We start from the raw sequence: 144,179 nt of genomic DNA on the forward strand, positions 1-144,179 counted from the left end.
ACTAAAAAAGCTACAAGGAGATCTGTATGTCAACAAAGAATTAGTGCTCTGTTGTGTCATTCCCCCCCCCCTTAAAAGTTATGAACTCTTCAGTCCACAAATTCTTTGAAAAGAGGAGTAGGGGGCAATGTTTAATGACAGCACATTTGTCAATGAAGTTTCCAGAGAAGAAACATAACTCAAATAAACCCTATTCAGAACAACATTAAAAATGGCCCAATGGGAGACTCTGGCTTAGTTTGTAATAAGTTGTAATGCAGTTGCTTGATTTTAGCCAAGTGTCCAGCTATTGTAATTTGCAAATCTTAGTTCTTGGCTTGGCACAAAGTAGGAATGCAACCAATTATGGCTTATTCAAAAAACAGTGGAATCCAGGGCTTGGTGCAATGTGTGAACCAAAAGGTTTTGAATGAGAGCCAAATAGAGTCCCTCTCTAGTTTAAAATGTTTTGCTTTGTTCAGAAAACATGACCACTTGTGGCCAGTTCTTTGTTTTGGTTCGCGCTGCTTTTCCCAACAGGCTTTCTTCCAGCTGCCTTGCAACTCCAGTTGTGGGAGTTGCATTTCCAATGCATCTGAAGAACGCCAATTGAAAAGACAAGATGGAAAAGCTAGAGAGGCCTTTGAATTCAATCTCCCTTTCTGTCTGGCTTAAAATATGTTAACGATTACTAACATGTTGTAAGCACTGACCTCTTCATGGATTACTGCCTTGTCATGGCGAAGGGGCTTGTGTAGCTCAATGAAGCTATGAGTTATGCCGTGCAGAGCCACCCAAGACAGACAGGTCATAGCAGAGAGCTCTGACAAAATGTGATCCACTGGAGAAGGAAATGACAAAATATCTTTGCCATGAAAACCCCATGTACTGTACCAAAAGGCAAAAAGATATGACGCTGGAAGATGAGCCTCTCATGTTGGAAAGCGTCCAATATGCTCCTGGGGAAGAACAGAGGCCTAGTACTAATAGTGGCAGAAAGAGTGAAGTGACTGGGCCAAAGCCGAAAGGACGCTCAGCTGTGGATGTATCTGGTGGTGAAAGTCTGGTGCTGTAAAGATCTATACTTCATAGGAACCTGGAATGTAAGATCCATGAATCAAGGCAAGCTGGACATGGTCAAACAAAAGATGACAAGACTGAACGTCAACATCTTAGGAATCAGTGAACTAAAATAGACAGGAATGGGTGAATTTAATTCAGATGACCATCAGGTATACTGTTTATTGCAGGCAAGAATCCCTCAGAAGAAAAGAAGTAGCCTTCATCGTCAATAAAAGAGTAGGAAAAGCAATACTAGGATGCAATCCCCAAAACGACTGAATGATCTTAGTTCAAATCCAAGGCAAACCATTCAACATCACAGCAATCCAAGTTTATGCCCCAACCATTGGTGCTGAAGAGGATGAAATTGACTATGAAATTGGAAGAAATTGACTATGGTGCTGGAGAAGACTCCCGCAAGTCCCTTGGACTGCAAGGCAATCACTGGTCAGTCCTCAAGGAGATCAACCGACTGTTCTTTAGAAGGCCAGATCCTGAAGATGAAACTAAAATACTTTGGCCACCTAATGAGAAGGAAGGACTCACTGGAGAAGAGCCTAATGCCAGGAAAGATTGAGGCCAAGAGAAGAAGGGGATGACAGAGAATGAGGTGGCTGGATGCATTCACTGAAGCAGTCAGTGTGAGCTTAAATGGACTCCTGAGGATGGTAGAGGACAGGAAAGTCTGGAGGAATTTTGTCTATAGGGTCGCGATGGGTCGGACATGACTTCACACTGGACCTGGTTTATTTTGCAAGGGTTCCCCCCCCCACACACACACATAAATAATGTTGACTTAAATAAGGTTGTGAGCAGATCATTCATCTGGGCCATAAGGAAAGAAGTTGCAGGTTGCATGGGAACCAGTGATTTCCAAATGGACTCTAAAATTCAGGGCGTGTCTCCATTTGAACCCCAACCGTGGTGTCAATATGGCCTGGCATCATTTGTTGCGCCCTTATCATGATGCCTTCTTCTTACCTACAGCCTAGGATTGAGAAGACATTAAGTTGTTCTTAATTGTACCTGTATTAAAGCAGTATTTTCCAGCATCATATGATGCTTTGAGGATAAAAAGAAAAAGGAGAAGCTGTGTTGGGGCACCCAGAAGCCAATCTATCTTCATTCTTTAAGGTTCCCTGTTTTGTTTCCTTGGGATTTTGCTTCTCAGAAAAAGACATTGCTGCTTTAAAGAATTGTAGACAAAATGAAAATGGAACACAATCTGCCTTCCATTGTTAGTATCATTTCTGCCTATTTTGACCACAGGCTTTAGGGACAAAGGATGTAGATTATTTAAAATATGCCATAACTCTTGAAATATCACTTCTGACAAGCTGTCATTTTCAACTTGTTAAAGGTCAGCGCTCAGGAAAGAGACTTTTTGCAGCTCATCCACTTTCAGCTCAGTTTTGCTTGGTGCATTCTCCTGGGGTAGATGCCTTTCTATCAGAGGCTTCCCAATTGAGTAATTGCAAAGCTGGCGTGTCACAATTGCCAAGACAGAAAACACAAAACTGTGAGACTTTGTTGTCTGGATTGTTTTCCCATGTGCAGGAAGAAGAACATTGCTTTCACAAGCCAAGGGTTCTCTTAACAAACAACACACTCAACAAGAAAACAGAAATGCGGTTCTCTTTGTGAACCTAATTGAATGTTGAATGTTTATTTTATTTATATGCTGCCCTTTTCCCCCGAAGGGGACTCAGGGCGGCTCACAACTCAAACCAGGGAAGGGGGATACAAACAAAAATTAAAACGACACAAAACAATGCATAATTTAAAACACACAACAGTCATACCATTCGAGACGGGGGCAACAGTTCTTTAGCCCCAGGCCTGTCGGAACAGCCAGGTTTTAAGGGCTTTGCGGAATTACAGAATTACAGAATTAATTAATTGCAGAACCTACCAAAACTCTGGACCCAAGGAAGTTCATAAGGACTGATGAGTTAGGGAAGGTAACTGGATAGGGAAGCTTGGGTGGCAAGCTATTTCAAAATATTTCATATTTTGGGGAAGGGTTAGGACTGCAGTGTGTGGGACAAAGAGACCATGCCACATAATGGAAGTCAACTTTTCTTCCTTCCACTTCTGAGTTCCTTTATTTACTTTAAAGGCCTCTCTTGGGTTATACACTACTTTTTTCAGTGAGTTTTCTTTTGGAAAATTGGTTGTTTTCTCCAAGCAATTTGGATTATTGGAGGACACAGAGAGAGTAGAGGTTAAGTCAAGCTTGGCTCTTAGTAGCTACGTAGACCAGGGGTTGGCAACCTTAAACGCTCAAAGAGCCACAAAGGTCCTAATCGGAAGCCCCCCGTTCAATTCTGGAGGTGACTGGAAATCCAGTTTCTCCATCATAGTCTCCTTCTAGCATGGCATCCTTTTTCCCTCTACCTGTCCTAACCAAAAGCCCTATAAATTGTGGAGCCGATTGGCAACAGGGAGCCGAAACAGAGGAAATGGAAGAGCCACATGCAGCTCCAGAGCCATGGGTTGCTGACTCCTGACAGAGACACATGTGCCTTCATATGTCCTTTCCTCAGATCAATCACCAGTTCCTAGATGCTGTTGTAATACATTCCCGGAATTTGCCTTTCTTAAGTATGAAATCATAGTTTGTGTTTTACCACCTCCTCTTGGACTTTGACATTTCCCACCTCTGCCTTCAGACCTTGTAAGCAGACATGCCTTCATTCCCTGAATTACCATCACTGTAAGTGATTGTAGATCATCAAAGATACAGCCATTGGAAATAATAGATTACAGTGTTCTGTAGCCAGAGAAGTAGGCTGGAAAGATTGAAAAGACAACTATTCACTAAAAGGACCAGTCTTGCTTCTCTAGGATCTTCAGATTGGTATTTAGAAACCAGCAAAAAGCAGCTTTACACAGTGAAGGTGAACATGATTCCTTGTTAACACCCAAGCATTGAATTGCTCTAAAATAAACAAGTCAAAAGTTTCAATGCCATGCAACAGCAGGCAGCCTTGCTTGAGTCCCACAGGTCATGTCGTGATTTTTAGAAGTTCAGAAAGTGAACAACCCAGGGAGAAATTTGGAGGGGGGGGCAGGGAAGGGATGACAACTAAAGAACAGAACAGAACATAATCAGAGCCACTAAAACTGAAGGGTCAAGGAATACCTTGGTTCACACATTGTACTAAGGTTGATTTATTGATTTGGCTTTGCATGCTGTGAAGCCAACCTACACAGGTTGAATGCAATGGTTTTATAGCTTTATATTGTTTATGATAATTAGAAAGCAGCATTCACATCATTAGCTATAGGCCTTCAGCTAAAAAGTCACACAGCCTGCCATGAACTGACAGTGGTTATTTCCCCTTGCAGTGTGTGCAAGCAATACAGCGAGAGAACAGCTGAGCCTTCCTATTTGCAGGATAATTAAGCACACTAGGAACTGGCCAAGCCTCCGGAACAGGACATCAGTTCCCTTGACTGAAAGCCATAGACTCAGCAGAAGGGGCAAATGCTGCTACAATTGATTTGCATGCTTGCCTTTCTTCTGTTGTGGTTGTCTCATCAAAGAGCTGTGGAATCCTACTGTTTGAAGACCAGCCTTGGGGCTTCAGATCCTCTGTGGGATGATGTTTTGTACATGTTTCATGTTCCTCCGTCTGGGGCAATAGCTGAAAGAACAACTTGGGGAAATATTGCAGCAAGGACCTTGTAGGGCAACTCTAGACAAAGTAGAAGGTCTTTTGCTTCAGGTGTTTCAAAACAAAGGTTTGACCAATCGCTTCTAAGATCTCTATTAAGAGCACTGAGCTCATATCAAGATGCAGCCTCCGAACCTCTCACCTTGCTATCACTCTTTGTCCCAACTCCTGATTTCATTCCATTGCAGCAGGGAAGGAGAAACAGGTTCAAAACCCATGGCACAACACTGAATGACTGCATTTATTTTTATTTATATCCCACCTTCATTCTTTTTTATAAATAACTCAAGGTGGCAACTGTACTTACTATGTCTTCCTTCTCCTATTTGCCTCACAACCACCATCTTGTAGAATAGAAGAGAATGGAATAGAATTCTGATTGGACACAATGAAAATTTGTCTTTGGTGCATGTGCTCTCAGTGTACATAAAAGGACAAGATACTTTCAGCAAGAATCATAAGGTACAACACTTAATGATACTCATAGGTTACAAATAAGCAATCAGGAAATAATATCAATATAAATCATAAGGATTCAAGCAACAAAGTTACAGTCCTGCTGTCATAAATGGGAGGAGATGGGTGATAGGAAGGATGAGAAGATTAATAGTAATAGTAATGCAGCCTAGTGAATAGGTTGACAGTGTTGAGGTAATTATTTGTTTAGGAGAGTGATGGCATATGGGGAAAAACTGTTCTTGTGTCTAGTTGTTTTGGTGTGCAGTGCTCTATAGCATCGTTTTGAGGGTAGGAGTTGAAACAATTTATGTCCAGGATGCGAGGGATCTGTAAATATTTTCACAGCCCTCTTTTTGACTCGTGCAGTGTACAGGTCCTCAATGGAAGGCAGGTTGGCAGTAATTGTTTTTTCTGCAGTGAGGTTGCGGAGTGTCCTCACACATTCCTGCCTTCCCTGGGGGGGGGGGCGTAATTCTTCATAAAGCAGCCCACAACTTTCTTAATTCAGTTCAGGCTGCATCTTACTGGTATAGCCCCTACTCTGCATGATCTCAGGTGTCAAGATGTGGCATTACCAAGTCAGGATGGTGAAATTTCAGCCTGAAACTCAGAAGGTCCACCAGTTCATGCAACACACCAAGCTTATACAGCAGGGGTTTATTGAGCGAGCCCATAGTTCATGGCTTACCATGGAGGTGTCCAAGCTTGGCAACGATATTAATTCCCAGAATTCCTCAGGCAACATGGCTGGCTGGGGAATTCTGGGAGTTGAAGTCCACAGGTCTTAAAGTTACCAAGGTTGGCCACCCCAGCTTAATATGTTGTGCAAACTCTAGCCAACTGTATTTTATTCAATAAATCATGTACATAAGCCAAAAGGACAATCATGAGCTAGGCAGATCAGTGGTATTCTAGGCACGGCCCTATTTAAAGATCTCTTCCCCCACCAAGTGGCCTAATAGTTCATTGCACATTAGGAGTGATCATAGAAAAACATGCAAGTCCAGGCAAGATTAAAAGAAGAGAGCTGTGTGCTATATTCATGGGAAGAGAGGTTGAGACAGAGAAGCTTAAATTTCTACCATAGCCCTCAATTGAGGGAGGTGGGGTGGGGGGGAAGAGAACACAACACAGTCATAGATAGATAGATAGATAGATAGATAGATAGATAGATAGATAGATAGATAGATAGATAGATAGATAGATAGACAGACAGACAGACAGACAGACAGACAGACAGACAGACAGACAGACAGATACACACACACACACACATATCTGCTCCATCACCCAGATACATTTGCAGAGCTGCTGATGAGGTATGAGGGAAATCAATCTTTATTAAGGCCACGTCTTTGGCTGTCAGACTTCATACACATATACATAATACATGTAAGACAAAGGCAATTTCACCACCACGGAATACATTTCTTTCTCTGTTAGACAGGCATTGAACTGTGTATAAAGAATGTCAGTTTCATTTCCAACAGTTGGCAACTTTAAGGAAGTCACAATGCTTTCCCTACAAACTTCACGATTCAAGAGACATACTTCTGTATCAATGTGTGAGAAGCCTCCGTAGTGTCATCCCACACAGAACAAGCAAGCGGGACAGCCAGAGGAGGATAATTCTGAACTAAGTTTGGGTATTTGCTTTTCCTCAGCATTAGAAGCAGACAAGTCCACCCATCTACCTCATGGAATTTTATAATTATTATCCACAAGTAGGCTTTGGCACTTCCTGACTCAGCATTTTACTTCATTTTATCATTCAATGTGTAAACAATGCAAAGGAAGCAAATGCTCCATAAAGCCCCTTCAGTTGATTACTCCCCTGAACAGAGAACTTAAACCATGAGTCAAAAGATAGAAATACAAAACAAAACAACTGTGTTGGATCCAAAACTGGCAAGTCACTTAAAAGCTTAGGTAATTATGTCCCCCTAAATCACAGAAAGTATTCTTGTCAGAAAAGAACAGAGAAAATTATGTTAGACCTATATTTCTCAATTTATCATCCAATTGTGCTAAACCGAGCAGTTTCAGAATCCTTGCAGCTACCATGCCAACCCATCTGAACCACACCAGATGGATTAATAGTAGTGTAGCGTTGATTGTCATTGTACATCATGAATACAATGAAATTGGTTTTAGCCTCACTGGTGCAATCCATGACAACAAATACAAACAACATGAATAGTATAAAGAATAATCCCTATGCAAGTAATTAGGGGAAAAGAAAAAAGAAAGAAAAAGGAAAACTAGGCATACGTTTCCGTGTGTGTGTGGCGTGATTGTGATTGTGTTTAAGAGTCTGACAGTCCATGGATAGAAACTATTTTTAAACCTATTTGTTCAGCTGGCTATGCTTCAATGTCTTCTGCCCAATGGTACAAATGCAAAGAGACACTGACCAGGGTGTGAATCACCTCTATTTTCCTTACTCTGTTAAAGCAGCAAAACCTGGTGATGTCATCCAGTCGTGTTAGAGGGCAACCAATGGACTGTGACAAACAATTCAATAATTTGACCTTTGCTTAGACTGAGATGGGCAATTATGGTTCCTTTACATCCCATGGACTTCAACTCCCAGAATTCCTGAGCCAGTCATGAATCCTGGGAGTTGAAGTCCACAGGTCGTAAAGGGGCCATACTTACTCACCCCTGGCTTAGACAAGTCCATTAGCCTAAAGATCAAGATTTGGACATGCTGAACCTTTGCTCCAGGTTGCTGCTTTTATTCCTATATTTCCTCCTGTTGGAAGCCAAGGAAAACAACAGTTTCTACTTTAGGAGTGAGGTCTTAGCTCTGTATGCAGTCGGACTTAGGCCTGTCAATCCTGAATATCTCTTTCTAGGCAGCAAATCTCATTTAAATAAGAATCCAACCCTTTGTTTTCAATCAAGCTGCAAAGGCTGACAGAAAGAAGGGTGATGGCTTTGGGCATCAGCTGTGGGGCAACCTCCACAAGATCTATTGCCTGAGGAGGCAGAAGAGTGCTCCAGCTGAAAGATTCTCTGGCTTCAATTCAAAATTCATGGGTCTGGATAAGGAAATATCTACAAATAGGCTCCAAGTGGAAGGTATGCATGTATACATAAAAAAGAGAATGAAAATCAGTCAAAAGGAAACATTGCCCTTGAGAAAATATTGCTTCAAGAGTGGGAAACCTCTTTTGTCCTGGGAGCTACTCCAGACTATTTGGAGGCTAGGACAATGATGTATCCAACTGGATGGGCCTGAGTCTGGATGGGAGGCATTTTGGGAGCGTTTAGAAGTTGGAAATGGATGCATTTAACCTCTGGGGGACTGATTGGTCCATCTCTACTTTCTTTTGGCAAAACCTACCTCAAAAGAGTATCGCTGAAATCTCACCAATTTTGCCAGATACTGCAGGACAAAAGGAGGATCTTCTGAGGCTGCAACATGGAGGCCACACACAGCCTACAAAATGCCCTGATTTATTCACACCTTCCTTTTCCAGCATTTAAGGATTATACTAACCAGAAGTGGATCAAGAGATCTTCACATTTTACAAAAGAAGTCACCACAGGAGAAAGCAAATTATTTCCATCTATCCGTCTCCTTAAAATGCCTGGCATAGTATCTGAGAAAATCAAAACACAGTGGTGTCATTGTTCCTTCTTCTTTCAGGGTGCCACAAAAAGATTCCAAACAACCTGTTTTTTGTTCTGTAGAGGAGCCAAGCCAGCTGGCTCTAATTTAGTCATTGCTTTTGTTGGGTGACCATCCTAAGCATCTTCAGCGCCATGTCACCCTGGTCAGCTGGGACCTGAGAACAAAAAAGCACCAACGGTTAGCCAACTGCAGTAGATTTTGCAGAAAGAACAGGAGCAGCCATAAAAGAAAAGGGTGCAGGGACCACAAAGTAGAGAAAATTCCTCCTTAAGTTTTGTAATGTTATTCATCTACTGTTCATTGGTCAACAAGGCCAAAGAAAAATAAAATAAAATAAGGAAATAAAAGCCTTGCTCATTGTGGTAAAACTACAATATATTTTTAGATTTCATTATCTCAAATACAGATGGTTAACCATAGTCCTTTAGGACAGGAGTCCCCAACCCCCAGGCCTACTGGGCCTTGAGCCTTTTGGAACTGGGGCGCAGAAGTGATGGGCGAGTTCCCGTGAGCATCCCCACTCAAATGAGCAGTGTGTGAACGCATGCGCAGAACCATCTCTCCTCTCCTTCCCCTGCCAGTCCACAAAGCTGAAAGGGTTGGGGAACTCTGGGTGAGGGAACTTCTGGACGAGGGAATGGCAAACTAGATTGTCTCTGATGGAACAGAGACGAGAATGCGGCCAAGACCGACAAGGTGGCAGTAAGCTTAGTCAACAGAGCCTCTCCAGATAAGAAGAGGATGAGAGATTACCCACTTGTGCTCCAGACAGCCTCATGAAGAGACTGCTGGGCAGGGGTTGACTGACAGGTCAGAACCCTGGGAGATAAGGAAAGCCATCAAGTAATCAATCACAGTGGAGTCTTTAAGCACATAGGGTTCATCCAACCTCACTTACTAGACTTTTGGATTTATAGTGACTTTAAGACACTATAGTCTGGTGAACAAAACTTTGTCCCAAAGGAGAGGAAAAACTAGCTGTTGGCTCAAACAATTCAAAGAAGATGAAATAAATGTAATTGAGGAAACATATAAATGAATTAAGGGAACAGGCAAATTTGGAATATTAGGCCTTTTGCTAAGATTTTTGAAATAAATAAATAAAAACTTTTCTTTGCAGAAACATATGTTTAATCTATCAGGAACCAACCAAGATGATTGGTTGAAATTTGAAAATAAAGAATTCTGTGATTATAGAAATGGGACCCTAAAGAAGATTAATGTTCAAGGAAGGAATATTAAAACAAGGAAGCTGGAACCTATCTTCAATTCTTGAACTGAAAGAAGAGGGGTGAATTTATGATGCTTGAGAAATTTCAAATGATTTTTTTGAAGAATTGAGAGAGAAACATAAAACTAAATAATTTCTGCATCTGCAAATGCATTTTTGAAGAAGGCTCTAAGGAAGAAAGACATGGAAGAGACTAACATGAAGGAAATTATAAACTATCAGGAAGAAGAGGCAAAACAAATTCCAGATGTATAAACATTACAATGTAAAGAAATTGTTAATTATAAGACAGAAATGACAAAGTGAAAACACAAATGATAAGCCAGGAGATGAAAAGTGACCTGGAAGAATTTTGAGATTGGGAAAAAGAAAATTTAATTAGAGATTAAACCCTATGATAGCAATGATGAATTGAAGATCAAGATTGTTGGAAACAAAAGAATGGAACATTAAACTTCTTTGATTGTGGTTAAAATAAGAAATATTTCTATAAAATTCTGGAAAACCTTTATGAACTTTATGCCAAAACTTGTTAGAAATGACAATGATCTTTAGAATTAAGATAGGATTATGGGAAAACAGTTTCACTTTTTAGCATTGTTAAATTATTAATAAAAAATATTTGAAAAAAGAATCTCGATATGTTATTATGATCAAATGAAAAAGCCTCTCTCTTGGCAGCCTCTCTCCTCTTTTTTGCAATTTTTTTATTTTATTGGCAGTCTCTCACTTTCATGGCAGGGATGCAAGTATCATCATACTTGCTCTATTCTTTTGTCTTTCTACTATGCAAAGCTGTGTCTATAAAATGTTTTTCCTTCTTACAACATATAAAACAGAAGCTGTCCTGTTCTTGCTCTAAAGGCATGGAAAGGACTTACCATATGGCCAGCCTTGAGGATCCAGAAGAAGCTCAGGTTACAATAGGATTTATAAAAAGCAGCCGTCTCTGTGCATTTTGGACAGGTGTACAAAGGCTGCCACTTCAGTGCATTAAATTCTTTCAGCTTGGGCCATTTTAGCTTCCGGAGCCAAGCTTCTTGCCCTAAAAATAGAAGAGTAATCAGTAACTCTTATCATAAAAAATCCTGTAACAAACTGCTGCAGTTTGAACAGATGATCCGCCACCTAGCGTGGTGGAGAGCCATGATGGCACAGTGATTAGAAGGCAGCATCGCAGATTGACTCTGCTCATTGTCAGAAGTTCGATCCTGACCGGCTCGAGGTTGATTTAGCCTTCTGTCCTTCCGAGGTTGGCAAAAGAGGACCCAGATTTTGGAGAGCAATAATGCTGACATTGTAAACTACTCAGAGAATACTATAAAGCACTATGGGGCAGTAAATAAGTCTAAGTGCTTATTGCTATTGCTAGCCAACAAAATAAATAAAGCAACAAAAAGTCCTGGAAAGAGCAGCATGCAGATTGTTAAAACAAATAAATAAAAGAGAAAAACTCTTTCAATGTAAGATGAGTTAGAGAGTTATTAAAAATCTTGGTTGCAATTGTCCATAATGGCCCACTGTGGAATTAATAAAGTACTTAAAACATGCAGCAATCTTAGCTCTCTCTGTGTGTGTGTGTGTGTGTGTGTGTGTGTGTGTGTGTGTGTGTAACATATATAGCTAGGCACCTGCTGTCATGTTGGCTATCTCAATCATTGCCACCATTATTCAGGAACTCATCTTTGAAATCATCGTGGTTTAACTGGCTGATGCTAATTTACCACTGATTACAATTTGCTTTCCAGACCTTGAGATAGCAATCTTATCCCAATGTCTGGGAATCAATATTGTCACTGACTAGAAAAGAACAGTATAAATGTGGGAAATTGTGTGAAATCATCAGTACACAGCCTAGGATTCCTTGGGAGTAGGCAATGAATACATTTTATACATAAATAACTATGTTTATTTATATTCACTGAAGGATTTACTTTAGTCAGGAAGATTATCTAACTGTAATCTAAATATAAGCATACCATCCCTTTGCCCAGTGCTAGGAAATTGAATTACTCCATAACTTATGTTTACCTGGCATTGAAGTGAATGCCTTTGATCAAACAGACCTGAAAGCTCCAGTCATTTTTGCTCAAAAGGACCAACACAGCCATCCACCAAAAGAATTGAGACTAAACTCAGCGGAGTGGGCAGATAACACAGGCTGCATTCATACCTATTATTCAGCCTAGATTTGTTCACCTGGATTTGTTGACCATACTTCAGTGGTCTGGTTTATGTATCTCATTAAAGAAAATATCAGAACACCGCTTGCCTACATTAATGTTAATCATTTTACCTAGGTTAATAAACTGCAATTGAAAAGAAGAAGAATCTATTAGAGTTTAATCTATGCTTGCAAAGACTGATGAAATCTCAAAATGGAGCAAAGTAGAAATGGAGAGGGCTTAGGAAATAAATCCAGCATTTCAAATTCTGTTAAGGGTGATCTCATCATTAAAAGCAAAAAGCAATCCAAACAGCTACTCACGTGAAGGAATCCCATTTTAAGATGGAAGGGACAATATAAATTCTACAAACAAGCTTGTACTAGCTACTTCTTACTTATTTACAAGACAATGTCTTGATCCAATTTCCTATCAAAACATCCCTCCTATATAAAAGGTTAACGTATCTCCAATACTCTCTTCAATGTATTTCTCTCTTCAATACTCTCTTCTAACCCAGCTCACTCCTATCTACTATTTCTAGATTCTGTAGCCCCCATTTCCTTCTACAGCTATGCCATTGACCATCCTTCCACCATCCACACACTCAATTGTAACTTTTTTGCTTCTGATTTCTTCACTTCCCTATCTTGCTTGATGTTTTTGCTTTTGCATTTTTGACATTTTGCTTCCAGTTTTACTTCCAGTTTTTGACAAAAACACACCCATTGTGAACCATTGGTTTACTGAGGTGCAGATCCAATTAATGAAGGCCACAAAAATTGTAAAATCAGGTCAGTCACATAACTTTTTTAGAACTGTCACAAGTTACAATCATGATGGACAGGCTCCATGATGGTCATAAGTCAAGGAGTACCTGTATACAGTTGCACCTAACATTAATGACCTGCTTTGCTGTCTCCACCAAGCTCACTCCCATGGGAAAAACACCCTTACCTATTGTAGGAACAATGAGATCCAGCTGCCCATTGTATACAGTGACATTCACGTTGGCCTCCAGCAAGCTGTCCACAATATCAATTGCATTTTTCATAAAGTCTTCAGCCATATTCATAAATACACCTGTTGATTGCCCTGCCAAGTGATAACAAAAGAGTAAGAAGAGGTAGGTAACCTTATGCTGTCTGAAGGTCATACAGTGTTATTGATACAGAAAAGGTGTGTGTGTGTGTGTGTGTGTGTGTGTGTGTGTGTGTGTGTGTGAAGAGAGAGAGAGAGACAGACACACAGACAGGCAGATAGAGACAGAGACAAAGACAGACAGATGCACTCAAAAAAGGCACATCTGCCTCATGACCAGGGTCTGGTATTTCCATTTCTTTCTGCAGTTATTATTTTTTCTTTTCATTTTAACCTACAAAAATTAATTTTTCATGTTTTCAGTTTTTAAGTTGGAGGAAACTATGATCCACTACTGAATGTTGACGCCAGCATTAAAAAGTGAAAAACAAAGGACCTTGGGGTTTAGAACCACCTAAAAATGCTCACTAACAACTTCATAGTTGTAAATAGAATTTGAAATAGTATAGTAATTAACTTCAGCCTGATTTAGAATCGAATTGGCTTTTAATTTGGGGAATTTTTTCCCCCCATCCCTGATTGTAATTGGAAATCTAGCAAATGAGACAAGTTAACACAATTTAAATATATATATATAAGAGGAGCATGGACAGTATATCTATACATGGAATTTCTATTAATTTTCTATTAATTTTAATATAATTGCTGTAGTGTTCTCTGGCTGTCATTTGATGAAAAGATTCTTAACCTAGAAATGAAAAAGATTGTCACATGTACAGAGAACTAGAACTATCTAGACAGCCTTCCGAATTTGGCACTGACCAGATATGTAGATTTCAACTCCAAGCATTTTCAGCAATGTCATTTGGGAAATTCTGGGAATTGAATCTGGATGGGAGTGTTATAGGAGATTGGAGTAATGACTTAGACTGGAACACTATTCAAAATCGCCCCTTGGAACCGGAATCTACAAGTGTGGCAAACTTATGACTTGTGGACTTCAATTTGCTGGCTGAGGACCTGTGCCTCAGAATGTTTGGATTTTCTATACTGCATATTTGTAATAATAACTCCCTCTTTTTGAGGGGAAGTTGCATTTCCCATATTAAGAGAAAGGTGATGACTGGTATGTTAGTATTTTTAGAGAAAAGCTGATATCCTTATTTCCTAAAAACTTTGCTCCACCTTATGAAATAAATGATATTATTCAGATTTATAGCCTTGCATTGATTTCCTCCAGATGTTCAAGGCAAAATAGTTAGCAGTCCTTCCTTCAATTTTTCTCTGCAGCATTAATTCTGCAACATAAGTCCAGCTGACATAAAACCTCCTTTCAGAGCTGAGGCAGGGGTGAAATGCTACCGATTTGGACTGGTTTGCCCAAATTGGTAGTAAAGATGCCAACGGTCTGTCTGAACCGGATAGTAAAAAAAAAATGCTACCGGTTCAGACAAACTGTTTTTTTCTGACGATCAGTTGTTTCTTGCTTTCTAGTTAATCTAAATCGCATGGATTTCCCCCCTCGCTGTTCGCTTATCTTTGCAGGCTCCGCCCACCCATCCAGACATCAATTTCATGCTCTGCGCATACACAGAAGGTCCTGCACATGCACAGAGGCAGCGTGTGTGAACGAAGCAAGTGTGCGTGCATGCTCACATTGCTACCGAACCAGTAGCAAAGGCAAATGGATTTCACCCCTGGGCTGAGGCCTAACTCAAGAGATCCAGGTTCAACTTCTATTATTGCTGCTGATGTTGCTTTTGTACATATATAAGTAACTGTGCCACAGTTCTTTTTGATGTCATTTTTATGGGTGGTACAATAAATAAATATCCCCAGTTCTCCTTAAGCATATCAGTTCAGTTACTGCACATTGATAAAACACCTTTTGTCATTGAAGTTCAATCATAACTAATATAATATAAAAATATAGTTTCCTAAGAGAAGAGCTTCTTCACTGAGTTCTTAATTCTCCAGTTAATATGATATACAACAAATGATATGAGTATTATATGGTGCCAGTAGATATTAAATACCTCCCCATTTGACATGGTCTGGAATTATTTTCAGCTTCTTCCGGATGGGCCCATTCATCAGGTCACTCAGCTTGTCGTTAATTTGATTTTTCACGTGACGCTGGAACAATTTTACTGAAGAAAGAGAAAGAAGACTGCATTTGAGGTTTACCTGGAAAGGGAAACCTTGTATTTCTTTTATTTAAAAAATCTCTCTCTCTCTCTCTCTCTCTCTCACACACACACACACACACACACACACACACAAACACCCACACACCAACCAAATCATAAATATACAAAATAAAACAAAACAAACAACATCTCCTCCTGCCTCACCCGTAAAACCAAATATGGCAGATCAATGTGTAATTAAATTAAAATTAAAATACCAAATCTTTTTGTATGCATTTTGGCCCTAAATTGCAAAAGCTCATCAAACAAAAAATAAAACTGATGACAAGACTTTAATGCCATGTTCTCTAATAAGAGAATATATTTACCCTATTTTTAATGCATTAATTTTGTAATGCTCAGCTCAAGCATTTTGTGTAGTTTGGAAGTTGGCACTCGGGCCCTTGTGACCTCTAGGCTGGAATACTGCAATGTGCTCTACATGGGGCTGCCCTTGAGGAGCATCCGGCGACTTCAGCTAGTGCAGAACGCAGCCGCGCGAGTGATTGCGGGTGCGCCTCGATTCACCCGCATAACACCTATCCTCCGCGAGCTGCGCTGGCTACCTGTCGATCTCCGGATGCGCTTCAAGGTGCTATTAATCACCCATAAAGCCCTACATGGCAGTGGATCTGGATACTTGAGAGACCGCCTTCTGCCAATTACCTCCCTACGACCTATAAGATCCCATAGATTAGGCCTCCTCCGCATTCCATCGGCCAGCCAGTGTCGGCTGGCAACTACAAGGAGGAGGGCCTTCTCAGCAGTAGCCCCGACCCTTTGGAACGAGCTCCCCATGGAGATTCGTACCCTCTCCACCGTCCAAGCCTTCCGCATAGCCTTGAAGAACTGGCTCGCCCGTCAGGCCTGGGGATAAGGATCGCTACCCCGCCCGAATGATGAATGTATGTTGCTTATTATTTTATTATATGTTGTTATCTTAATGTTGTATTCCCCCTTCCCTGGTTTTCTGTGAGCCGCCCTGAGTCCCCTCAGGGAAAAGGGCGGCCTACAAATGCTAATAAACCACTAAACCACTAAACCACTGTAGTGCTTGGGACTTATAAGGAGATCCAATATAACAATAACAGAAGAATTGCTTGTTTAGATAATCAGAACCACAGTTTTTTCATGCAAGACTCCATTGCTGAGTTCCTGAAACTTTCTTTACTTCAGCAACTTAATTTAGAGCACTAAAGCAAGGAAAGGGAATTTAAAGGTTGCTACTTCCTATTTTGCTCTGATCTCCATTGCACAGTTGCAATAGGCATATCACATAAGCACCAGATCCTGAGACATCTATATCTATATCTATATCATCTATATCTATATCTATATTTATATCTATATCAAGAGGGCTAGTGGTTGGTGAGTTCAAACATTACAAACTGGAGTTCCAAAGATTTTTTGTGAAAAAAGGAACTACACACCATGGCTCTCCAAACTTGGCAACTTAAAGACTTGTAGACTTCAACTCCCAGAATTCCCCAGCCAGCATGGGAGTTGAAGTCCACAAGTCTTAAAATTGCCAAGTTTGGAGACCCTGGGCTACATTTTTGATCTTCTAAAACTACTATGTCTTGCTAAAAATAGATTTCTGGCATTGCAGAGTTCTGACTCAACTTACAAAATGGGGTGGTTTCAGTTGCAGCAGATGAAAGAGCTGTGTCCTTCGTAGAGTCAGGGGTTAGAATATTATAGAAATTCACACCATTTGTGTTCTAGACAAAAAAAGAAATGGCATTAAGAATAGATATCCTGCAACAAAGGACATGGTTTGCTCTAAGGTTTGGGGTTGAAAAGGTCTCATGAGAATACCCTAGAATAGATTGCCAAGAAAACAAACCAATGGATCATACAAGAAATCCATCCAAAGTTCTCAGTCAAGACTCTAGTAACTAGGCTTTACGTTAGTCAGGGGTTCCCAACTGGGGGTGCGAGATGATATTCCAGGGGGTGTGAAAACCTGGTTTAGAAGTTCCAATATTATAGTGTATATATGTAATTATATACTTATAATTAAGGAACACGGTGGCTCAGTGGCTAAGACGCTGAGCTTGTCGATCAGAAAAGTCAGCAGTTCGATGGTTCGAATCCCTAGTGCTGCATAACGGAGTGAGCTCCTGTTACTTGTCCCAGCTTCTGTCAACCTAGCAGTTCAAAAGCATGTAAAAAAAATGCAAGTAGAAAAATAGGAACCACCTTTGGTGGGAAGATAACAGCGTTCCATGCGCCTTCGGCATTTAGTCATGCCGGCCACATGACCACGGAGATGTCTTCAGACAGCACTGGCTCTTCAGCTTTGAAACAGAGATGAGCACCACCCCCTAGAGTCGGGAACGACTAGCACATACGTATGTGAGAGGGGAACATTTACCTTTAACTTTATGCATATAATTATTTACTTTTGTAAGGGTGCGAGAATATATCAGAAGCATTCTAGGGCTGTGGAATATAGAAAAGGTTGGGAACCCCTGCATTAAGTGAAGATCTAGCTCTCATAGAAGCCTAAAATCCTGGGGAAATGAAAAGGAAAGAAGAGGATGATGAGTTGGATGGATTCAGTTACAGAGATGATCAGTGCACCATAAGGAGACCCTGAACACCAAGTTGGAGACAAATTGTCAAGAGACAAAATCTGTCTGTCTGGTCCCTAGAAGTTGCCATCAAGTTGATGGCACACAATCAATTAAATCAATCGCTTTACCTTTTCTATGATATCCTCTGCTTTATCCCAAAGCAGTGTAGCAAGCTTAAATGCCCCTGTATTCATTGCATTCAGGATCTTCTTGGCAGCTGTAGTGACTTCCTTCAAGCCTTGATCATCTAGGAAAGACTGCAGTACAAGGAGTGGGGTGGGGACAGAGCAGAAAGGAAAGGAAAGAAATTCGAAACCAACATTGCATATAATGCCTCAAGTACTTTCAAAGGAATAAGCATTAAACCGCCCCAATGTCAATGTGTATTTTAACAAGACATTATTTGCAATGGCTTCAAAGAAAATGTAGAGGCTACCTGGAACGCTACATTATTAGTGGGCTTGTAGAATGATTTTATTAATCTGAGCAAAGTCAACAAATAGACACTATTAGAAGTCTTCAGTAAAGGGAATTGTGATGCTCTAAAGTGTCTCTATGTACCACCAAAGCTTTATATAGTTTCTTTTTAAGTGGATCTTCTCTTATGGCCTATTTGCAGGGTAGATAAATCTTGGCACACTTGAGACCCTGCTACTGAAGCCAGGTTTAATGCCAATGCCATTAGGTAGCATCTTCAGGGGTCAAAAACAGCTAAGGGCAGCTGGAACAGCTGTAGAGAAAGGGGACCACACTGAGAATATGTACTTGCAGGTATGGACACATAAGTGGATCCCAAGTATGCATTGAGAGCGGACATAGCCTTTGAGGCCGAAAAGTTTACTGTGTTTATAAGCAATCGATGTTGATCATAACATTCAATGAACCTGTTGACTTCAATCCCATCTTCAGAGATCCCCAGAAGCTGATCCAACATGGTAACTCTCATGAATAGTCAAAAAGCAGAGGAATAAAAAAAAAGGAAGGAAGCATCTAACATATGCTTCAAGCTGGCTCAATGAAATCTATTAATTCCCAGCCTTGAATTGACTCTTTATTGGCAGCAAAACAGGTTCATGTTGTATGGCCAAGGATTACATTGTGCTTTAAAAACAAAGTTGCATGATTTTTGATATAAAGGTAATTACCATACCTGCATAATAGTAAAATTTATTTACCTTATTTATTAAAGTAGATTCATTTAAGACATTTTTCTTTTTCTCTTTCTCCCCTTCTTTTATTAGTTTTATTCAGTTTTTTGTTTTGTATGAACTATATTGTAAAGTTTGGGTTTTTCTATTCTTCCTTGTAATTGTAAGAACATTAATAATCTTTTTTTAAAAAAAATAGGGAGTGTATACTTACAGTGCTATATAGGTAAGGCCCCCAAGCAAGCACGGAATCTAAAAGAAACAAAAATTAAGATTGGCTTTTAAAAAAACTAAACAGAATAGTGGGCATAAACTTTAGTATCTTTCTCACATTTCTCTATTTAAAGCAGTTCCTGAGCATTTTCGACATCAAGACAAAATAAGAACTTATATAAAAGCAATCCTTGGCAGCTTTTCAAACGGAGGAGAAGGAAAAGGAGGCAGCAGCATCAGTGCAGGGAAAGAACTCCTAGTTTTTAAAGTGGAGCCTCACAAAATCTCTAAATCCATGGAGATCTAATTTAGCAGCAAACTGTTTATTATTCCAAGGTATCAAAATCTGGTGTCTTCCAGATTGCAAGGATAGCCATGCTGGCTGGGTGCTGAAAGGCTTGTAGTCTAACTAACATATCTTGATGCTACCAGGCTGAGGAGAATGACATTAAACTATTCACATTTTAAAAAAGATTTTATTCATATTGCTATTACACATTCTGAAGAATAGCTAAGATTTTGAGGCGGGGGGTGGTGGAATAAACCCTCTGGACTATTTTCAAGTCACAAGAGAAGCCCAACCCAGATTCTGACTGACAACTGCCATTGTGTATCTAGTAACAACATTCTGTTTACAGTAATCAAGATCATGTGTTGGCTCTCCTATTCCAACATGCAATACCATTTTTCCCTTAAGATAAAAATTGCCCAGTTTAATCATACTTAAAATAACCAACCAGAAAGTCATATATAATTAAATATTTAATTCTCAGTCGCTGGTATATTAAACTTCTAATAGAAGAGAATATCTATAGCTCAGGGCTGAACTGTAGAGCTCTTGGTGTTATGTGAACTTAGTTATTTGCTTGCAGACATTTCAGTACATAACAAGGTAACATTATCAGTATTATTTAGTCATGTAATGAAACATCTGCAAACAGAGCACTAAGCTCAAAGAGAACCAAGGCCTACATATTAAACTTCCTCAGTCTCTAAAAACTGATAGACAAGCAGAACAGAATAATCTCAGTATAAGATAAAATGGGGAGGATTTTAATCCTAAAGCACCCAAAGTCAAGTTGGGATAAAACCAAGCCTCTATAATCTCACTTGAACCTGGTTGCTGGCACTGAATATCAAATTATTCTTATTCCACCCACCCACTCACCCACCCAGATTTTGCCAGAAAGAGGCAAGAAATACATTGGAAGATACACAATAGCACAATGTACTTAGCTCCACATGAATATACCTAGAGGAGAAATCCATGAATCACCAAGGGCTACTCCATGAAAATTGCACTTGATTGTTCCAGCTTGAACAGCCTTAAAAATAGAATGAAGGCTTAATTAAAACCTAATTATTCTGAGGTAAATGTATCATATATTTTCAAGCACCTTTCCTTAAGGGCAGGAAGAAGGCAAAGAGGAACTGCAGATTATTAAAGTAGGTCGATTTCTTAGCTGATGCTATAGCTAAGAAAAGTGCTTTTTTTGGGCTAAAAGCAATCAAATCTCTAGCAATATCTCACATATGCGGGCCTGCATGTGTGTCAAGATCAGGAAGGTGGTGGATGGAGTATAAGATTCACCCTTCTGAAAGCTTGTGTAATGATAAATGTGCAAAAGGGGTGGGGCTCGCCTTGGGATGGACTGCTCACCATCTTGCCAGTTTTAATACATCTCTGTGGACTCTTGATGCCCATGCACAGTTTATTTTAGCTCAGTGCTAACATCATTTACCTCCACTGTGCTAGTTATCAAGCCCATGCCAGCAATCAAGTCTGAGAGAGACATTTATCTGGCGAGCTTTGTCCTCCCAAGATCTCTTTAATCAAAAATATACTTAATATAAATTTGTACATTACATTTTCCTTCCTTCCTTCCTTTCTTCCCTCCCTCCCTCCCTCCCTCCCTCCCTCCCTCCCTCCCTCAATCTTCTTCTAAATTTTCTGATAAGTTAGAGAAAACTAAGAGTAACTGCTCAATCACTTGCTAACCTGCGGAGACCCGTGGTGGCTAGAGTGCAGTACTGCAGGCTACTTCTACTGACTGCTCACTGCCAGCAGTTTGGCAAATCGAATCTCACCAGGCTCAAGGTTGACTCAGCCTTCCATCCTTCCTGGGATGGTAAAATGAGGACCCAGATTGGGGGAAACATGTTGACTCTGTAAATTGCTTAGAGAGGGCTGTAAAGCACTATAAAGTGGTATATAAGTCTAAGTGCTAAGTGCTAAGTGCTAACGCTAACCCACAGCTCCTACTGCTGATGTGCGCTTACACAACTGGTTGTAGCAGGGATGTACGATATCTTTTGGCCTGAGGGCCACACCTGATGCTTGAATCACGTGCAAGATCCACATATCCATGTGAGGGGGTGGAAGGGGCAATGAACTGGATGGTATCATTAACATTAAAATAAACTGTTCAACAACTGTGATTACTCTCTAGATATCAGAAACAACAATAAGCTGTATCTATGGACAGTTTTGAGATGTCCCAGGAGGGGGAACAACCAAGGCTTTCTACGAGTGCCTGTGGCCAACTGGCCCACTCTAAGCAATCCTGACTGGAAATTCCAATTTTAGATGACTGGATAAAAAATGTATTGGGACATGGGAGAGAACTGGAAAAACTTGAGGGTGGATTGAAAAGAGGGATTAGCCTAGAATCTCTACATGGTTACTAGTTGACCAAGTCCAACACATCTTAATCTAAATCTAAGCAGCTGCTCTTAGTGGAGAAAATTGAAGAAATGTTATGATTTAAATCTTGAGTTATGTCTTGGTGGGCCATGACCACAAACTATATTTAAAGGGGTTCAGTGGAAAAGAAAAGGTTGAGAATCACTGGGCTATAGCAATAAATCAGTTAATTGAACCACTTGTAGACCTGATCTTTCACACCTGGCATGGGAACACACATAGATTTCACATCAGAAGTAACAGCACCTAGCCAGTTTTGACTGATCTGAAAAAAGCAAAGGCAGTCAAATTTAGTTAATGCTGGGAAGGAGAGCATCAGAAAGCCCAGGGACATAGACTAGACTGGGAGGTGAGGAATATATCCCAGAAGCAGTAGCAAAACAATTTCATCTCAATCAACACTTAATCAAGAATCAACCTTGATTTGAGGAGGATTTTATATGCCTCATTTATTAAGAGATATTCTTCCCTCGGGATCTTGCAGAAATCAAAGCTCGCTTGAGAGAATCCATTTTCTCTGACAGGAAAAGATCAACTTTACCTTATGAACTTCCAGAGCAATTGCAGCAGCCATTTTCCCCCCATAAGATTCAGAAAAGATGTAGAAGGGGATCGTCTGAAAGGAAAAATGCATTAAAAAAATTAAGAGAATGAGCAACTGAACCCTTTATACACCTTCCACAAAAATAAAATAATTACTCAATACATCAATAAACCTTCACTCTTTTCTTCCTCTTGCTTGATGCCCTTAAACACTATAAAGAAATCTTTCCTCAAAAGAGAAAGACAAAAGGGCCTCCATCTGCAGCTATAAGGTCAAGTAAAAGACATCCTCTTGGATTTACATCCTGCCCCATTCCATAAGCATGGGATTCATTACAGTGTAAAGCAGATTACGGGTAGCCGGCAACTTCTGAATGTAATTCAGCCCAGAATTACAGTTGCACAGCACCAAGCAGGTCACATGATCACACTCAATTTTATGTTATTCACTGCAATTGTTAAGCAAATGCCAGTCACTAAGCAAACCCTGGTTTCTGGCACAAAGCATTGTAAATCACATAAATACAAGCTGGTTGCCGAGCACCCAAAATGCAATTAAGTGATCATGGGAGGGGGGGGGGCAGTTGTCAGAACTTCAAATTATGGAATAGGTATAGGTACCTTTTTTTAAGGGGGTTGTTGTAATGCTAGGCGACCATCATAACTCAAGGATTAGCAAATGAAGTCATTTACACACCAACAAGGACATTTGGGATTTCATTCCAATAATTTTAAAAGATCCCTAACATTTAATTTTATTCTCCCCTGAAGTTAGAGAATCCACTCCATTTTGAAGACAGGCTAACACAATTAATTTACAAGGACCTTTCTTATCTCCCTTTGATCATAGTTAAAACCCTGCTTCCCAGGACTCACCCTACGGCCGAAGTCTTTCTGGCCAAAATTAGGCCTAGGATTATAAATCATTCCATTAAATGGCCAATTTTCAAGAGGGAGCAATCTCTACACTGCCAGGAATGAGGAACCTTTCACTACACCATCATTTGCCCCATGTTCTGAGATACTTCAAAAGGAGGAGGGGAAGGAGGCTTAAATCTAGCCTTCGGGCACGCTCAAATTGTGAATTCCTGTTATGTCAGCCCTCCCAACAGGCCTTGCCCTCTAGCAGATACTGTTCAGGATAACAGTCTGCAGGAGCCTTTGCAAGCATAACTATTAATGGACTGGCTTTGGCAATGAACAAGGATGCCAATTGTTCAAGACGCTGATTTGCAAGGAAGTCAGCACATCTGCAATTTTAAGCAAGGTTTCCTTCTGTAAACATCCATTCCCAACACCATTTGAATATATGTCAGCAGAGCTTAAGGAAAAGGCTTGTGTGATGAGTACTTCAGTTTTGCAATGCCTGAACAGGGCTAATGTGTAGCTTAGAAACTTCATACCGTGATAGTGGACAATATGGCATTCCATGGAAGAAACAGAAAGTTAACTTTAGCCACCTCATATAAGAAAACTTATACAAGATGTTCTATAGATGGCACACATCCCACCTACAAGATTAGCAAAAATTAACAAAAAAAATTCGCCAATATGTTGGAAATGTAATGCTGCACTAGGGACCTTCTACCATATGTGATGGGAGTGCACGAAAGCTAGGGCTTTTTGGCACTAGATAAGAAAGTGTTTGGAAGAGATGCTAAATCAAAACATGGAGTTGACGCCAGAATTATTTCTGCTAGGGCTCACAAAAGAAAAACAAGGCAAAGGTGTGGGGTATATTTACTGCTGCATATTTTAACAGCAGCAAGATTAGTTTTTGCACAAAAATGGAAAAATAAAGAGACTCCCTCGGAACAAGAAATAATAAAATAAGATACTGATTTGCGCAGAAATGGATAGACTGACTCTAGAGCTCAAAGAAAAGGGTGAGACAGAATATCACGAAATCTGGGACAAATGGTACCGATGGTTAGCAATGAGGGGAAAAGGCCAGGACAGAAAAACACAGACATTAAGAACTAGAAAATATGGTATTAAGAATGTATGATAGGTAGGAATTGGATATGCATCTGTATGGTTAGTAATTATATACAAGAAAGGACAAACAGACAGGTAATCTGACTGACTACACACACCTATGTAATCGATATAAAATGTAATTGTTGTAAGATCTAATCACTATATGGAAATGTTTATGCTAGAAATGTCGCACGATGTCCAATGTTTTTAATGTTTATCTAATAAAAAACTTTTAATTAAAAAAAATACAGCATTCCATGGGCTGATCCTATTGTACTTGCCTGGAATTCCACCTTTGATTTAAAGAACTCTCGGAGAACCACCATCATATCCGAAGCGACCATGCTGAGATCAGTGGCGTAGGCAAGGGAGTCATTAACGTAACTGTATCCAGTGCCAACAGGATTGTCAACAAAGAGAAGACTTGCTGCCTGCAGCTACACCACCCAAAGAAAACACTGACATCAGCAACATACACAGAGGGAGAGCATCATACTTAAAAGGGATGACAAAGGAGGAGTCTTCCAAAGATTCCCACAAAGGCAAGATGAGAGAGCGTGTTTTGCATTGAAAGGGCAGCGCACTACTTATTATTGCTATATTTTAAGCCTAGAGGCATTTATTAAATATGTCTTAGCATTAGCTATTCTCATTCATAGGCAACCTCAGCCATAGAAATCTCTTAATTTCAGTTGTTAATACTCGCAACAGAATCAAACCTTCCAGAGTTTGTGGTTCAAAACAATTTGTTGTTGTTGTTAGTTGCGAAGTCGTGTCCGACCCATCGCGACCCCATGGACAACATTCCTCCAGGTCTTCCTGTCCTCTACCATCCCCCTGAGTCCATTGAAGCTCACGCCTACTGCTTTGGTGACTCCATCCAGCCACCTCATTCTCTGTTGTCCCCTTCTTTTGCCCTCAATCTTTCCCAGCATTTCCCCAATTTTAAGTTCACTCTTTTAAGGTTTTATAAATTATCATTATTTATCTGTCTGTGCATTTACGTGAATGTTGTTGTGTACATATGCATATACATGCTTGTAATCTATATTTTTAATATACACGTTTTTGCCTGTGGAAGTTGAAGAGCAGTCTTACAAGTACTGGTAAAATTCATTTCTTTAAATATAAATCCAAAGTAAGATCTAAAGTCTTACTTGGTTTGTGTAACACAAGGACAATATAGAAAAATAGAGCAAATAAAAATCTCCTGGCATAAAGACAAGTAATCTATTAGGCCAGGGGTGTCAAACTCGCGGCCCGGATGCATCACATGCTGGACACACACACACCCGTTTTAGCGAAGTGGGGGAAAGCTGCAATATGTCACGTGACGACAATGTGTCATTGTGAGTTTGACACGTCTGTATTAGGCTGCTGGATGAGGTGTAGGAGTAAGAGCAGTTTAAATAACTGACAACTTCAGAAGCATACTGTATATGGCAGTTATGGCGAACCTTTTCGGCACCGCGTGCCCAAACTACACTGGAACACATGTGCATATGCGTGCCAGAAACCCAAAGACCAGCTTGGCTGGTGCACATGCCAGCCAGCTGGTCTTCGGATTTCCAGCACACACATGCGTGCCGGCCAGCTGGACTTCGCCCACGCCAGAGCATCGGAAACATGAAGACCAGCTGGGTGGCATGCACATGCCTGTTTTTGGCCATTTTTCGGTACATTTTGGGCGGAATTTTCCAGCGCTCGCGAAGACCAACACACTGGAAACCAGAAGAGCAGCTCATGTGCCCACAGAAAGGGCTCTGCGTGCCAGCTCTGGCACGCATGTCATAGGTTTGCCGTCAGGGGTGTATGAATTCCTACAGGAAAATGAGCAAGAAAGATCTCAAAGTCTGCATCTCAAACAAAAATCAATATATTGCAAAAAGCATTTTTTTTAACATGGCCTGTCAGAAGATGCCCAGTCTTCCCACTATAAGTTAAGACAGCTTACCCAAGTTGTCTTTCTTGCTTTTAGATCAGCATCTAAAGGGCCAATCTCTTCAAAATTTCCATATCCGCAACCTGAAGCTCCTGGGCCTCCCTATGGAAACACAGAGATGAGAAATGAAGAGAAAAACGTCAACCTTTTTTCTTGCTGTCTTATTTTCATTTATCTCCCCAAAAAAGGATGTGTCATGAACATAATGGTTTCATTCCAAGGCTGTTAATGCAAATCTACAAACAGAATCCTGTAGATCTTTTTCTTAGGAACAGCTTCCGATTGCTATGTTAGTCCACATGGGAAAGAAAATAAAGGCCTTTAAGTGATGCCTAGCAGTCAGAATTTCTGAATTTTCCCATCTAAACTCAATCCCTACTTGTTACATGTAGTCTTTGACTTATGACCACAATTAAATCCAAAATCTCTGTTGCTAAGCAAGACAGTGGTTAAATCAGTTTGGCCCCATTTTACAATCTTTCTTGCCATGGTTGTCAAATGAATGAATTACTACCGTTGTTAAGTTAGTATCACAGCTGTTAAGCGACTCTGGTTTCCCCATTGACTCTGCTTGTCAGAAGGTCCCAAAAGATGATCACATGACCCCGGGACACTGCAACTGTCATAAATACAGGCCAATTGCCAAGGGTTCAAATTTTGATCACATGAACATGGGGATGCTGCGACAGTCATAAGTGTAAAAAACAGTCATAAATCACTTTTTTCAGTGCTGTTGTAATTTCAAACAGTCACTAAATATGAATGGTTGCAAGTTGAAAGTTACCATATTTTTCGGAGTATAAGACACACCGGAGTATAAGACGCACCAAGATTTTGAAGAGGTAATTTTTTAAAAAAAGTTTTTGCACTCTGCAGGCCTCATTTTTTCTGAAAAATGTGGCATGCAGAGAGTTTGAGAGGCCTGCAAAGTGCTCCTGGGGGCTGGGGGAAACGAGCAAAAAATGGCCCATTTTTGAGTTTTTGCCCTCCCCAGCCCCCAGGAGCACTTTGCAGGCCTCCCAAACCCTCTGCACATCCATTTTTGTGAAGAAGGAGGGGTTTGGGGGGGGGGCAAAAATGCTGTACTCAATGTATAAGACACACCCAGATTTTCACCCTCTTTTTTGGGGGGGGGGGGAAACGGTGCGTCTCATACTCTGAAAAATATGGTACCTGCGTAGACATAGGAATACCACAATGAAATTCTATAGCTCATTTATGTTATGCCATCATTTAATGTTTGCCCTTACAATTTGCATTACTGTTCCCAATTCTTGACTTGCTGCTCATCCTCCATTATATTTAGCCAGTGATCACTGCTTTGAATCTTTAAAAAGCTTCCATAGTTTGAGAAAAGGGAAATATTAGTAAGGAGTGACAAGTTTCATACTCTAAGTAGCTTAACATGCTATGTATAATATGTAGGATAGAGCTCCGAAGAAGCTTAGCACAATATGGCCTCCTCATTTTTGGCTTAGTGTTCGAAGTTATCATTGTTTGCAAGTAGCCTGGCTTATTTTGTGAATTATATTTCAAAAGCAATGGCTCATAAAACACTCCAAGCAACTTAGAAATCCAAATAATTTACACTACAGCTTTCTGTGATACACCTGCTTTTTCACCTGCTTTTAATAGCTTGATTTAGAATAATTACAGGCAATAAAATATAATTAATATGCAATGAGAGCTAGTTTGGTGTAGTGATCAAGGCATTGACTAAAAACCCAGAAACTGACAATTCTAGTTCCGCTTTAGGCATGCGGCTACTTGAGTTATCTTGGGCCAGTCCCATCTTCTCAGCCCTAGGAAGCAAGGACAAACTGCTTCTGATATCTTGCCAAAAAACTGCAGGACGTTTCCAGGCAGTCACCAGGAATTAACAATGACAACCCCCCTTCCTCGCCTCCCAAATGCAATCAGTTGATGTTGTAGGATTGAATCTCCATTTAAACATTATTTTTCCCCTCTGAAGGATTTCTTTGAGGTTTTAGAAATATTTTTTTAAGTTTTTAAATTTTTTAAACAGACAAATAAAAACATAAACATATACAGCCTTCTGCCATTTCATATAGCGTGTCGTTTGGTTACAAAATTCTGTGCATCCTTTACATGGTAACCACTTATAGTTATATATCAAATCACAAATTGTTCAATAGATAAACATAAGTATCTTATTGTTCCATATCAATTTTTCAACTATAATTATTATTCCTTAATTTTAAATAGAATATTTTAATATTGAATTCATGCATACAACATCATTCCATTACATCATTCTAATCTGTTTAACAATGCTAAACCCTTATAGTATTGCATATATCATTCTATTATTCTTAAAATACAAAAAAATCTTCAATATTTTCCGTTACCATGATTTTTAATCTAACCATTAATAAAACAAATCCCAAATATTATAAAATTGTTCAACTTTTTGTTCTCTAATTCCAAATGTCAATTTACTCATTTCTGCACATTCCATTATTTTTTGGATAATTTCCTCCTGTGTTGGTATTTTCTCGTTTTTCCAATTTTTAGAAGTTTTAGAAATCTTCTATTGCAAGGTTTTATAGGTTTCAACTCAGTGGTGAAGTTCAAATTTTTTTACTACCGGTTCTGTGGGTGTGGCTTGGTGGGCATGGCAGGGGAAGGATACTGCATAATCTCCATTCCCTCCCCTTTCTAGGGGAAGGATAGTGCAAATTCTCAATTCCCAGTCCACTCTGGGGCCAGCCAGCCAGAGGTGGCATTTGCCGGTTCTCTGAACTACTCAAAATTTCCACTACCGGTTCTTCAGCATCTGTCAGAACTTGATGGATTTCACCCCTGGTTCAACTCTACTTCTGATGCTATCATCCTTCCATTACAGCTCACACCAAAGCCTTACCCCCAACTTACCTGCAGCCATAAGATAAGAGGAAGTTGTGTGAAATTCTGAGTGGGACTGTCTGCATAGTACAACCACCAGAACATGCTTGCGTTGCTTCTGACAGGAACATACCCCCATGCCTGTTTTGCTTCTTTAGGTTCCTTTATTGAAAAAGCTAAAAGGGGGGGAAAAGTAAGCAATTACCATGCTTTATAAAGCTAAGAGACAAGAGGACTTGGTATTCTCCTACCATTGCGATAATTTCAGGAGAAGAATCTCTTCCTTCTACACCAGGGTTCTCCAATCTTGGCAACATTTAAAGCTTGTGGACTTCAACTCCCAGAATTCTGGGAGTTCAAGTCCACAAGTCTTAAAGTTGCCAAGGTTGGAGATCCCTGTTCTACACTACCGCATCAAATAATTCTGCCACATTTCCATGTACAACTGTGGTTCTTTCAAAGCAGAGAGATAGTAGAGACAGCAATGCTACTTTCAGTGCCGGGAATACCCTGGGTTTTGCAGGATACTACACAAACAGGGTTAATCAGCAAGGCCCAGATTAGATTTTGAGCACCAAGTGTTCCATCAACAATGACAACAGGAGAATGAAGCAGACTGTTAAGGTAATGATGATTTAATAGCTGACTAGCTGATGTAAGGCTGTAAACTGATGAAAATGAAATGAGAATGAGTCAGCAGGATTACTGCCACTTTAAGAAGCTGTCTATATAAGGGAGGCCATCTTTCTCTCTGTATGTGCCTTTGTGTTATAGTTGAAGATTGATTGATTGCCTGGTTTTGCCTAGTACATGTATGTATATATATAAGCCTTGTAGATAAACCACTGTTTGAAAGACAAAACCTCTGTGTACTGTATTTTGCTCCTGGGTTGTCTCAAAATAGTAGTCACACTGTGCATACTCTGACACAATCTATGGATCTTTTCTGCCCAGTAAAGGCCCTGAGGTGACATCCACCTCAGAACTACGGTATGATGAATCACAGAGTATGGTCTACATTTCAAAATGTCTCATAATATGACTTAGAAGCATTAAAAAGATTTTTGTTGTCACCATCAAGGAATCTGCAGATCATCTGCCATCCGAATCCACTCTACTTTCGAGACAAGCTCTTCCCACTTCAACAGGACAAACCGTCAGTATCTGTAGATTAAACTCATTCCTTGGGCAGGGGGATGAATACAGATTGTAATCTACATTGGTATACTTATACAACAAAACAGATACTGCCACTTTGGGGACCAGACAGATAGTAACATTTTATAGGTGTGGAAAATGCCCATATATTCAAAGACAACCTGTTCAGCTTCCTTCCTACCACTCCATCTTTCTTCTGTTGCTTTTCTTGGATGTTTCTAAATGAAGCTCAGCACATGAAGCCCACGGGCATTCTTGGAAATTAAAAAACAAAACAAAACCCAGATGTGACAGTCTTCTTAACTAAAAAAACTTTTTTTTTTAAAAAAAAGAAAAGAATATAAAGCAGTTAGGAAAGTTGGACAGTGTCAATTGTCAAATCCCATGGGATGATCTGTGGGATGGGCATGTTGTGGCTTGCCAGCAGAGCTGGCAGCAGATTCAGACAGTGAAGAGATTGGGGAGGAAAACGGGCCAGTTCTGGAGTCTGGTGAAAGCATTGATGAGGACTCTGTTTTGGAGCCAGAGGGGGAGCCAGAGCCGTATGCCAGTTATCTTCTACCTTCAGAGTTAGACGTCAGTGAGGCAGATGAACAGTTGGAGCCTGTTCCCAGTGTGTGCATATGAAGAGTTGCCAGACAAAGGGAACAGCTAAAGAACAAGGGTCAACTTGGGAGTAAGGCCACAGGTAGATGATGAATGGTCCCTCCCAGAGGAAATAAAAGAGGAGCGAAAGGGGAGTGGAGTTTGCAGGAGAAAATTAGTTCCCTTAATTGGTTTGTGACTCTAAGACTCCTTGCCAAGTTCTGCAGATATAGGCCTGGCAGCTCTCCAAGCCAGATAAGGTCGGTGATGGTAAATCCTCCCTTGAAATACTTTGCTGAATGTGAATGAGCAGAATTCACAGTAAATTAATAAAAGGGCTTTTTGTCGGGACAAGGAGTTTGCTTCATGTTCTTGGGAAACCTCGGTCAGAATAGGGCACAGCAGTACCAGAAAGTAACCTAATCTTGGCACTTTTTCTTCAATCCCACAGACAACTCCCTGGAATCCAAGATCTTGCTGCAGAGAACCCACCATCTCACTCCAGAGAGTGCAATTTCTTTGAAGTTCTTCAGTAGACAGGATTCAAGACACTCCATGGTCCACAGGTTAACAAACAGGACTGTACATACAACCAAATCTAGGTAGATTGCCAAGATAGCCTCCTACACCTTTTGCTCATCTTCCATCAGGGACACATTCCTACATCATATCAGACCTACTGACCCCAATGCAACTGCTCATCTGTAGGTGTTGACCTCATGCAAAATACTGCTATCTTCTTCCCCCGCAATAGCTATTAACAGTACTTGTTTAAAGGCAGTGTCAAAATAAAATTTAGAACATATAATAGTTTAATCAATTGTAACATCTTTCTACAGTGCAATTACACTGCTGCTTGAAAGACAACTCAGTATTAAAAGCAGGGGAGACGAGAGATGTAAAATAAAATGTACTCCAATCCTACAAAGAGTTGGGTGGTTAAAAGTCAGCTATTCAGGAGGATTTACTTCCATAATAAACAAATGTAAGAGTAAATCGCATTGTGATCTCTGCCTCAAAGATTATATTCTGCAAACACAGAGATTTTCCAAGAACAAAGGTTGGTATCCTATGCAGGGGTCCCCACACACGGGCTGTGCCCACTACCAGGCCATGGCCTATTCGCAACGGGGCCGTGGGCCGATTCACCTGTGCAGCAGACACAAGCAATCCCATTAAAATTCATGGGACTCACCAGAGTAGACTCACCAGTATAGGACTTACCAATAAAGGAAAATATTTGTAGATAAGCATTGAAATGAGGGATCCTTGGTGCTCTCTGAGCTTCCTTGTTTTTTTGCAAATGTTTCCTTACCCCAACTAGGTAACATCATCAGTGCTAGAAGGAGTGCTGTTTGCTGTCAGTTTATATCCTGGTGACTTTCCTGTCTGTGCGGGTGGGGATGGTCTTAGAGATTCTTTGGTTGGGCTGTTTACTGATGGCTTTTTGGCAGCTTCTTGATTGGGGTATTGCTTACTTGATGGTTAGTCTGAAGGTCTCTATATGTGATAGACCCGGGGTGGTGAACCTATGGCACGAAGCCTCCTGAAGGTCCCTGAAGCCTCCAGAGGGCCTCCAGGGGGGGGGGAGAGGCTGTTTTCGCCCTCCCTAGGCGCCTATAAAGCCTCTGGAGCCTGGGGAGGGTGAAAAAAACAAGCAAAAAATGGGGGGCGTGCCTCTCATGCGCACATGCGCACTGGGGGTGGTGGTCGCACATTGCATTATGGGTGCGGCACGCCCATGCATGACCCCCCTGCTCTCCCCCCCTTATGGCACACGATCCAAAACCAGTTCGCCATCGCTGTGATAGACCATATAGGTCTATGACATATCATCTGGAAAAATCCAGATCATCACTTGATAGGATCAAATTAGACTGTTCTATAGCTCTCTGATGTCATGCAGTGGTCATCCAAATATTTTTTGCCCTGATATGATAGCCTTAACATCTGGCTCTCTTCCTAATTGTCACCTGATGTTAAAATACCTGGTAGAATAATCCTACAAACATTTACTCAAGTAATATCAGTAGTGAGATGGACAGCATATAAATTTAATAAATAAATATTTTTCTGATTTTATTGGGGTTTGCTCTCATACCACGCTGATGAAGCATAGAGAGATTTGATTAAATCTAAAAATTCCCGATTCCAGATGTACCTCCAGTCATGGAAACTCACTAAGGAGTTTGGGTAGGCCATTATTCCTCTATTATTATTTTCTTTGCCTATGAAAATGCCTGCAGCACCATATACTGATAGTCCTCGACTCACAGTTGAGCCCAAAATTTCTGTTGCTGTGAGATTTGTTAAGTAAGTTTTGCCCTGTTTTGTTTTATGACCTTTCTTGCCACATTTGTTAAGTGAATCACTGCAGTTGTTAAATTAGCAACATAGTTGTTAAGTGAATCTGGCTTACCCATTGATTTTGTGTGTCAGAAGGTGGTCATAAGTCACTTTTTTCAGCACTGTTGTTACTCGTGAATGGTCACTCAATGAACTGATGTAAATCGAAGACTACCTATAATCACTTTGTCTTTGAAGAAATATTTCCACCTTTCGAAGAAGTTATACAATTTAAATTTAAGTTATACTTATATAGCAGTTCTTTCTTGAGTATTTAATTTTAAAATGCTAGCTTTGAAAAAGGAGTGACTGCTCAACTGGGATGTTTCCTTTTAGGCAAATTTAAAAACTTGTTTTTAATAACTACCAATTAAAGGAGTAAATATTTTACACTCGCTTTCCAAGCAAGCCTGCTTGGCTGAATTCTGGGAATCAAAGGGTTTTACCCACAGTAGCTCATATCTCCTAGCTGTGTGCCAGGCTGTCACTAGAAATCAGAGATGTATGTGGATGACAAATACAAATCAAATACAAAAAAAGAAAAGAAAAGGGGAGGGAGAAGGGAGGGAGAGAAAGACAGACAGGAAGGAAGGAAGGAAGGAAGGAAGGAAAAGAAAGAAAGAAAGAAAGAAAGAAAGAAAGAAAGAAAGAAAGAAAGAAAGAGACTAAAAGTACTCGGCAGCTACTGATATTGCTTGCATCTGCAGCAGCTTTTACTGTAGAAAGCTAAAATCCCCCAAAAAATCCCCAAAAGGAGATGTGAAATTCCCCCCCCCGCCCCCCAAACAGATTACACTGGCTAAAGCTGCTGGGAGTTGTAGTTCACCACCCACCCAAAGTGGGGGCTGGCTCTAAAAAGAGGATCTATAAGAGATTTCAGCAGAGATTTCAGCCCAGGATTACTCATTCAGATTCTGCCACTCCGCCTACATAATAGTCTTCCATAGAGGGAGACTGCCAGAGTGAGAAAGCTCGGCAGCACAAGGCAAGCTTTTAAAATCTCAATACAAATAAAACAACAAATAAAACAACAAATAAAACAATCATTACGCTTGGGTTAGCCTCGAGATGCTGGTCAGTTTTAAATTCAACACCACAAAAGGAGCAACTCGTGGTCTACCTCCCGTAAAGTTGTGTGTGTCTGTGTGTATGTTTTAATGAGCTGTTACTAATTCAATACTGCAAAAGAGCAGTATTGTGTGTGTGTGTAGAATAGAATAGAATTCTTTATTGGCCAAGTGTGATTGGACACACAAGGAATTTGTCTTTGGTGCATAGGCTCTCAGTGTACATGAAAAGACAAGATACATTCGTTAAGAAACATAAGGTACAACACTTAATAATAGTCATAGGGTACAAATAAGCAATCAGGAAACAAGCAATATCAATATAAATCGTAAGGATACAAGCAACAAAGTTACAGTCCTGCAGTCATAAATGGGAGCAGATGGGTGACAGGAAAGATGAGAATAGTATAATAGTAAAGCAGCCTTAGTGAATAGTTTGACAGTGGTGAGGGACTTATTTGTTTAGCAGAGGGATGGCGTTCGGTGTGTGTGTGTGACCTGTTCTTGTGTCTAGTTGTCTTGGTGTGCAGTGCTTTATAGCATCTGTGTGTGTGTGTGTGTGTGTGTGTGTGTGTGTGTGTGTGTGTGTGTGTGTGTGTGTGTGTGTGTTTAAATGAGCTCTCACGCACGATTTGTGGGGGGGAGAGCCCTCTCCTTTCCAAACCTACCTGAACTTAGAGTCCGCAGCGACAATATCAGAATAATACTTTCCGCCAGCAACATCTTGACAAGGGCAGGGCAATCTTCAATGCAACAATCGTTAAGACTCCCGGTCAGCCGCGTCTGAAGAAGGGGAAGTGGCGAGTTTTGCAGTAGAGCTCCACAAGACCCTGCCCAACTCGGGAACCGCGATGTTTTTCTTTTCCCCAAAGCTTCTCACGTGATCGTTTCTGTCCTGCCCGGCCTTTGCGCGCTACGATCTGGACCTGCGGCATCCGACCGATTGTCACTGCGCGGCGAGAGCGCGAGATTCAAAACGTGAGCTCCGATCTTGGCTCTGTCCCGCGGTTGGGGGGGGGGGGCTTTCGCCTCTGCGGTTCTTTTGCTGGAAGAATCGCCATGTCCCTCTAGCCTCCGATCCTTCTGATTCATTTCTTGGACCAGGTTTGGGTACCAGGGCAATCAGACTGTTGGAAAAAGTGAATTTAAATTAAGTGAATTTAAGTGAATTTAAACTGTAACCTGTTTAGAATAGCTTTCATCCAGTGTGTTTCTTGCTGGCAAATGTAACCAACATAGGGCTCTGGCTGAATTCCACCACTGCAACACACCCTTGTCTACCTTATGAAATATTCTTCCCCTACAATCACACACACACTCTATCTTATGAAACGTTTTTCTTATATATATATACACACACACACAAGAGTTCTCCCTCTTCTCCGGCTCCACTCCTACTTATTTTCTGGAAGTCCTCAAGACCTGACTATGTCATCAGGCCTGGGAATTTCAGGGGAACCTGTGAAAACTTAAAGATCTAAACTGTTGTGTTTTTTGTGCTTTTAAAACTTTGGGTTGACTACTTTTTGACATTTATTGTCTTTAGATCTTTTGCTGTACCAGTCTGGAATCACTTCTTGTGAAATGGGCAGCCATATAAGTTGTATGGATGGGCGGAGGGACAGAAAGACAGGCAAGATGCTGCCAATTACCTCCTCTAGACCGATTAGATCCCACAGATTAGGCCTCCTCCGAATTCCATCCGCTGGCCAGTGTCGACTGGCGACTACCCGGAGGAGAGCCTTCTCTGTGGCCGCTCCGACCCTCTGGAACGAGCTCCCCGTGGAGATTCGAACCCTCACCACCCTCCAGACCTTCCGCAAAGCCCTTAAAACCTGGCTATTCCGACAGGCCTGGGGCTAAAAAGCTTCTACTCCCTTCTCGAATGGTATGACTCTTGTGTGTTTTAAATTATGTATTGGTACGTGTCGTTTTAATTTTTGTCTGCATCCCTCTCTCTTGGTTGAGTTGTGAGCCGCCCTGAGTCCCCTTGGGGGGGGGGGAAAGGGCGGCATATAAATAAAATAAACATTCAACATACATACATTCAAGATGGATATGGTTTCCTTTGTTTGCATTTACTCTGGTATGCAAACCTAGCAATGGGGTTAAATAAACCACAAGCAATACGGGAAATTGTCTGATTTGGGAACTAAGTATTTGCTTCCACAACTTCCTCATTAAAAAAAACTTTCTGAAATACATGCTCCCCTAAACCTTGCTTTAAAAAATATGATTGCAGCCTGCTCAAGAGAAACAGCAAGTAGAGGAATTCACTCCAAGATTAGTGAATGTGGCTTGTTTGCTTTTGGCTTAGTGTTTTGGATGCATCCAGTCCATTGTGGTTTATTCAATCAAATAGGACTTTAAAAAATTAACTTAGTGTTACATCTTTAGCCTATCACAGCAGCCAACATTTCTTCCAGTTGGTTCCCATTTTATTAAGTTGAATCTGAGCTGGACTGCTTCAAACTGCAAGAATATGTCTTCTGCTTTTCCACATAAAAATAACAAGCCCACAAAAATCTGGTTTATGAACATCTCCTTTTCTCTGACATTCATGTTTCTATATTATTCTCATTTTAAAATGAAAGAATATTTCTTTGAGCCATTTATTTTTTTATTTATTTGTGCCCATGTTAAAACAGGATAATTCTGGGCTGTTTACAATATTAAAAGGATAAAATTATATAAAACCTACTGTATATACCATGTGAATAAACCACTGCAATTAGTTATAATTTATTTTATTTTATTTAGTTGGTTTGTCACTTATGTACAAGATAACAGGAATAAGAATAAACATGAGGAAGAACACAGGAAATGGGTACAAATGAATGGGGACAGTAGGACAGGGAGGTTAGGCATGTTGGTGCACTTATGCACGCCCCTACTTAATGAAAGCACAAAGTGAACATTGTGCTAATGTACAAATAATCTCCACCTTAGCCTCCTCCAAATTCAAGAGTTATTATGAGCAAAGCCAAGGAAAGAATACAGACTTGATTTAGTTTAACATACTTCTATTTTACTGAAAGGTTATTTATATAAAGCAGGGGTCCCCAAACTTGGCCACTTTAAGACTTCTGAACTTCAACTCCTAGAATTTTCCAGCCAGCATAGCTGGAGTTGAAGTCCAGAATTCTTAAAGCTGCCAAGTTTGAAGACCTCTGATATAAGGGGGGGAGGGGGGGCATCCTGATCCTATACAGAAGGCTACTAGGTATCACAATGGCAGGGAGAATAAAAGTACTGGGCATGTATTTCAGGAAAATTCAGAGGGAGAATACTTTAACAGTATTGCTGACTTTCGAGTCTTTTACACATTTTGAAGATAAGTATGTTTAGTCTCCTGCAATCTCCTATTTTCCCACTTTATTTGCACACCTTCTTGGTAAAGAAAGTCGGTATGTTTCTTTGGCAGGTGACATGCTGCCCTTAGCAAGATGATCAACTAAATATTCTTCCGCACACATTTAAAAAAAACAACACGTTTCCGTGCTTTTTTATCAGCCATTTTATGCGCAGTCTCTTTGCTCGGAAATTTCCGAGAGATGTTAAACTATTCAGAGTAAATAAGGAAGTGGAATTTGGTCCCCCGCCCTCTCTTTCTAGAACGCCAACACATCCAGAGATCCTGAAAACTCCCAGCCTAACTTGATTTTTTTCCCCGTTATGATTGTTTTAATTGAAAAGCATTCAAGTTTTTTTAAAAAGGACTTTTTTTTAAATGGGGCAACGCAACAAATTGACGTGCTGGAAAAGAACCTTCGGGTTGTCGCGCTCTCGGTTTCACCGAAGCGTTTCCAAGCAGCTGGTGGTAGGCCCCGCCCGCTTTCGCTGTCGCTCTCGCGCTTTCGTTTTGCTTTGTCCCGCATGCCACGCCGTAGCTGTTGGCCCTCGGAAACATGGCGGCGGCCATAGGCGGCGGCTGCGAGGCTCCAATACGTCTCCGCCTGCTCTTTGATTACCCGCCGCCGGTGACTCCGGCCTGCGGGCTGTGTTGGCTGTTGGTGGAGCCTAATCAAGTGCGCCTCATCACTGACCTAATCAGCCTCATTCGGGAGAAGTTCGGCTTTAGCCGCCGCGCCAGGCTCAGCCTCTTTCTCGACGGGGCGCTCCTGCCGCCCACCGAGAGCGCCCGGTTGGTGCGGGACAACGATTCTCTTCGGTGGGAGCCTTGAGAAAGTGAAAAAAAAGGGTCTGGTGGGGACACTACACCTGGGCTACGGTGGTGGGGGAAAACAGAGGTTCCCTCGAGCGGCTGCCTACTTTGGAGTGAAAACAGAGATTTTGGCTATTCGGTTTGCATGTTGGCAGATTTATTTAAATTTATTTTAATTTTTTGAAGGTTAGCTTGATCCTGTTCAGATTTAGGCCGGAAGGTGCCTTCCAAGTACTTTGAATTGCATCTTCCATTACATTCACATACAGTGATGGGGTTTGTGATGTCGTCGAGTTACAACCACAGTTGAGCCCCAAATTTCTGTGGTTAATTGAGGCGTTTGTTAAGTGAGTTTTGCCCCATTTTACGACTTTTCTTGCTTGCCACAGTTGTTAAGTGAATCGCTACCATTGATAGGTTTTAGTAGCCTGGTTGTTAAGTGAATCTGGATTCCCCATTGACTGCTTGTTAAAAAGTCGCACATGACCCTGGGACACTGCAACTGTCCTAAATATTGAACCGGTTGCCAAGCATCTGAATTTTGATTACAGAGATGCCGTAGAGGTTATAAATAGGAAAAACGGTCATGTCACATTTTCCAGTGCTGTTATTACTTTGAACCATCACTGAACAAATTGTTGTAAGTCGAGGACTAGCTGTAGTTGGAGGGGGAATGCTGCCGTAAGCCAAGTACACCATAATTATATAATATAATTATACAACTATAAAAATTATATAATTATTTAACGTGGCATTTTAAAGTTAGTACATCTAATGTGGAAGTAAGCCCCCATAAAATTATTTATCATCTAGAGCAGGTGTTCCCAAACTCTTGGAAGTTTTAAAGAAACTTTACTATGCTTATATTAGCAAGACTTTATCACTCTTCAGGTTTGGTCTCTGTTTTGCTTTGTGGAAGCTCATAAAATTTGAGAACGCTGTGATGGCTAGATTAAAATGTAATGTGGTGTGAAAAGCACCCCCTCTCCAATACATGTAAGCACCACTCATTACCAAATCTATGGGATTTCCTCCCAACCCTAAACGTGAATTAATTAAAGTACCCTGATAAGAAAACATTTACAGCAAGCTTGACCCTGAGTGGCATTAGAAAGCGGAATCATTGGGCAGGAACCTGTGGGTCTGAACCCAATTATTACTATTTACTTACCATATCTCAGAGATAATGTGGGTGCCATGCTGACCTAGTAAGAATGAATAAATAATACTGTCACATGGATGTCTTTATCCAGAACATTCCAAGGTTGTTCCATCCTTTTCCCTCGTCTTCACAATAGGCCAAAGGCATTTGTAAGCTCTAGTTCTGCTTTTGCTCACGGCTGTTCAGCGAAATGCAAAAGTGTTGCTGGGAAGCCAATATGTACTGTCTTGTTGTTTTGCACTCTAATAAAATTATGTGGTATATTCAAAATGATTTGGTTGCTTTTGGTGAGCCAGGTTTTGGCCACAACAGTAATTATTACAAGTAAGCAATACTCTGACTTGCCCAAACTTGGCCTTAATGATATTCATTTTATTTATGGAAGCTGCCATACTAATTCATTTATCATATTATTAGGTGATGGTAGTGCTCATTTTGAGAAACTGTGACCGAATGGAAATTATTTGTTCTTCCAGACTGCGAGCCTATATATACCATTATGAGATACTGTATAAGCTGTAAATATAGAGAAGGCTTTGCACATTATGTTACCGTATGATTTTTTTTTTTGTTTAATGCCCAAACAAATGTAGCATGGTTCAATAAATCACGGCGTTGTGTGATATCATCCCACTCATGTGGCTTACGTTTAAGTATACATATATAAAACTATTACTTTTAAGGCAGAAAGACTAAAAAGAGAATATTGTACTGAGATCAGTATTCCTAACCTGTGTCTTTGTTGGATTATAAGGCCAGCTGGATGGCTTTCATTTTTTAGCATGATACTATATAAAACCGTGATGGCAAACCTATGGCACACATGCCACAGGTGGCATGCGAAGCCCTCTCTGCGGGCATGCAAGTCTACCTCAGCTCAGCTCCATCGTGCATGTGCGTGCACTTCCCACCAGCCAACTGATTTTCAGGTTTGCCGTGCATGGCAGGAGACGTGTGTTAATGGGGGGGGGGTGTCACATGCACATGGGGGGAGCATCCCATTTTTGGTCCCAGGAGGCTTCAGGGAGGCCTGCTAGGCCCAAAACGGGGTGCAGGGGGTCACGTGTGCATGCACGGGTAGACTGGGGGAGCATAGGGAGAGTCACGTGCGCAGGAGCTGGGGCATGGGGGGTGCTGCATGTGCGCACTTTTGGCACATGAAGACAAAAGGGTTAGCCATTTACTCATATAAAACATGTTGCAACATTGACATTTTCTTTTCTTTCTGGATTTAGAATCAGATTGGAGGAGATTGTTGGAGTGAACAGTTACAACACAGTCACCAATGGTTCTAGTACCTTGTCAAAAAAACAAAGAAAGCGACAGTGGAAATTGGAGGCAAAGGACTCTGAAAATGAAGATAAGGAGCCCAACAAAAGTAAAAGTAAATGGAATTTTGAGCACCAAGAAGAAAAATCTACAAATATTCAAGATTCTGTGACATTGGGGAAAAAGAAAAATGCGGCACCTCAGAGGAGTCCTATGATGGACACTGAGAGTAGTAATTCTCATTCCAAGAAACCTAGGGGGAAAAATGAGCAGAGGAAAGGGCAGGATGCAAAGAAGAAAGCAAGTACATTTCCATCAAGGAGCACCTCCCAGAAGACTGAGAAAAATCTCAGTCAAAAAAGCACAAAGGGAAACACAACAGCACAATCCAACGCAAAGAAAGGCAGATTCTCTAGTGAATCCTCTACATCGTCATCTGATAGCGACTATAATATACCAGGCACAAAACAGACCAACACACCTGCGCCTAAAGGGACATCGCAACACATTAAGAAATCACCATTGGCGTCTTTAAAAAATCTTCCTGCTGGGAAACCTAAAGACAATGTTTCTCTTAAAACGGGACAAACCAAGGAAACCAAGTGCCAGTCCTCTAGTTCATATTCAGATTCTAGTTCGGAGGAAGAGCAGCAGAGCAGTAACCTGAGAAATAAGCTACCATATCAGAAGCAAGAAACGGCGACAGGCCATTCTTCAAAGGCTGAGCCTAAAAGCTCCACATCGGAATCTGATGATAGCTCTGAATCTGAGACTTGTGCTTTAAAGAAACAGAAGGCAAATGCCACAGGCAATCTGTCTGCCACAGGGAATGATGACAAACAACTTTCCGATATCTCTTGTGGGCTAGTTTCAAACCTGAGGGAAAACGGAAAGGGGCGCGGAAGAGGAGAAACCCCCTTTTGGAGAGGACCTAGAGTTCGTGGATGCCGTAGGATGACCAGGGATAGGGGAAGGGGAGAACGCGCTCATTTTTTCTATAATGACAGTAGCGAAAACCAGAAACAAAAACAGTTAAACGAAGCAGCCACAAATGCCTCTGTTATTATTCAGGTGGGTGTAACAGTAACATCCAGTTTATGATTCCATGGATCAGCAGTGAAACATTCTTATAAAAATAGAAGCCATTACATACCTGTCTTTACCACCAAATGGTGGAAGTCTGGTTCCTAATTTTATCTGCAGAAATCAGAGTATCAATTGAATGTTCTACATTCTGACATTCTCTAGAAACTGAGAAGCAGGGTAGGAGGCTGCTGGGGTTTTATTCTGAAGTTTGGCATTTGATACAACTGACTAAGAATGTTTCTTGGCTACATTGTTTTCCTGTTATCTTTTCCTCCTTTTATGTTGCATCATTGTATAGTCAACACTGGTAAAGTAACCCTGCCTACTTTTTTGTACAATAGGCCAGTTGCACATGCTCCTATGTAATCAATAGATTTTTGCCAGTACCTTTTTTCCCCTCTAGGCCAGAGTTCCCCAACTTTTCCGGCTGCACAGACTGGTCGGGGGTGGGAGAGATGTAGATGATTCCGCATGAGTGGCGGACACAGGCGCATGCTCCCTCACCATTTCTGTAGACTTGTTCCGAATGGTTTAAGGCCCGGTAGTGAGCCACGGCCCAGAGGTTGGGGACCCCTGTTCTAGGCTGTAGAGAAAATCCAGTACTTTAAAATAATTATCTGCCTGGAAGAAGTTGCATCAACTAGAATCGTGAAGAGTTTGCTATCCTACTTAGGAAAAGGTAGAAGAACACCTGAGTGTTGCATGGGGTGAAAAGTAGTCTCTGGAATTTATTAGAAATCTGTTTTTAACAGATTTCTAATAAATGCTGCAGGACAGAATATTTTTTTATGAAAAAGTTGAATTAAGGGAACTTAATTCTAATTTTTGTTAATTTTAAAAAATTCCAATATAGGATCACTCGAATAGTTTCAAAGTGTTCAGATCAGTGTTTCTTAGATTTTTTCCCCCCTCCAGTCATGGATCACTAAACATTAGGAATATGCAGAGACTAGCCAATGAAACAAGCCTTACATACGCCATACATTTACATTTTAAGAGCATGATCATTTACGTTTATCAACAAATGTATGATTATTATAGTTCAGCGGTTCTCATTCTTTTCTTCACCCTGAATTCCCTTTTAAATACCTTTTGGGGCCATCTGCCATTAAGGCTCAACTCGAGATTTAAATCATAACATTTCATGGACCACCACAACAACATCGCAGACCCCAGGGTCTTCCCACCCCTCCATTTTAAGAAGCTTTCCCAAAGGTGCTTTTTCAAGAGGCAGTTCCAGTTGCCTCTTGAAAAAGCACCTTTGGGACAACCCTGACCTGGATGACTGAGAACCTCAATAGACATTCAAGAGGCCTTGTAAAATTTTGTACCAAAAACCTTCCTGAGTGGGCACTGAGCAGTAAGTGGTGTGGCAACTGCCTGTGTGCACATGGGGTGGTGAAGCTGAGGCAGCAATCATGAGGTAGCTTGGGTACACCACACTCTGGATAATTATTGCCTCAGAAAATTGGAGGAAGAAAAGTAGACAGGCAGATCTATTCCTCTCTCCAGCCTTCTGAACAAGGATTCCCAGAATATGGTCTGTGTGGAAGTGTCACAAGACTAGAAAGGTTTTAATTAAAATACATACCACACTCACTATCTCTGTCAGGCTTCATTTTTCATAGATAAAATACTCCAATGAATGGGTACTACCATCATTGTCACGGCAGCTAATGTATTAAAGTAGACCTTAATTGGGCAACTTTGCATTACAACATTTTAGTACTTGTTTTGTACTGATGATTGTTCCAATGATTGTTTTGTAGAATCCCGTGGAAGCTCCGAAAAAGGACTACAGCACACTACCTCTCTTAGCTGCTCCCCCACAAGTAGGGCAAAAAATTGCCTTTAAGGTATTCTTTCATCTGTATAATATGAGGTGGGGGGATGAAATGCAAATATTAATTGTGAGGCAGGTGGAGTAGCATATTCTGGTGGGTTTTTTTTAGGTAGATTTGTTCAAACATGATTGATTAAACTCCCCACACCAGAATTGTTGGTTTGCATAAGACACTAAATCGCAAGCAGTGTTTTACAAAATACCGTGATAGGAAGAAGCCTCAACATGGTTTAGCATTATATGTGTACATGGTGTATTTTCTCTGCAGGTCCAAAATTGGATTTAAAAGTTGGCTCCTCTGTATGATGATGGAAGCTTCTTTATAGAAGAGAAATGCTGTTCTGATGTGTAAAAAAGAGTATTTTCAATAAAAACTAGCATCACTTGAGAATTAGGATCCTTGTTATACAGAAGCCACTCAATCACCTAACTACTTTGATCTTGAGAAGCAAAGCAAGATAGGATTTAGTTATTTCTTGGATGAGAGGTCACCAGGAAATCTCATGAATATTCCTTGGACTGGGAAGTAAAAAAAAAAATCATTTTGGAAGTTTCAAGCCTGTGGCAAACCACCTCTCTACTGTTGCTTAGAAAACAACATGGAGGTGTCCATGAAGTCAAGAGTTGAGGTCGACCAGAGACTTTAATTTTAGAACTTTTTTCTGCCCGTACCTGTATTAATTCCCCACCAAAGAATTAATTGGTTCACAGGCTGCCCCTTCTCTGAAAGATTTATATATCTTTTTCTCCCCTATGTGTTTTCCTGGAATGTTTTACTTGCCTTACTACAGTGACATGTACACAACAATTCAGAGACAGGATTGTTTATCACTGGCGCTAATTGCCAGAGCCTGCTTGGAGTTATGATTAAATGATTTCGGGAGAGCTATAGGTTCTTCTATCTCTCCTGAAGGGTCATTAATTTGCTTGTATTGTTAATGGAGCTTTTCAGATGGGGTACAGTGTAAATAATTATTAATATTATTGTGCATTGAAAGTTATCAGAAGTAATTGGTGTCAACATTTTTATTTTATAAAGGGTTGTTTTTAATCAATAAAGCTTTTATTACTGACTTTTAGTTTCTATGCTAACTTTAGGTGAACAATATAATTTGAGGAGGCTATACCTGTATCTGGAGCTTAACAGTTTGGGTTTTTTTTAAACAGCTTTTGGAATTAACCGAAAATTATACTCCTGAAGTATCCGATTACAAGGTATTACCATCAACTTTACAATGTAATTTGATGCTACTTTTCTATTTATTAAGTATTGCTGCTTTACTTTTTAAAGCAGCTGTGTTAGTCTGTGGTAGCAAAAAATCAGAAGGAGCACCTTTTCTGAATAACATGTTATAGTAAAAGGCCTAAGCTTTTATGAGCTGCAGTTACAAGCTAATTCAGATTTTCTCTTGTAATCTGCATCTGTATAATCATTCTGTCTCCCCCCCCCATCCCAATTTAAATCCTATGCATCAGATGAAGTGAGCAACATTTTCTAAAAGCTTAGGCCTTTTAATAAAATTGTTCCTTTGAAAAGCCACATTGTCTTCTGATCTTTTTTGCTTTGTTGCCAGTGTTAATTTTAATATTGAATTAAGCAGGTGAGATGGCGATTGGGGTGGACTGTCCAATTTGAATCTTAATTCTGTGCCCACCCCTCCTGGTTGTCTCCAGTAGTAAAGGTGCTTGTCTAATTTACAGATAGCATTTAGCAATAGCATTTAGACTTATATAGCACTTTACAATGCTTTGCAGCCCTCTCTAAGCTGTTTACAGAGTCAGCAAATGGCCCTCAACAATCTGGGTCATCGTTTTACCTGCCTTGGAAGAATGGAAGGCTGAGTCACCTTGAGCCTGGTGAGACTTGAACTGCCAAATTGCAGTCAGCCGGCAGGCAATAGAAGTAGCTTGCAGTACTGCACTCTAACCACCGCACCCCCACAGCTCATTGGAAAGATTCTTGAGATAACAAATACAAAAAACTATAGACCGTAGAGCATATTTTTGTTGTTATTGTTGTTGCTTGGTAATTTATCTTTCTTAACTCTATTTTTGTGATGGAAAAAAACAATCCAGGAAAAGACAAACCAAAGCTATTGAGAGCAAGAGTTTCCTTATTGGAATATAGAACAGTGATTATCTGGGTTTCCAGACAACTTGTCCAAAAGCACGAAAGACAGATTTGTAAAAGATTATATAGAAAAAGATACATGGCCAAAAAATGAATAATTAATGGTATTTGCATATTAAGTGAATCTGGCTTCCCCATTGACTTTACTCATCAGAAGGTCACAAAAGGGGATCGCATGACTCCAAGACACTGCGGCCATCATAAATATGACTCCCCAAGTGTCTGAATTTTGATCATGTTACTGTGAGGATGGTGCAATAGTCACACAAGTGTGAAAAACAGTCACAAGTCACTATTTTCAATGCCATTGTAACTTTGAATGATCACTAAATAAATATCTGTACTTAGCAGGATAAGGATTAGGATGAATTGCTCTGATTTAAACAGCTTCCCCATATAATAAAAATCCCTATTGTTTTTAATGCTGCAGGCGCCTACTGGGTGCTTATTTTTACAATAACTATAGTAATAGAACAATTTATGATACAACAAAAGACCACTGTGTTCTCAAATGCCCTTACAAATGCTGTTATTTAATTTTTCCCCATATTTTTAAGGAAGGAAAAATTGTCAGCTGGAATCCTGTTAATAAGCTGCTAGACCTTGAAATCCTTTCTTTTTCTTCTGGTAAGTCATATCCAACATCTTAAATGGTTGTTCTTGTGAAGAGGGAACACGGATTATTACCGTTTATAATGGGATTTTGCAAAATTAGTCTGTTTTAAAGATAAAATCTAGCTAGCATGAGAAATATCTCACCTAGGATGAGCAGAATTTCTTTTTCTTTTGCAGGCCTCTGCTGGGGCGGAAGCTAAAGAGGAGGGCGTGTTCCTTCTCTGTTCTGTTGATGGAATCTCTTCCATCAGTGGAATCCATTCATTTACACCAGGGGTGTCAAACTTAATTTCATTGAGGGCAGCGTCAGGGTTGTGTTTGACCTCAGGGGAAGGGCGCATGAGGAGGCAGGGTAGATGTGGCCAGCTTGATGTCACACATGTTGGGGGCGTCTGTGGTGGACCAAGCGCTCTGCCAGTGAAAACAAGTTTCCATGCTCCGTTTTAGGCTGGTATGGCCTCTTGCAACCCTCTGGCAGAGAAAATGCAGCTCGGGAGGGCCACCTGTGACCCTCGCAAGCTCCATTTTTGGCTGCAACGGCCTCCTGCAGTTCTCTGCCAACGACAATGGAGCTTGGGAGGGCTGCACATGGCGCTCCCAACCTCTGTTTTCACAGGCAGAGGCACCTCGGCCCCGCAGGCCAGATCTAAGCATCCTGCGGGCGGAATCTGGGCCCTGGACCTTGAGTTTGACACCTCTGATTTACACCATCTGTTGACAAGTCCTACAATTTCCTGTCACATTGCAAACATCCCGATGTAATTTACATTTTGTTGTGGTCTTTTTTTTAGTAGCAAAAGAGCCAGGGAAATTTGATCTGGTTTACCAATCTGAAGAGGGTGATGAGACAATTGAATATGCCGTATCTCAGGACAGGAAGGTATGACAGCACTTTCTTGAAATTGCTTGACCATCTAAGGCTCTCTTTACATATGCTGCAGTGCCTGTGCAGGGAGTATTTTTTTTGTGGGTAAAAGTTAAATTGCCTCACAGAGAGAGAGAGAGAGAGAGAGAGAGCGGAACATGAAAGGGGAGAACGGACATTTCTCAATTCAAGTTTTTCTTGGGCAGACCCTTTTGGGGCCACATGTCAGCAACATTTGGAACTGGAACCAGTATTGGGGGGGGGGAACAGTTCCAAATTTGGTCTCTCATGAGTCAACTCCTTGCATCCCTTCATTTACACATATCTGACATAATTCTTCAGTTCTGTCTCTCTGCTGCCCTTATATTTATTTTCCTGCTTCTCTCTCTCTCTTTTCCATTTATACTCTTCCTTCTATTTCCCTTTCCTTCCCAACTGCCCACACTTTGAGGTAACGTGTGTGTGTGTGTACACACAGACATGCTTACAGATAATCCTCGACTTACAACCATTTGTTTAGTGACTAATGTTACAACGGCACTGAAAAAAATGAGTTATGACTATTTTTCTACACATACGACAGCAGCACCCACATGGTCATATAATCAAAATTTGGGTGCTTGGCAACTGGCATGTGTTTATGACGGTCGCAGTGTCCCTGGATCAACCCTAACCCTTCTGAGACCTTCTGACAAGCAGTCAATAGAGAAGCTAGAGTTACTTAATAACCATGTTACTAAGAACTGCTTTGATGCACTTAACTGTGGTAAGAAAGGACATAAAAATGGGGCACAACTCCATAACAACTTTCTTATTTTGCAACAAATGTTGGATTCAATTGTGGCCGTAAGTCGGGGATATCTGTATATCAATTAGAGGAGATGACCAGATACATCCTTTACCTTAAACCAACTGTGTTAAATGCAGTTCAACAACTATTGAACAACTCTACACTAAATGAAAGGTCGTGGCCACAACCTAACTTGATGCCATTTGTTGGTGTAACTGGAATGACTGTGGCTTATATTTTTTGCCTTTGCAAAGAGTTACATGCGCTTTGATAAAAGTTTTGCTCATAAAGGAAAACTTACATTGTCTTGCAGTAATTGAATGTCATTCAGTTGGTATCTGCTGACTGCCTCAATTTCCAATATTTCATTTATTTTTTTCTCTTTTAGATAACTCAGAGTTGGGAGGCATTAATTGAACCCAGATTAATAATTGACTCTCCAAGTAATGAATCTGACCCCCAAAAGGAATCCCTTCAGACATGAACTTGCCTGGCCCTCAGCTGTGAATATAGTATGCCTGAACTGTGTGTAAATGAATTTTGAAGGATTTTTTTTTTCAGTTTCTGTAGACGGCATATACATATGCTTTTTCTAAATAAAAAAATTATAACATGAATAATATTGAGGGGATATATGTCATTTATTAATGTCTGGTATGATGTCTCAGAAATTAATTTATGCAATTAAGAACATTAATGCTTGGAAAATACAGAGACCAGCTAATTAAACTTAAAGCCCTTCTGTGTTTTCTTCTTTTAAGCATATAGGTATGCACATTTTTTGACCAATAAGTAGTTGTGTAGGCCCTCCCCTTCATTTTTTAATTAAATGCAAAATTAAGTATTTCCCATTTGTATTATGTTATATATCCATAGTCATAATATTAATAGCTTAGTATAAACTGGTTGATCAAGAATATTCATTAGTAATCTCTGAGTACTGAGGGGCTGGGTGATTATCTCCACTAAAATGAAATTTATTTTTAGATATTCATTGTATATCTTTTTTCATGTTTTGTTTTATTTATATTTCTTTCATTTCCATCAAACTGTGTGATCTGGATACAGTTATTTAAACAGTCATAATCCACATATTTGTTGTTACATTTATCACAATATTAATAATATAACTATATAGTAATATAATTACAATAATACATAACATCATCTTCAAATTCTCTCCACATTAACATTTCCTCTTTTTATATCTCCTCCTTTCTAACTTGTTTCTATTGTCTAACCATTGATAAAATACATCCCACGTCAAAAAAATATTCAGTTTCTTCTTTATCCCCTTAATAGTGTTTGTCTGTCCATTTCTGCGCATTCTAGAATTTTCTTAATTACATTCTTGTGATATTCATTGTATATCTTATTTAAACTTTTGGGTTGCTTTTACACCACCATAGTTACATTTAGTATAGCAAATGCAGACCCATAATTAATTGAAACTTGTTAGACACCTGTTCACTATTGTCAGTTCCCTGAATTTTAGTATTCACATTCCTACTTGTATTAGGAATGAAGCCAATTTCAGCCTATTTTCTACTCTTGTGAACCTGCTAGCTATCAACATTGGGGGGGTGGTAGAAAGTTGACTTTCCTCCAAGGCACAGGGTGAGGCTGGAGCCCTGTGGCTGTGGTTTTTTTTTTAATGTACTGGGGAGTGTTGGTGTAAAGTATTGGGAGTTGCTCCGATATGAAATGAGTCAGACAAATTGCTATTTGGATAAGAAAGCAATGTGTCATAACTTAGTTACTTATCCTGAGAGCTCAGTCTCCCTTTCCTTTAAAAAAAAAACCGCAATAATGTGCTTCTGTGTTCAAATGGAGATCTAAAAGGAAGCAATCTTCATGCTCTAGACTTTTTTTAAAAACCCCAACAGGACTGAGAAACAAGATATTCCTAAACTATATTATTTAAAGCAATGGTTCCCAACCTTATCTATGTTTAATTGTTGGCACTCTCCACCAAAAGTTATTATAAAGGGACAGAAGCCACTATTTGTCACAAACCCTGAAATTCCAACTCGCACACCCCTAGGGGTGCAGGCACCCCAGTTTGGCAACCCCTGATTTAGACAATGAAGAAACATGTTCATTGCTTTAGCTGGGGGGTCCATTTCAGATATTTTATATCAGGTACATTACATAGATTAGGCATTCCCAGAGTGGTGGCACTGGCCCCTGTGGGCAGTGGAAACATTTATTTTCATCCCGTCTTTATTATTTTTATAAATAATTCAAAGTAATGAGTCCTTGGTGCTCTCTGAGCTTAATTGGATTTTTGCAGATGCTTCATTACCACCTGTGCCCTGCCCCCCGCGCATGTGCGGCAGAGATCTGAAAATCAGCTGACTGGCGGGAGTCGTGCATGCATGTGTGGTGGAGCTGAACTGGGGCAACGGCTCGTGTGCCTGCAGAAAGAGCTTTGCGTGCCAGCTGTGGCACACGTGCCATAGGTTTGCCCTCATGGTACTAGAGCATAAGTAACTGAGCAAAGTCTTAAGATCCACAAACAGACACAGTTGGCCCTGACTGCCACCTGTTTGGGTAGGAATTATGAGCCAGAAGGGGTCTCAGATTGTGAACTGGGTCTGTCAGGGGCAGTGCCAGCTATACAGTACCAAGAAATAAAAGTCCCAGATCTGAAAGGCCCTAAAACTCAAAGTCACTAGTCTTGCCAGGTTTCAGCTGAAGCCTGTTATTCCCCATCGAGACCCTTATACCTTCCAAGCAACAAGAGAGGACATCCACAGCACTGCTTAATTTGCCAAGCCTGAAAAAATACAACTGTCTATCATTAGTCTACTAATGGTGCTAGATGGTCTCCCCCAGCGGTTTCATGTAGATATTAAATAGCAGTAGGAGAACACAAACCCTGTGGCATCCCAGGTAGTAAAGTAGGAGCCGAAGGCAGGATCTCCTGATCAACCTCAACTAGTATCAGAACCAGCACAATATTGTGCCACCTACTTCCAATCCTGGGAGCTGATCCAGAAGATGATGTCAAAAAGTGCTGAGAGGTAAGGTAGAGCTGGAATACAGGCACTATCCTCAACCTGCTCCTGTCAGAGATCACCCAAACACGTAACCAATGCCATTTCCGTGTACCACCAAGCTTGAAATTTTAGGCCTGGATAACCTTGAACTACACCGTCTACATTCCGACCTGAGCTTAGTGCACAAGATAATCTGCCATAACGTTCTACCTGTTAATGACTACGTTTACTTCAACTGCAATGCAAACTAAATGTAATCCGTTCTAATCTTGATTGCAGGAAAAACGATTTCAACAATAGTGTAGTAAATGTGTGGAACACCTTTCCTGATCCTGTTGTCAGTTCCTCTAACCTTTTACCTTAAGCTATCTACCGTGGACCTTACGTGTTTCTTAAAAGGTCCCTAAGGGGGCATGTATAAGCGCACCAGTGGGCCTACCATCTCTGTCCTACTCTCCCATTTATATGTACTCTTTATGTGTTTATAGCTATGTTTTGCTTATTTATATCTATTTATTTGTGCCATTTTTTCATGTGTTTTCATACTTGTTTCCTTGTACTTGTTGACAAATAAATAAAATAAAAATAAAAATTCCATCCCATAGAACGACTGAATGCACAAATAAATAAATCCATCCTGACTGAATGGGAGCCAGATAATCTGCTTTATATCCAGGGTCTGTGGACGCTGCTGATTTCTTGCCATTGGCAAGTATGCTTGAAGCAGAAAAAAATAAGTAGATCAGAAGTTCCCTTATTCTTGAATCAGAACCACCATTGCACTAAAGTCTTCTCTTCGAAAATCATGCCAGAGAAAGACTCTGCAACCCTCCTGATACAAACTACCCTCAGCCAATTTGCGGGAGACAGAGGAACAACTCATATCGATTTTGCACATGCAGCATCTTTTCCTTTGGAGTTAAGTTGCAGGTTCCGAAGTACACACAACGTGACCTAGAACAGAATAGTGGGTCAAAGGTAACCCTAATCAGCATTCTGCTTCCACGTATGCCCCAAAGCCCATAAATGAGGCAAGAGCAGGCTAGCCACCCTGTTTTCCATACAGATTTCCAAGGATTAGTAGAAATAGGTATATTTTCTCCAATTTGGGAAATAATAAATAGCCATCACGTTTACCATGATGTTGGCTTTTTTTCCTTTTCAATTCTCATTCTACATCCCTACAACAGACACGGATCGGGCCACCTTGATTATTATAAGCTGAACGTGTGGGTTGATGGAGCAGGAACTAATTGGCTCAAAGCGGTATTGTTTATCCAGTGCGATGATCCATTACGAAACCTCTCTGCGCCTTGCACACCCGGCGTGCACTTAACCCAGAAAACATGCAACGTCCTCAACCCATAGGGGAGAAAATATAGTCCTCGTTTCCTGGTATGGACGGGAGTGAGTTTAATCTTCCGGATTTGGCTTGTGTACAAACGACCGAGGCGTTTAAGGCGTCTTCCCACTCACGCCTCCAAGAGGCATTTGGTACTTTTATCGGGGCCGTTTCCGCCGTCCCAGGGAAAACGACCCCCTTCCCCCGCCCCCATTCAACAAGCGTTTTCTTGATGGAGCTCTCGCCTCACAATCAGGAGGTTGTCAGTTCGATCCTAGGTAGAAGCAGGTGTAGGGGTCTCCTGCTCGAGCAGGAGGGTTGGACTAGATGACCTGCAAGGTCCCTTCCAACGCTGTTAATATGATAAAGCATCCCCATCGAGGGCCGGGTGCCCTTTCTATGCACTTCTGGGTGAGGGGGAGCGCTACCGATTTCGAGACAACGCCGTTCGGAAGCAAGCCAACTCGCTCTATATGGCTTGCCTAATTTTGAAAAAAAAAAAAAAAGGACGAGGCTCTTTTTTGGGGAGGGGGGGTAGGAAAATCAACGGTACTGTCCGTAGTACGGTTTGCTTGTAGGCACGCAGCAAGCGGAGGGGACGGGAATCAGTAAGTTAAGGACGAGGATTTAAAATGCATTACCTGACTCCGTTGTTAACCTCAAGCTGTCTAGCGTGGGTCTCACCCCATTCCTAAGAGGTGGGGAAAGGGGGCGTGCATAAACGCACCAGCGTGCCTACAGCCCCTGTCCTACTGTCCCCATTTATTCGTACCAACTTCATTCATGCTCAGGTTTATTCTTATGCATATCATTTTGTAAACGTTTGACAAATCAAATAAATAAATTAAATAAGGATCGGGAAGCAGAACTAGCAAGCAAACACCCCACCCCCGCCCTTGATGGTGAACTTCCTTTCCTCTCAAATAAAGGCTCATCCTCCGGTTCCGTGCGACGCGGACAAGCGTCCCCGCCCTCCGCCCCACGTGATTTCTAGGAAACCGACTAAACCCCAGTCCGGAAAGTTTCGGTTTCTATTCCTTTCCTTTCCCCCTTACGTGTATATATGAAGCGGTGGCTTTCCTCCGACGCCTCAGTCATGGCTGGTTTCGTCGACCCGTTGTCCATGTTCGGGCTGGAAGAGGAGCTGACTTGCTCCATCTGCCTGTGCGTTTTTCAGACGCCGGTCACTACGCCCTGCGGCCACAATTTTTGCCTGCCTTGCCTGGAGCTAACCTGGATGGACGCGGAGGACAAATTCAGTTGCCCCCAGTGCAGGGCTTCTTTCGAAAGCCGCCCCGACTTGAAGAAAAACACGGTGCTCTGCAAGGTGGTGGAGCAATTCCAGAGCAACCAAGGTGACCTCTTCAAAGGGACGTGTGCCGAGAAGAAGGAGAAGGTGGATAGTAGCCCAGCCAAGCCGAGGTCTCCCTCGCCAGTGCCCTGCGACAGCTGCCTGGTGGTCGACGCGGCCAAAACCTGCCTCACCTGCATGGTCTCCTTCTGCCAGGAACACCTGGCGCCCCACTTGGAGAGCCCAGCCTTTAAGAGCCACCAGTTGGTTCCACCCATGAATGAACTTCAGCAGAAGAAGTGTGAAGCCCATAGCAAGCTCCTGGAGTTCTTCTGCAAGGAGCATGGCATCTCCATCTGCTGTTTTTGCCTGCTTTCTCACAAGACCTGCTCCACTACCCCACTAAAAGAGGCCAAGGAAGCAAAGGAGGTGAGAAAGGAGTGCATGGTGGCTAGGTTGTCATGCTGGGTGTTGGGAGACACAGGGCCATATTGACTTCAGCTAAATGTCTGTGGAGATTCTACTTATCCAGGTCATGGTTGTCCCAAAGATGCTTTTTTCTCAAAAGGTAACTGTTCAATTCAGTTACCTTTCACCTTTGGGACATTGATCTCAGCCCTGAAAACTTCTAGCATGACCTTGAGCTACTGGTTTGTTCTGTGTCTTGAAGAAAAAGTGAGGTGTAAAGCTAAAGCAGACCTGGGTGTTCTGTGGCCCATGGGCCACGTCTGGCCTTTTGGCTGTCCCTGTCGGGCTCAAGAAGATGCCACCCCTATTGGTTCCGACCCTCCACAAGAGTCCCAGTTTCACATGTGGCCCCTTGGGAAAATTAAGTGCCCATCCCTGATCCCTGAAGAAATAGTTTTGCAGGATCCAATTTGGGTTGGTCATTGGGACCAGAAATCTTCTGAGCTTTCGGACTTGTGCTGGAGCCCATCCTCAGGGAATGTCTCTCTACCAGAATGTGTTCAGTGAAGTTCCCCCAGGATGGGCTCCAAGTCAAGTCAGAAAGCTCAGAAGACAAAACCTCTGCTCTCAGAGACCAACTCGGATTGGGTCCTGCAACATTATCCTGGGACACGTAAACTTTCCTTCATTTGTGAGAAATAGTTTTGATTCCTGGAAGTTGCAACGTGCTCTACATGGGGCTGCCCTTGAAGAGCACTCGGCGACTTCAGCTAGTCCAGAATGCGGCCACGCGAGTGATCGTGGGTGCACCTCGGTTCGCCCACATAACACCTATCCTCCGCGAGCTGCGCTGGCTACCTATTGATCTCCGGGTGCGCTTCAAGGTGCTACTTACCACCCATAAAGCCCTTCATGGTAGTGGATCTGCGTACTTGAGAGACCGCCTCCTGCCAATTACCTCCTTGCGACCTATTAGATTGCACAGATTAGGCCTCCTCCGAGTTCCATCTGCCAGTCAGTGTTGACTGGCAACTACACGGAGGAGAGCCTTTTCAGTAGTAGCTCCGACCCTTTGGAACGATCTCCCCGTGGAGATTCGTACCCTCACCACCGTCCAGACCTTCCGCACAGCCCTCAAGACCTGGCTATCCCGTCAGGCCTGGGGATAAAGATCGTAATTCGTCCCCACCCGAATGATGAATGTTGTGTACTATTTTTACTTATGTATTGTTTTATGTCTTACTGTCTTGTACTCCCCTCCCTATATATTGTAAGCCGCCCTGAGTCCCCTCAGGGAAAAAGGCGGCCTATAAAAAATAAAACCATAAACCACAAACCAAGTTTCCTGCACAATTTGGGAAGGTTTTTTTGGGAAGTGATTTTGCCCTTGCCTCCTTCCTGGGGCTGAGAGTGAGTAACTGGCCTGAGGTTACTGAGCTGGCTGTTTGCCTAAGGGGAGACTAGAACTCACCATCTCCTGGTTTTTAGCTTGATGCCATAACTACTACACCAATCTGGCTCTTGCAAGTTACCATGCAAAGCCAAAGTTGCCTTAATTGGTCTTGGGTGTTATGTGTCCACTCAACCAATACTGTTCAGTAAAATGGTGCATTTGTGTTCAATGTGTTCTGTGTATAGATAGGGCAGTTACCTTGCATTTAACCATGTACCTGGTAGCTATTGGTAACCACGTACCTGGTAGCTATTGGTAACAAGGAAGTACACCCAAGAGACAGGGTAAGAAGGTTTGCTGAAACCTTCATTGGCTGCTTGAGGCAGAAAGAGCCTTCCTCCACAGCTGGCAAATGTTAGCAGGATAATAACACATAAGCTTATTTTGCAATGGAGGACAGAATCTGTATTTTAGGTCTAGAAGAGCACCAAATGCAAAGACAACCATTAGCAACTCTGGCATATGATGCAGGCTCCCTTTGCTTTTCCTACCTTTCCATTGCAAAAGTAAATAAAACCACACAAAATATACAATAATTTAAATTTCATTACTTTTGTGATACCTTTAATGTATTTTCTATAATCAGGTTGTATCAAACCTGTTGTCACTGGAAGCTTATATGTCTTCTGGGGCCACTGATTCCCCATTTTAGGAAACTTTTCTGATTTTTAATTTTTTTATCAGTATAGTTACTGGCATTTTAGTCTATTGTATAAGTCTGAATTTTGTTCTAGGTGTTACCTTTTTTCCAATGCAAATCTTATATGTGTTAGATTTCATGGATGTTGTTAATTCTTTGCATTTTGTTGTTAGAGTTTGTTGTTTAGCCCTTTTTTGCATATTTATTTGTTTATCAGCTTTATATGTTCACAAAAACTCTCACTGACTTTAAAACACTACAGAATATTTCAAAGTTAATGTAAAATCTCTTTTTATGTTTGGAAAAGAAAACCTGGGTGTAGAGGAGGTTTGTGTTTTCTTGCTCACCTGTAGGAATCTTATAGAAAAGGTGAATGTGACAAAAACTCCCTCTCTGTATAGAAAACCTTAGCCTTTGACCCTTTCAGGCAGTTATGAAATCTAGATCAATATTCACAGGGGAAGAAAGTTACTTTGCTTCTCTCTGATAGGTGTATGTCGGCCTGAGAAGCAATTTTGTGCTGTGTGTTGTATAAGTTGAGAGCAAATATTTTGCTGCAGCTTCTATGGCTAAGTGTTTCTTGAATTTATAAAGATAACAATAACAGATTTGGAAAGGACCTTGGAGGTCTTCTAGTCCAACCGCCTGCTCGTGCAGAAGACCCTATACCATTTCAGACAAAGGTATGTCCAGTCTCTTTTTAAAAGCCTCCAGTGATGAAGAACCCACAGCTTCTGAAGTTCCACTGGTTAATTGTCCTCACTCTCAGGAAGTTTCTCCTTAGTTGTAGGTTGCTTCTCTCCTTGGTTAGTTTCCATCCATTGCTTCTTGTCCTGCCCACAGGTGCTTTGGAAAATAGGTTGACATCCCTCCCTCTCTTTGTAGTAGCCCCTCAAATATTGGAACACTGCTATCATGTCTTCATAGGTCTTGTTTTATATTGAGAACTATGCTTTGGAGAACTATGTCAGATTTCTTTTGCAGTCTGATCAGCTCATTTATAATAGTGGGCAGGAATTGAAAGAGGAAGCCCCACTGATAGCGGTGGATTTCTTCATCAGTGGAGAATTGTCCAGTTGACCTTTGAAGTCTGTTTCAGTTCTTTCACAATCTGTCTGCATAATAGAGTAGAACAGAGTTCTCTGTATATCCATGGACCTCTTTTCACTGGTGAGACCTATGGATATATATTTTCCAGCCACAGGGACTGAGCCAAGGGCCTTATGTATGAAATGAACATTTTCCCTCCAAAGTGCCAAGTCTGCTTGAAGTTTGAGGACATTGTTCCAAAATAGTAACAAAGGAGTAATCATTTTTCTGATGATTACTCATCTTGTACAAAGCATCCAGGAACATCTTATTACTGAAATAATCTAGTTCAGTGATGGTTAACCTTTTTTGTCCTCACGTGCCAAAATCACCATGCGTGCATGTGTGACCCTGCCCTGTTTTGGGTGTAGCAGGCCTCCCTGAAGCCTCCTGGGACCAAGAATGGTGCACAGGGGCGTGCCGCATGCACAGCAGAGACTCGAAAAGCAGCTGGCCGGCAGGAAGTGCGCGCGCATGCGTGGTGGAGCTGAGCTGGGGCAATGGCTTGCATGCCCGCAGGGAGGGCTCCAGGTGCCACAGTTTCACCATCACGGATCTAGTTCAGAGATGGTTTGGTCATAATATTATGGCTGCCAAGGAAGATTTCATCAATTAATATAAGCAGTTCCAGAAAGATGGTCTGCAAACATCCATATCTCGGATAATTAGAGTTTAAGAGGGTATAAATCTCAGTTGAAAATAAAAAGACGTGGGCCTGTATAAGATGGGGGAATCTTGTCTCTAGAAAACAAAACCAAAAGACCATCTTTATTCTAGTATATACAGATCATCCTTTGCGGGAGGAGAATTTCTAAGCAAGGGGGTTGTTCATGAGTTGGGCCTTATTTTACCATCTTCAGTGCAGTTGTTAAGTGAACCTGACTTCCTGCAATGACGTGGCATGTCGGAAGCCAGCGTGGAAGGTCACAAATGGCAATCATAAATAACATGCTTGTTGACATGCGCCTGCAATTTGATTGGGTGACTCATAAGTCATTTTTTTCAGTGCCATTGTAACTTTGAACCGTCACTAAAGAAATGATTTTAAGTTGAGCACTGCCTGTAATATCAGGTACATAAAGGACAATTCACTCTACCTACCAAATCAGATCTTTGCATGGCAAAGCGAGTAAATTTGTCACTTTTGATGTAAGATTAGGGCTTTTGGCAGTGGTCACATGCTGCCAGGAAATTTGAAGTTCAGCCTTGACAAGTAGGGTCCTGTTTCAGCTTCCACTTTTATCCACAAAATTGAAATATATTCCTAGGGTGAGCCCTAGATCTCATTGTTCCCATTTTTAAACGGAGGGAAAGACTTAATTATATGGTATTATTGTCTAATTAGTTTGGAGGCCAGCAAAACTACATTGAAATAAATGAATACATCTACTGAGCATAGTTAGTAAGCTTTATGCTCTGGCCTTAGAATGGAAGCGTTAAGAATGGAGGGGAAAATAACTATTTTGTGCCTGGAATATATACAGGCTTTAGATTGGGGCCCTGTACCAAATCATATGTTAGTCCTTTGATTGAGATACAATGTATAGTAATAAGTCTAGAATCTTACCCATAGGCTGCTTTTGTTGATTTAAAATAGGCATTTAATTCCATTTTGAGAACTTGTTGGGAAAAACTCAGGTGAAACATTCTTGAAGTTCTAGACTTAGAATATAATTCACGAAGTTCAGCTTTAGGCAAATCTCTGTACACAAGAGTGTTAAGATAATGATTTGATAGTTGAACAGCTGCTATAAGGCTGTAATACAGAAATGATGATGCAATGAGAATGAGTCAGTAGGGTTATCACTTTAAGAGGCTGTTTTATAAGAGAGGCTCTGTGAGGTTCTCCCTCCCTCCCTCCCTCCCTCCCTCTCTCTCTCTCTGCTTCCATGCTATAGTTGATGATTGATTGCCTGACTAGTACATGCATGTATATATTCCTTGTAGATAAACCACTGTTTGAAAGACAAACCTCTATTTACTGTATTTTGTTCCTGGGTTGTCTCAAAATAGTCACACTGTAGACACACTTGACAAAGAGTATCACACATAAAGGTGCATACAAGCACATTTACTAATCAAGCTTTAGTTGAATTAGCTTGTCAAAAAGCTCATTGACCCAAATTTCCATTTTTTCAAAAGATCCACTGTGAATGTCAAACTTTTGCTGCTTTTTGATGATTCGCCCATCAGCCACCTAGTAATCAGTTTTCAGAAAATCAAAATGATGATCTTTGCCACCCAAAACAGAAGAAAAAGCACTACAAATGTGGGTTGTATAATAAATAATAAAAAAATAAAAATGGGTAGGAGATGATATCCAAGTGTAGTATTCCAGGATATGAGATTTTTTTTTAAAAAAAATTGACTTTTATAATTTCATGGGCCCAAAGAAATGCTTTCATAGGTTTTAAAGGAAGACAATGCATTTCTGCAGTTTTGAATTTTTTTGCAGCCAGATGACTAGTTCATTTGGCCTAACACTCACAACTGTGCAAATACAAGTCATTACAAATAGTGCAAACTAAATTTATAAGGAGGTTGATTCAGGTACCTACCTCTGTACATCCGGTACAATCCTCTCTGTCTTTAGGTTGGACAACTGGAGATTGAGGCACAAACACGGTAGCTAATATTTAATGCCTTTCCTCTGATCCCTTTCATCCAATATTAGCTTTTCTGGCCTCAGGCAGTTACAGGTAAACATTTACCATGTGTGGCAGCGAGTTTTACATCCCTTGGAATGTCCTCAGGTGAAGAAAAAGATTAGGGAATGGCTTTTAGATATAAGATACCAAAATGAGGTTAGCCTCATCCCAGGACCACTTAGCAAACAAGTGGAAAGTGCCAGATAGCAACTGGCCAATCACATCCTGTTATTTATTTCTTCCTTCCAATTGAGTTCAATAGCAATAGCAATAGCAATAGCAGTGGACTTATATACCGCTCCATAGGCCTTTCAGGCCTCTCTAAGCGGTTTACAGAGAGTCAGCATATTGCCCCCAACAATCTGGGTCCTCATTTTACCCACCTCGGAAGGATGGAAGGCTGAGTCAACCCTGAGCCGGTGAGATTTGAACCGCTGACCTGCTGATCTAGTAGTAGCCTGCAGTGCTGCATTTAACCACTGCGCCACCTTGGCTCTAGTTCAGCCTATTCTACTATTCTATTCCACGGGTGTCAAACTCAATTGCATCACGGGCCGGATTGTGACAGTTTTTGTCTTTCTCAAGGTCTGGGAGCCAGATTCGGCCCACAGGGTGCTTAGAGCTGGCCCATGGGGCCGTCCTGGAAACAGTGAAAGACCAGCCCACAGTTCCACTGCCAGCGAAAACGGAGCACGGGAGAGCCATGGGTGGTCCTCAAGAGCTCCATTTTCACTGACTGAGGGCTGTAGGAGGCCAGAACTCATAAGCCTATTTTTTCCTTCTTTTTTTATTAACAAACATATAAAAACACACACACACAAAACTTAGACGTACACCACATTTACACAATACAATACGAACAGGAGCTTCCTGTTCTTTCTAATAGTAATTATCAATCGATACTGCTCACCTTATATTATTTCCCCTTCTATTGTATTTCATTTGGATTTCACCATTTTTAACCCTCTTATTTTACTCCTAAGTGTTATTTTTGAGTTTTGTTATATTTCTTCATTGATTCTTGTTTCTTTCCTCCATCCACCTATACCATTTATCCCGTATCTGGTAGAATTCTGATTCTTCTTTTCCCTGGATTTCTTTAGTTAGTTTGTCCATTTCAGCACAATCCATAACCTTTCTTATTATTTCATCTTCGCTTGGAGTTAATTTGTTTTTCCATTTTTGGGCAAAGGCAATCCTTGCCGCCGTAATTATATGTAGTATTAAATACTGGATTTCTTTTTTGTATTTCAGAGACATTATTCCTAATTAAAAAAAACTTCCGGTTTTCATTCTATTTTAACCCCTGTTATTGTCTCCAGCCAATTTTTGATCCTTTTCCAAAAAATTTTAGCCTCCTCACAGGTCCACCATAAATGGTAATATGTTCCGTGTATTGATTCGCATTTCCAACATTTTGGGGAGGTATTTGTTAAGATTTTAGCTAACCTTGTTGGTGCCACGTGCCATCTGTAAAACATTTTGTACTGGTTTTCCTTGTATGCAACTGATAGTGTCATTTTTAAGTTTGTTCCCCCAATTTTTTCCCATTTGTCTAATTCAATATTGTAGCCAAAGTTCTGCACCCATTTTACCGTTTGTCCTTTCACAATTTCCTCTTCCATTTTATACTTCAGGAGAAATTTATATATTCTCCCTATCATCTTTCTATCTGAGCTTTGAATAATTTTATCCAATTCGTGTGGTTCTGTTTCGATGTCATATAATTTAGTATCATTATAGTATTTAGTTTTGATTTGGAGGTAGGTCATGAGCCTATTTTTGTTGGCAGGGTGCTCCCCCCCCCCCAGCCTCCAGAGGTCAAACACAATCCCGATGCGGCCCTCAATGGAATCGAGATTGACATCCCTGCCCTAAAGTAACAGAAAAAATTGTAGTTGCTTATTGATGAGTCAAGGATCTAGTATGGGGCTGTTGTTGCTGAAATAAATAGTAACGATACCTTTAACACCATCAAACAACCTGCCTATCCCAGGTTCTTGGGAAGGATTTGGTAGATGGGTAAAAATGCCAAGTCCAGTCTAAACATCTGATTGATGCAACCATAATATAAAGTTGATGCTTGTGTAAAATAATGGGGGTTTGGATTTTTTGGGGGGTGGGTGGGAAGCTTGACATCCAAGGCTACAAAAAGAGGTAATTGGGTCAGTTTAAAAACCACTGCCATATGCTCTCACTATATCTTATTCTGTGTTGCTCGAGTCTCCCTTAACAGCCAAAGGATGCATATCTTTCCCTTGTTCTTGCATGTTGAATTTTACCTCAACTACCATTCTTCAAATAAGGTAACTTCTGTCATGTGTTGCTAAGTGATGGGTTTCAGAAGCTAGCAACTCTATATATCTGAAGTTGGATTGATAACAGCTTCTTTTACATTAAAAAAGGCTTTTACAGTAATGTTTACACCATTGGTGTTGAATTGTTATTTTATTTCGTTGTTTTTTGTGTACTGGATTTGGCCAGATTATATTTATCTACATAGTTGTCAGCTCCATTCCCCCCGCCACTCTGCACAACATTAAAAGCCCAATTTTAAAAATAATACCATTTTTTGAAGATGTGACTGCAGATCTGTCCCTTTTAATCAGAATCCTGAAGTAAAACTATTATCTCCTATCAGAGTGGTTTTGTTTGCTTAGTAGTTGGCATGCTGTGTTCCAAATGTTGTTTTTAATCTAAAGAAGATTTTTTTTTCTGTTCTCTTACAGTTAGAGCTGAAGAAGAGATTGACAGAACTCTGTGCCTTGAACGACAAGACTACAAAGTCCTTGGAACAAGTACGAGCACAGCAAAAGCAACTCAGCGTAAGGAAAGAATTCTTTTTTAAGTGGAAGTTCACTTCTCTTTGAAAGTAGGATGTGATAATGTAAGAGAGAGGGGGGGGGCTATTGGGTCAAAAGGCGTGGGTCTTTGCTATTTCAAAGATTGCCTTCTGCTGTCACCATTTACTTGAATTTTATAATATACTAGCTGATAACCCGGCATTGGCTGGGTATTAATAGACGTCAAAGCGTTTGTCTAACAGAGAGCCATTGATAGGTGTTTTTCTTCCCTCTGCTTCTAAGCCCATCATCCCTGCCCTCTCCCTTCCCCCTCCCATGTGCTCCTCTTTCCCGCCCTGTCTACGATCCTGGCACTTTGCCCTGAAGCGTTTATCTGACAGGGAGCCATTGAGAGGGACCTTTCTTCCCCCTACTCCCATGCCCATCATCCCTACCCTCTCCCTTCCCCCTACACCCATGCACTCCTCTTTCCTAGAGTTATGGTAGTACAGTAGAAGCCATTGAAAGGCAAAACAGGCTGCATCTTAACAGAACACTTACCCCAAGGGGTGTTAGGGGTGTCTTATTCCATAGTATTTTCCTCCAGACATTAAGTGATCTGTAAACCAAGTTTGGTTGAAATTCCTCGAGAGACTCCAGAGTTATGCTGGAACATACATACATACATACATACATACATACATACAGCCAGCCAGCCAGCCAGCCAGCCAGCCAGCCAGCCAGCCAGCCAGCCAGCCAGCCAGCCAGCCAGCCTTTTATGGATGGATGGATGAGTTAGGCAGCTGGGATTCAAATGTGTGTGGGGGGGGGAATGAAGTTACACTTCTTTCAAAATATTTTAAGATTGAGTTGTACTATAAAAATGCCTCCTTTGAATTGACTCATGATTTCATGTACACATTACAGGTAGTCCTCAGTTTACAGCCACAATTGAGCCCAAAATTTCTGTTGCTAAGTGAAACATTTATTAACAGTTTTGTAAAAGTTTAATTTATTCATTCGATTTTTATCCTGCTTTTCTTAATCTTGTAGTTAAAATTTGCTTTGCTTAAGGATTAGCCCAAATTTTCAGACTTTCAGACTTCAATTCAAAATTTCCAATAGCTGAAAAGTAGCTAACAAGCAATTTCTGAATGTGATTAGAAAAGGAAGTACAAATATTCCTCACATTACAAAGGTTCATAGAGCGGGCCTATTTTATTTTTATTTATTTATTATATTTACACACCACCCATTTCATTGGCAAGTGACACTAGGCAGCTGTTCATTCTTAGTCGTGGTCATCAGCTTCCTATTCAGTCTGCCATTTCTTTCTTCAGAGGTCTCCCAACTTTTTCTCCATTTTCCAGCCTCCTAATAAGTAATGTGGCATTACTTCATTTCCAAATCATTTTTTATTTTGATGATATTGTCCTTTCAGAATACCACTAATCGGAAGCTGGATTTGCTGAAATCAGAATTCCTAGAAATAGTAGCTTTAATTCATGAAGAAGAAATGAATTCGTGGAGGAAAATCAAATTGGAAGAAAAAAGAGTCCTGGATAAATTTGAATATGTCCATGCAGTCCTGGGTAAGAAGAAGAATGAAATCCAGAGGGAGCAAGATGAAATTGAAGTGGCCTTGGCAGAGAAGGACGACATCACATTTTTAAAGGTAATTTTCAGGCAATAGAAACTCTTCTGAACAGTGATTAAAGGATTCCCTAATTAGGGAGGCCCTTTCTCCAGTGAGGGACACGGTGGCTCAGTGGCTAAGACACTGACCTTGTCAACTAGAAAGGTTGGCAGTTCGGTGGTTCGAATCCCTAGCACCGCATAACATAGTGAGCTCCCATTACTTGTCCCAGCTTCTGCCAATCTAGCAGTTCGAAAACATGTAAAAATGCAAGTAGAAAAATAGGAACCATCTTTGGTGGGAAGGTAACAGCGTTCCGTGCACCTTTGGCATTTAGTCATACCGGCCACATGACCAAGGAGACTTCTTCAGACAGCACTGGCTCTTCGGCTTTGTAACGGAGATGAGCATCGCCCCTTACAGATGTGCGAGGAACCTTTACCTTTACCTTTCTCCAGTGAATTCTTTCCTGAGCTGCTTGTCCTATAGGTATATGGATTGAACTCCCAGAATTCCCTGTTGCTGAGAATTCAAAGAGTTGCCCAGAAATTTGAACAGAGTGGAGATGGGTGTTTTAGTGTCTTTAGACTAAGACTACAGGTGGTAATGGTCCTAGCTTAACCTGCCCAATCTGATACTCTCTGGATGTTGTTGGTCTTCAGTTCCTAGCATTAATAAATTCTGACAATTGAGACATGCCTTTCCCTGCTTTGAGTCTATTTAAAAAAAGAAAATGCAGATTGTATGTTTACTCATACTCTACTATTTTATTATGACTGATCATGATTTATCACTTATAGCTTCCATGTACACTGAGAGCTTTTGCACCAAAGGCAAATTCCTTGTGTGTCCAATTGCACTTGGCCAATAAAGAATTCTGTTCTGTTCCATTCCACTCCATTCCACTCTGTTTTTTATATAATGTGTCGTCAGCCCCGTGGAAAGGAAGTGGAGCTCTTTGTTGGTTGGAGTTCAGATGAGATCTTGATGTTTTTTTTCAGAGATCAGCAAAACTGCGACAGGTACCCTTCAGCGATGTGTTTGTTCCCAGAATAGAGTTGGATCAAAACCTGCTAGGTGCTGTTTATCAGAAAGTCTGCAACCTCAAAGAAGTTACAGCACGGTTTTTGGGTATACATCAGGAACAGAAAAAAAAAGGTGCTTTTATTTATTCATTTACTTACTGGGATTTTGTATTCACATACGGTTTGCATACATTGCTAACCTATGGAAGTGTTAATAAATTAACTGACTTTAGTTAATAAGATTTGTGGGATAGTATAGGCAGCCCTCGACTTACAGCAGTTCATTTAATGACTATCCAGAGTTACCTCAGCATCAAAAAAGTGACCATTTTTCACACTTTCAACTGTTGCAGACTGACTGGTCATCAGTCAAAATTCACATACCTAGCAACTGACTCATATTTATGACGGTGGCAATGCCTTGGGGTCATGTAATCAACCTTTGCGATCTTTTGACAAGCAAAGTCAATGGGGGAAACCTGATTCACTTAAAGACCATGTTACTAACTTAACTGCAGTGACTCACTTAACAACTGACAAGAAAGGTAAAATAGAGAAAAACTCACTTAACAAATGTCTCATTCAGCAACAGAAATTTTGGGCTCCAGTGTGGTCATGTCGAAGATTACCTGTATTGCTAAACTATTGGTTATCAAAAACCATGTTTGCAAATATATAGTGGACAAGATGGCTATGGTCCTTCTCCTACAGCAGCGGTGTCAAACTCGCGACCCGCAGGCCAAATGCGTCATGCGCTGGCCATGCCCACCCCCGGTTTAGCGAAGGAAAAGTCATGATACATGACGACAAAGTGACACCGTGAATTTGACACCCCTGTCCTACAATATTTAACTCTACAGGTAGTTGTCCACAATTGAGCCCAAAATTGATATTGCTAAGTGAGAAATTTGTTAAATGGGTTTTGCCCCATTTTGACTTTTCCTGCCACATTTGTTAACTGAATCACATTAGTAACCTGGTTGTTAAGTGAATCTGGTTTCCCCACTGACTTGGCTTGTCAGAAGGTCACAAAAGGTGATCACATGACCCCGGGACACTGCAACTGTCATAAATATGAAAGTGTTATGAACCAAGCGTCCAAATGTAAATCACATGACCATGGGGATGCTGCGATGGTCATATGTGTAAAAAATGTCACATGGGGAGAAGGACTGGGGTGGGCACATGAACATGGTGTAGGGCAGTTCTGAAAAACACATATTTACTTCATACCAGCCATAAGTGACTTATGAATTTAGCCCCATTTATCTTTAGACACTGTGCAAATGTTAGTTTGTCCATTGGAGTAAAAAGCACCCAGGCTAGAGTAACAGCCAGCCCAGTAGTGCAGTTAAATCCTCCCCTCCCCTCTGGCGTATCAAAGAGTAGTAGCAGTAGAGATAAAATTTGGAGATGGGTCTATTGTGTGCACCACCATAAACTTCAGGATAATGTTGCTAGTTAGTGGGTGAGATCTGTTTAACTTGCACATATTTTAATCTTGTATTTTAAAGTTTATATCATAGAGTGTGCCTTATTTAATTGTGATGCTTCTAACACAAATAAACCAACCAACCTCATGATGAGATCTCCACTTAACTAAAGAGAGAATAAATAAAGCTTAGTTCTATTAAATGAGTGTTTTTCCTGAGAAAAGAAGTGAAAGAAATGCCAGCTATTTGAAAGGTGCTTTTTCAAAAGGCAAAACTGGACTTTGTTTTGCCTTGAGGATGTTTCGCTTCTCATCCAAGAAGCTTCTTTAGTTCTGACTGAGGAAGCTTCTTAGATGAGAAGCGAGACATCCCCAAGGAAAAATCAGAAAGTCCGGTTGCCTTTTGGAAAAGCACCTTTGGGACAACCATGATGACTGGACAACTGAGAATCTCCACAGGGAAATGTCAGCTAAGGAAGATGCAGGGGTGGGTGCATAGTTAGAGATAATCATGGGTGGAGGGAGGGCTGTTGAAAGTAACAGTTGAAAATTTTGCTCCAGAATAATCTAGATGCTTTCTGGGATTGCATGGGGGAATCTTGGAGGAAGGGGGGAATTGACAGAAGTCATCATTCAGTCCCTTTTGCCCAGTGGGAGGGGAACCCTTTTTGGACTTTTCCCCTGTGCATAAATAGAAACTAGATAGAGGGGCAGAATCCACCAAGTCCATATCCAGGATAATTCAAAGAATGGGTGGGCTCCAGGACCCCTTATATCCCCCAAATACTTGGTTTGTTGATTCACAACTCCAGTAACTGCTGAGGAGATTGATGGAATTACCTTGTGCTTTGCACCCAGCCTCCTCCCTCTGCTTCTGGCAACATTTCTCCTTTGTTCCTTGTTTCCATCTTACTTACCTATTCAAAGGGATCCTTTTGACAAGATTACTGATTTTTGTCATCTTTCCTTATGTTCCTTTAGGTAATGCTGGCCCTTTTGTAGTCCCATTGAAGACACCCGTGGTGGAAGAGGTATGCCCAGCAGCTGCAAGAAAACCTAGTGAGTATTTATAGCAAATCATAGTGATGGATATTTTTTGCAGATGGTGGAGTTTTTGAGATAAGAGCCGGCAGCTCTTATGTCCCTGGTGGAACATTTAGCTTTCTGTCTGAAGGACGCTGTTCTTTAGTGTTCTTGAAGGAAGAGAAAGACAGAAGGAGCTTCCCTCATTGGGTCATTAAATGTTGGAAGAATTGGAACTTTATGGATCATTACAACCGTTGCATGAGATAAAACAACAGCTAGTGATGAGTACTGGCATTTTGTTACTTATGATAATCCTCCCTTGATTCATACCCACACCCTATGAGGCAGTCTAAACCAGGGGTGTCAAACTCACGGCCCGTGGGCCAGATGCACCACGCATAGGCCACACCCACCCTAGAATGGGGAAAAATACAAGAAACATCATGTGACAGCAGTGTGTCATTACGAGTTTGACACCCCTGGTCTAGACTAACAGCAATTGTCCCAAAAGCAGTCAAACTGAGTTAGGATTTTGGATCACTTCATTGTAACCTGACACATATGTTTTATCACACAAGTTATTTATCCTTTGTTTATGTATTTATCAATTAATATGACCACTTGCCTATCCAAAGTAATTCAAAATGGAACATGCCATTAAAGCCAAAACACCTTTTCAACATTTTTTTCAATACTAACATTTATATATACATTTCAGTATCATTTCTTCACATCTTGCTGTATGCAGATCTCTCCCCCTTTAGTTTCATCCCTAATCTTTTTATTACATTTATTTTTAATTCCATTCACTCTGGTAGAAGTTGTTTTCCAGTCCTTTTCATCTCTTTCCAAAACACTTTGCTTACATGATTCAGCAAATGGTTTTCTTCCCTCTCTTAATCTTTACTGTTCCTCTCTATTGCAGATTGTATTTTTGCAAACTGTCTTTTGTTTCTTTGTTGTTCTCCATGTTTTGCAGCTAATGTTTCCTAATACACAATTTCTCTTGCCTCATAGCTTTCTTCACCTATTTTTTTCCCATATTTCCTGTTAACTCCACTCCGCACTCTGCAATATATTGTAATTCATTTCATATCAAATCTTTGCTCATTCTGTAGTGATCCAGAATTGGTGGGATGCAGGTAATCATTGTGTTAGCTCACAAATCTCAAGATTACAGTAGAAACCGTAGCTTGGTTAGAAAACTAAAAATGAACTTGGAATGAAACTGGGCTTTGCTTGCACTTGTGGCAAATGTGCCAAAATTAACTGGCATTCTTTTTTTTCAAGGGAATGATACAGATGCCACTGGTATAACTAAGGGTAATTAAATTGCTTCTCCCCCCCCCAAAAAAAGTTTCTTTTTTCCTTGTTGCAAAATCTTTTGGGCTGATTTTTTATTTCATTTCATTTTCATTTTGCTTTATTTGTATGCCGCCCTTTTCCCTGAAAGGGACTCAGGGCGGCTCACAACTCAAGGGAGGGGAAAAACAGACAAGTTACAAAACATAAAGACCATACACAATTAAAAAGCACAACAATCATACCATTCGAAGTGGGGCTGCAAGTCTTTAGTCCCAGGCCTGTCGGAACAGCCAGGTTTTAAGGGCTATGCGGAAGGCCTGGAAGGTGGTGAGGGTACGAATCTCCACGGGGAGTTCGTTCCAAAGGGTCGGAGCAGCCACAGAGAAGGCCCTCCTCTGGGTAGTCGCCAGTCGACACTGGCCGGCTGATGGAATTCGGAGGAGGCCTAGTCTGTGGGATCTTATTGGTCTAGTGGAGGTAATTGGCAGTAGGCGGTCTCTCAAGTACCCAGATCCAATACCATGAAGGGCTTTGTAGGTGACGACTAGCACCTTGAAGGGTACCCGGAGATCAACAGGCAGCCAGTGCAGCTCGCGGAGGATACTTGATTTTACTTGATTCTGGCCTCTCTATTTCCCAAAAAGTCTTAGCTTATTATTGGATCCCTGCTTTCTACTATCTACGCATTCCAAATAATCAATTTGTTTACAGCATTTTATTTTTTTTGTTTCAGTAATCATGTTGAAATTCTAGTAAATTTACTGATGTGGTAGCGGTAATTTCCCCACAGCTAAAACAAATTATTGGGATAATCAGGTCAAATTGGTAACGCTTTTTAAAACTTCAATAAATCCTAATAAGAGCTAGCCAGAGGATCTCTTGCTTGCCCATTCTGAGAGAGTTGTTTGTCTCGTTCCCAAATAACTATAAATTGACTCGTCTTTTTTCTTTTCAGGACAGAGAGGTCGGCCTGCCAAGCGCTGTAAGTTCAAGAACACCACTGATTAAAATTTGAGGAATAGCTGCCTCTGCTGAAATTTCAGGAAGTTTAACAGGGCATTTGTTGGCATGGAGTAGAAATAATTGTACTGTGGTCTAATCATGAGAAAATTGCACCTGTGTCTTTAACCCTATGCCAATCCTTTTTTTGTACAAGTAGATAACGTTTGTTTGCTACCTCTGCACTTTCAGTTGTGTCTACCAATTTAATGTACTCCATACATTTTCAATGGCAAGTTTTAGTCTGATATATTTGGATTTTCAGCTTTTAGAAATGTGCATCTCAAAACAGCATTCTAAATATTTAAGGGAGTAATGGTTACATAGGCCTTCTTAAAATCACAAATATTTATTAGCGGCCTTGGTGTAAAGGCCGCTAATGAATATTTCTCTTACCATCTGTTCTTTACAGATGTGAAGTTATTGGTTTCTTGTAAAGGATCTCCCACTTTCTAGAGAAAATGCTACATTTTTATATTTCCCCTCAATCTCTTTCATTCCGCAGGGCAAGATATCTAATAATAGCAATGGCACTTTGACTTATATATTGCTTCACAGTGCTCTACAGTCTTCTCTTAAGTGGTTTACAGAGTCGGCATATTGCCCCCAACAATCTGGCTCCTCATTTTACCAACCTCAGAAGGATGGAAGGCTAAGTCAACCTTGAGCCGGTCAGGATCGAACTTCTGGCAGTCGGCAGAATTAGCCTGTAATACTGCATTCTTACCACTGTACCACCACAGCGCCTAATGATTTTTAGTGACATTAATGCTGAAACAGAATAGTTAGTAGTAATAAATGATTACTGCAAGCTTCCCAGGAGAGTGTTAAAGCCAGGAAAACTTAAGTTCACAGACTTAGTTGAATTGAGGTTAGATGGAATTGTTGAGATCATCAGAAAAAGTCTTTTAGAAAGCATTCTTGTTGGAAAGGCAGATTAGTGGTATTGTCACGAACAATAGTCAAAAGTGACTTCACTTAGGGCCATTGTATATGCTTGCTACTTTTCCCAGCTTTAGAAAACTAGAGTCTTGTACATTTCACCATACTAATGCTGTCCTCTACTGCCAGCTCTTGGAAAACCTGGGTTGTCTGATGGGTAAATGCAAACTCTCCTACCACAACTTTGTGGCCATGGAGGTATGCAGAGCAAATGGAAACAGAAGGGAGAAGATTTCCACTCCTGAAATGCTATTGACTACCAGATCTGAAAAGAGCTGGAGCATAGATTATATTGAGTAGCTGGTTCAGAATACCAACAGAAGAGGATACTTGTAGCTCAGGATTGAACTGAGAGATTCTTGGTGCTCAAATTAGAAACTATTCCACCATTTGACATGGCAGTGGGGGATCGTTCTGAACCATCGGGCCCTTGGTGCTCTCTGAGCTTGGTTGTTGATTTGCAGACTAGGTATCGAAGTGGAGTTTATATTCTGTTTAGATAGTATGAATTTTTGCCTGTCTTGTATTATAAAACTTGGCAGTCTTTTCAATGTAATATGCGTAATAAGTTTTAATGCGTTTATAAAGGTGTATCTTTTTACCTTGTTTGGTAACTATAGCGGAAAGTCCGAAGGAGAGAGCGCAAAGCTGCAGCAAAGCGGAGACAAAGAGTGAAACAACAAGTCTTGATACTTTTTTAAAAAAACCAAGAGAGGAGCTTCTGGAATGTAAGTAACTACTAGTATGGTGTAAATTTTGGAAACGATGCAACAGTAATATTAATAGTTATGGTTAACGTTCATTCTGAAAAAAACATTACTAAAACAAAACCACCCAGCATAAAATAGAGCACATAAAATGATCAGCTTCTAGCTTAAGAGTAGGTTGCTCCAAACTTTAACTAGTTATGGTTAAAGGTCAGGTGGAAGGTTAAGGCTTTCACATTTTAAGATTGATAAGCACAAAAAATACCCTCCAAAATTAACACACCATTATAATCTCACGAGTCATGTTTCCGTAGAAAACATATGTTTCTGAGTACTGGCCCATTTCTTTAGGTAAGGCTACAGTATGTTGAGTAAGACTACAATATGTTGAAAAAGAATAATTTTCACAAGAAATAGTAATAAGCCCTTCTAATATTTAAAAGGTTCCTTGAATGTCAGCTTATATTGATGGCAATGACTTGAGAAGTAACTGCTGAGTGGACTTTTAAAATGTCATTGCTTTGGGTTTACAGGTAGTCCTCCATTTACAACATTTCATTTAGTGACCATTCAAAGTTGCAAAGACATGGAAAAAAATGACTTATGACCGTTTTTCACACTAAGACCATTGCAGCACCCCAAGGTCACATGGTCAAAATTCAGATGCTTGACAATTAACTCAAATTTATGACAGTTGCAGTGTCCCGGTGAGGCAGGAGGGAAAGATAGTATAAAAGCAAGGGATACAATATTTTAAGAATCATATAAAACAGAGGTCAAGTGGCTGAGCTAATGGAAATTTACTTCTTATTCATAAACGGAGAACTTGCTTAAATTCTGCTTACAGAAAGAACTTGTTTAATGTAACTTATAGTTGAATAACCTAAGTACTAAAATAATTCCTGTAACTGACCATAAGACTTGTGCAAAGGGATGTGGACCAAAACTAACAGATGGTGTAAGATAAGACTCACCCATGTAACCCACCCACATACAGAAGTATAGCAAATTCATTGTTTATTGAATTTCCTCTTTAGTTATGCTTCTCCTTTATTTGAAGACTCCCTTTATTATGATTGGTTTTAGTGGATAGCTTTATGTATCCATAACTAATAGGGTCAGAAATATAATAAGAATTCTCAAATTAAGGAAATGGTCTCAAGATCCTTTCTTTTTATCTTGTTGATAAATGATCTGGAGCTACATATGAACAGGAAAATGTTTTTGATGTCACTAAGTTATTTAGGATGAATAAATAAAGCGATTGCAAAGGAGTCAAAAAGCTCACCATCATGGATATATAAGCATCAAATTTCCGGATTTCACCCCCCCCCCCCAAGTCTCTTTCCATTAAACCCAAAACAAAAGTTTCTGGTTTTATCTTAATATTCACTTTGAGAATTCTCTGTATTAAGATATGACTTCTAATCCAATATTTCTTTGCTTTGTCACATATCCACCATAAGTGATAAAAGGCCACTTCTTTGCTTTTACATCTCCAACATTCATTTGAAAAACTTTTATAAATTCTTGAGAACTTATCTGGTGTTAAATACCAATGATACATCATCTTACAAAATTTTAAACCTTTCGTCCACATATTCTCCCACTGTTCAAGCGTGACATTATATCCAAAGTCCCTTGCCCACTGAAACATATAGTGCTTTACATATTCATTCTCCAAATTCAATAATAATTTATAAACTTTAGCAATAATATGTTCACGATCACCACTCTTTTCCAAGTTTCTTGCTGTTTTCTGATTTCTCTTCTGATTGTATTTATTCCTAGTTGCTACGCAATTTACTCTGGATCGCCACACGGCTCATAAGAATATCCTATTACTGGAGAAATGTACCAAGTTGTCTGTCACAGAAAATGTACAGGATTACAAACCGCACCCTCAGCGATTCTTAAGCTTCTATCAAGTGCTTTCTTTCCAGTGTTTCAAGAAGGGAATCCATTACTGGGAAGTTGACCTGGAGAACAACAACTTCTGTGCTGTCGGCATCTGCTATGGTAGCATGCTAAAACGGGGCCCGGAAAGCCGCCTAGGACGCAATAGCAGCTCCTGGTGCATTGAATGGGTCAACAATAAGATCTCAGCTTGGCACAATAATAAAGAAACATCTCTGCCCTGCAACAAAGCAACGAAGATTGGTATCCTTCTAAATTACGATGGGGGGTTTGTTATTTTCTTTTGTGTTACTGAGAAAAAAACCTTCCCACTCTATAAATTCAAAATAGAATTCACGGAAGCTGTCTATTCCGCATTCTGGGTGTTTTCTAATGGAGCCACCATTACACTCTGCCAGCTGAAGTCATAACACACTGTGCAGAATGGCTTTGGTGCCCTCACAAAGACATACATCCACACACTATGATGTTGTCTTTCCAAAGGTTTTCCTCTTCAATGAAGTCTACAAAATGTTTTAATTTTAAGCTCCGTGCTTGCTTTTTGGAAAATTCTGGGGTTGTTTGATCAATATTTCAGTCCACTAACAGGTGTCCTAGGCAAACCCATTGGGGAAACTTGCCTAGAGGGTTCTTAGTGGAGCAAATTCATCAGATTTACTGTTTGCCCCATACCTCTGAGGTCTAAGCCATAACAGCATATGGGCGTATAAAGGTCTTTTTGGAACAGACGCTTCCTTCATTTCATCTCATGCTCTACTATAGATTAAGAAATGCAGAAAATAAAACACTTGCATTTTCAGTGACCCAGTTGTTAACTTCTGCACAGGATGCACTGTTCACAGCTTTGATCAGCTTCTCTTTGGGTTGGGCACTTCTTGCTTCCCATGGGGTGAAACTTTCAGGGGTGTTCTCTTAACCTGCATAGACTTTGCTACCACATTTGGCTGTATGAACAGTGAGCTCTAAGGGTCTCGTTTTTCAGATGATTGAAAACAAGGCCGTGCTGGTAGACGATGAATCATTTTCATTCTTCTACCAAACACCCTAGAAAGACAGGAAAGTGGTACTTTGCTAGTGCTGCTTGGAGGAAAAGTGACAATAAAAAGGCAGTATTTCCATACCTGGAACTCCTTTTTAAGACCATATTCCATGGATTTCTTTTCCTCCTTACCCTCTTTTCAGATGCTCTGAATATGTCGGAAAGGCCATTTTGTGCCATCTGAGAAAATCCCTGTTTGAACAGCTTAGTTCTTCAGAATTATATGCACTTAAGCTGTGTACTTAATTATATGTTCCTCAGTGGTTGTCCAATAGCTTTGGATCGTGTTCTTCAGACAAGTTAGGCCATGAATATCCATGGCCATTGTTTGCCAAAAGGAAGTGGTTTAAAAAAATAATCATCTGCTTAACCCATCTACCCATGTTGAACATTGTTCTTTGATTATGGTTGACTAAGATGATGAGGTTCCTACGTACCTCACATTGCTACGTACCTTCACAATGATGTTCTAGTGGAAGATTAGGTATAATGTCTGCATCTAATCTTTTAGACTTTGTTCCACTTGCCACTGCTTGAGGTAATTAGATTACTCTAATTTCCTGCGTCCTATTCACTGAGCATAGCTTTTGATTACATTAGGTGGTGGAACCAAAGGCTGAAGATCATTTAAACGATTTCTATTAAGGGTGCAAAAACCATTCAGGGTGCCATCTTTAATCTCTGTCTGCAGGCTTCCCAGCTGGCATTTCAGTATGCTTTCTGTTTTCTTTTAAAAAAAATGAACAGCAGACTGGGAAGATCCACAGAGGTTGGAAGCGAATGGTTTGGAAACCTAGTTTTAGACTTCTGATAGTTTTCATCCTGGGACAGGGAAGGCACCTAATGCCACATGGTTATGAGAATTGCACATCTAAGCCATTGAATACTTTGCTAATACTTCCTCATTCATTAGAGGTATTCTAATTGGCATTCAAAAAATCCGTAAGACAAATGTAGTGGCTTATGGAGCTGTCAGTTTTCAGAAGTAGTACTGCTAAAAAAGTGGAAGGAAGTATCCATATGATAGAAATACATAAATTACAGTTTGGGCAAATCTAGATTTCTGCAGGACATAATTTGAGATAGAAGGGCAGTCTGACTGAAGCATTCTGACTGATTCAGTTGTAGGTTTATGATCAAGTAAAGGACCCAGTCTCAGGATGCCACTTGTTTTCCAAGTATGTCTTTTATGCCATATTACTTGATTTTTAGAAATGTTTTAAAAGTTAAATTTTGTGGAGGCATTAGAAAAAAGGTGCTCTGGAAGTTATTGAAGTGGAATGGACCACTGTGAAAAATAAAATGAGTGTTATCCATTCTTTAAGGTAACATGGTGAAAAAAGGCTAAGTAGTGATACAAGGTATGAAGTAAAAATAAGAACAGAAGAAGGAAGGAAAGACAATCTATGTTGGATCATGGCTGTAAGAAGATGAAAAAAAATTGGCATGGGAACCTGTGGTTTCTCCTGCAAATGTAACACATTTCGTGAAGCGGGGTGTGTATTCTAGGATTGTCCCTCAGAGTCTTGGTGTAGTTGCACATTTATCTTCATGAAAATGAGCTTCCTGGCTTTTGCGTTGTTCTTGAGAGTGTGTGTTCTCTTTTAACAAATCAATACTTAGATTTAGATATGTATTTGTAATTTTAAAAAAAAACCACAAATCCTAAGACAGCGTGTATCCAGCTTGTTATCCAAATTCCGTGTGGATAGCATTCACTGTGGTGTGATACCTTTGCTGGTATCTAAATGCCAGGTCATGATTACAGTAGGTGATTGACATTAATATCTAATTAATATTGAAGTCTTAATGATTATATTGGAATCACCTAAGAATCTTGAACTGTCTCTGGGACTCTTTAAGAATCTCTTGACATAGTTTATTTTTGTCTTTAAAATATTTATCTGGGCACGATATTGTCCTTTGGCTAAAAGTTTATTCTTAGTCTTTGTTTCTTATATTACAAACCAGGCTTCTTTCAGATCAGCTCTTGGGATAATGTCAGTGGGTAGGATCGAAGCAAAGTGAAGTATATTATTTTCCCCTGGTTTTAAAAAAAGATAACCAAACATCATGCTTTTGAAATTGTGTGTTGTTTGGTTCTGTATCTCCAATGGTCATATTTGCATTATTACATCACTGACACTTGTTATGTAGCCTGTGGCTTAACATTTTTTGCTAAGCTTTTCAGAGATACAGGAGATGTATCACAAGCAATTTTGGCTTTAATAAAACTTTGGGGAAATGCTTTCTTTGGGACCTTTGCAGAAAAGTTGTTCAGCTTGCTATATTATGGCGTGTTGACAGTAACATATACAGATTTGTGAGGCAATTTGTGTTTTTATTTTGAATTGTAAGGGGGGGAAACTCTTTTGTAGTAATCTCAAGCTGATTTCTGTTGAAGTCTTTACCTTGCTTAATGAAGAATCAGCCTGTTGTCTCCCTAACTATAAAAAGCTAACGTGATGAACCTCATTGCCTGATCTTTTAATGAATCCATATCTGTTAAATTAACATTAATAAAGTTTATCATGGTTTATCATGGAGTGGTGTTTGTGCTAAACTCAAACCTGCTGCTTCTGCATAGAAACTGGATATAATCGTTGTTGCAAAGCTGAAACTGTGATATAAAACAAAGAAAACTATAATAAAAATACTTTACAATAAATAAATACATATGTACAGATACATCAGATTATTTTCTTTTGGGATGTTACCCTGGGTACAGAAAAGAAGCAGTAAGCCAAATAAATAAGGCAAGAAACATGAACATGGAAAGGAGACAATCGTGCTGGGGTCACCAGAAGGAGCCATGGATATATTGATTTCTCATTCATTGTATATCAGGTGAACCTATAACATTTCAGATAAGTGATTGTCTTCTTAAAAACATCCAGTGATGGAGCGTCCATGCTTTTTGGAGGCAAGCTATTGCACTGGTTAATTGTCCTCGCTGTTAGGAAATTTCTCCTTAATTCCAGGTTGCTTCACTCTTTGATTAGTTTCCAACCATTGTTTCTTGTCCTGCCATCTGGTGCTTTGGAGAATAATTTGACCCCTTCCTCTTTGTGGCAGCCCCTCAAATACTGGAATACTGCTATATCACACCTAATTATTCTTTTCTTTAGACTAGCCAAACTCAAATCCTGCAGCCATTCTTCATATGTTTTAGTCTCCAGGCATTTGAAAACAATGCTTTGGAAAAAAAACAAAAACAAATGCCATTTGTGGCATGCGCTGTACAGCACTGGCCAGTAGGTCATGAGTACCATACAGCCATATGCCCATTTTAATAGTATTCTCATTCTATTTTATACAAGCTAAGATCCTTAGTCTAGAGCAGTGTTTCTCAACCTTGGCGACTTTTAAGTCCTGTGGACTTCAACTCCCAGAATCCCCCAGCCAGTCGCCAAGGTTGAGAAACACTGCTCTAGAGACTGCCTTGCAAGCCAACTAAAAGGCATGTACACTCGGTGTAATGAAATGGTTAGCCTCTACAGTGTCTTATCTGTTTTCTGTCCCTCTAGTCTAGAACGTGGCTTGCATTTAAAAGTCTACAGCAAGTCCACAGCTTGTTTGCATGGGGCCTTTAATCCAAGTTTAGGGATATTTGAGAAACATCATGTTTTAGCTCATTTAGAAATAAAGCTCAGTGTTGTAGCACGTAGTGTGAATATTGATAAGCCAAGAGACATGTATCAGCAAAGCCCCTGCTAATCCCTCTGAGAGCCCATCGTGCCGTGGCGTTCCTTATTATGTGAATTAAACCTGAGGAAATGAAGACTGCAGTAAGATGCTTTCATATCTTTTCCAAAAATGAAGCCAACGCAACTGATGACACGGAGAAACCTCTAGTAGCTCAGCTACAGTGGGAAAAGTGCTGATTGTGTGACAAACCCATTTCTACAGCATGGAAGTCGCCATGAGTGACATACAAATGGGCCCCGCAGTTACACTGAAGGTGCATGCTATTTAACCGTGCACTTTTAAAATGCTCATCTGGTAATCTAGTTTTTTTTCCTTTTTCAAGTCAGAGGTCCTGTTATGCTGCCCCAGCAGTATATAGTTAGTATAGGAATTAAGAACTGCCTCTTTTAAGAAACTACCTCATGGGAAATGCAGGCAGAGACTGCCTTATGGGAAATGTATTTCCATGACATGTGATCACATCTCTGTTTATGATTGGCCACCGGGGCATCTTGCCCATATGCAAAGTTTATAGCCTGGCAGTTTGATTGCCTTTGTGAACCGGAATAGTAGCATTCTACATCTCCACTCAGCATGGGGATAAAATCATATTTTTACACTACGTGATGGGACAGATCATGGAAAGTCAGAAGAATCTTAACTCTGAACTGTAAGTTTTGCTATTAAGGATGCCTGATAATAAACGTGGTCTGAAAGAGATTCCTAAACGTGGAGTGAACTGGCTGCTCGAGCAGAACCTCATTGCCCAGAGCAGAACACCTGTCTTTTTTTAAGGTTGGTGGGAAAGTTTGCATTACAGAAGGAGAGCTCTGACATTACAAGTTCTGGTATGGCACAATCTGCTTAGTCCTGGAGCAAGGATTCAGGTGTTTTTTTTTTAAGGAAAAATAGGGAAAGGTTAATGCTACCCCCTCCCCCTTTCTGGCAGATTGAGAAAGTCTTAAAAGGTTCTGAAATCAAGAGGCTTTGTTAAAGAAGGAATCATCTTGCCAGATTAAGCCTCCGCAAAGTCTGACTGAGTTTATAGTTTATTTATCTTCCTCCTCCCAATTCTCAGTTCATTCCACATCCAAACATTCATAGACTCGTAGGGCTGGAAGGTACCTCGGAGGTCTTCTAGCCCAACCCCCGTGTCCAAGGCAGGAGACCTTATACCATGCCAGTCAAATCATTGTTCAAACTCCTCTTAAAAACCTACAGGGATGGAGCAACCATAACTTCGGGAGGCAAGCTTTCAGCCCTGGAAGCCATCTTTTTCTTTGGATCTTCAGGGCTGCCATACTTAGTGCTGTGGGAAACTGGGAGGGAGGATTGCATGGAGTGGTAGAGATAAATAGCCACAACAACATTCTTTTCTCTGGGAGTCAAGGATGTACAGCCTGCACCTGGAGTGGTGTGACTAGGAGGCATCTCCAGTTGGGACAGTGGAGTGATTGGACCATGTGATGGACATGTGGATGCAGAGGAAGGGACTTTGACTTTCTTTTGGGTGGGGAAAACCCGGAAGCTTTCAGATTCAGAATTTTCCCAGATGTGCCAATATGAATCTCTAATAAAATGGAACTTTGAGGAACTTCTAACCTCAGAGTCTTCTTGGAACCCTGGCAGATTAACTGTTGTCACTGCAGAAACTTTCTCTTTATTTCCAGGTTATTTCCAGGTTGGATCTCCCTCTGCCAAGCTTCCACTCATTGCTTCTTGTCAGTGGTGGGTTCCAGATCCCATTGCAACCGGTATGCTGCAACAGGACCTGATGTCCACCACGTGCACACGCGCAGCACACACATGTGTACTTATCACCTGCGATGCTCCAGCTGCTCGGTGAAGCGTTGCGCAGGCGCCATACACTCCATATGCATGCATGAAAGCCCTGATCAGCTCAAATACAGGTAAGGAGGGCGGGCGAGCCCTCCAGAGCACCATACCAGAATGGTAGCTGGTGATCCCAGCAGGCACCAGAACGCCCGTACTGGGGCGTACCAGTTGTATTGCACCATTGCTTCTTGTCCTACATCAGTTACTATGGAGAAGAGACCTCCTCTTTCCTTTGGCAGCCCAGGTATTGGAAGACTGTTATCAGATCACTCCTAACCCTTCTCTTTGCTAGGCTAGACACACCTAGTTCCCTCAACCAGTCCTCGTATGATTTAGGCTCTAGATCCCTTATTATCTTTGTTGCTCTTCTCTTCATGCTTTCTGGGGCCTGAGGATCTTTTCCCACTATATTTCCACTACATATTTCCATTCTTAATTGCATGTAATAAAAGGAACAGAAGCAAGCTCTAATACACAGATATTTTCACTTCTTGGAGCAAACATTGATTCCTCATCATAAATCACACACTATCAGCAATTGTAGCTGTTAAATTTCCCATCATTTCAGTTCCCAGCCAAAAACATGATGACCTCTGCAAGAAAATAAGAGAAGAAAGGAAATGATGAAGCAACTTTAGCAGAGAAATGCCAGGGTACTTGGCAAATCTTTTGAGTGTAAAGCAGATTTTTGTTCCTGTTTCTTGAAAAATAAGGTGGGGAGACAGTTATGGATAAATGTGAAAAATTATTTCCATGCAAAGCGTGGGCTCTGCCACTAATCACCAATCTTTAATTCCCCCCCCTCCAAAGTCTTTATTTCATTTATAAGCCACTTTTCCTCTTTGAGCACTTAAAAGGCAATCCACTTTTAAACATTTATGTAAGAGTACATCTGTCTCATGTTTTTTTCTTTTATTTCTTCATTCTGCTCCCTGGCTCTTCTCCCTCCCTACCAGCAATGCCTTACAAAAAAAACCCCCATAATTTTGTGATGCCCTGAACTGGCTCAGTTCCCAGTTTTAGAGGTATATAGTTCAGGAAGTACTATGCAGAGTTGTTCAATAGATAGAGTACTAGTTGTAGTGTATGTCTAAAAGCCCCAAATATGGCATCCCTTTGGATTTTGAGCTCCAAAAGATAATATAAATTGAATACCTAAAAATAAATTTAATTTTTAAAAAGGTTATTCAAAGACATTTTTTAGTCTTCATTGAGCCAACAGACTCCTTATTGCCCCTCTGCAAGAATTCCAAATTATTCTATTTTTTGGGTGTCATAAGAAGTGCTTTTTTGTTCTGTTCTGTTCTGCTCTGCTCTGCTCTGCTCTGCTCTAGGAATCCATGCGAATGGGGCATGTGATCAATATTACTTTGCTCAAGAAGTTCACTTTGGAATATTAAAACAATTTTTTACACGCAAAGCATTTATCTTACTTAAACATCAGTCAGCAAGAAAGAAAGAGTCAGCAAGGTTGTTAGCTACTTAAACTTCAGTATTCATGGAACTCACTGCTGCAAATGTCATAATGACAGCATACAAATAGACAAAACAAAATTACAACGGGATTTCCCTAATGATGGCTCTATGACATTTGTTCTAGCCAGATTTAATTAATCTATTCAGTTTTAGCACTGCTTAACTCCAGAACCACCTGGGCAGCTCACAACATAATCAACAAAATAAAATACAATGACTAAGGAAAGAAACAACAACAAAAGATAATTAAACAGAGAACAAAAATAAAGAACCAAATAGCAAATTCAGCCAAAACACACAAAAAGACATCATTTTTGCACCTTGATATCAAAACATTCCTTCAGCAGAGGCATTGTTACTTGCTCCGTTAAGAAGTGAAGTGTTCCCTGCTATTTTGTGATCTTCATGACAGACTTGGAACATCAGACAATGTTTCTAGATGTATTTGTAATTCAATGGCCACATATGGCTATAACCTTGTAGAGGGAATAGGGAATGGCCTCAAAGGACAGCAGGAAGAGTTGCTACCAAGGCAATGGTCAGATAAAAGAAGCTCGAGCCCAGGCCAAGTCAGGACTTAAGAAAATGTCTCAGACAATTCCCTCCCTAGTTCACATGAAGATAAAGTGGGGAAATGGAAAAACATATTCACTTGCAAGATTCTGTTACTAAACAGGTTGTCTGAGGTAGTTAAATAATTTGTCTGAGGTAATTAAAATTAAAAACAAACTAGAAAAAAAGGAAAATAAATATACCTTATAGCCAGCAATGTGAGGGGAAAAATCTTGGACATTACATGACTTTTCTTGGAATTTTATTCTGAAATAAATAAAGCAAGTCACAAGTTCTCAGGTTGTGATTTAGGGTGTCGAGCAAAGCTACAAGGAAAAAAAATGCTTCTGAGTGCTTTTGAGCTCCTGCACCTTTTATTTCCAGCAGAAAATTGTTTTCTAAAACTTCTGAGCTTAGGAGCTTTTAGGAATGTTTCTTGAGGATCTGAAAATAAACTTTATAGCAAAACCCCCATATGGTTTTAGTCTAAGAATGAAGAGCAAATGTAGTGCAAAATAAAACAAATGAGTCAGTGCAGAAATCCTCATGGGGTTATGTGGGAGCAGATGTTTTAACAGGAAGCTGCAGGGCGCATATAGAGGAACAAAAATTGCCTTGAATGACAGTACAAATATACCAGTTCCTGGAAGATGCATTCCTGTAAACTCAATAATTGGCAGATGGCTGAAAATTTTGTTTTCCCAACTTTGAACATTTACCAGCCTTATGTGAGCATTGCCTTCCAAAGCAGCGAATCCTTTTGGCAGGGATAAAACTTCCTTTCAATATCTCAATATTTGATTGTTTTTTGGGGTACATATTGCTTACACATAATAATATGCAGCCATAAGCTCAGGTGTAAAAGTAGAAACTAGATACAGGCTACATGAAATTCCCTTTGAGTGAAAATGTTCTCCACTGGATTTTAAACTTTCTTGGTTTTGGTTCATACTAGCTGAAAAAAAATTATATGCTGTTCTTGAAGGCAAGGCCTCCTACAGCTTCTCAAATTTCATAATAGATCAGATGCAAAGTGCAAATGCACGCCAAAGCTTAAATGTTTTTGCATGTACTGATTGATCTCAAACTTTTATTAATTTGATACTATAACAGTAATGTTGCTTTAATGTGGTTTTAATGCTTTCCTTTGATTAATTGCATCTAAATGAAACTGTTTACATACGCCATCTACAAAGCAATAGAAATAGCACTTAGATTTATATTCCACTTCACAGCTCCTCTCTAAGTGGTTTACAATGTCAGCATATTGTCCCCAACAATATGGTTCCTCATTTTACCGACCTCAGAAAGATGGAAGGCTGAGTCAACCTTGAGGCTAATGAGATTTGAATTGCCAAACTGCTGGCAGTTAGCAGTCAGCAGAATTAGCCTGCAATACTGCATCCCAGTTTTCCAAGTTGGTTTTCTCAGTTGCAATGTATGGCTGTGAAAGTTGAATCATAAGAAAGGCTGAGTGCCAAAGAATTGAGGACTTTGAACTATGGTGCTGGAGAAGACTCCTGCGAGCCCCTTGGACTGCAAGGCAATCAAACCGGTCAGTCCTAGAGGAGATCAACCCTGACTGCTCTTTAGAAGGCCAGATCCTGAAGATGAAACTCAAATACTTTGGCCACCTAATGAGAAGGAAGGACTCACTGGAGAAGAGCCTAATGCTGGAAATGATTGAGGACAAAAGAAGGGGATGACAAAGAATGAGATGGCTGGGTAGAGTCACTGAAGCAGCAGGTGTGAGCTTAAATGGACTCCGGAGGATGGTAGAGGACAGGAAGGCCTGGAGGAACATTGTCCATGGGGTTGCGATGGGTTGGATACGACTTTGCAACTAACAACAACAACTGGATTCTAACCACCATGGCTCATGAGGATGGACAAGAAATAATACTACTCTTCTGTACAGCCAAACACAATGCAATGCCCAGAGCAAAAGGATCGAAACTGTATGTTTCTCTATGATAGCAAACTGTAAATTAAATGTAGTTGCTGAAAAAAATTCTGCAGTTGCTGGCCAAAAAGGGGACAAACTCTCACAAGATCTTGTGTTAATTCTGGCAGCTTAATGATCTCCACAGTTGGGATGAAATATTTCTGACACTTCTATAAGCCAAGCATAGTCTGAATGTATCTGGCCCAGCCTTGTGCAAGGAAAAGCTACATGTAGAATTAATCTTCTAACGTTCTGATTATAAACACAATATTTGGAACTGAAATCTTCCAGCCACTCTTTTGTTCAAAGCCAGGGAAACAGGAAGGATTTTAAGAGGAAGCTGATATTATGATGCTGGAACTAGCCCATCTGTTGCCATCTGAAAGTATGGAGGCACTTGATCTCTGCCCTTTTTTACCTCCAGCAATCCACAACTCCCTTTGTCCTTTGACTCTGATGCAGGAGGTGGCCATGGAGAACAGGCCTTGAGGGTTATTTTTCAAAAATCAGGCCTGTACAAAGTCAAATAGTAAATGCCCGACCTCCTTTGGAAAGAGAACAGATTTATAGCCCATCGACAATTGAAGACATGCAATTGCCTTGCAAGATGCAAGATGAGAAAGACATATGATCCAAAGTTGGGGGTTACAACAGAGAAGGCCTGCCTAACCCTCCCTCCATTTCCTAAAGGGCAAGACTAAGCCATCTTCAGTTGAGGTTTCAAATATACCAACTAACTTGTGCCATGCTAGATCATCATTTCAGAAATATGTATTTACTTAAACAGAAAAACAGGACCACAGGCATGTAAAAAAACCACGGGAGCAGGAGAGATTTCAGAATTCCTTCCAGCTTCTCCATTGTGTTTCTTTGTGGCAAGTTGGCAAGGAGTATTGGAAAACCTTTCTTTCTTTCCTTTCCTTCTGTTGGAAGAAACTTCAAAAGTTCAACATATTCCAAGCCCATGTGCACATTTTAGGAACACGCACCATTAAATCCAGGCAGTTAATTCCCAGTAAGCATGCCCAGGACCTAAGTGGTCAATGACTCATGATTGAATATAATGTAAAATTCCCCTTGCACATATGTGCTAGTTGTTCCTGACTCTAGGGGGCAGTGCTCATCTATGTTTCAAAGCTGAAGAGCCGGTGCTGTCCGAAGACATCTCTGTAGTTATGTGCCTGGCATGACTAAATGCCGAAGGTGCACGGAACGCTGTTACCTTACCACCAAAGGTGATCCCTATTTTTCTAATTGCATTTTTACATGCTTTTGAACTGCTAGGTTGGCAGAAGCTGGGACAAGTAACGGGAGCTCACTGTTACGCGGCGCTAGGGATTCAAACACTAAACTGCCAACCTTCTGATCAACAAGCTCAACGTCTTAGCTACTAAACCCTATGATTGAATATACAGCCTGCCTATATTTAAAAAGCATAAGATATTAAATAATTTGAAATGTCTTTCTACAGTTTGCCATAAGTTTGCCATGAAGAATTGGATGTATCAGCCTGGTTTCAAAGAATTCTCTTTTTTAAATAATTCTCTCTATTGCTCCATTGAAAATATTTTGTGCTTCTGTTTGTCTTTCATCATTTTAAATGTTTACCCAATGAATCAGCCTTTTTCAGCCTGATGCCCCCTAGCTGCATTGAACCAGAATTCCATCAATTCCCAGTCTGAACAACATTGCTACAGGCTGATTTAGGGAAATGTTGTGTCAGTCACTGGCAGGTTAACTAAAAATAAAGGGACACAAAAATTAGGTGCCAAAGTTACTTTATTATAGCTCATGGAAATAGGCATAAGATGGCATAGGAAAGAGTAGAACATGGCTTCAGAAACACACACAGATTTTCTTCAGTTTAAATTTACATAGAGAAATACACGATTTATTGACAAACATCTTAGGGAACATTGGTAGAAGGTATGAAAATAGTATTTCTTAAAAACAGTGCTTAGAAAGTATGAAGCAGATGTTCTTGAAGACACATCTCTAAAATAAGTGCTACCATGTTTTCACTTTTCCGTGATGGAAAGAAAATAGGGGGGGGGGGAATGCCTTATAATGACAAGAGCAAAATGTAATCTTGTTTGCAATGGAATCTATGCAACAAAGTAATTATCTCTAGATTGAAGTTTCATTTCTTCACTTCTACAGCTGCCAAACATACTGTATATACCAGAACCAGGGCAGATAAATACAAATATCTGGGAAAACTATCCTAAAGGTATTCCTTATCATAGCTTATTTGTAAATTAAAAAATATATATTGCTAGCTTCTTTAGAAGCGGCTGCTTTTAATACTGAAAAGCAATATAGCAATAGCACTTAGACTTATATACCGCTTCATACTGTTTTTACAGCCCTCTCTAAGCGATTTACAGAGTCAGCATATTGCCCCCAACAATCGGGGTCCTCATTTTACCCACCTCGGAAGGATGGAAAAATGGATCAACCTTGAGCTGTTGAGATTCGATCACTGCGCCACCTCGGCTCTTATAAAATTATTTGGAAAAAAAATGTAAAAGTTTCCCTGACATGACAATGCTGAGAGTCAAGGGGTTGTGCAAGTACTCTCAGATGTTCTGAAAGGTTTTGTTAAAAGTAGTTCTTGTGTCAATAGTCAAACATATGAAGATAGAGCAAATGTAAACTGAGACGCAGACCAAAGCCATTTTTCTCAATATCAGGGAAGGAAAAAATGTACTTGAACAATAAATCCATTGGGGAAAATCAAACATTCAGTTAACTTCACCTACAGAAGAAATGTTATATAATACCACTGAAGAGCAGCTGGGGGTGAAAGCTCACGACCCCAGTTTGCTTATCTATTGAATGATCAAACACAATTTTTCTCGCACGTGCTAAATTCCCACATGGAGATACCTGGAGGGAAAGATGTGCGAGAATATTTTCAAATGGCTTAACAGGATTCTGGAATGGCTTTCGGTTTCTTTCATTTTAAATAGAAATACAAAATTAATAAAGCCAATGATTGCAGTCCGAAGAAATTAACCCTAATAGAAAAAAGTGGTAGATATTTCCACTAAAGGAAAGGTATGTAAACTAGAAACCAAAAGATCTGCAGGCTATCCCAAAGTGAGGTATTCAGGACACTTATAAATGGTGGAGTTATGTACAGTAGTGGCCAAAATTGAGGAAAACATTTGGGAAAAGTGTACAGTATTTTTGAGGTTTGATGGCTAATAACACCACATGTTTTGGGGAGTAGTACTATAAAATTATACATCAATGGAAGGATAATTTAATCAAGAATGTAATGCAATAACTTTTATGAAGGATTTGAGAGATAAAAGTGGCTTTTTTCATGGATTTCTAGATTTTAGGCCAAATTCCTGGAGTCTGCGCCAAACAGTCCTTGCACTCAACTTCACATTGCATTGCACCATTTCATCTTGTATACACCCAGACGATTATCTTCTGTCACTTAGGCAGAGTTTCTTAATTCTTCTATCATCACTCGCTATTGTGTGCCTTTTACCAGTGTGGTTTTGTAGTGACTGAGTCTCCTTATACCGCTTCAAAAACTTAAGAAATGCTACCGTTGGTTAAGTTTACAACAATTTTTCTTCTAATTTCTTTATAACCATAGCCTTGTTCCCTTAATAATACTGTTTTACATTGCTTTCTGGGCAACCAGTCAACTCTTTGCACCTTTACTTTAATTTTATTTTGTTTTACAAGCTCACTAAATGAAAGAACACAAAAAAACCCAAGGTACTTGATAGTGATCACATAACACACTGCCAAATGTCCTCCTCTCAGCTTCAATATATGATATCAGTAACTGAATCCTACTGTGATCTGATTGGCTCATTGCCAAAACAAGATGACACCTGATTGGCTCTCTAAACACTCATGCTCATTGGCTACAATCAGATGAAGGAAATCTACCTGATATCAACTTAAGCAAGTTATGCTTCTTTTTTCTGGTTATTTGGCTATAACTTTTCAGAGAGTACAGATAATTGAACAAACCTTGTTGCATTACATTCTTGATTAATTATCTTTCCATTGATATATAATTTTATGATACTACCCCCCCCCCAAAAACATTTGATAGTTATTAGCCATCAAACCTCAAAAATACTTTTTCCAAAAGGTTCCCATAATTTTGGCCACTACTGTAGGTCACTTGGTCCCTTCATTAGTCCCCTAATTTCACAATGATGGCAGCTCAAAATTTAAAAAAAAAGATCACCACTGTGAAATTCAGGTATATAACCAGAGGTGGTTATCTATATCAAAGTTGACATCGAAAAAATTTCTATACCAATTTAACACAGTCATAATTAACCAACAAGCCCTATTTCTATAGCAGCAACTGTGTAAGTCTTAAAAAAAAACACTCCTAAAATAAGCCATTGTTAGAGATTTCTAATAATGTCTCATACAGAATAGGGACAATAAGCTATTTATTGTCAAAATATTAGACGTTCCACCATAGATGGATGGACTTACAGAAGGAAATGAAACTGGAAGGAGCCCCTGGAAGTATGGCTTTATGTTCTCTCTCCGTATTTCATTTCCTTGCTTTTATTTCTTGATCTGATTTATATTCCGCGTTTCCACTGGAATACTCAAGGGAAGATAACTCCTGTAAATCAGCAAAATATAAGTCAATCATAGACTAGGAAAGGAAACCTGGATGGCTTTTTAGCTACTGTTCACCACCAGTTGCCATTGAGCTCTGCTGGTGGGGCTGCAAGGCACTATACTTCAGCCTCTTCTGTGGGACGAGTAGCTTCCCCTCACTTGCCATACAGCTTCGGATGCAGTTCAATAAGGTAAGTCACCCACAGCTGATGAAAATATTCACTTACTGCGAATGCAATATGGCTATCCTTCCTTTTGCTTCAGCGCAATGGCTGAGCGCTCAAGAACATGCGATGCCTCCTTAGAAAATACCAGGTAATTCCAATGTCCTACCTTAGATAGCCCCAGCAAAGCAACACAATACTAATGGGACACACAACTGCAACTCTTCAACACAAAGACAGGTAGTGAGAATGGCAGAGAGTGTGTATCTCTAAGTGTATCTTATCTCCCAATTAATCCACATAGAAAATAGGAGTTTTGAAGCACTCCAGGGGTAGGCATTCCTTACATGCCACAGTTACTTCCATCTATACTTTTGTGGGTTGATTGTCCATATTCTCTATTAGTATTTTTTTAAAAACAATGCAAACTAAACATGCAGACCAGTCACGCACATCAGATTCTTAAGAATGCACCGCAGCTATAAAGATTTATATTCAACAACATCAGGTTAAAAACGGTGTTCTCAGAAACTCAAAGCTTCAACCAAAATTTCCACAACAAAACCTGAGACAGATGCAGTAATCGCAGAAAAGAAATACTTCCAGAGGGAAGGGAAGGAGAGGAGGGTGGAAGGGAGAGAAAGAGAAGGAGAGAGAGTAGGGAGAGGTAAAGGAAGAAGGAAGGGGAAGGAGAGGAGTAAGGAAGAAAGTAGAGAAGGGAGGGAGAAAAGAAAGGGGAAATAAGGTGGTGCTAAAACAGGCAGATGGGATGGTAAATAAAGCAACCCAAATTGTATATTATAACCTTTTAAATGGAATAACGAATGTACAAGAATGACAAATGTAAAGAAGAAGAACTATGTGAATGTATACCTATAATTGTATGTAAGAGAATAAAAAACTTTTTAAAAAAAGAAACACTTCCTGACAAGAGCTTCCTTTAAAAATAAAAAAACACAATGAACTTGAGTTTGACACCCCTGCTGTAGGTGGTAGTTTCCACTGCAGCGGAACCACAGTAAGCACCAGTTCCACTGACATCCTGTAGAACTCAACGTCAAACAGGTATCTTCCCTGCCATCTAAGTGCCTGCCTTGAAGATGACGAGGCCCTAGGTTGCCATGCTGACCGTCTTTGGAAATGCTCAAGACGGGAACTTTTTCCTCTACTGGCTCCCTATTTTCCTGGTCACTTGTCAGAGGCCTGAAGCAGCATTTCCAATTCATCAAATGGGCTCCTCCATCACGGACCCCTCCATCCTCAGGTTTTCCACCACCACTACCACCACCTTCATCTTCAAACCATCCACTATCTCCAGCAGGCTCAGTTCCTGATCCTGTCTCTGACCCTAGTTTCATGGAGATCCACCTTATTAGACTTTCTTGTGCAACATCTTCAAGAATTGAAAATGGAAACTGACACCTTGATCCTGGATTGCCCATGACCTTCAGTCTGGCATGCTTAGTCTGCATCAATGTGCTGACCTTCTGGAAGAATATGCCCATATATTCCATTTATAGTCCAAGAGCATCAGCCAATAGCGGAGCAACAAATCCCTACACAGAATGAATTATGCCATCATCTAACGCCTTATAAGCTCGAGAAAAAATAAGTTGCTTCTACCATGCTATCCAGATGTTTGAAGAATGTGTATCACAGCCCCTTTCTATTCCACCAGAGATGAACAACTGCCTGTCATCAGTCTTTGAGACTCCCAGCACAATCGACAGTGCACAACCTGTGCACCCATTTGCAATGTTGTGGTCCTTTCAGGATCAAAAGTCACTTTGGCTTTGTGGGACATAAGTTCTAGTGCACATTTAAGGATCCAGCAAATGTCATATGTACTCAGTGTCTGTAATGTTTCAAACAAAAAAAAAATCTCATTGACTTTGTATTCAAGAGAGCATCAGTAAACGCTAATCAATTTATAGATTTTTAAAAGCTCACTTCAGATTCTAAATGACACAATGACCAGCCTTTCTCTCTTCTTCAATGAAAAACGTCAGCCAAAGTGGTACAATTTGCTTATATAGAATTCATTTGTATTTGGTCCGTTACTTGATAACTACATGGAATTGATTATGTCTGCTATGGACACAAGATGCGTCTTACAGTTCTGTAAGAATACTCTAGCTAATAGAAACGGAACAAGTCATTCAACAAATCTCTTTCAGAGTTCTGTCAACTTATTTTCAAATCTATATAAACGACAGGACACTCAAGATCAAAATATGGAAGTTAATAAATAGGTTTACAAAACAATATAACAATTCAGATAAAGAAAAATGCATCTAATGGTTAGATCTTTGTGTCTGGCATCATATTCAAAAGCTAGCTAGATGCTTCAAAGTTTCTTTCTTGGTCTACTGCTGATAAAGTGCATATGCATATATATTTTTTCATATACAGTAGTCGTCCTTGACTTACAACTTCTATTGGGCCGAGAATTCTGGCCGTTAGGTCATTGCAGTCATTAAGCGAGATGCCCAGGCTTGCTCAATGGCCACAATCCCAGTCCTCCAAGTGCAGCAGCTAAGTGACTGCATGGGTCATTAAGTGGATGGATCAAAACTATTGCCTGTCATTTTGCCAGTCATATTCCAAAAATCTGAGCTTCATTTCTCTGGCCCACTTCAGACTTCCTCTCCCCTCTGTGTGTGGAAGGAAACCATCCTGCTGGGCTAGAGAAAGGAAGCTGGGGTCTCCAAAGATCCGAGCGTTCTTCCTCTTCCCCAGCACGACTGCTCTCCTCCCCTGTGTGTTAGCTCTCTACTCTTCAGATACATTGCATTTGCTAGCTTTCTGGTTAGGAAGGTACCGTGTTTCCCTGAAAATAAGACAGGGTCTTATTTTCTTTTGACCCCCCCAAAATAAGCATTTGGCCTTATTTTCGGGAAAGTCTTATTATTTTTGAGGTGCAAGGGACAGCCAGCATGGTCACCTCATGGCTGCTGCTGTGTTGCAATATTTTGGGGGAGGGCTCATTTTAGCGCAAGCACTCAAAAGTCCAATTGGGCTTATTATATGGGGAGGTCTTATTTTTGGGGAAACAGGCAAATGTGATTTTTTTCTGAATAATAGAAAGGCTGGAAAAAATAGAGAAACAGAAAGCTAATAACATGATGTTTCTGAGTGGTGAAGAGAGTCTCTGCTAGCATTTAGAACAATTGTGTGTGTGTGGGGGGGGGGGGGGGGGAACCGACCAGCTCTTGTGATGTTTCCAAAGGCAAGAAAGGTCAGAAAGAGCCTTTTTTACTGTTTTACGGAAACATTGTGTTTTCTGGTTTTTCTAGTTGGAAAGCTACGAACCCGACGTTTCTGAAGTAGGTAGAAAGGTTAGAAAGAGGATAGGATATTCAGAATGCAAGCTTCTTTTTTCCACTCCAGTGTTGGAGTTCCCTACTGCATGGGTGTGTGTGTGAGAGGTGTGCTAGGCTGGAGAAAATCTCGAAGGTCTTTGTTTCTCCAGCCCCATGCGGAATGTCCCCTCCACCTCCAGGAGAGGAGGGGGATCCCTTTTGCAGGCGACAGAGGCCTGGTGACTTCTGCACTAGGTTTCTGGGGAAACCGGGAAGAGAAGATTGCAAATAGCAATAGCATTTAGACTTATATACCGCTTTACAGTGCTTCTACAGCCCCTTCTAAGTGGTTTACAGAGTCAGCCTATTGCCCCCAACAATCTGGGTCCTCATTTTACCCACCTTGGAAGGATGGAAGGCTGAGTCAACCTTGAGCCTGGTGAGATTCAAAATGTCAAATGCAGCTGGCAGTCAGCATTCTAACCACTAACCACTGCGTCGCCCCAGCTGACAATCACGATCTCAGGACACTTAGCAATCTGTCGTAAGTGCAAACGAGTCGCCAACTGTCTGCCCGAAATGCCATCACGGGACTGCAGGGACAGTGTGGAAGTATTAACTTCAAGGATGCGTACTATGTAATTTTGCTTAATAACTCTGAACTGTCCTCAAGTGATGAGTTGTAACTTGAGGACTTAAGTGTATGTCTTTTCTGATTATTCTGATTAATGGCAAGAATTTTATAACAGCTTCTGATAAAGCATGAGAAGGAACAAGGGTATTTTTAGTCTTCCCCCAGCGAGGATGTCACAGAGGACAGAGCATTCTCTACAACCAGTGCAAGAAAAATGCAGACTAGCTGATCTGACCAGCAATGCTCTCAAGTACTGGAGTATTTCACTTAGTGGCACTGCTTGCATAAACTGTTTGTATTTTACTATTATCTTGTGCTAGAGATGTGTTTTCAATATGGACTTCTATATATATGTATTGCTGTGCTTTGGGCGAGATGGAGGGGCTATCTAAATTGAATAAATAAATCTTGTACAAACAGAAGATAATCAGGGACACAAATATCCTATGAATAATATACTTATCCATGTAAACTATTAAAGTAACAATAATACTATGATAAATACTATGATAATCATCAAGTAGCATGAAGACTGAAAAAATTAAAATTGCAGTAATTAATAAAACTGTTCAACACACATACTCTTGCTGCCTCTAACAGATGCTTGTCCCTTGCATTCACTTAGCTACATGTAACCAAGACCCTCATATTCAACATATCAGTTCATGCATTGGTATCCCACAAAAGTATTTAACCGTGCCTGATTTATCAAAACATTTAAATACTTCCCAACCATCAAATAAGTGAATCAATCTTAATTTAAGCTATATCATAGTTTCAAAACATGGATTTATACTATTCAAGTGGCTAGCAAGCTTTAAAAGAGTCCTTTCAAGAGACACACACACACACAAAATTCCCTAAAAGGACAAGAAAACCAGTGTTTGGATCAATGGCACAATTTACTAGGACTGTATCTTATCAACAGAAATTTAGCCCTGTGCAGATGTTATTTTAGTACTATCTAGGCATAGAGAATTCCTGATAGATTGCGCCTACAGTAAAGCAATAGCAGCTGTGTACATTAATTTAAGCATGCTCACCTTAGATCCAGTATTCCGTTGAGCAAGTACATTCCACTAACAAATTCTTCTAACTCCCCCAACTCCTATTAAGCCCTTGACAAGCATCTCCAGAATGTTGGGGGACCCTGGAATAATGCGGTTACTATACTGGAGGATTGAGGGGGAAATTAATAAAAATGCTCTCTCTATTTTCATTCAAATATCCAGGCTGTCAAAAAGGTGGCATTTTTTGAGGTTATCAGGAGCCGCCAAGTCCCCACCCCACCCTGTGGAAAGTGCCAAAATATTAAAAACACAGTAATACAAATAGCTGGAATACCACAAAATCCACCTATTGTTATACATCTGAAAGTTCTAAAAGAACAATGCTGAAATCTCAGTGTATCTTTGTTCTTATCTAAATTCCTATAAGATCCTGTAAGGTGTTTGCTACCGTGTTTCCCCAAAAATAAGATAGGGTCTTATTTTCTTTTGACTCCCGAAATAAGCACTTGGCCTTATTTTCAGGGAGATCTTATTATTTTTGAGGTGCAGGAAAGCGAGTGTGGTCAACTCATGGTGGCTGCTGTGTTGCAATATTTTCGGGGAGGGTTTATTTTCAGGGGAGGGCTTATTTTAGTGCATGCGCTCAAAAGCCCGATTGGGCTTATTATACAGAGAGGTCTTATTTTTGGGAAAACAGGATAACTTCCTTACATTTTGCATTCCAGCAGCAACCTGCGTTTCCTATCAAATGAATCTAAAAGCAATTTCCAAAGTTGAAACAGTTAACTGAGGAGTCCTAATTAGAACTGTCATTTCTGTAAATAAACCAGTGTAACAGACATTAGAAACAAAGCACATCATAAAAAAAAAAAAAACACCTAAAAAAATAATATTCCAAATAACAAACATTTTCCGTTGAGAACTCCAAATACCTTACCAATATTGACTGAATAGGCAGCATACAAATCTAGCCCTCGCTCTATTGAGGATTGCAAAGAAGGTAAGGATATCAAATGGCGTAGTCTGCAGCAGGTTGGCCACCAATAATACTACCTATTCAACAACACTGAACTCGAAGCTGTTTGTGAACCTAATGCAGACATAGTTTTTGCCCACAGGAGCGCTCTGCAACATTTATGAAGGCTTTTTCCCCTCATACAACTTTTCCCCATTTTTCACCCTTCCATTTTCAAAAAGAGAGCAAAAAATAATGGTCCTGGCACCGTCCCATGTTAAGGTCTGGAAAAAAAAATGGAATGCATTACCAAAAGAGGCGAGGAAAGGAGAGAAAAGGAACAGCTGACTCCATATAATATTCCTGATCAGGCAGTGCTAGGTCTGCAGGAGGATAGTATTTGAAACCCCTCCCTGCCATAAGTGGCTTTGGGCAGTTAGTGGAAGAACTGCCTTCAAGCCTCAAATTACAAACCTGGTAACGATTACAATTACGCAGGACTACACACACTTTTTCAAGGTCTACTAAAAAGAGCATCAATAAACGGTTACCACGAAAGGTTCCTCCACCCTGCTGTTTTTCTTCTTGATGCTATATATATATATACACATAGAAAGAGAGATATAGATATATCTCTATCAAAGCTGGAATGCTGAACTTGGCTCAGATTTTGGGATACACCTCAAAAGTCTAGCTTTTTTATTATTCCTGTGCCGTTCATAAAAGCAGAGATGGTACAGCCTCTGTGAGAGCCACGATCGTAGTGCAAGGGTTCTTCAGCAGAAGCCATGCTGAACTACCATTACTAGTTAGCAGGCCAAGCCTGGATCAAGATCTATGTGTCTTCATCAGTTTGATCTTTTGTCAGCTCCTGTTCAGACACACTGGACACCTCGTCGTCTGTCTGTTCACCTGAGTGATAGAGCATCAGTGCGTGGGTCTTGTGAGTAATAGTGATGGTGCAAGGGCCTTGTGCCCAAGGTTCCCCATCCACCTGCATTGGCATCTTTGAGTTCTTCAAGATCAACTGAAATGGAAAAAACAAAAGAGAAGTTAAGTAACGGTAGAGGACTGTGGAATGTGAGAACTAAGTCAGTCCAGGAAACTGTTTTCACACAGAATGCTAATAACAATAGCAATTAAGACTTGTATACTGCTTCACAGTGCTTTACAGTCCTCTCTAAGCGGTTTAAGAGTCAGCATATTCCCTCCAACAACAATCTGGGTTCTCATTTTACCTACCTTGGAAGTCTGGAGTCAACCTTGAGTCGGTGAGATTTGAACTGCTGGCAATCGGCAGTCAGCCTACAATATGCACTAACCACTGCGCCATCACAGCTCTATACTAAATATATTTAGTATGCCCTTTAGTGCAATGTAATTAATTCTCCCCTATTAATACTCCTCTATTCAAGGGAGTAACCAAACTATATGAACAAATCCCCTTTCCCATGGTCCCTTCAGGTTTGCATATATTTTGTATTTATTATTAGAATTGTATGCCTTTATTACTTTTTAAGTAACTTAAAGCAGTGAACAGACTTAATACTCCTTCCTTCCTTCTCCTATTTTCCCCACAACAGCCCTATGAGGTGAGGTGAGGTGGGGTGAGGTAGGGAGGGAGGGAGGGAGAGGGAGAGAGAGAAGGGGGAGAGAGAGGGGGGAGGAAGGGAGACTTGCTCCAAGTCACTTTTCTTTGTAACCAACAAAGAGAAAGGCAGCAAGGTGGCAGGAGAGGCTTTCCTAAAGCAAAAATCTAGTCTGCAGATTGCTTCCTCTTTGGCATGAAAATGAAAGCTAGAAAACTCATGAGAGCTTATTGAAAAAAGTGGAACAATTTCTAAACTCTTCTGGAGGAAGAAATAAATAGGAGATTTTAAAGATAGAGGATAGAGCTGAATGAGACATTAAAGGATAGAGCTGAATGAGACAACAGTATGCCCTGAACAAGAAACAAGAGAAACAAGCCCTGCCTTTTCCCAACACATTTTCTGTTTCATTCTTGAGCTCCAAATAAAAGATTCAATCCAGAGTATGGAGAACAGCCACAGAGATGTGCAACATACCCTTACTGTATGGGCCTGTCCCAGCCGGACAGGATTTGCAAGCTTCACTTGAATTTGTGCACAGTGAAATGAGCCATTGACTCCAACAATTTCCAGCAGTCCATCATCATGCCTGGAGTAGGACAAGGAAAGCTTAGGATCAGTAGACATCCTGGACCCAATTGTCAAAAAGGTTGCCTGATTATGTGAATCACAGCCCTGCCAATAGTAAATAGCAGCTCCCACCCATCCCCAGATTGAGAAGCTATGCTGAGAAACCCAAATGGGTAGGTACAGCCTACATTTTGCTTCCCAATCCAACTTTTCAAGCCTCTACTTGCAGAAAAGTGTTTGAATGTCAGAAAGGAAAGGAGGTAGAAAATTGAGGTGATGATGTAGATCAGGGCTGTCAAATTCGCGGCCTGCGGGCTGGATGTGTCATGCGCTGGCCATGCACAACCCCAGTTTAGCGAAGGGGGGAAAAGTCACAATACGTCATGGGATACCATTGTGACGATGTGAGTTTGACACTCCTGATCTAGATGTTGTTATCTGGCAAGAATGAGGAAGTGTGAACACCAAGCCAAGAATTGGGGATGGAACAAATTATTCTGTGGGATCCTTGGGACCCTCGAGGCTTGGTTTTTTGTTTTTTTATAGATTTTTCATTACCAAATTAGGTAACTTCATCAGTGCTATCTCTTCTATTGGAACAAATTATTCCTTTTTGTTGTTAATTATGAAGTCGTGTCTGACCCATGGTGATCCCATGGACAATGTTCCTCCAGGCCTTCCTGTCCTCTACCATTCCCCGGAGTCCATTGAAGCTCACGCCTGCAGCTTCACTGACTCCACCCAGCCATCTCATTCTTTGTCATCCCCTTCTTCTTTTGCCCTCAATCGTTCCCAGCATTAGGCTCTACTCTAGTGAGTCTTTTTAAGTGATTCTTTTTTATGATGGCCAACTACCGTATTTTTCAATATGTAAGGTGCACCTTTTCCTCCCAAAAAGAGGGTGAAAATCTGGGTGCATCTTATACACTGAATAAGGTACTTTTTGCCTCCCAAAACCCCGCCCCATTCACAAAAATGGATGTGCAGAGGGTTTGGGAGGCCTGGAAAGTGCTCCTGGGGGCTGGGGAGGGCAAAAACAAGTGGAAAATGGCTGATTTTTGCTTGTTTCCCCATCCCACCCCCAGGAGCACTCTACAAGCCTCCTAAAGGCTATGCATGCCCTGTTTTTGGCAAAAAGGGGCCCTGTTTTCATGAAAAAAGGGGCGGTTTTTGCTCGTTTTTGCCCCCCCCCCGCCAGAACACTTTGCAGGCCTTTCAAATTCTCTGCATGCTCCTTTTTCACAAAAAATGAGGCATGCAGAGGGTTTGGGAGGTCTGCAGAGTGAAAAAAACTTTTTTTTTAAATGTACCTCTTCAAAATCTTGGTGCGTACTATACTTCGGTGCATATCATACTCTGAAAAATACGGTAAATGACATGCCCAACTTACCAATAGAAGGAACTGGCATTCTTTTCGTTTATATGACTGTCCTGGGTTAGGGAAAGTCCTAGAATCATCCCACACTACCCTCCATATAGCAAGTAGCTTCAGGAGCTGTGCTTTGAAGCTGCCGGTGTGCCGACAGCTGGGGGTGGGGGGCAGGGCTGCAATCAATTAACTGTTGAGGAAGTAGCCGTTTTGGAATTTATTTTTCAAATGGACAGTAAGTTCTGCCTTTCGTTTCTTAAACATTTGCTAAGGACTATTATCTTTATTAAACCAAGAGAGGCTCTCTTTAGCCACAGCCTGTTATTCCTTTTTGAAGATCTGTGCCATTTTGGGGATATTTGCATTGTTAAGCAACAAGGAAAAAGGCTGCTAAGGCAAGCTAAAATAAAGAAGTATGAAGTATCTTTTTAAAAATACCGAGCTATACAACTATCAGATGATCCTGCTTGGATGACTCACCCCTGGATACAAGAGTCTCCGAACCTTCCCAACTGTATATAATTTATATGCAACTTATTACTAACCTACCTTGCTAGAGGATAAAGTTCATCCCCCATTCCTTCCCATAGTCGACAGCCACCTCCCCAGTAGGCAATATTTAGCACTATGATCCCCTCCAAACTGGGCAAGTCGATCTTCTCTCCATCCAACTCTAGCTTTAAAGATATACAACAGGGTGTTAGTAAATTACACCTGTGAGATTGAATTCAAAAGGTTAGACATCTGGGGGCAAATCAGAAGGGAACATAAAGGAAGGCGAGCAATCTGTATAGCCTCTGGGCTCATCCATGATGCTAAGCCAGAGTTAAACATGATTTGAGAAACGTGTTCCAATCAAACCACTACCAATTTTGCAAACAAGCAAAATAATCCTAGCTTATTTGGCCTGTTGTTATTTTGCTTTCCCTTGTTTTTTTAAACACTGCTCTTGCATTATAAAGTCTATGAATTGGTCAGGGGCTTGAATGGAGTACAAAACAGACTAGGAAACTCCATGTGGCCTAGTCTGTTATGGAAGATCAATTTATTTATTGGACCCATTCATACCTCATGCTAAGCCAGAAACAAACCAATCACATTCTGATTTCATATAAAGGGTGACTCTCCCATGTGATTTAAAATGAATTGACCTGGGGAAGTTTCATGTATATGGTTAAAAAAACACAAATAAGCACAAGTGAGCATCCAATGATTGCTGTCTAGGACAAAAAAAGAATCCTCATTTAAATAGCTACTAAACATATTTATTGATGCCCATCTGCTCAGAATGCCACTAAAGCCCTTCCATGTACTGTACATTCTTGATTTAATGTATGCCATTTCTGATTCCACCTCTTTATAAATGACAAGCTATTTCTCAGGTAAATTAAATTTCTAGGGAAGAGAGGAAACACAATTATCTTACCTCAATCTTTTTGTTTAGATCCTTACATTCCTGAACTAAGCAATCTTTGGTTCCATAAAAAAAATACACAGCCTACAAGACAAACAGAGGTGGGATTTTAAAGAAGGAGAAGACTGGACAGATGGCTTATTCACACACCCCTCCCCCCCAATTACAGAACACACCTAGTTTCCAAATGCTTTTGAAGTACACAGAATTATTGCATAGGAATAGTTTGAAGGAGATAACTACCATGAACAGATTTTTAAAATTCTAATGCAAAGGGACAGGAAAATCCTCTTTCTTTCTACAAGCTACTTGGTTATATTTTTCACTTTATCCCCACCCAAATCCCTGGCCACCTGAAACAATGCATAGCACCACTAGTGATTCTGCAGGGAAAAAAAAACCTTTTCTGTAATTTCCTAATTTGGGAGCATCCACATTCCAGTTATCGTATATAAGCTTTATACTACATCTTGAAGATTTCCTTCATGGTAGAACTTGTGAACTCTTATCTTCTGATGAGTCAAATTACATTGATAACAACATACAGGTAGTCCTCACTTAATAATCATCATCCCTTGCAACCATAATGTGCAAAGAATACCTGTGTTATGCTCCTGTCAGACTGAGATAAACTAAGAATGTCCTAAATTAGACAGTCATGAAAACCACAGAATCCCATCAAAGAAAATAAATTAAGCTTATCTACAAGAAGATTAGATAAGATATATTCTCCAGAAAGTACAGTATTTTAGTGTAACAATCAAGAATACTGAACTAGGACTAGATGATTACTGCTAACTTTCAGCTACTGTATTTTTCGGAGTATAAGACACACCTTTTTCCCTCAAAAAAGAGGGTGAAAATCTGGGTGCATCTTATACAATGAATACAGCATTTTTGGCCTCCTGAAACCCTGCCCCCTTTGCAAAATAGCTGTGCATAGCCTTTAGAAGGCTTGCAGATTGCTCCTGGGTGTTGGGGAGGGCAAAAATGAGCAAAAACGGGCCATTTTTTGCTCATTTTTGCCTCCCTCAGCCCCCAGAAGCACTCCATAAGCCTCCTAAAGGCTATGCATGCCCCTTTTTTTGACAAAAACAGGCCCGTTTTCATGAAAAACGAGTCTTTTTTTGGGAGGTCTGCAGAGTGCAAAAACTTTTTTTTCAATTTGCTTCTTCAAAATCTTGGTGCATCTTATACTCCGAAAAATGTGGTAGTTACTTCCTCTAAATACTGTACGGTACAGTACAATGTACAATGGGTACAGTTTTACTATGTTTATTTAGCTGATTTAGTTGGATGAATGAGAGGTAAATTCAGGTAATCCTTGAATTACAAGGATTCATTAAGTGACCATTCAATATTATAATGGCACTGAAAAGTGATATATGACTTTTTCAGAGTTATAACTGTTGAAGCATCCCTGTAATCATGTGATCAAAATCTGGACACTTGGCTCATATTTATGATGGTTGCAGAGTCTCGGGGTCATGTGATTTACCTTTTGCAATCTTCTGACAAGCAAAGTTAATGGAGAAGCCAGATTCACTTAACAACCGTGTTACTAGCTTAACCACTGCAGTGATTCACATAACAGCTGTGGCAAGAAAGGGCATCATCATGAAACCACTGTCTCGCTTAGCCACAGAAATTTTGAGTTCAATTGTGGTTGTAAAAGTTGAAGACTACCTATATCGGAATTCAGAGCTCAGTCAACTCACCTTGTTAATAATCCTGCTAGTAAAAAGAGACGGAGTCTTCTCACGGTGCTCATGAAAGTTTAAAGCCATGAGGGCATCTGGACCTACTGAAAAATAGTTATTCATTGTGAATACCTGCAAAGAGGAGGGGGGAAGAGAGGGAGAGAGAGGGAGAAGGAGAGAGGGTGGGAGAGGGAGGGAGGGAGGGAGGGAGGGAGGGAGGGAGGGAGGGAGGGAGGGAGAGAGAGAGAGAGAGAGAGAGAGAGAGAGAGAGAGAGAGAGAGAGAGAGAAAGAAACATCAACCATCAATAATCAATGCAAAACTGGAAAAGAATAATTTTTCAAAAAAATTGTAAGAGTCAGTTTTGCAAAACACACACGTCAAGGAACACTATTTGTTTTTGTTTTTCGTTTTAAAAGACCTGGGGTTTAAGTAATGCCCTGAAGCTGAAAAAGGAAGTCCAGTCGGGTCATGCAATGTCGTTTTTGAAGAATGTGTGTGGATCTGAACATTCTGTTCTGCCTCCTGCTCAGCACTGCTGCGCTTTACCAACATTAAAGGGAAAAAATTCTGATGTCTCTTTGCAGCTAAGGAACAGCAGGAAGACTAGACCAAATTTTATTCTCTGGCAGAGAGTAGGATGGTTGAGAATTACATCCCCTCTGAAAAACTATGGGGAGGGGGGGGGGAAGGGATCTCTGCACTAGCAACATTCTTCTCTTTTCCTGAAATGTCACAAGTTCAGACTAACATGGATATATCCCATTCCTAAACTGTCAATTACAAGCCTTCAGAGGAAAAAAGGTTAATGTAGTTTTTTTTCCTCCTATGAGCTGGCAGAATCTTACAAATAGTAGATAATCCACTTTTTTTGTACTTCACACTAGGATTGCTCTAAATTTTACCCAGTTCTCCTGAACAAGCATGCTTGCTTAAGAATCTTTCTGGATCCAAGGATCCCAGAATCTAGCAGGTCCAAGCAGATCACTAGAAGTTACCCACCTACCCAGAGAGGATTAGGTTCTTATGCTATAGCATTTTCATCACTATACAAAAACATTTCCAAGCCTTACCTTCAATTTTCTTAAGTTGTAGTATCCTTTGTTTATTACCTGAACCTTCCACCTAAGAAAGAACGCACAGGTTGGCATCTTACATGGCAAAACAAGCAGAAAACAAAGAGCTAAGAATGGCACTCTGAATAAGTCGCAATGTTTTTTAGGGGAAATGAAAAATTGCTGAACAATGTTTTCAATACATTTTTAGGACTTCCTGGGTTCATTTTGTGACTTACCTGGGATTGGCAGGCCCTTAGATTTGCCACTTGAATGGGCTGATCTATTCACAAAATGTTTATCTTGGTGGGCACATCTTGCCATATAACTCTTTTCACCCAAAGGCAAACTGCAAAGATTGTTCCTTGCTACTTTTCTAGCTTCTCAAGATGCTTGCGCCAATTCTTAGAATAACATTGTCTTTTTATGGAGATGTGGGTGCTTTTCTATATTTTTATTTTTTTAATACCTATCTGAAGCTCAGAGGAATGCTTATAAGCAAAGATGGTGCTGAAGATTGTTGTGTGGTTTTACAGAATGTTGGCTTTCAATGTATTTAAATGTAGAACCTAAAATATTAATTAAAATCAAGTGGGGCAGAAAGACCAGCAGCTGTGAATGGAGATGACCATGGGCATCTTAATAATCTAGATGCCACACACCGCCTACCTATGTACAATACTATCCCTTAATTTTTGTTCATTAAGAATGGATTAGCTAACATAATGTTGCTTTTTGTCTCAGAGATCCTTGAAAATAATTTCACCTTGACTGTCAGGTGAATATAATAAACACAGACTTGGAGGAAACATTATGCAGGAAATGGAAAGCTTTGATAGATCACAGACCAAGCTGCCTTACCCTCAATTGGCAGAATCCAAAAATGCCCTGCATGATAAAAAAAAAATCCACCAAGGGGATTTTGTGCTTATATATCCATCCATCCATCCATCCATCCATCCATCCATCCATCCATCCATCCATCCATCCATCCATCCATCCATCCATACATACATACATACATACATACATACATGATATTATATATGGCTTAAAACAATATTAGAAATAGAATAATCAATACAAGAAATGTTCTAATGCCAATGCAACCATAATGTAAACTTGTATTTAATGAAAAAGAAAGTTCTTCCAGTTTCCTAAAGACCCATGTGAAAGCCCTTGGTAAACTTCAAGGGATTGGATTCCCGATCCAATTCAAAGGGGAATTTTATTTTGGAAGGCAGGAGCTGGAGTTTGAAAGAGGTTTTGCTTTGAAGCACTCACCTGTCCAACCGGATTTCATCTGCATCCATGATGTTGTGTAGAATCTGCTCCACTGGAACTTCCCCAGTATAGCCAGTGTCCCAGCCGAGGGTATTTGATAGGTCATTACCTGTGCCCAGGGGTAAAATCGCAACCCGAGGGACATACCTTTCTTGCCCCTGTGGTATAGAAGCATTAATTCAGGGTTAAGAGTTGAGATTTTATATGCCTGGCTGCCTAACATCTTTGATCCTTGAAATTTCAGTGAGAGCTTGAATTGCCACTAATTGCAATTCTGCTTCAAGGATTTTTCCTTAACAGCACGTCTGGGCTTCTAAGGAAAACAACTGGAAAACTATATACCTGATAATATTTGCAAAGCCTCTTGAGGCTTCAGCCTAAGAAGGAACTGAAATATATACATACATACGTACATACATACATTTCACTTTTATCCCACTTTTATACTTTGTAAGTAACTCAGGGTGGCGAACATACCTGATATTACTTTCTCCTCCTATGTTTCCCACAACAGCCTCAGGCTGGGCTGAAAAAGAGTGACAGGCCCAAAGTCACCCAGCTAGCTTTTGAGCCTAAGGCAGGGCTAGAATTCACCGTTTCCCAATGTGTAGGCCAGCATCTTGACCATTAGAACAAACTGGCTCTTAGAAGCAGCCTTTTTGCATTAATATATGGTTCAGGGACAAGGATTTTGATGGCTGAACATATCACTTGGGGGTGGGGGTGGGGTAGGGAATAGTCTCCATTCTGAGGGTGTGATGAGTCAGCAGTTAAAGACACTGAACTTGTCAGCTGGAAAGCCTAGATTCAAGACCTGAGCACCACACAATAGGGTGAGCTCCTGTTCCTGCCCATCTAGCAGTTCAAAAGCTTGCAAATGTGAGTAGATTAATAGGTACCACTTTGGTGGGAACGTAACAGTGTTCGATGGATATAATCGTATAGTATAGTCATGCTGGACTATACTATACAACTATAGTATAGTCGTATACTCATGCTGGACACATGACCATGGAAAATGTCTTCAGACAACGTTGCCCCCTCAGCATTGAAATGATGATGAGCATTGCGCCCAAGAGTCGGAGATTCCTGGACAGGGAAACCTTTACCTTTATACTCCATTTTAATTTTCAGGAAATTAGCATATTATAAATAGCAAATTTAAAAAAATTGTCTGACACAGGAAAGAGGACAGAACTTATTGTAGAAAAAGTATGCTTCAAAACACACATTTCAGTCATGGGTGGGGAAGTAGATTTTTATGGTAAAGCTATTATATTGCTGCATTATTCTGACAATATTTTACTGGAAGAGATGCAACAAATTGGCAAAGAAGCAAATCTGTGAACAACAAAGAAGAAAAGGGGTTGCCAAGGTATTCTGAAACACCATACCTTTAGTTTCATGCCATCAATTGCATCCAGGACCCAACCCACCGTGCCATCTCCACCACAAACAAGGACTCTGACAGAATTGCTAGGTAGCCAGGTACAAAGCTGGAGTGCTTTTGCTGGAGTTGTTTTGGTTAGGTCAAACACCTAAAAATACATTTAAAAAAATATTTAGTTAGATGACATTGTAGAAAGCATTTTTTTCCAGATTAAATAAATGCCTACAAATATAGGTTCTGGTCAATCTAATCATCTAATCTAACCTAACCTAACAAATTTAGACAGTGCTCATTTCACTACCAAGTGATTCTGGCCGCAAGCCATAAAATCATATAAAAGAGACATACTGTAGTAAAAAACAGAATTAAAAAGAAGGAAGAACAAAATAAGAACAGGGTTAAAAGAGAAATTAAAAAGTGGAGGGTGGGTTCTCAAGCCACCAACCACCCCAGTGCGACTCTCTGATCCCCAGAATACTTGGCAGAAGGCAAGACTGGGGGCCAGACTCACCTCTGGGGACAAGATAGTCCATTAGGTTAAATGAGGCCTATTCATCTAAGCCAGTGTTTTTCAACCACTGTGCCGTGGCACACTAGTGTGCCGTGACATAGTGTAAGGTGTGCCGTGGGAAAATTACTTTATATATAGTCAATATAGGCACAGAGTTAATTTTTTTAAACATTTTCTAATGGTGGTGTGCCTCGTGATTTTTTTCATGAAAAAAGTGTGCCTTTGCACAAAAAAGGTTGAAAAACACTGATCTAAGCCATGAACTATGACCTTAAAAACAACAGAGGAAAATTATTTTTGCTCTATGGATTATTGGAATGTATTCACTGCAGAGTAACACTGAGAATCTGAAATCATTTAAGGACATTTTCCAGTCCTGTGGAACAAGAAACTGAAGGGATAGCATGTTGAGTTCAGATAATTAACAGAGGAAGAAAATTCGAAATATTTCCAATGGTAAGTTGAAGATTTTAGCAAAGGCTTGAAATATATAACAAAGCATGGAAGGGACAAGGAAAGCACACTTGTTTCTTTTCTTTTTAAAATATTCAAGAAAGTGTTCAAGAAAAAAAGCTATAGAGGTAAAAGCTGTAATTAAAAAATAAAAAGTTAAGGAGTAAGGGTCCTTCTACATTACCACAGAATGTACTGCAAGTGCACTCTAATTATTCTGCAGCATTCATTAACGTTTCACCATCAATGGGACCAGAGGTGCAGAACCAGCAACGACCCAGGCTGGACATGCCTCCGAACTGGTTCCCCAGTCGCCACTGTCTCTTGTTTTTGAGTTCTGCACATGTGCAGAAAAATTTTCATTGAATTGTGCATGCACACACAGTGCGCATCCAACACACAAACATGCGAACCAGCAGTAACACCAGCTAGACTTTACCCCTGAATGGCATGTTATCCAAGTGGTGACTATTGAAAGAAAGTGCTATATAAATCCTTTCGTAAGGAAAATATTTGCCATCTTGTGACATTTGTTAAATCTTGTGAGCAACAGGGCTGGTCACAATGTAGTCTCCAAAACAATTGGAAAAACATTTTTCAAATGATATGGCATATTTGCAAGGTATAATTGTACGGTAAAATGATATGGGCACTATATTTATTTATTTATTTATATACCGTGTTTTCCCCAAAATAAGACAGAGTCTTATTTTCTTTTGACCCCCGAAATAAGCACTTGGCCTTATTTTTGGGGAGGTTTTATTATTTTTGAGGTGCAGGAGGCAGCAAGTGTGGTCACCTCTTGGCTGCTGCTGTATTGCAATATTTTTGTGGAGGGCTTATTTTAGTGCATACGCTCAAAAGCCTTATTGGGCTTATTATCTGGGGAGATCTTATTTTCAGGGAAACAGGGTATCTGTGGAATTCATTCTCGGTGTCTTGAGAAACCCCGCTGAACAGTATCATGCTCATTTCTATACTGCAATGTTATGCATGTTTCTTCAATTGAATCCATCTTGACCACAGTGATAATAATTCCTTAAGTGAGTTTTTAATTTTTTTACCCTATTTAAAAAATAAAAACAAATCTTAAGGATGTCTTAAGTTATGTTTGATTTCTTACTTAAGGAACAAATCTAGCTCATCTTCAGTTTCATTGTATCAATACAATTACCTGAATTGGATTTAATAAGATCTTGAATTGTCCTAACAGTGTTTCCCCCATATTGTTTCCACTCCGAGTATTGACCAGAATTATTACTGGGGTCCAATTTTTCCCATAAGACTCAGATAGCTGGGGGGAAAAGGCAGAAGCAAGCTATTTAGATCTGCATAGTCACAAAATAACATCACCCTCTTATTTTTTTCCTCATGTTGTTGTAAAATTAACTCTTAAAATTGGAAAAGAGAAAATGTACTCTTGCAAATTACTTAGAGAAAAATAAATTGCTTTATAATTTATAGGAAATACCAATTTTCCTGTTCAATGTAAGACTAAACCATGATTCACATATATGATTTATTCTGATTTTCATATGATTGCCATTTTGAAATAGTCAACATAACCTACAGCCTGTTAGAACTCAAACATATCCTTTCTATTTGTCCTGGTAGTGCTTAATATACAGGTACAGAAAAGTTAATATCCACAATAGATGTTAGAGCCTATATTTAGATTGCAAAACTGATCTGTATAAGTCTTTTAAACCACAATCAAGCTACTGTATTTTTCGGAGTATAAGACGCACCAAGATTTTAAAGATGCAAATTTTAAAAAAAGTTTTTGCACTCTGCAGACCTCCCAAAAACAGCCTGGTTTTCTCAAAAACAGGCCCATTTTTTGTCAAAAAAAAAAAAAAAAAAAAAGGGCATGCATAGCCTTTAGGAGGTTTATAGGGTGCTCCTTGGGGCTGAGGGGGGGGGGCGAAAATGAGCAAAAAATGGCTCATTTTCCACTCGTTTTTGCCCTCTCCAGTCCCCAGGAGCACTCCTAAAGGCTATGCACAGCCATTTTTGCAAAGGGAGCGGGGTTTCGGGAGGCCAAAAATGCTGTATTCAGTGTATAAGATGCACCTAGATTTTCACCCTCTTTTTTGAGGGAAAAAGGTGCGTCTTATACTCCAAAAATATGGTAATTTATGTGTAATTTGCACAGAGATTAAAATATAAGCTAGAACACCCAAATGGGTGCCTTAAAAGCTGGCCTTTCTTTGATAGAGCCATAGTAAAATCAACCTCTATCATTTTTGCCAATTAACAAGTGGTAACATTTATTTTATTCCTTGATCTTATTATAGGATGAATTTTTACTTCCCAGTCATTCCAGGAGCAGCTGAGTAAAGCTATAACCTATTAACATGTATTTTATTATCTTTTATCAGGGGCACTACAGTAGCTGCCAAAACCTGTATCAGAGGAATATTTTTGTACACCATTAACCAACTATTAAGAAGTGCAAGGGTCCTGTTCTATAACTACATAAATATTAACTCAAATCTTCAAATGTAACATTAAAAAAGCACAATTAAGATATAAATTTTCAACAGAGCAATCCAGTCTATGAAACATAAACTAAAGTATGGATAATAAAAGCAGCTGTCACTATCATAAAAATAATGCTTTGTGAACTTTTCTGGAGAAGCTATTTCATACCAAGTTGCTAATAAGCCCTTTATGTAAGTTACATATTGTACTGATGCAACAGGTTCTTCCTTTCATTTTCTCCTCTTTTATTTTTCTCAGTGAACTACAGAATTAATCCAACACATGTATCCTATTTTTCCTCTTCGGTTTGGTCTGACACAGGTCACAGCATGCAAGGCCTCCCCAGTTGGGTCTTGAGGACACTGTAGCACTTACCTTGTAGTCATCCATGTGTTTACTTTTACGCATCTGACAGACTTTGAGCAAGTAAATTGGGGGGATAATGAGGTTGCGAAACTCTCCCAATTCACACTTCCCATTCTTCAAAGAACTCTGCATGCAGTCATCATGTACAGTTTGCTGGCACCAAATACACCTGAAAGTAGAACAGTCAGAATAACAATCAGAACAAAGAAAGACTGGTTCCATTCTGAGATATTATTACCGGACAATTAGGGAAACAATATCATTTTTGAGGGGCTTAAACAAAAAATGGTGCAATGACTCAACCACTGAATTAAAGCACATCAACTCTATTCTTTTCTTATTAGTTTCAGATGGATGTTGCTGAAAATAAGTCTCTCTTCCATCGGCCCTCACTTTTCCAGCAACTTTGCATGATTGCCAACATTGTTTCAGTGTCCTGAGTGGCAAAGGTAGTTGATAATTGAATCAATAAAAGGAATTTTTAGATATATCGTTCTATGTAACCAAGTGGAATACTCTCTGAGTTTAGTATAGCCAAACCCAAGCATTAATACCACAGAGCAAAAAAGGAACAAAAAGAAAGGACTTTGATAACAGCTTGTTCTGACAAAGCATAAATTAACTTATCAATAGTAAGGTAGGTCGTTTTTAATAAAAGGAAGCTTGGCTTAAAACAAAAGAAAAAACAAAAATGGTGGGTTGGTATTATCACTTCAGACCCAATTAAGAAAAAAAAAAAAAGAGAAATAATTCCCAAAAGCAGGCTCAATACCTTCCAAGCAACAGATGGACAATATACTGTATGTTCTATCAAGTAAACATGGATCTGTTGGAGGCTTAGTTTATTTCGATAATCCAAAAATGAGCCAGTTAGTCATTGAAAGAGAAAATAACATTTATAATTGTTCATATATGTTATTTTGAATGTCATTGGACAATGTTTTGGGCAATATTCTAATAAAAATACTTTCTCCCTGCAGGGTTGAATAATGAGCTAAACCACATCTGTTTGATTCTGAAAAAATAACAGATGTATTTTTGTCTTTTAAAAGAGAGTAATACAGGATAATCAACCATCAAATGAAGGCAAAAGGTCTTAAGTTAAGAATTGGCAGAAGGTAGTTTTCAACAGCCAACAGAATAGACACTCAAATTCTGCACAAAAATAACAAATGAATTAGTAAGGGATAATTAAAATAGATTTATGAAAATACAGATCAGTTCTGCTATATATTCACAGATAGAAGAACTGATATACTATTGAAAAAGAATACCTTTCATATTGTATTATGGTATTGTATGTAATTTTAGGTTTTTAAAAGCTTCATTGTCACACTGTGGAAAAATAGTCCTCAATTATACCAAGAAAGAAAAAGACACAGTACAGACATCAACAATTATATTCTCTGGTCCTTTCAAGTGAGGAAGAGTTACAGAAGCCCCCTATCTACCTATCTTCAGGGATATTGTGATTGTGGCTACAACATCCAAAATTCCCAGCAAACACTGATGACGTCTGTTAACTCTGACACTGGTTCTTAATGAAATACCACAGGAGTTTTATAAATCAAGCAAAATGCAGTTGCAATACAGGTGAAGGGCCCCAAGTTTAGGAAGGCTGAGTAATAGTCTAAAACAATTAGTGAGTGAAGATGTGTACAAAGTAGATGCTTGTGAAAAACATTCCAGCGACTACATATAAAGTGGTAGTCACATGCTAAATTAAGAGTAATATATTCAGAGAACAAACGGGTTTATTTTTTTCCTTTCTTGGAATGCAAAAGGTTTCTTATTGATTGTATTTAACCTACTACATTCTTTTCATTTGTTTTTCAAATGTGAATATCTACAAATATGGTTCTTTAAAAAAAAACAGGAAAATTTCTACCCAAGACTACTTGAGATGCTATTTAGAAAACCAAATGGCTTTGGTTCTCAGGAGTGTCTTCAGGAAATATTAAGGAGATGCGACTCAACATCTTGTGGCTCTTTTTATACCAGGATTTTTGCAAAGTAGAACTGCATTGCTCTTATCTCCCAAAGCTTGTTTCCAGTGAAAACTTTGTTAAACCCCGAGCACCATCAGAGGTAGCTTTTGCAAAATCCTGTCCTATTCTTAAGCCCCAGGAAATTGCAAGCCGAGAATCATGCATAATTCAATTCTATAAAAAGAATATGCAAAAATCTCCCCAATTAAAAATTTGCCATCCATAATTAAAAAGCGACAATTTAAACAAACTATAATGGTTGGCTTGCATAAAACACAATGTAATGAACAAGTCTCAGAAATGTAAAGAGGATAAATAAGGAAGTGACATTGCTGAGTTATTTCCTCTACCACTGCTCAGATATTTTTAAATCTGCAGCATTACCTGTAATCACAGAGCTTAGGTTGAGTACCACATTGTAGTTTGCACACCACACAGTAGCTACACAGTGGAACATTGCCTCGGATCCAATGGTGCACCATAGAAGCCGGTCTCCCATCTTGGTTTCTTGGCACAATTTCCTTGCATAGGAAATGGCCATCAGCTTTCTTCAGGCATTCTTCATCAACACACAGCCCACAGCAGTTGCAGAAAGCTCCCTGGAGAATATGTTGTGTGCAGACACAGCAATAGGTAGGCTGGCTAAAGAAGTCTATATCTTGCCAATCATGTTTGCTTTTATGCAAGACAACCTGCAGAAGTCCTTGCCTCCGAGATCGCCGAAAACTGCACCACAAGGTGAACATCACTGGTACCATCACTGAACACAGAGTCCAGAAGGCCAAACTCCATTCTGGAAGGAATCCTGAAGATGATTTAGATCTGCTTTCAGCCTCTCCCATCTTCTATTGATTTACTGTCACTCTAGATAATTAATTCAATCATGTAAGATAACACTAACTTGTAGGCCTAAAATAGTCTTTACTGTTATTACCTCATTAATTGGCCCAGTATAAAAATTACCAAGTGTGTTCATTTCAATTATCTTAATTATCTAATCACTGTATATCAAGAAATAGTTTTCCTTAAATCAAATGAATCCTTTATCAAAAGAAGAATTGATAGTCTCTTTAGACCAATAATTTACTCCTTTACACACACTTTGACAATGTCAATTTACTCTTCACAGTGACAACAGTACTCACTTATCGGCTATAACCAATGTCTTTCCCATTTTATTAAATAAGCAAAATACTAGGCCAATCCCCAACTCAAACTGCAACCATCTCAATAAAAAAAAAACACAACTTACATTTTCCTCCTTGCTTCTAATTCTTTCCTTCTTTGTTCAACACAAAGCTAGCATATTTCTTATTCCTGACTATCAAAGACCAATTATTTGTGAAGGAGGACCCATTCAGAAATTCCATTATACACACAGGCATAGCATACTCACAACCGGGATGAAACAAAGCTTGATTCCCCTCTCATTTCCAATGTCAGTCTGTGCATCCCCAAATCAGTCAGTTGCAGCAGCTCCAGAGCAAGTCATCTGAAACAGAGGAAAATGAAGAAAAGTTCTTTTAAAACGACTGTCCCTTTCATTTATTCAACCGAAGTTTCTCCTCCTCCCATCTCTACCTTTAGCTGCTAGCACCTGCAGCCCAGAACCACACAAAGTATCTAGGAAAGCAGGTTACTTAAACCAATCGGAATTTCAAAATTTTCCTTTAATACAAGCGTCCTCAGCAACACACTGGGAGGCAATTGCCCTGCTGGACGCAGGATGGATTCTTTTGTGAACCCTGCCCTGGAAGGCAGAGCCAAGAGGATCCCATCGACGGCCGAAGGTGATGGAAGTTGTAGTTCATCTTATAAAAAGAGCGGGGAAGGCTGTTCTAACCGCTCCCGGCACAACCTCTTTCCATCCCTCGGCCCCGTCCGAGACGTCCCGTCCCTCCCCCGGCACCTCCCCTACCTGGTGCCCGCAGAGAAACAATAGCACTCAGCCGGCATAGAAGTGGGCGACGGCGGCGGAAACGGAAGAGGCGGGAGCCAGAGTTCACTTAACCGGAGAGGAGGGAGGGGGAGGAGGAGGATCGGAAGGGAGGGTGCTGATGTGGGTTGCTAGGAGACGAGTCAGCCACTCACCAAAAGCGCTAGAATGGATGCAAGATGCAGGGGAGGGGAATTTACAGGATTGGGAACAACAATGATGGGGAGGGGAAAATCGCTTTCTTGTGCTTGCTTGCTCGGAAATAAGGTGTGGAGACTAACTGGGTGAGACACACTTTGAGTTTCATGGCTTATTTATTTTATCTTTATTATTTATTTATTTTTATTATTTATTTATTTTTATTATTTATTTATTTTTATTATTTATTTATTTTTATTATCTATTTATGTTATAATTTATTTATATTATTTTATTGCATTATTTATTTTATAATTTATTTATATTATTTATTTATTTAATTAATTATAGCATTTATTTATATTAATTATTATTTATTTATTTATTATTTATATTATTATTTATTTATTATGTTTGCTGGAGGCCACTGTTTTCTATTTCTGTTGCCTTCCAATCACATTTCTTACCATCAGTTTTCAATAATCCCCTTAGGGCAAATCAAACACTTACAGCTGAGATTCATCCAAGCCTATTTTTTTTTTTAAAAAGTTTTGCCTCCTTCTAGACTTGAGGGCACAGGATTGTGGATGAAACGCTGCCTTGGGTACACTAAGAATTTCCTTTTAAAAATGGGACATGGATGTATTACTGAGTATGGTGCAGGCCAACCAGTGAAAAGGGAGTGAGTGCCATCCAAGGCTTAGATGATACTGACATGTTATTTAATCTGCTGTATGTAGCCAGTCACACCAGTGGATATTCTTCTACACTCATTCGGAGGAAGTGATCATTTTGTCCTTTGTTTTAATCCACCCTATGAAGGAGTATACCCATAAGCTGTTCATAGGAGAAGCAGAGACAATGGGGTGTGGTGCTTTGTGTTTTTAAGGAAGTGCTATAGATTAAGTCTATGAATGAAGCCACATACTTATGCATGCCCGCTTTATGGACCTCTTAAGAATGGGGTGAAGTCCACAATAGACAGTTTGAGATTGAAGCTTGTGAGCGTTTGAGGCTGTAACAAAGGAGTCAGGTAGAACCTTCCAAATGTTGACCACTCTGTTGTTGAAGTTGTATTTTCTGCAATCGAGTTGAAGCGGTTTACCTTGAGTTTGTATCGATTGTTTGCCTGTGTATTATTGTGGTTGAAACTGAAGAAGTCGTTGACAGGAAAGACGTTATAGCAGACAATTTCGTGTACTATGCTTAGATCGGACCACAGGCTGATCATAAAAGGAAACCATCATCTACTTCTAGTCAAATGTTACTACAAGCAAAGATGGAATATAAAAACCTTTTAAGGGGAAAAAAAGCAACATTGAGACTTGGCATTCTGAGGCAATGAAACTCAGAAACATCTCTTTTCTTGCAAGTCATAGCTATTTAGCCAGGTACAGGTCTGTCTTGACTATCCTGATGTTTATTTGCTGACATGGGAAAATTACTATCATGAGTCTGTGGCTCATTGGACTCACATTTTGCATCTTTCAATGAATCTGGAAATGTCCTTTCCACTTGACCCCCAGTTCTAAAACCAAGCAGCTACAGTCAAGAGAGACTCTGGGCCAGTGATGGCAAACCTTTTTCACTTCAGGTGCCAAAAGCACACACGTGTCCTATTGCATTCACTCAAGTGCCCACCCCCATAATTTAATGCTCCCTGCACCGTGCCCCTGCGCATTCACATGCGGGAGCCCCCTGCTGCCCATGCATGCATGCATGGCTTTCTTGGAACCTGGGGAGGGCGAAAACAGCTTCCCCTGCCCCCCGGAGGGCCTCCAGAGGCAGGAAACAGCCCGTTTTCCAACTTCTGGTGGGCCCGGTAGGTCCGTTTTTCACCCTCCCCAGGCTCCAGAGGCTTTCTAGGAGCCTGGGGAGGGTGAAAAATGGCCCAACATGCAAACTGGAAGTTTGGGAATGGACTTCCGAGTTACCTGTTGGGCTGTTTTTCTCCCTCCGGAGGCTTCAGGAGGCTTCCCTGAAGCCTCCAGAGGGTGAAAAACAGCCCAATGAGCAAACCGGAAGCCCGTTCCCAAACTTCCGGTTTTGGCAGTGGATGGTTTTTTGCCCTCTGGAGGCTTCTGGAGGGTGAAAAACGGCCGAAAATCAAGGGCGAAAATCAGTTGGCCAGTGCACGCATACATGCTGGAGCTGAGAGGGCAACACCTCACGTACCCTCAGAAATGGCTGTGCGTGCCACCTGTGGCATATGTGCCATAGGGTTGCCATCACAGCTCTAGGCAATAACGTAACCCTTTATAATCCTAAGGCTCATTTCAGAGACTCACAGCTATTTATCAAGTCTATAGATTTCCCCATGGGGCTTCAAATCTATTTTATAAGCAGGTTTTTGGTGGCCCAAATGTTCTCCGGTTTCTTCACCAGTTGCAGTTTGGGATACCATTTCAACTTTCACCTTTATCAGTCCTGCTGAGCCCAACCAAGAATGACCATTATGCTGCAGATAACCTATCTTGTATATACAGTAATAGGACATAGCTGTTTCGTCTCACAAATCAGGTGCCTAAGTTTTATTAACCTTATTACTAAGTTTGGTATTTTGTTTCTAAGGGAGATTTGGAGGCCAGGAATAGATTCTATATTCATAATTATGATCAATCACTATCACACTGAGTAATAATGGTGGCAGATCAAGTGTCAGCTTTGAAATTTTTTTTAAAGTCTTAACCTCCTGATCCAGGTGACAATGTTGTCATTACAGGCAAATTGGATTTTGGCCATTAAGCTTATTAGGCTTATTTTTAGTTGCTTTAGTCTAGTTAATGTCAACTTCTATTTAACTTCTGCAAGATCGAGAGCACAATTTGAAGAGTCAAGGCATGACTTAGTCCAGTATTTTGAACGCTGCATGGCTACTTTTCTTTCACATATTTGATTTTGGTCAGATACTTTAATGCTAAGATGATAATTCACTCCATGCTCAGTTCAATAGTTTCTCTCTTGACCTTGATGATTTATTCAGATTACAAGGGTGTTTTTAAAAAAATAAATATCTTGCAAATCCAGTGGTCCTATGAGTAATTTTGCAGGAATGGCTAATACATTGGATACATTTAATTATTTTAAATGAGATATTTTGAAAAGGATGTTCCCAGCCCCTTTACCTTCCAATCCCTGCAAAGACTTTCCAATATTTATTATGTTTTAATATCAAATAATCTGGTTCCTAATATCTCCCATCATATATCTTTGCTAGAACAAAAAAAGGATATTTACCCCTTCTTTTCTGCAACAACTTTAATTTTGCTTGTTATAAATCTGTTAGACCACAATATGTTCCAGCTGAGGAAGTTGGCCAATCCAGAGTTAATTGGAGGTCACCTTAGTTATATAGTCATTTGGTTTAATTTCCCAGTTGGCATTCATTTCAGTAAATTTCTTCAGTGTTACTTTCAACCTCACTATGTCCCTAACCAAACTTAGGAGATCTATACAGCTCACATATACATTACAATCTATAATAGTAGTATCTATAGAAACAATCAGACTATTCATAACTATTTTCCTAAATCTTGCTGTGATTCTAATTGTATAGCTGCTAAGAGAGGACACTGCTCTCATCAGTTATAAGTTATAAATCCTCTCAAAATCTTATAGAATTGGAAATATTGAAAAATGCTGAAAATGAGGAAATGTGTTGCCTTTCTAACCTCCTGATACCAACTTATTGAAGCAGTCAATTATAGGAATCCTTCTCTCTTCCGGCATATAACTGCTTCTCAGATCATATTAGCAACATCTCTGCATTTGTGCAGAGGGGATATTCATTTTACCAGTCTTCATGAAATTCAGGTACTTACTTCTTTTCCCTACCTGTAGCAATTGATTATTTGCAGCAATAACCACCAGACAGATATGTTTAACCACAGGTAAGGTACTGAGACTGGGCCAAAGTACCCCTGATTTATTTAGATCAAATCTTTCTTCACAGATGCCAGTCCAAGTTTCCCTGTACCTATAATTTTATCTTTTATCAATATATGGTGGAAGGATTTTTATTCTTTTATAAAATAAAGACGAGCCCATTAATTATAGGCCCATTAGTCATCAGTAAGATGTATGCCATGCATCTAGTAACCAGAAATGGCTTTTCAGTTGGACTCCTTTTACATAGAGAATTTTTAGAGTAAAATCTAACACAAACTAAACTCAAACAAAAAAGAATAGAAATGAGTTAGAAGTGCAAGAAAAAAGAATAGAAAATAGAAAAAGAATAAAAAAGAAAAAAAGTATATAAAGAAGCGACTTCCATCTTTCATCACAAGTATAAACACATTTAGTGACTCCTCACTCCCTCTAAGCTAATAATTATCCATATCTGTAGACAAATCTATAATATATCAACTTTTCAGGCCTTGTCAGCAGAACATCCGTAAAGGATTTCCAGAAGTAACATAATCTTGTTTTAACCTTTAACCTTGTACTTCAAGATCTTATTCTTCTATCATCAATGGGCTTTTTCCAGACTGTATTCTAATGCCCTCCCTTCTGCAATTATGGTTGCAGGAATAAAGAAATCCCTGTAGTGTTTAGGCTATACAGACAATCCTCAACTTACAACCACAATTGATCCTGAAATTCCTGTACCTAATCGAGTCAGTTGTTGAGTTTTGCCCCATTTGACAACCTTTCTTGCCACGCTTGTTTAGTGAATCACTGCAGTTGTTAAGTTAGTAACACAGTTAAGTGAATCTGGCTTCTCTCCATTGACTTTGCTGGTCAAAAGGTCACAAAAGGTGACTTTGGAACACTGCAACTATCATAAATATGAGTCAGTTGCCAAGTGTCTGAATTTTGATCACAAGACCATGGGGATGTACAGTGGTCATAAGTGTGAGAAATGGTTATAAATCACTTTTTTCAGTAACTTTGAATGGTCACTAAACAAACTGTTGTAGGTTGAGGACTATATGCACTCTTCTGTCTCTGGTGGATCTGAAACAGGGGGGTTGCTCCCAGTTTGGCCGAACCGGTAGGGGAATTCAGGCCTGAGTCGCAGAAGAGGCAACGACCCAGGCCTGCCACACCCCAGAACCTGTTCCCTCTCTGCTACTGGGCTGCCGCCACTTTGGGTTTTAGTGACTGCGCATGCGCAGTTCATGGTAAATTGTTCTGTGCATGCACATAAAACAATTTACATCGAACAGCGCATGCGTGCGTAGCGCACGTTGCGTATGTGTTGTGAACTGGTAGTAAAACCGGCAGCAACCCATTCCTGATCTGAAACCTTAGAACATGTGTTTCTAAGGTGCAAATTCTATATGGAACCCCATTCCCAATGTGTAATGAAAAGATTGCCCAGCCACCCCCCTCAGTGTTAACAGAAGTACACCGTATATTAAACTGTTACAGTGTTGTTATATTTTTGGATCATACTTGGTTTGTTGGACAGCTGGCTGTCCTTCTACTGATCTTGGACCGTAATTAAAGATAATTGAGTTGAACATTCTGTGCCTTGATTACCCAATTAAAAATCAGAAGGCAGCCATATTTTTATGCAGGAGATAAAGTGTCTGTGGTCTTACCTGTCATCTCCTCTGTTCTTTACTTGTGGTGTGGCGTTGGAACAGCACAGCAGTGGAACACTGCCCTGCCTTTCCTCTTGGCCCTTTGGGAGATCTATGAAGGATCTCTGGCTTTCAGCTTGGTATGGTAGAGTGAATATGATTTAACAGACAGTAATCTTATCACAGGTTGTCAGTGCTGCTATGCTGTCCTCATTTAGCTAAGAGGTTTGTGAGTTCTGTTTTATTTTCTTTAACTTTTCCAATATATAAGCAAGCTCTAGTTTATTATTAAAAAGTTCTCAGATTTCATTCATGCCTCCTGAGTGAATGCTGTAATGAAAGAATACTTTGTGTATGGAACGATTTGTGTGTGTGTGTGTGTGTGTGTGTACATACACACACAGAGACATATACTATACACACACATATCCTGCCAAAATAAACCTACATGAAAAAATTGAAAATAGTTGATTTTTGTTAAGACTGTATGACTATAGTCTCACTTGATTTATCACCACCAAGTATATTTGATATTATTAAAGTAGAAATGCCATAATTCAGTGGTGGAAACTTTAGGTGGAGCATCTAAGGCCACATTTAATACTTTGAATCATGGTGAAATGATATAAATAGCAAGTCAGGCATGTTAGCACTTTCTCATATTCCTAATGTCAAAGAGTAGAAAAGTGAGATTCAGCTTCTACAACTATAATCAGAAGGGTGCTCTGTAAGATAGAAACATGGAATTCAGAGACTGCACAAATATTGTTTTTAGTCTCATGCATGCACGATATCGCAATTCTCATCTACCTGTCCCCAGTATTAATACCTATTAAGCATTCAAAATTTCTTATTGAATAATTATTTCTTCAATCAGAACAAGGTTAAAAAAAATAAAAGTCAACAATTCCATGTACATCTTTTCAGAAATTATCCCCAGAGCAGGAACAGTGGTCAATCTATGTTTTAGATGGGCTAGGACACATTCCATGCCTCACTTAGCACTATATAGGAGACATTTGATCAATAACATCATATAATTGCTGAACTTTTTGCACATGTATTTGCATGTGTTGTGACTAATTAACCCAATTGATTTCAATAGATCCAGTACTGAAAATGGCCTATACTGTTTAGGGGCAATCTCTACATTTCTCAATGGACCATTGTCTGCCATTGTAACCCAGATAAGGGATTTTCAAACATTTTCAGGATATGGAAAATAATAGTAGTAACAACAACAACAAAGTGGCAAAAATGGTACATTGGAAGATCCGCAAGAAATATCTGCAAGCAAGAACTGGTGGGACCAGAAAATAAAGAAAGTGCCATAGAAAATGAAGAAGCTAAATTGGTCTGGGACTTTAGAATTCAAACAGACAGGCTCCTGCTACATAACATCCCAGACTTAACAATTGTCCATAAGGAAGATTTAAAAAAAGTCTGGATAGTGGATGTAGTAGTTAGTACCTAGGGACAGCAGAAGAGAAAGAATTGGAGAAGAAACAAAATACAAAGACCTACAAATAGAAATAGAATGACTGTGGCAAAAGCAAGCAAAGGTGGTACCAATAGGCACCTTGGATGCAATCCCACAACATCACATGGACATCATCAGCATTGACAAATTCACCATCAGTCAACTGCAAAAGACGGCTTTTCTTGGAACTGATTACATCCTATGACGATATCTGTAACACCATCAAACATTCAAGAACAAGAAGCAATGGGTGGAAACTAATGAAGGAGAGAAGCAACTTAAAACTGAGGAGAAATTTCCTGACAGTTAGAACAATTAATCAGTGGAACAGCTTGCCTCCAGAAGTTGTGAATGCCCCAACACTGGAAGTCTTTAAGAAGATGTTGGATAGCCATTTGTCTGAAACAGTATAGGGTTTTCTGCCTAGGCAGGGGGTTGGACTAGAAGACCTCCAAGGTCCCTTCCAACTCTGCTATTGTACTGTATTGTATTCAGATCTGCCTATTCCAAGTCCTTGGAAAAGATCTGATAGGTAGACAAAAATGCCAAATCCAGTCTGAACATCTAGCTGACTATGCGACAAACCATAACAACAACAACAACAACAATAATAAAAGTTTAAAATTTCTAGAAGCCCTGAATAAGCAAAGCTCTAATGATTCAAAAATTGGTAGCATTCAAATGATTTTGCTTTTTTTTGTTTTGTTATTGTCTTTAGTCCCTCATGGAACCCCATCAAATTCTCCTGAATCCCAGAATTAAATAAGTTCGAAAGCCTAGATTGCTACCACTGAGCCATAGTGTAGGAAAGTTAAACCTTCTCTCCTCCTTCCTTTGATTGAATTTCTGAAAGAACACAGGATAGCATTGTTCAAATTACAGTATGTGCATTGGTTTATAGGAATAATTTGGAATAAAATTGCACTTGCTGTTAAATTGTAATTTACGGAAAAGAAAGGAAAAGAAATTGGAATGTTTTCAGGGAAGGCAACACAGAGGCAAATAAGAAAGGTGCTTTGGAAGATAACAGTATACAAAATTATTTATGTAATTTCTAATATAATACAATTGTTTATTGAGGGTGAAGGTTCATCCTTCTAGATTGTGGGTTGGTTTCTCAACATTTTGTTACCAGGCTAGGCAACATTTTCAGCAGAGTTTAGCCTAAACTCTGCTGAACATATTACCTAGCCTGGTAGCAAAACATTTGGAAACCAACCCACAAGCTTGGAGAACCAACATTCACCCTCATCCTACACCTGAGCTACAGATATCTGCCAATATTGTACAACTATTTATTATTAGCTTTATGTTTATTGCTTCACTTCATATATGCTTAGGACAAACCCTGTTTTTTATTTGTCTTGTTTTGCTCATTGAATTAGATAACAAATGTTGATTATAATTTTATGTGATGAACAGTGGTGGGATTCAATTTTTTTTACTACCGGTTCTGTAGGCATGGCTTGGTGGGCGTGGCAGGGGAAGGATATTGTAAGAATCTCCATTCCGTCCCCATTCCAGGAGAAGGTTACTGTAAAATCCCCATTCCCTCCTGATCAGCTGGGACTTAGGAGGTGGAGAATAGATGGGGGCGGGGCCAGTCAGAGCTGGTATTTACCGGTTCTCTGAACTACTCAAAATTTCTCCTACTGGTTTTCCAGAATCTGGAAATTTTCAGAATCTGCTGAATACCACTTCTGGTGATTTTACTTTAAGTTAAAATTAATTTCATTAAATAATTTCAGAACGATTCTTAGCATTTTTTCCTCCTTTAACAATTTAAGTCTGGAATTCTGCAAGACTTTTTAAAGTATAGTTTGTTCCATAAGTTATAGTACTCTGGTTTACATATTAACACTCTGCTCAAAACAACAAAATCACATTGGGTCTTACCTATGGCTACAAAATCTGAGCTGCAACAAATTTGACAACTTAATTTCTTACTCTTTGCTGACATCTTGTGATCATCTGGATTTTTGCAACTCATACACACAGGCAGTCCTAGGTTTAATACAATGTGTGAATCTGCCAAATGAGGATAGTACTCCAGTAAACAAGGGAAGAAAGAATCATGATTTGCAGCAGGTTTGTGGTGAAAAAACAAAATTATCCCTTTTCTTTGATTCATCAGAAATGCTACTTGACCAGGTCTTCCCCCCCACCACATTTTAACAAATGAACAAAGGCTCACAATATAGTGGTAAAACACTGATTTTGCAGGCAGACTGGAGTTCTAATCCCTGATAACACAACTTAAAGCAATAGATATTAATGGTAAGGTAATTTGCTGGCAAATCCATAAGGCCACAGTTAATTAGCAAAAATAAACACTATTTTGGTGGCAAATATTCTAACCTCACATAACATAATTTCCATTTGAAACATGTCAAAATAATATGTTATTTTTTCTGTCTTTCATGTGCTTAATTCTGACAACCCATTTAACAGTAAATATATATATAACAATATTGATAAATATAACCTCAACATGGGATAAAATCTCCATTCCCTCCCCACTCCAGGGGAAGGTTACTGCAAAATCCCCACTCCCTCCTGATCAGCTGGGACTCAGGAGGCAGAGAATAGATGGGGCCAGGGCAAGTCAGAAGTGGTATTTACCGGTTCTCTGAACTACTCAAAATTTCCACTACCGGTTTTCCAGAACTGGTCAGAACTTGCTGAATACCACCTCTGGTTTAGCTTCTCTTTGAGCTCTATCTGAAAATCATTATTTTACGGTATTCTTTCCCTGGAGTGGGGTGTGAATGGGGATTTTACAGCATCCTTCCCCTGCCATGCCCACCAAGCCACATCCACAGAACTGGTAGTAAAAAAAAATGAATCCCACCACTGAGCTAAACTATAAAGTTCCTTATTTTCAGCTAGACTGACAGCCCATAGATAAATCTGAAAGTGTGGAACATTAATTTCACCTTTTCCTAAGAGGTGAATTTAATCTGCACATTGAAAGTCTACCTATGTTCTTATCAAGGAAATGTATTCGATTTCCTATAAATTAAAGTAATGAAATGAAATAGAAATAGGAAGACCTCTCAAAATGTAATTCAACCTTGGAGTTAAATTTATCTTTATCACAATTATCGTACTCTGAATACTGTACTCAAAGGAATTCCATTGAAGTTTTCTTTCATTTCTATCACATCTGTGAATAAATTTAAATTGTTATCTGAGAAAGGTTCCCCAGAATCTTTATATCAAGATAAAGAAATCCTTACTTTATCAGAACTGTTCATAGTGCTGACACAATGTAATCCCCTGATTTACTCCATATAATAGAGAAACCATAGAGGAATATTATATTCATGCATTAATATGATTAAGGATATTGCTGGGTTATCTATAAAACTGTTGTGGTTGTTGGAGTCAAGTTTGACTCCTGTTGACTGTCTGGACATGTCCTTGCAGTTTTCTTGGCAACATTGTCAGCTCTTGCCTGTTTCCCAGGATTGAGACAGGACATTCAGCCCAAGGACATTCAGCTGGCTTTGTGCCCAAGGTTGGACCAGAACTCATAATCTCTTAGTTTCTGCCTGCTATCTTAAACTATTGCACCATATTGGCTTTCTCTATAAAACACAGGAACTTCATGTAGTAGATTACTATGCTGTGTTTTCCCTCCTCTGTATTTCCTTTAATATTTTTACATTATGTAATTATGTCAAATTTAAATTCAAACTAAAAAAGAAAGAAGGCATCATTGATGTGTATACGGTGTATTAGAAGACAATAATTTGTGATTAAACTATAGCAGTTCAATGTAAAAAACATAGTCCTGAAACTTATTCATATGAACATTTCCTGCCTTTTTAAGACCCAAACTGGTTTGCAATGAAAGCAACAGAATAAATTAAAACAGAACTATTCATTCCCAACTACAATATGGTAAGCTTTCATGATCAATAATGAATGCCCTGTGGAAAAATAAGCTCTTCAAAACTTTTTTGAAGGCTACAAAAAATTGAGCAGTCAAGAAATATGCTGCAGGCTAACATCTGGTAGGGTTTCCATGAGAGAAAGGATGTTTGAATGTCATGGTGATTTTATACAACAAAGATGTATAACTGTCCAGGTAATGGTTTTTGTTGTGACATTAGCTGGGCTTTCAAGTAGCAGGACAGAAAGAGTACTGATGGATTTTCATTTTGGTGCTGGAAAACACTTTTAAAGGAGCCATTGAACAGAACATATCAAATCAAAATTCCAATTTGAAGCACTAATGACCAGACTCTGATAGTCATATTTTGAAAAGTTGAAGGAAGAAGAAGAGGATAGCCAGTGGCAAGGTGGATAGATCAGATTACAAAAGCAATGAGTACATCTCTGATAGAGTTTTTGACTCATTTGCTTAATTGGGTTCTTTTATTTTAGGGCAAATGTGGCAAACAGATCATGTTTTAAATCATATTTATGCAAAAGTTTCAAAAGGGTTTAGAACGTTTCAAGCACCACTGTAAATGACTAAGGTGAAGATGATTATTCTTTTTTTAAAATTTAATGTTGTTTATTGTTTTTGTATCGCAAATTCCATTTCTATATTGAACAGTGTGATTTCTAGGTATCCAAAGGTATCATCATAATTGTTATAATCATATTAACATACAAACATATATTAGATATATTGATCATTATTAAAAAGTATGCTATCTTCCATATTGACATCAATTATATAACCATCAAAGTATTTACTAATTAGTTATTCTTTCCCATGTAGTCCATATTTTCACATAGGTCCACTCATCTAACCACTGCATCTATCAACTAGCCATTTGTAAAAAAAATAATCCCATGTCATAAAATATTCTGAGTCTTCTTTTTCTTTGATTTTTAGGGCTAACCTATCCATTTCTGCGCATTCCAGTATTTTTTGAATTATATTGCCATCAGTAGGAATGTTATCATTTTTCCAGTATTGTGCGTATAAAATCCTGGCTGCTGTTAAGCTATGTAGAATTAAATATGTATTACCTTTATTATAGTTTTCTGGAAATGATTATTCTGGAGAGAATCTATTGATGTAGTTTCAAAGTCAATATTCACTTAGTGGCATTTATTTTATCAAACTGCAGAATTTTAAATAAAGATGCTGGGCATAAAGCTTATTTGTTGCACTTAGTAGACTCACTGATCTGTAATTTTCTGAATCAGCTTTCCTTTTGGTAAAATGAAATAATGACTGCACAGCACCAATCTTTGGGAGTATTTTCTCTGCAATTTTAAAACGCTTTGCAATCAAAACAGCCACATGATGGAGATGGGAAAAGCTGTGCTGAAGGATTAAAAAAGAAAGAAAGGGCCAAAGAAAAGTGATTGGGGTGAAAGGAACAAGGCCAGGAAGGAAAGAAAAGAGAGAAGTTCTGCTTAGACATTACAAAAAGGTTAAATTCAACATATAAGCAACCTCCTTCCCAAACAGTGGCTAATCTTCCATGTTATTTACCACTGTAGAAGCAGCAGCAACAACAACAATAACAAGAGGAAGGTACATAAAATAGTTATTTTTGTAATCTAAAAAAAAGCAAATTAATTTTTATTATAGAACTTCAAAAGACGATTAAGCAACATATAGATCTGAAACCAGAAATATTTTTGTTGGGTTTAATGCCAGAGGGCTATGATAAAGGGACTATATATTTAGTTTTGCATGTCCTGACAGCAGCAAGGATTGTATTTCCATAATATTGGAAAAATGAGAACACTCCATCAGATGAGGATGTAAGTTGGAAAATGCAGAGATGGATAGATTGACTTTAAAAATAAAAGACACAGAATAGTACTTGACATGGAATAGATTTTATGTGGTTAGAGATAAGAGGTAGAAATTAGATGAAGAAAGACTATTGCTATGTATGAATTAAATATAAAGATGGTTTATAATTATAAATATGCCAATATAATTAACAGAATTATGAATAAGCTAATATAAAGAAAAATTGAGCTAACATTATCCTGTTATATTATTACTATTGTTACCAGTATATGTGTTATATTTTGTTTTGTTCTCTTTGTTCTCCTTTTGTAAATGACATACCCTGACAATACACTGTACTCAAAATGTTTATGAATAAAAAAACCTACAAAAGAATTAAATAGGTTGTCTTAAGAGGACATTTTAGAATAACTTGCTCTTATGGTAAGAAGACAAATTAGGCATTCATCAAATTTTTGACATAATCAGCTCCAAAGGTTCACCATCACTGTATTATACTTGTGACGTCTTTGCTGGATGTTTAGAATTGATTCCCTTCTACCTCAATATCTAGAAAAGAAGGGTTGGGCCAAGCTTTTAATCTGTTAAAGACTACTACATGATGCATGGAGTTGAAGAGTCCAAACTGGATGGAGATGGCCAATCACTCTCTAGTATACCTTGTTTGCCTTTGGACTCTCTTTAGCTCTCCTATTCTTTTTCTTGTACACTCCTCTCTCTCCATCATGGACCAAAAGCATAGCAGCTCTCGTCCTAAGTCTGAACTTACCACCCATGGACAGTTTGCAAAGAAAAGTTGCCCTTTGAGTAAATAAGATGTAGGAAACAGTGTAATGCATTCCATTTTTGTAATTGGCAGAGTAGGAAAAATGTAGTACTATAATCTAAAAAGCTGCAAGAAGCATTTTGGTTCATGTTTCTGCGACTGGATTTTTCTCTCAGTTCAACTGTACTTTCTTTAATGTGGTAATACCTGTTTGTTTTAATTGCAAGTCCTAGTTGTACTGGTTTTTTTTTTAAAAATTGCATGGCTGCAATGGGTTCTTATATATGGTCCGTGATTGCTATATCTTATTTTGGGGAGACATAATGATGCAAAACAGGGGTGGTACTCATTTACTTTCCCTAGGTTCGCAAATGTGAGCACGCACACATTCCCTCGCATGCACCCCGTCCACACTTGTGCTCGGCCTTCCACGCAGGCGTTTTGATTGCATACGTGGTTTGCATGCATGTACATGGCTTGAGAATGTGCCGAAATAGGACGGTATAGAGCTGGGGTGCGATTTCCACTACCGGTTTGGGTGAAGCGGTCCAAACCAGCTGAATACCACCTCTGATGCAAAACCCATGACTTGCCTCAGATGTCAGGATGTAAATATGAAGGATGGAGATGATGTCAAGATGTCACGAACGTATCATCATTTTAATGCAATCCAGGATGGCTCTAGATGTGTCCCTATTTAGCTGCTGTATAAGACTCAAAAAAGATTCCTTTAGTTTATGGGTTGCCAACAGAGACTTCCTGTGTACCACCACATATCCTGAAGCTCCCTTTTTCAGAGTGTTACAATATACTATTAGTAATTTGGACTGGCCAGTCCAGTCATTCGGGAACAAATGAAAACATAGACCCATTCATGCTAATCTTAATAGAGAAAGTGTGACACATGTGCAAGAGATAAGCCACAGAAAAGTCAAACATTTTGCTCACTCGAGCAGGTTTATAAACCAATATTTGAATAAAATTCTTCTAACAGCTTTCCACTAGATGTCACTGTTCCTTCATGCAAAGTAACTAAGCCAACCATCAAATGTCAATAAATCATAAATATAGACTTTACTTATGGAAAATATTGTTTATGCATTTTAATGTTTTTGGTGATGGAAGAGCAACTTAACCTTGTTTAATAATACCCAAATATTTTGTCTAAGTGATCCTAAGATATTATATATACCATTGAGCTGTTTTCAGTTTTCACCTTCCCTTGTAATTTTATTCTGTACCATCCAGAGTATATATCAAAAATAAATTTTGGTTAGCAGGGTCTAAGTAGCACAGGAAAATATAAGCTCTTGCTCTGTATAAAATTACTTCTAGATATTTGCTTGTGTTTCTTGGATGACAGCCCTGGCATCCAAATCTTTAGAATTTCTAACATAAACATGTTGCTTTATTTTCATATTTAGCTATTTATCACACAAAGTAATGGCTTGAGCACAAACATGGGTACAGACCACTTCAGGCCCTGGTAGTTCTTGTTTTTCAGACTACCTTTATCATTCTGTCCTGTTTTATTTCAACTTTTTTGGCAGTCTGCAGATCTACACAGGAACATTCTTCTATTTCAGCACGTTTAGGTCAGTCATCCCCAACCTTTACGGCTTGGCAGCCCGGCTGGGGGGAGGGGGGGAGAGACCAGGCCGCCAAGGGGAACTGGGCCACATGACTGGCAGGCCGGCATGCACATGCAGCTTGACTGCCAGTTGGGCCTTGTGTGCATGCGCACCAGCCTACTATTTGTGCAGCCCGCTTGTGAATACACCATGATCCAGTAGTGGGCCGCGGCCCTGGGGTTGGAGATCCCTGGTTTTGGATTTCCATAAGTTAACACTTCAAATGCATTTTACTTAAATATCAATGGAAGCACACAGCTATGGAAGTTTGGTTCAGATATCTATGTCTTTCTCTTCTTCAGTGCACCGGAAACCTCAGCTAATATTGTTTTTAAACTAACCACAACTGTTTATGGTATCTGAACTCAAGAGAGATATAGTTTGTTTAAACTTGTTCACTTAAACAAGCCAGAATCAAATTGTTTCAAAGCCATATTTTAAACATACAACTCTTTTCCATTACATCAGTAACTATCTGTGTTGTCAGTATACTGCTCTTTCTTCATCTCCCATCTACAGTATCTGTTCTTGATAATTGAAGCAATGTATCGTTTTCCTCACAGAAGTAAAGTTACTGGTAGTCTATTTTAATCATCATTATCCAACTTGCTGTCCTCTAGATTGGTTAGGTCTATAATTCCTAGAAATCCCAGCCAGCATTCCCACCTGTACAATATTTCTAGCTGGAGGGGAAAAAGCTGGTTGAATAATGCTGAACTGGACTGCCCTGAATTCAATTGTCTTTTAATTCTGTAGGTTTAAAAAGTCCAAAATATGTTATATGTACAATTATATAATGTTGGTCTTGATTCTAGCTTCAAACCTTACTCATTTATGTTTAAAACTAATATCCTCAGCCTTAAATTAATTTTGCATCGAAGCAGAAGCAAGACCAAGTAATGTGATTTTTGTAGTCTTAAATTGGTTTGAAAACAGAACAATGGTGATAAATTTGAAGAAAGTTATCATTTTAATAAATAAATGTTCTTTTATACACATACATTCATTGTGTTTTTAGAGTTTGTAATTTTGTTTAATTGTTTTTAACTTTTTTATTGTTAATTTAATCCCCCCCTTAGATAGTTAAGTGATGTCAGCCCTATGAGGTAGATCAAATTAGGAAACTAACTTCACAGGAAGACTAGAACTATACTTTCTTTAATGAGATGGGTTACAGTTCTCACTGTCGGAAAATTCCTCCTTAGTTCTAAGTTGAATCTGTCCTTGATTAGTTTCCATCCATTGCTTCTTGTCCTGCCCTCAGGTGCTCTGGGCTGCCTTGCTCTTGCTGGGTGGGTGGGTGGATGGACCAGGCTGCTGCAGTAACTGGATCATGCAAATCGGTATGTATTTTCTCTTGGCTTAATGCATGCTTCTCCTTCAACTGCTGTTTCTCTAGCAGCTTTTGGCTGTTTTATCCCAGGTCATCTCCATGGTCCTCTATAAATACTGAGGATACTCAAAATAATGAATTATAATGGAATGCAAGTGTTTATTTAATACATAAGTAGATGGAATGTAAGGATTGGGATGAGCTTGCTCAGCTCAATGTATGACACTCAAGTGCTGCACTGTTGACACATTGATTTGATGTTTTTGTAAACAATAAAAATAAAAAACTTGGGGGGGGGGATTCACTTGGTTAAGCAGCTAACCCACCCACAATCTTTATTCATTCCTTTGTTTTGTGTTGTGTGTGTGTGTGTGTGTGTGTGTGTATGTGTGTGTGTTCCAGCATGACTCTGGAACACCTTGAGCAATTTCAACCAAACTTGGTACGCAGATGACTTATTCTCTGGAGAAAAATACTGTAGGGGTAAGGCACCCCTAACACCCCTTGGAGGTGTTAAGATACAACCTGCTGTGCTGTACTGCCATACTGGCTTCTACTGTACAGCACAGTGGAGTTGCCATGGTAACGGCTTCACAGTACTCCACAAGGGGGCTCCCTCTGGTAAGAGGGAAAATCCAATATTAGAAATTACGTTTGGTCTGGACATTTCCACCCTATAAATAAATACCCGGGCAATGCCGGGTTATCGACTAATTGATTTATATAATTTATGTAAGCTGCGTACCCCACACAATGACCCTATGCTACTTACAAGATTAAAACAGAGAGGCTGAAAGAAACCAGAGCTCAAGGAAACCACTGATTCCACTCACTCATTCACTAACAACACCCATCACTTCTCTGAATGAAGCCTCAATTTATTGCTCCTCTACTTCTAAAGAAGTTTTTTTATTGCCTTGCTTTGTTCTAATTAAAAACAAAGAAGAGGTGCATTCCATCCACATGCTCAAGGCATGTCATTTTAAACCTCTGAATGATCTCAATTAGAAGTAACACATAAATGGTAGATAAAAATAGACACCCCCCCCCCCCCAATGTAAATGCCACAGGATTGATTTCTGCCCAGCTATACTTTCTGGAGGCAATTCATCATGTATGAACAGCACTACTACAAGACAGTTTTACCCACATCTACAATAATTCAGGCCGCTTCATCTGACTCGGGATTCTTAATCTTTTACTAAAAGTAACCCTTGGATTAAAAGCATATAGAATCAATTAGGCAGGAATGATGATTCTGATTTCATCTCCTTCATGCTGTAATGTCCGAGTCAGAAATTAAAAGCCTTACATTTTGCAGGTTACCTGTCAAACATTTTTTCCTCAATAAAAATTATATATGCTGCATATAATGAACAATATATCCAAATCATATATATAGCGAACAAAAACAAACAATTCACAAATAGTAATAGTCTACAGTTATAACAAATTTGCATAACGCTCATGTGGAAATTAGTTAATACAACTTCAAATGTTTTGGGAGCCTCTTAAGACCTGGCGCTGTTCCCAGGCCTGGGGTTAGGATGCTTGTGGTGCCCCTGGTGATTTTTTTCCCCTGGATGTTATTTATGTGGTTTTTGCCCAGGCAATCATGTTCCTTTTTAAACTATATATTCTTTTAAATATTGAAAGCCACTCAGGTCTTTTTGGAGTCAGGCGGCCTTGAAATCCAATAAATAAAATAAAAATAAATAAAAACAAACTGAAGCAAGAGTGTTTGTAAATTTAGAATGCAATTTTATTTACTAGGAGTGGCAATTCTTGAACCTTTTCTTGGCAGCCTTTGGAAATCCCTCAGCTAGGATTGCTAAATATAATCCATGTCATTTCTTCCTATTTTCAAGTCAGAGGACTCTTCTTCCTATCCATATTATGGTGCATTCCTCTCATCTTTTGAGCTGGCAAAAAGGAAAAAAAATGCTGGCACAATTCGTGCTGCCCTGATGACCAAGCTTAACGTATTCCAGTAATGCCTCTTTTGAGTGGTCCTATCAGAACAAGCTGCTTTGGGAGAATTTAATGGCAACAGCTGAAAGATTCCCATTTTCCTTTCCTAACAATAACCCTAACCCTATCCTAATGTTAGCTGTTGGCATGGAAAACACACCATCAGTGACTCCCCTTTAAGGTGTGGTGTAGCAGGCTTGAGTGAGTGTGCTTAACTGCCTGGAATAGAGATTTTAGTCACTTTCACTCAGTCCATCTGAGAGGCTGCTAGTGTGAAGCTAACTATGCCATAACTATACCCTGTAACTCTGGCTATTTCTGAGCATGAGTCTGGGAGCTCCAGTGACATAAAAATAATAAAGTTCTGCCAGAAAAGTAGTAAACAGTTTTACCCTTCTCTCACTCACTTTGACTAGATGGGGAAACAAGTTAGAACTCTTTCTCAATTTTAACTTTGCTTCCAAATATCTCAAATTCTTAAGTACTGCAAGGAAAGGAAACAGCAGTGCTGACTGAGTGGCCACAGTTGACAACTGTCAAAGTATCCTACAGAGTGTGCAAAATGGCATTTCCGTCATCCAAAAGTAATAAGAAGCCCCAGTAAAAAGCTCAGCCATTAAAACTCTTTGTTGGCAGAAACAGCCAAAATCCCTAATGCATGCAATTGGGGCAGAACAAGGAATAGCATCTCTTTCTTTGTATAAATCAAATAACAGCCCTAGTTTTTTTAAAAACAGACAGATCTACCACTGAACATGTTTAATAATCTATCCATCACCCTGTTTCCCCAAAAATAAGACCTCCCCTGATAATAAGCCCAATTGGGCTTTTGAGCGCATGGACTAAAATAAGCCCTCCCCAAAAATATTTAAACGCATGTGCAGCCGGTCCATTTCCTCTGGTTGTTTCCCATGCAAACAATACGAAGTGAGGAGGCAAGGCCGCAGAGGGGGGAAGGGAGGGGGGAACATGCCCCACACCCGTTCTATCACGCTAATGGTCACTGCAAAAAGAGTGGCAGGCCCAGCGACACACCTTGCGTCTTGCTGCCGCAGTAGCGCAACACAGCAGGAGCCACGAGGTGACCACGCTCGCCGCCTCCAGCACCTCAAAAATAAGACCTCCCCAAAAATAAGGCCAAGCATTTGGGGGGGGGTGAAAAGAAAATAAGACCCTGAGTTATTTTCGGGGAAATGCAGTATTCATCCAGAAGTCCTATATACCAAGAGGTCACAGAATATATGAACAGCAGGTCAGGCATTATGCAAGGACATGCCTCTGAGGAAGACAGATGTCTTCCCTCTAATGGCCCAAGCCATGAAAAATAGTGACCAGAGGAAAGGGGGAGGGCATAGCAGCCTGTTGTGGCCCAGCAGGAGCCATTGGAGCTGCTGATAGACTCCGATAGTGAGGGACCCTATGAGTCGGCTCTGGACAATGTGGAGGACCCTGGGCAGGGTTCAGACTCCGAGCGGGGACCAGAGAGGCTGGTTGGCCACCAGGAGGCACCTGAGGCATGGAGCAGCAGTGAAAGCCAAAGGGAGTTTGTCTCTGACGTCAGGCCCTGGAGCAGTGGGAAGGAGCAAAGGGAGTTGGTCCCAGATGCCCAGCAGAGACAGGCGGATAAGTGCTGCCAGCAATTACGGAGACATAGAAGATAATCGAGCCCAGGTGGTTGTGATTAGGCTCCTCCCAAAAGAGTATATAAAAAGAGACTTTGGGAGGAGACTTTTTGCAGGACACAACTGTTATACTAAAGCTGGAGAAACTCTTGTGTGTATTTCTTATCTGTGGGAGTCTGGGTTGCTGCCAAAATCTTGTTTGTGAGTAATTACTGTGAATAAACTGGCTAACAGTAACCTTTGTCGGCGTGACTCATCGTATGGAGGGGTGTCCGAACAGCAGCCTAACAGTCCAATAGATTCTCAGCAGATGCCAGTCCAACTGCATCTATCCCAAGATTGTGCATAAGACATCCTAGTTTGTATATTTATGAAGATGGAAAACATTAACACTTGAACACTTATGGAAAAATGTATGGCTCCCTCTGAAGAGGGCTCAGGGTGAGATAAATAGTGACAGCAATAGCACTTAAACTTATATAACACTTCATGATATTTTACAACACTCTCTGACCAGTTTACAAAGTCCGCCTATTGCTCCTAATAATCTATTCTAGGTCCTCATTTTACCCACCTTGGAAGGAAGGGAAGTTTGGGTCAACCTTGAGCCAATTAGAATCAAACTCCTGGCAGTGGGCAGAGTTAGCTGCAATACTGCATTCTGACCATTGCGCCACTGTAGCTATAAAGGCTGCATCACGAGGATAGGGTGTCTTTATGCAGTAGTTAATATATGGATCAGTCCAGGAACATACAAAACTCAGGTATGGGCTTATTGTCTTAATACAACAACTTTCAGGTTTTAAAATAAGAAATCAGAAGATACACAAAATTCTTACTATGTCCAGACATGTGATCTGGTCCTATCAATTTTGCATGATGGCTCTACCCACTCTGGTTCTTACGTTATGAAAAGTGCCAAGAGCAATCTCCGGCTATCAAATGTTTGCTCATCCTCGCCATATGGATTTACCTGGATAAACTTCCAATGAATGCAATAGGCTGTATTTATGAATGGATCTGTGTACAGTTGCTCTCTTAGAGGTCTTTCCTGCTTTCCTCTGGCCAGCATCTACTTATGTTGGATGGAGAATGACAGAAATGCTCATTATGAACCGCAAATATACTAAAGGCTTCCATCTCCTAATGCAAGTAATGGGAGAAATCTTCTCTCCCCCCCCCCCCCTATTTCTACCCTGTCATGCCTCAGCAGGGCAGGGCTTTAAAAACTGGTGGAGCACTTTGCCCAAGCATTCTTTGCTCTACCATTCTTAATTACCCAGAATCTATTTCTTGTGACTATTAATAAATTCATAAATATAGTCCAAGGCAAATTTACAACAACACCAGATGGGAATAGCAGGGGTGGGCTGCTGGGGTTTTTGGATTCTGTGCAGTTCAGAGAACCACAAATCCCACTCCTGGCTGGCCCCACCCACGCATTCCCTCCCCGGAGTCCCCACACAGCCCATTTCAGATACAGGTAAGTGTAGGATGCACACAGAAGCTCGGGGAGGGCGAAAAATGGGTCTACCAGAAGTTTGGGAAGGCTGGAAATGGGCCTGGAAGAGGGCCTCCGGAGCCTAGGGAGGTCATTTTTGCCTTCCCGGAGGCTCGAAGAAAGCCTCTGGAGCACGGGGAGGAAAAAACTGCCCCACTCCTCCCATGGTGCAGGAGGCCGACTAGGTGGCATAATTATTGAAGTGATGCCAGAGTAAGAGACAGGCTTTTCCACCAAGAAACAAGAACTCATGAGAACTTGTAATTTTCGGCCAGGACTGAAAGCAAACACAGAAATCCAATAATTGTCGAAAGTTTTACACAGAATACAAAAAGCCCTGCCTTCCATCTTTTTTCCACTTCTTCTAGGCATGTGTATCTGTCATGAAACCATTCATGTCCTATAGGCAACAAACACAGTATTAATACAGGACGTGCGTATTACTATTAATTATGGTAGAATACTAGCATGATAAATTTAAGTTTACAAGTCTAAGGGAAGACCCTTTAATTTACTGGGAAATGACAAGGCGTCTGTGGCTAACATGTGTAAAATTTACTCCTTTTTACCTGAGTTACATACCATTGGATATTTACTTCGTGTCTGAGGATGTATTTACCATTCATTCAGTGTCACAACCGATCAAAGGAGCTTACTGAGGTTCGGATGTGCTGGTCTCTCACTCTTCTAAATATGAAATTTTCTTGACTTTAAAAGGAAAAAAAATACATTTCCAAATGTTTGACAAAGAAACACATTCCTGGAAACTCGGAGACAAGTATTTAAGGTTAAATAAGGACATGTGGTTTGGGGACAAAGAGTAGTTGAGAATGGTGAGGAAACTTTAGAATGTTTTTCATTGTTCATACACAAAGCGGTCAAATTTTGAACAACAAAAGGATTAAACTATCCTCTTGGCTATTATTTATATTTATTTTGAGAATGTGAATTAAACAATTCAAAATGCTAATTACAGGACATATTTATATCTGACTTATTTTCAGTAATATGCAAATGAGAATTTATTACTCTTCTTTCTCTGTACTCTAAATTATGTCCTCCCTGTCTGCAAAAACAGACAGATGTGGTTAACTCTGCCTTCTTTGGTCATGGATAAAGGCTAATAATAGGAATGGATATGTAAGAACCTTCAGAGATCTAATTTCTGCATTTCGAGGAAATACAAATAAATGCCTGAATACTGTATATGCAATAAAAAAGGAATGGTTTCATTTGGAGAAACTTGAATGGAATTTCTGGCCCTATCTTCTTAGTGAAACTTGTATGAGGAAATCTACCATTCACAGACATTTAACATCATTGTACTCTACTAGGTATTAATATATTTTAGATTTTGAATAAAAAAAGAGGTATATCGTTTGGTAACTACTAAAAATCTCCAGGGAGCATACTGCTTCCCTTTTGCCTTTCAGCTCCACCCTAGGAGCCTTCCAGGCCGAAACCATTTTGTATTGAATTTTTTGCTGATAAATAAATGAAGGGAGACTAGTATGCTGATGCTCCCTACCATATTTGCGGCATACCAGGTGCCTTGACAAAACATTTAATCATTCCCCTGGCTCACCTGATAAGGAAGGAGAGCTTGTGGCTTCGAAGTTATTATAACTGCCTAACATGTAAAATAGCCCAAGTTCAAATCCCAGTAAGGATATGGCTAGCTGATGAGAGCTAAATAACTTGAAATAGATCTGTACTAGTCTCCCTTCATTTATTTATCAGCAAAAAATACAATATATATATTCACACATACAGTAAACATACATATATTTGTGTTTGTAGTTACAATTTCCACAACCAAGGCTCTTGAAGCTTTAGTTTTGTTATTACTGATTTTTTTCTTTGTTTTAAAACATGGTTGTATTCTGCTGGCATTACCATGGTGATTGAGCTACCTTAGAAATTGAAATGACCATGTTCAGATTAACTACTATACTGGAACAGAGTAAGTTCAGATGTTCGATTTGCCAGTCCAATTTTTCAAATTGGTTTGCTAGATAAGAGAACACAGAAGAGCACAGCCCCAGCATATATTGCTTGCAGGGATATTGAGAATCCTTACCAATGTTAGCTTAAGATAGGGCCATCTCTAAAAGTCTTAATTTCTTGCATTACTTCTGCTGAACTTTGCATTATCAGCCAGCTCTCCATTCTCTTCACTCCTCAGAAAAGTAGACATTTTAAAAGGGCTTTTTTGGGGAATAGCGTTCCAAATGTTTGCTTTGCTTTGTTTTGTTAATCCTAAAACTATTTCAGGATTTAAGTAACTGATGCCTAATGTGGGTCCTATGGAGTTAGACTGAAATATAATTTGCAGGATTTGAATTTTAAAACCACATATATAACATTTTAACAAACAGGAAATTAAACACACATGATTCAAACAAAAAAATAATCATATTTTGTCCAAAGATTTTGTTTCAAGTTTATGGTCAATCAAATGCTTCTTTGGCTCCAGTGTGCACAGGACGGTGACAACTGCTTTCCACTAAATTAGGATTTGCAGCTTGAAGTCAGAAGCCTAATTCAAGGTTATGAACACAAGGAATCATTATATAGCTTCCCAACAGAAGGACATTAATGCTTTTTACCCCAAGTTTCTCTTAATAGTGACTCCACTTTCCTAGACAAGTAAATGAAAGATACACTTAAATGACTTTCTCCCTCCTCCCTGTGTTTGTCTCAAAGTGTCACCAATTTGGCTCACTGGGTCCCTAAAGGTACAAAAGCTAATTCTGAGATGCACGTGCCACTGAGTTTTGATTTATCCATCCTTAATTAAGTCCATGTTTAGATGGGATTTCACATGAAGGCTGATGATTTTATGTATTGCTATTTCACACTGCAATCAAGTCTACTTTAAAATGTAGCATACACACATCTCCCATATTATTTTCTGGTGTTGTTGCTACCCCAGATTTTGTAACAAGATACAGTCTGCCCTGCTAAAGAGGGTGGGAGAGAGAAGCATCCTGCCTCTGTAGCATTGGGATTAAATATGGAGCAAATTAGAGGTGGTATTCAGCAGGTTCTGACCAGTTCTTGAGAACCGGTAGCGGAAATTTTGAGTAGTTCGGAGAACCAGTAAATACTCTCTCTGACTGCCCCTGCCCCCATCTATTCTCTGTCTCCCGAGTCCCAGCTGATCAGGAGGAAATGGGGATTTTGCAATAACCTTCCCCTGGAGTGGGGAGGGAATGGAGATTTTACAGTATCCTTCCCCTGCCACACCCACCAAGTTTGCCCACAGAACCGGTAGTAAAAAATCTTGAATCCCAGCACTGGAGCAAATACTTCTAAAGGCAGAATTAGTCAACTTTTATTTGAAAACATAACAGGGTTTAAAGAAAATAAGTCATAAATGCAGCATCTCTTTAAATGGTAGAACCAAAAATAAAAATAAAAGCAAAAGCATCAGTCTTGAACAAGGCGAAAATTTACATAGGCAAATTTTCCTGGGATTGCTTGACTACTGTATGACCCCACAAATGCAACTTCTTTAAGAAGGCAGTGGCAGTATGACATCCCCTCTACAACGTATTTCCTGCTGCAAGATATAAAATGTTGCACATACCTAATTTTGTGAAGTCTCAGAGCCTACCGGTTGGCTTGAGATTCAGACCAACACATGCGTGTACTTTTTTTTACTGCAATTTTTTTTTTACAAGGGGCCTTTTCCCACTGCCAATTAATATGAGTCAACAAAAACTGTACCAGCATAACATTCACTGTCCCTTTTGCTAATCCCCATGCAGCATCTATTGCCTATGTTTTGGCTCACTGTGGAATAGTGATGTCTTTCTTTTAGGTGTGCCAGATAGGTTAAGCAAAGTAAAGCATTAAACTCTCTGGGTGTGTTGCTCAACCTTTTTTAGAAGGTTACCAGCTAGTGGAAAAATCATCTTCGCATCCCAACGCTGAAGGACGGGGCAATGGTGTTGTTTTGGGGAAGTTTGAACAGGTGAGCTGACCCTGGCAAAAGAGGAGAAGGTAAGTCTGTTTTCCAGCTCTTCTGCTTGCTCACCTGTTTTTATGTTGTTGTTTTTTTGAAAAAAAGTTTTTTATTTTTTAGTCTCTTACATACAATTACAGTATACATTCATATAGTTATTCTTATTTATACGTATCGCTTTTACACATTTATTTTTCCATATAAAAAGTTAAAATATACATCCGGGGTTGCTTTGCTTACCATCCCATACACCTATTTTGTATTATCATCACCCAACTTTTCCTTTCTTTTCTCCTTTCCTCCCTTTTCTACTTCCTTCCTTCCTCCTCTCCTTTCTCTTTCCTTCTTCACTTAGCTCTCCGCTACTCCTCTCTTCCTCTTCCCCCTCCCACCCTCTCTCCTTCTCTTTCCCTTCCAGTCTTCTCTCCTTTCCTCTATCTTCTTCTTTCCCTCTTCTCTCTTCCTTTCCTTTTCTGTTATTGTGGTTATCTCTTTTCTGTTTGGGGCAAGTTTGAACAGGTAGTCTGACCCTGCACAAGAGGATGCTGACCCTGGCAAAAGAGGAGAAGGTAAGTCTGTTTTCCAGCTCTTCTGCTTGCTCACCTGTTTGTTTGTTTATATATATATTTATATATATAAATAAAAGAATCATGCTTTCTTGCTTGGGAGTGTAGCTCTTTTAGAACCAGATGCTTTTGAAAGCCCGATGAACATCTGTTCAGCAAGCATGTGACATATTTACAATCTCTCATTTCTCTTATGGCTCTTTCAAAACCAGGTTAACACCGCAACTCTTTCTGCAATTGGGGCAGAAGGAAAAAGAATAGCGGTGAAAAAGAGTTTGCAGGCTGTACATGGCTACTAGTGATCAGTAAGTGATGGGCTGATTCTGTCCCCTGTGGGTAACCTGACTGAGTTGCCAACAGGATGGGTAGCAAAACATATCAAATTTGGCACCTCTTAAGACTGCTCCTAGTTGCCATTAGTTTGAGGGGAAAAGACCTTGTCAGATAGGAGGATTGAAGGCTGTCTCATGAATGGGCTGAAGGTGTGATGAAGGAAACATCATGGGGGACATAGCAGAAAAAAAAGTACCTGTGCTTGTTTGTTTTTCTGTTAAATACAAGCAGGGAAAGGCTCTTGAAGCTGGCAAAAGCAACTTTACTAAAACCTACAATAGCTAAATGCAGTAAAAGTACATTTAACAGAATCAGCAATAAGGAAGAAGCATCAATGTTACAAAAAAAATGGAAAAGCTTTAGCAAATGTTCTAACCACTAGGTATGTTACTGCTCCCCCCCCCCCTTACTGGTATGTCAAATCTGGAGTTGGTGTAGTTTAATTCCTTCCTGTTGATTTGTAAGTTGGGCAGGGGAAAAATGAAATGCTGCACGAAATAGATTCATGTAGTTGGGATGGCCAACATTAACTACAGGTAGTCCTTGACTTACGACCACAATTGAGCCCAAAATTTATGTTGTTAAGTGAAACATTTGTTAAGTGAGTTTTGCCACATTTTATGATTTTTCTTGCCACAGTAGTTAACCACTGCAGCTGTAAATTTAGTAACATGGTGTTAAGTGAATCTGGTTTCCCCATTGGCTTTGCTCGTCAGAAGGTCGCAAAAAGGGAATCATATGACCCCAGGACACAGTAGTGGCAGGGGTGAAATTCAATTTTTTTACTACCGGTTCTGTGGGCGTGGCTTGGTGAGCGTGGCAGGGGAAGAATACTGCAAAATTCCCTCCCCACTCCTGGGGGAAGGATATTGCAAAGTCTCCATTCCCACCCCACTCTGGGGCCAGCCAGAGGTGGTATTTGCTGTTTTTCCGCACTACTCAAAATTTCCTCTACCGGTTCTCCAGAACCTGTCAGAACATGCTGAATTTCACCCCTGGGGGAAATCCACTTACCTTTGCTACTGGTTCAGTAGTAATGTGGGCACGCACATGCACAGAGCATCAAAATGGTAAGGTAAGTGAACATCGAGGGAGGGGGAGTCCATTGTGCCATGCAATTTAGATTAATATAAATTGTGTATCACAGCTGATCATCAGAAAAACTGGTTTGCCTGACCTGATTAAATTTTTTTTACTACTGGTTCGGGTGGACCAATAGCATTTTTACTACCGGTTCGGGCAAACTGCTCCGAACGGGTAGCATCTCACCCGTGAGCAGTGGTCAAAATATGAACCAGTTGATAAGCGTCTGAATTTTGATCATGTGACTATAGGGATGTGGAATGTTGTAAGTATGAAAAATGATCATAAGTCCCCTTTTTCAGTACCGCTGTAACTTTGAATGGTCACTAAATGAACTGTTGTAAGTTGAGGACTACCTGTATTAGAAGCAATACTGTTACCAATTAAATACCAGCTGTTGTGAAGTTCCAGTGGAAAGGTAAGTGTATTCATCATGTCTGTTCCCAAACTTCCGGTTTGCACGTTGGGGCGTTTTTCGTTCTCCGAAGGGCCTCCAGGGGGCACAGGGAAGGCCTTTTTCGCCTTCCTCAGGCTCCTAGAGAGAGTCTGGAGCTGAGGAGGGCAAAAAATGGGTCCACCTTGCCAACATGTGCCAAAAATGGGGGTCACACAGGAGAGTCGCACGCACATGCACAGGATGTTGTGTGTGCATGCGTGGGGGAGGGTGCATAGAATTATGGGTGTGGGCATATGCACGCATGGCAACCTGCCCCCCCCAACGCTCCCCACGCTTTTGGCATGTGATGGCAAAAAGGTTAGCCATCACTGGTCTATACAGAAAAAAAAATGATACTGAATTTTCCTATGTTCTCATCTCTGAATTTTAGTGGGCATAAAAATAATGTGCTTATCTTCTGGATCAGCTAGAATTAACCATTGCTCTAGACAGGGATAGATGATGGACAGAGGGATTGATGGTGAGATAGATATAACCAACATGTAAACAGACACTATCTCAAACAGGTAGTTTTGTGTAAGATTTTCCCTGGTATGTCTACATCAAATTTAGAAACCTCACTAATGAGTAAATACATTAATATATTAGGAGTTAGAATTAGCAACATATACAAGTGATCAGATTCTAAATTGACAGCAGCAGCTTAAAATCCAGGAATACAATAATGAAAATGGCACAAATTCGTCAAACTATTGAAAAACTAGAGATGGACGAGGAAGTTTTCCTCCAATACTTCCTCACATTCTAATCCCTGAAACCCTACCCTAGGAAGTTTTGGAAATGAGAAACACAAGAGATGGAGCCAGATCTACCAATATGCAAACTGACCACACCTATCTTAGATGCATTATGCTAGTGAGATGGCAGAACTGGGATTTCTCCTAAGCAGATCAGAACTGTTTGGCCTTTGCTTCAGATAGGAGAAAAGATAATGTCTAAGGTCAATGCTTTAAGAGCCAACTATCAGTACCAACTCTTATACCGGGAATGGAGTATCTCAGGCAAAATATATTTTGTGTCAGCTCAGAAAGGGGTGGCCAAGTCCGTGGCACGACAAAACCGCGGTCCACTAAAGCGCGCCCGATTAAAGCGCGTCGCTGACGTCATCAGCAGCACGACAACAACGACCGCGGAGAAAAAAGGGCGCTTTAAAAAGTGCTTTTAAAGCAAGCCGATTCACGTTAAGGTAAGGGTTAGGGTTAGGTTAAGCATTAGGGTTAGGTTAAGGGTTAGGTTTAGGGTTAGGTTTAGGGTTAGGTTTGGGGGGGTTAGGTTTAGGTTTACGCGTTAATTTTAGCTTTACCACTCACAGCGTGCTTTTTTCGTCACGCTGTGATGACGTCAGGTACACGGTTTCGTCGAGCACGCTTTAGTCGAGCGCGGTTTTGTGGTGGAACCGCCAAGTCTGGCTGTATGGGATTGGTGTACAAGAAAAGACGGGTATGTATGTATAATAGAAAGGAAGTTGTGACAGACATGTGGTCATCTCCAAAGATAATTCACTGCAATGCACTAATACTTTAATTACAATTTAATATGTTAGAATTCCCGGAATTACTTAAGACACCAGGCCCATGATGGCGAACCTATGGCACATGTCCTAAAGGTGGCACGCAGAGCCCTTTCTGCAGGCACGCAAGCCGTCACCTCAGCTCAGCTCCACCGCACATGCATGTGCGCCTCCCGCCGGCCAGCTGATTTTCGGGTCTCTGCTGCACATGCATGAAGGGTGGAGCACATGCGGGAGACACACAAGTATTTCTGGCAGAGGCTGGGGGTTCGCACGTGCATGCGTGGGAGTGCGGGCAGCATGGGGGGTTGTAGCACACACACATACGTAACCCATTTTTGGTCCCAGGAGGCTGCAGGGAGGCCTACTAGGCCCAAAACGGGGCATGGGGGTTTCATACGTGCATGGGCAGGGGCGAGAGCACATTGCCTTATTGGTGCGGGCACACACGCGCTTCCAGGACGCGATGACAAAAACGTTAGCCATCACTGCACTAGGCCATAATTCATCATCCATAACAGCTAGGGTCATACACTATAATAAATCCAAACAATTTGCATTATGATTGAGGTACATCATATGTGAAACCAAGTTATAATCAGCAACAAATAGTAAATATCCTGGGAATGAAGCCTGTAACTAAATTTCGGGCCAGTCTCTCTCTCTCTCTCTCTCTCTCTCTCAGCCAACCCACTTTGTTTGGGTGTTGTGGAGAAAACAGGAGGGAGGAGGAACATTAGGTATGTTCGCCACCTTGAGTTATTTCTAACAGTAATAAAAGCAAGATATACATAAATATAAATAAAATAAAATTACACTGAACAGAAATCCAGTCAAGCCAGATAACTTTCAAACTTTGTGGACCCTTCTCACAACAAGTTATTCTTTTAAAGAGAAGTATGCAAAAAAAAAAAGTAAGTATAAATTCAGTATATTAAAAGAAAAAAATCAGCCAAAGTCTAAATGTAAGAATGTGTTTGAGTCCTAGACCAAATATTGCTCCTTCCTCCATTAGTCTTTCATAGATATAATGTCTGCAGTCGGGTACAGAAGACAGATACACAGAACGTCTGCGCAAGTTTAT

The 144,179-nt window shown here is 40.0% G+C and overlaps 4 protein-coding genes across 4 annotated transcripts; 2 read left to right on the forward strand and 2 right to left on the reverse strand.

Annotated features, from left to right (window-relative positions):
• Nucleotides 1-6,500: 6,500 nt before the first annotated feature.
• SCPEP1 (serine carboxypeptidase 1) lies at nt 6,501-35,505 on the reverse strand. The gene is made up of 13 exons (XM_087710327.1): nt 35,245-35,505; nt 29,451-29,596; nt 26,568-26,657; nt 24,895-25,050; nt 22,632-22,706; nt 20,639-20,711; nt 19,388-19,425; nt 18,154-18,282; nt 17,074-17,167; nt 15,294-15,407; nt 13,174-13,311; nt 10,933-11,096; nt 6,501-8,974 (listed from the first exon to the last, which is right to left on the reverse strand). Exons 1-13 carry the CDS (start codon nt 35,297-35,299, stop codon nt 8,909-8,911), a joined length of 1,338 nt encoding a protein of 445 aa, XP_087566453.1. The 5' UTR covers nt 35,300-35,505; the 3' UTR covers nt 6,501-8,908.
• A 2,797-nt stretch (nt 35,506-38,302) lies between these two features.
• Nucleotides 38,303-49,122, forward strand: COIL (coilin). Its single transcript, XM_014054499.2, is given in 8 exon segments — nt 38,303-38,747; nt 41,139-42,243; nt 44,028-44,114; nt 45,269-45,316; nt 46,790-46,859; nt 47,639-47,727; nt 48,891-48,954; nt 48,957-49,122. Coding segments are annotated over 8 exon segments (1,779 nt in total). The 5' UTR covers nt 38,303-38,484; the 3' UTR covers nt 49,010-49,122.
• Nucleotides 49,123-53,841: 4,719 nt separating this feature from the next.
• TRIM25 (tripartite motif containing 25) lies at nt 53,842-77,723 on the forward strand. The gene is made up of 8 exons (XM_014054489.2): nt 53,842-54,566; nt 63,105-63,200; nt 64,600-64,833; nt 65,796-65,952; nt 68,233-68,310; nt 70,538-70,564; nt 72,144-72,251; nt 74,022-77,723. Exons 1-8 carry the CDS (start codon nt 53,910-53,912, stop codon nt 74,555-74,557), a joined length of 1,893 nt encoding a protein of 630 aa, XP_013909964.2. The 5' UTR covers nt 53,842-53,909; the 3' UTR covers nt 74,558-77,723.
• A 17,561-nt stretch (nt 77,724-95,284) lies between these two features.
• DGKE (diacylglycerol kinase epsilon) lies at nt 95,285-113,527 on the reverse strand. Its single transcript, XM_087710329.1, has 13 exons — nt 113,458-113,527; nt 112,936-113,031; nt 111,924-112,403; nt 109,561-109,720; nt 107,876-107,995; nt 105,742-105,885; nt 104,348-104,505; nt 103,082-103,133; nt 102,028-102,141; nt 100,322-100,393; nt 99,445-99,572; nt 97,434-97,545; nt 95,285-96,394 (listed from the first exon to the last, which is right to left on the reverse strand). The coding sequence occupies exons 3-13, from the start codon at nt 112,379-112,381 to the stop codon at nt 96,203-96,205; spliced, it is 1,710 nt and encodes a 569-aa protein (XP_087566455.1). The 5' UTR covers nt 112,382-112,403; nt 112,936-113,031; nt 113,458-113,527; the 3' UTR covers nt 95,285-96,202.
• Nucleotides 113,528-144,179: the final 30,652 nt, after the last annotated feature.

This window comes from Thamnophis sirtalis, unplaced genomic scaffold (assembly GCF_051295495.1).
Source record: "Thamnophis sirtalis isolate CommonGarterSnake01/CBP01778 unplaced genomic scaffold, rThaSir2_p1.2 scaffold_3, whole genome shotgun sequence".
Classification (NCBI taxonomy): domain Eukaryota; kingdom Metazoa; phylum Chordata; class Lepidosauria; order Squamata; family Natricidae; genus Thamnophis; species Thamnophis sirtalis.

Coding starts and splice junctions, on each gene's coding strand:
- SCPEP1 (XM_087710327.1), bottom strand. CDS start 35,299: ATGTTGCTGGCGGAAAGTATTATTCTGATATTGTCGCTGCGGACTCTA. Junction 20,712..22,631: donor TTGCTCTGGAAGTTCATAAG/GTAAAGTTGATC, acceptor TCTATTTTTAAG/GCTGTTCAAGCTGGAACAAT. Junction 18,283..19,387: donor GGCCTTACCTATATAGCACT/GTAAGTATACAC, acceptor CTTGTACTGCAG/TCTTTCCTAGATGATCAAGG.
- TRIM25 (XM_014054489.2), top strand. CDS start 53,910: ATGAAGCGGTGGCTTTCCTCCGACGCCTCAGTCATGGCTGGTTTCGTC. Junction 64,834..65,795: donor ACGACATCACATTTTTAAAG/GTAATTTTCAGG, acceptor GTTTTTTTTCAG/AGATCAGCAAAACTGCGACA. Junction 65,953..68,232: donor TCAGGAACAGAAAAAAAAAG/GTGCTTTTATTT, acceptor ATGTTCCTTTAG/GTAATGCTGGCCCTTTTGTA.
- DGKE (XM_087710329.1), bottom strand. CDS start 112,381: ATGGGAGAGGCTGAAAGCAGATCTAAATCATCTTCAGGATTCCTTCCA. Junction 105,886..107,875: donor TCTTATTAAATCCAATTCAG/GTAATTGTATTG, acceptor ATGTATTTTTAG/GTGTTTGACCTAACCAAAAC. Junction 97,546..99,444: donor GAACTTTATCCTCTAGCAAG/GTAGGTTAGTAA, acceptor GTCCTACTCCAG/GCATGATGATGGACTGCTGG.